The sequence below is a fragment of the Rattus norvegicus genome, chromosome 2 (assembly GCF_021556685.1).
Source record: "Rattus norvegicus strain SHRSP/BbbUtx chromosome 2, alternate assembly SHRSP_T2T, whole genome shotgun sequence".
Taxonomy (NCBI): Eukaryota; Metazoa; Chordata; class Mammalia; order Rodentia; family Muridae; genus Rattus; species Rattus norvegicus.
In genome coordinates, this window is record NC_141535.1 from 77,611,435 (window position 1) to 77,755,613 (window position 144,179).

At 43.1% G+C, this 144,179-nt stretch overlaps 1 protein-coding gene and 1 long non-coding RNA gene across 2 annotated transcripts; both read right to left on the reverse strand.

The window, feature by feature from the left end:
- Window positions 1-30,976: 30,976 nt before the first annotated feature.
- Window positions 30,977-79,102, reverse strand: Basp1 (brain abundant, membrane attached signal protein 1). The gene is given in 2 exon segments (NM_022300.2): window positions 30,977-31,797; window positions 78,899-79,102. A coding segment is annotated over 1 exon segment (666 nt). The 5' UTR covers window positions 31,789-31,797; window positions 78,899-79,102; the 3' UTR covers window positions 30,977-31,122.
- Window positions 79,103-79,516: 414 nt separating this feature from the next.
- LOC147996133 (uncharacterized) lies at window positions 79,517-112,328 on the reverse strand. Its single transcript, XR_015671199.1, has 2 exons — window positions 112,254-112,328; window positions 79,517-80,130 (listed from the first exon to the last, which is right to left on the reverse strand). It is a non-coding gene; the product is annotated as an uncharacterized LOC147996133 (long non-coding RNA).
- Window positions 112,329-144,179: the final 31,851 nt, after the last annotated feature.

Genomic DNA, 144,179 nt, shown 5'->3' on the forward strand with positions numbered 1-144,179 from the left:
AGATACAAGCTTCACCAACAGAATACAAGAGATGGAAGAGAGAATCTCAGGAGCAGAAGATTCCATAGAAATCATTGACTCAACTGTCAAAGATAATGTAAAGCGGAAAAAGCTACTGGTACAAAACATACAGGAAATCCAGGACTCAATGAGAAGATCAAACCTAAGGATAATAGGTATAGAAGAGAGTGAAGACTCCCAGCTCAAAGGACCAGTAAATATCTTCAACAAAATCATAGAAGAAAACTTCCCTAACCTAAAAAAAGAGATACCCATAGGCATACAAGAAGCCTACAGAACTCCAAATAGATTGGACCAGAAAAGAAACACCTCCTGTCACATAATTGTCAAAACACCAAACGCACAAAATAAAGAAAGAATATTAAAAGCAGTAAGGGAAAAAGGTCAAGTAACATATAAAGGCAGACCTATCAGAATCACACCAGACTTTTCGCCAGAAACTATGAAGGCCAGAAGATCCTGGACAGATGTCATACAGACCCTAAGAGAACACAAATGCCAGCCCAGGTTACTGTATCCTGCAAAACTCTCAATTAACATAGATGGAGAAACCAAGATATTCCATGACAAAACCAAATTTACACAATATCTTTCTACAAATCCAGCACTACAAAGGATAATAAAGGGTAAAGCCCAACATAAGGAGGCAAGCTATACCCTAGAAGAAGCAAGAAACTAATCGTCTTGGCAACAAAACAAAGAGAATGAAAGCACACAAACATAACCTCACATCCAAATATGAATATAACAGGAAGCAATAATCACTATTCCTTAATATCTCTCAACATCAATGGCCTCAACTCCCCAATAAAAAGACATAGATTAACAAACTGGATACGCAATGAGGACCCTGCATTCTGCTGCCTACAGGAAACACACCTCAGAGACAAAGACAGACACTACCTCAGAGTGAAAGGCTGGAAAACAACTTTCCAAGCAAATGGTCAGAAGAAGCAAGCTGGAGTAGCCATTCTAATATCAAATAAAATCAATTTTCAATTAAAAGTCATCAAAAAAGATAAGGAAGGACACTTCATATTCATCAAAGGAAAAATCCACCAAGATGAACTCTCAATCCTCATCTTCGATTGGTTTATATACAAGTGTGCAATTTCTAGGCTTGAAAGTAAAATGATGCTATCTGGTGCTGGATAGAGGAGCCTTATTTTTTATTATGGCAGCTTGCTATTTTTGTAACATGGTGATTTGGTTGAACACAATAAAGTACAGTAGTAACTGATCTCCCCCTCTTCCTGGATGAGTGAGATGATGATTAAATGTTGATGTCAGCATCCTTGAGCATATTCAGATGAGCTTCTGCTTCTGTTGAAAAGGATGCTGTGTTTGATTGTGGTCCGAAGCTTTGAAGCACTACTTGGCATCTCCTTCCTTGGAGGTCTCACTGTTTAAACATAACAGATTTGATAGCTTGTTGGTAAGGTGAGGTCCAGCTTGTCTCCACTAGGTCATCTTCATGTGAATCCGGTGGTTATACGGTTTTGTTCTAGGGATATTTCATTTTTTTTAATAACGGTTTTAGCTGACATTCATGGAGAGAATGAATCCTTAAAACTGTGCCACTAGTGAAAGGGAATCCTGTCTAGAGTATGTTTCTTTACAAAGCTGTGTCACACCATCCTTTGGGCCCTCTGCTGGAAAAGTAGAATCAAGTCTCAAATAATGCCTTTTAAATTGTATCCTCTAGTATTATAGATGTAGGACAGTACTGTATCATACCTCTGTGGATGTAAAATAGCTTGTACCTGCTTTATGATACGTAGTAGTGACCGTGCTTTATCAGAGCTGTTTTTAATGATGTTGCTCAGAATGTTTTCTTTCCAGATGATGATTGAGAAGCTAATTTAAAAAAAAAATGGTGCCAGGTACCACAAGAGTAACAGAACTGTGCTGTTTTCTCGGGTTTTGTTTTTTTACTTTTTTTTTTTTTAATGGAGTGTGCTGGATGTCTCTACAGTTTTGTTCAGATGACTGCAGAACCTGGAAAAGCTGTTGCTGCTGTTGATGCATAACACACTGCTATTATTGGTCTTTTTATATAAATATAAATATATATATACAGATATATAATTTGAATTTTTTGAAACTTTACCTGTGCTGTCAACTTTCGAAAAAAGTATCCCCGTTTACTGTGTTGAGTTGGCACTGTACAGAAATTAACAGCCATATTGGTCTAGAAATGTTGAACTTAAGTTTTTTCCATTTGTACAGGGGTAACACACTGTATTAAATATGTAAGGTCTTATATACGTGGGTTTGATTACAAAAACTAATAAAGTATTCTCTAAATTAAAAAATAGCATATATGAAGTTGTTGGAGAAAATAATTTGTTCAGTTACATTTTTCACTGTACCTGGAAATTAACTTTGCTTGAACTAACCTGCATGGCCAGAGACCCTAACTACAGCATGAAACACAGTCCTCATACTGAATTTTGAGGAAGACACAAATGTGGAGGAATATGTACCAGGAAATAAAGCTGAAGCTCAGTTTCTAGAATCCATGTTTGTGATGTCATAGTGTGCCAGACTACATTTCCCATAATGCTGTGCTAGTTTCTAGAAGTCCTGGGGTGAGCAAAGTAAAGAAGGGGAGAAGGGGGAATGATAATTACCATAAAAATCTTTTGAAAAAGTCACATGGAAGCCTACTCCCATAAAAGCTTCCTAAAGTATGTCCACTCACTATGGAGTTTAAGTGAGGTGACGCTACCTCAATATTACAGGTAAAATGACAAAAGCTCAGGGCCAGGAATGTGCTTCTTTTGGAGTTCTCTTACTTATAGACACCCCCCCCTCATTGCAAATTACTGTCAATACTCCTGGTTACTCTTCAAAACCTGATGGTAAGATCCTGATGCTGAAGACACCATATACATGGCGCTATCAAGCAGGTACTAACCTGAATACACCTCTTCTGGCTAGCTTCGTTGGACGATGCCATGCATACTAGAAGGAGAAAAGTCATCATGAGTCTTATTCAGCTGTGAGCTTAGCCTGCTACAATGGCTGACTTGGGAATTGCCCACCGGTGCAATAGTAGCATGAACATCACAAGAATAACCAGATACCTTCTTCAGCTTTTTAAATTCCAGGTTGATAGTACGAGTTGACATGTTTAATATGAATGGAGCCTTTGACAGTACTAGCCATTAAATTCATGCAGCAGATTCGGTTGTTCTTTGTAAGTTAAAGCTTCATATCTGGAGCTAGAGAGATGGTTCTGCAGTTAAGAGCATGCACTGCTCTACCAGAAAACCCAACTTCATTTCTCAGTACCCAGGCCAGATGGATTACAAATACCCGTAACTCCAGAGCCAAGGGATTCCACTCCCTCTCCTGACCTCTGTGAGTACCTTCGCTCATACACACTTAAGACATCCCTCTCCAACACACACACACACACACACACACACACACACACACACACACACATACACACACACACACGCCTCAAAAAAAGTTTTTAAACTCTATTTACTATAGAATCTTATTGTAGCATGGAAAATTCACATTGACTCAATGTAACTTAAAAGTACTTACACAAAAAAGCAAATTTGTCACTATTTAAGATGAATTTTGAAGCTAAGTTTCATGATGCCTGGCTGGTTTTCCCAGCTACTTAGTAACCTTAGGCGGGAAGACCGCCTTTGCCCATGGGACTATGTAAGAAAGCTTCAGAATAATTTGAAGTCCAGGTAGATAATTTAGAACTTTTCTCAAAATAAGTAGCACAAAAAGAAGTAAAGAGGCAGGATAGTTGCTGAGAATGTCCAGTCTTTCTGTTCCTACACATTCAGTGTTTGGATTGTACGTGAGTGCAACCATACAGGCTTATGATTTTCTTGTACTACTTACATTTCCTGTTACTCTGATGTTACAAAATAACCCGACAAGCCTCTTGCAGGTGAACAGTTTACTTTCGCTTACACTTTGAACACATAGATCACTATGGCCAAGAAGGCATGGCAACCTAGGCTTGAGACAGTGGTCAGTCTGTGTCTACACTCAGAGAACAGAGACAGATGAGTGCTAATCCTCAGCTGACACTTTCATTTTATGAAGTTTCTGTCCTTCATGAATATGTGTGTGTGTGTGTGTGTGTGTGTGTGTGTGTGTGTGTACATGTGTTCATGTATGTGAGTGCAGGCTTATGTGTGCTCTGGTACACAAATGGAGGTCATGAGGGACTATGTAGGTCAAAGAAAGGAGATAATGAATAGAAAGCAAAGAAACCAGTATATTTTACTACTCAGTAATGACCAGTCAGTAAATACATCCTGCTGCTATCTTGTTAGCGACAGTTTGGATATATAAATAAATATCCGATATAAGTATATATATGATAAATACACACAAATATAGCTGAGACTATATATATATATATATATATATATATATATATATATATATATATATATAGTCTGATGTTGGGAGAGAGAGCTCCTCTAGAGAGATGGTGTTTTGTTTCATTACCAACTCTAATCCAAAACAATATGAAACACACAGAAAGTTGCTTTGTGACAAGAGTAGTAATATAAATAGTTTTATTTTACTTTGATATACTGCAAACCATGAGTATAGCAGAGTAAAGCTTCTCAATTATACTATTCTACAGTATGGCTAAAAATACCCTACAGTGAAAGGGAGCTTAAGATGTAACTTCCTTGAATTACAGGCAGATTTTAGATTTTACTTAATAAAAAAAAAAGATCATGGTTTAAATGTACCAAATGAAATTTCTGTATTATTACAATATATTCAATAAATATTTAACAAAAAAAAATTCTGAAAATTTCAAATAAAAAATGTAATTTAAAGGTTTCTTTTGATTTATGGAGGAGTTGTCGCCCCAATTCCCTGGACTTGGGGGGGAGGGGCTGAAAGTGGTTATTCTAAAGTTGTTTTTATGAGGAATTTAAAATTGGTTGTAATTTAACAGGGAGGAAATAGCTAGATTGAATTGTACAGTCATAATCTCATTTGGTGACTAAGCTTAAATCATATCTTTGTTTGGGTATAGGATTTATTTGTCAAAAAAGTTTAAAAGTACAAGGTTTAGAGCCAGTCCTTCTATTGTTGTCATTACAAACTTCTGAGTTGATTACACCTGTGAGTTAAGGTTCAAATAGCAAAGTCATGGCTCTGAGTTTGTGAGAGTACTTTCAAGATAAAATTTAGGATATGGAGACAACAGTTCAGATTACCTTATATAGATAGATAGTTTTCAAAAATGTCAAATATCCACAAAATTTGAGATTTAAAGTTATTTATCTTTGGTTGAGACATACCTGCTCCTAATAGTTCCCCTTTGGTGGATTTAATGAAGAATTTGAACATCTCTACTCCAGGTGAGGCAATACTTTGTGGCTAGACAGCCACTAGACAAAACTGCCTGTTCCATCTACAGACTAATACTGTCCAGAAAGGGACAAATTATGCAGAATAGTTGACTAATAAACCCTGCCAAGACAGGGTGATCAGCCCTTCAAAATCTGCATTTCAAGAGTCTGTCAGTTGATTTTGGGCCAGAAGGCTGAAGACTTGCACTCACATATTGCTAACAGGGGACTGTGCTAGTGGAGATTTGTCTCTACAACCTCTCAGTTCTAGAAGCCGTGTTAGGCTTCCTATGTGTATAAATATTTAGTCATTCTCAGATTTCTGACAGGGAATTATGATTATAGTCTCATAGCCGATCAGGCTGTTTAACTCTAAATATACATACATACTTTATTGGATAGTTGTCAGATAGTATACTGGCTAGCCAAAATATAATATAGATTTTAAGCCTTTCTTAAGCTGGAATGGATAACTAAATGTTCTGTTTAATTGATATAGTGTTGGACTGGGTGTTGAGTATATCATATGCTTTATAAATTGTAGAATGGTAATAATTGTACGCAATTTATATATGAGTGAAAAGGCTTTTTAACTGGACAAAAAAGGTGAAATGTGGTTTGCCCTGAAGTTATCTGTATTTTGATGCTAATTCCACTGCCCCAAGGACAGCTGCCTAGTCACATACTCAGACCTCAGGTGACTTCACCAGAACCACCTCCCTATTGAATTTGTAAAGTACAGGTGAGGGGCAGGTACAGGATAGCAGGAGGCCTGTCATTGGAGGAGAAGGAAGGATGGGTGGGAGAGAAGTTTGAAGGGAGAGGAGGAGACTAGGACAGAAAGGGGAGACAGGAGAGAGGAGGGGGTGAGAAACCATGGCAGGTGATGTTAAGATTCTGTTCTGTGTATTTACAGGTTGTTATTAATGTTCCTAAGGGATGGATGGTACCGGGCTTTGTATGTTTAAGTGGGCAATTATATCTTATCAATTGGATCTAAAAAAAATAAAATAAAGGTTTCTTTTGAAGAAAAAAACCATATGGTCACTTAGAACCTACACTCACTTGCAGCAACCATCTGTAGAACTGAGCTGCAGCCAGCCCAGAGTAGTTTTCTACAGTCCCTACACCCTTTCTGGCCTCTAGCCACTATGCATCCTGTGATTGTCTATAGGAAGCAGTGCTTAAAATGGGGGAAGAGGGTAAGACATGATAAGAGCACATGCTTGTATGTAACTGGGAATAAAGGCATAGATAGTCACAGATGAAAGTTCTTCATTTCTACACTGTATGGGAAGCACAATTTAATATGATACCACAATTGCCTACATAATGTCAAAGAGTGATGGGTCTTTCCTTGGTACCAGGAGATATAAAAATGACCAGAGGGAGGGGAAGGCATTTCATAATAGTATACCCACAGAGAATAATGAATATCTGTTCCACACAATAAAAAGGAGCTGACTTGTGAGTAACACAGAGCAGGACTGAAGCTTTTCTTTGGGACTCCACTGTCTTTATGCTGGGCAGACATTTTGTTGTGTAGCCCAAGGACACTGTCAAGGGTTTGTGAGTCATGTGACTCCACTTGAACTTGAGCTGGGATGCAGCTCTTTATAGCTGACGGTCTTTTCCTTCATTGCTTCCTCCCTCTTAAGTGTGGTTTTTCTTCATGGGTTCAGGTACTCACAGCCAAATATAGCTTGAGAATTTTTAATGGAAAAATCTAAAAGTAAGCAAGTTGTAAGCTTTAAGCTGCACGTGGTTCTGAGTAGCAGGATAAATTGTCCCTGCTTGGTCTACTTCATCTTGACTGGAATTACCTCTTTGTACAGTCTCTATATAATACTCAACCTCCATATAATACTCACTTCTACATAATACTCAACCTCCATATAATACCCACCCTATATATGATATACACTGCTATATAATACCAAACCTCTATGTAAATACCCAACCTCTATATAATACTCGCCTCTATATAATACACATATCTATATAATGCCCAACCTCTATATAATGGCAACCTCTATATGAACCTACCTCATCCAACCCACCACTGGGACATATATATAATACCCAACCACTATATAATACTCACCTCTGTATAATAAATACCCAACCTCTATATAACACCCAACCTCTATATAATACCCACCTCTATATAATACCCATCTCTATATAATAAATACCCAATCTCTATATAATACCCAACCACTATATAATACTCACCTCTATATAATAAGTACCCAACTTCTATATAATACTCAACCTCTATGTAATACCCACCTCTATGAAATGCCCAACTTCTATACAATAGCCTCTATATAATACCCAACCCCTATATAATATTCACCTCTATACAACACTCATCTCTACATAGTACCTCTTAGTCACCTTGGTTATTAGAGCAACTGTTTGAACACCTCAGTGTTTGTTTGCACTGGCCCTAGGATTAGTGCTTGTCTTGTTCTTACAGTATATTTTTATAATTGATATAAATTTTACTATTATTGTATTAATTTCATACTACACTTAATTTCTTAATTAAATTTGATCGTGTGTATTATGTATGGAGAGGTAGATGCTACGCAGATTATATAATGCTGTCTGTGGTCGGTCTTGTGGATGAACAGAGAGCATGGTACTGAATAATGGGGCCCTAAAGTGTTTCACTTACTCCATTATCTTAGAGAATTGCAAGGCCAATTGCTAAGACTAAGAACTCCTAGAGACCCATGTGTGGGCTTCATGACAAGAATGTTCTTGTATTTTCTTCATAGTTATACTCTATGCATTTATTGGCCCACCTTATGATACACCATAAGCCTGATCCCACTGTCCCCAGGTAAGAGTGATCTCAGGATACTAATGCATTCATTAAGGGTTCTACTTTGTGTCCATAAAATACACTTTCTACATTTCTCGTGTACCACTGTTGGAAATCTGAATGGGTATGGCCAACAGAAGGCTTCCCTGAGTAACTGAAACATAAACTACAAATACCTATAAAAAGGATGTAGTGTGAGTGATCCAACATAAATGTCTAATTTATACTTAAATTTATACTAAATTTATAAATGTCTAGATATACTTATAATAAAATTATTTAAAATGCTCCAATTCCATTTTTGGTCATTCCTATTTTCATTTAATGGGGAAATTTGAAACTGGTTGTCCTACACCGTGCCATTAATATAGCAATAATACGTCGTGGACTTTGGCAGCTCAAACAAGTAAAGAGAGCAGTGGCAACAGTAGTACCCACCCCTCACTGCACGGATTACCATGGCTGAGTTAATTCCCAACCTTTTGATGTGTGAATCATTCCCACCTACCTCTGTCTATATAAGTAATACAGGCAAACATACATGTTCTGGTCACTGGTTTATCCATACAAATTTAAATTATTCTAAAAGTCAAGGTATGCAATGTCTCTGTTTCATTTTTCCCCTTTCCTGAGTTTAATAAACATGAGCAGATTCTCTGTGTCTTCACGTGAACCTATTTTCTGCAGTGGCAGTCTCTCCCAAGCCCTATCTCGGTGTTTCTCTGGAACGTTGCCCTCTCAGAGGTCTGACTAACGAGACAAACAGGTGGTGAATCTCCAGGCACACTTGTAATTCGAATAATAGTCTTTTGTTTTTAACTTAATATAGTCGCCATTGAGAATAGAGAATAAACCGTATGAAGACCAAAAACTTAATCCCCCAGGGCTGCAGTATGGGGGCATGTCTCTAGAAGTCAAACTTTCAGAAAGTCCAGTCACCTTGAATACAACACACGAGTAAGCAGAAATGAGTTAGAACACTAGCGTAAGAAGCAGGCGAGATGACTAAATCAGAGAGCAAGCCTACCTCTCTGGTTGCTTTCAGGACATGCAGCCAGCATGGTCATGCCCAGTTTTTGTTCTTTCCCCTTGCAGTAATTCAGAAAATAATGGAGGAAGTAGTTCCAGATAAGGACCAACCCCATAACGTGGAGAACTTCAGCCTCCCAACTCCTGCCAAATCAGGGATAAAGCCAAGTCTGGAAGCAAAAGCTCGCTAAAACCACTTTGGAAAAATATGCAGAAAAGGCTCCTTCATAATTATCATTGCAGCCTTTAAATACACTGCTCATTAGTGGATATGGGTACACTGCCTCCACCCACCACCACCACCTGAAGCAGTAACATTTTCTCTTGTTTAGCTAACCAATACTGAGAAACTCAGCTGAAATAAGGTAAGGTTCATGGACTCAGGAAAAGCCCTCACCAACTAGGGAAAAGCCAAAAGGCAAAACGAGGGCTGGCAGACAGCTGGAAGCTGAGGTCACTAGAGCGAGGTGCACATATAACCACATCTTCTGCTTTAGAGGTCACAAAGGTCTCTCCTTTGACCTTGACTGCTGACTGGGTGCTTGTGTGGTTTACCAGCCCCTTCTGTTCTTGATTTTCTAGTTTTGGGGGGACCTGTTCTTTGTAAGCCTGGTGTTTGCAGGATCCTGCCTGCTATTATTACTCCAGAATCTTGATTCCCTTAAGTCCTTTAAGCTCAAACAAAATTGTCTTTTCTGTCATTCTTAAACTCACGCAAGGCATAATATAGAACCATGATCTAAAGTTTAAAAAGCCAGGGTACCTTTAGGTAAACTACAACAAAATTGTTAGAGAGAGAGAAAGAGAGAGAGAGAGAGAGAGAGAGAGAGAGAGAGAGAGAGAGAGAAGAAGAAGAAGGAGGAGGAGGAGGAGGAGGAGGAGGAGGAGGAGGAGGAGGAGGAGGAGGGGGAGGAGGAGGAAGGAAGGAAGGAAGGAAGGAAGGAAGGAAGGAAGGAAGGAAGGAAGGTTTGAATGGTACCTTGGAGCTGATAGAAAACTGCTTCTGCATATGAGTTTGGACCTCCTTATGGGAACTAGGAGATAGAAAAATGAATGAGAGGAATTCCCATTGGAATCAGAAAGACTGTAAATGATCTTGGCCAGAGAGGTTCAACAGGCATAAAAATCATCATTAGGGATGAGGTGGGATGAGGTGGTAGCATTCAAACCAAAACAAAATGAAAAAGCAGTGAAGACAGAATATAGTCAACTCTAAGATGAGCCAGAGCTAAGTCCAGATCTTTCCTTAGAGATAGAAGTGACAAGTTATAAGGAAGTATCAATCAAACTAGGCCAGCAAAGCTAGCTGAACTTCCCATTTAAATGGAGGAAATACATGTATTTTTAAAATAAAATCATCTTACATAGTTTATGATCTTGCACAGGTTATTTTCATTATGCTATAAGCAATACAGTTAAGCATGCTTGTGAATAATAATAAGGGGTTTTTTTTCCTTTCAGAATATAACACAGAGGCCAGAGACAGGGTTCAGTGGGTAAATTGCTTGCCCTGCAAGCCTGTGCATCTAATTTCCATCCCTGGAACCCAGGCAAAGGTAGGAGAGAACTGACTCCACAGAGTTGTTCTCTGATCTCCATAGATGGTCCATGACAATCACAGGCCCACGGCTTCACCCATTACACACATACACACACAATAATAATGATAATGATAATAATAAAGTTTTTTAAACTACCACATAATTGTAACAATTTTTGTGTTTTGTATAAATTACTAAAATACAATTAAAATTCAGAGGCAGACTCACTAGGGTGTTGCACTAGATAAAAAGATTTTACTTGTTTTTTATTTTATCCATGTTTAAATTAAATAACAGAGTCTTTTCAGTAGGATCATATAAGGACACATTCAATTCCTGCCCAGTCCTTTCTGAAGACTATTGGAGATCTGTTGGAGTCAACTCAGGTCCTAGAAGCACAATGGTGAAATTCACCCAGCACCTTGCCTCCAATCTGAAATTCCTTGCATTTCTTTTCATTTATAATGCTGGAATGAAGCACTTATGTCTCTTTTGTCAACTACATGAAATTCTAAATTCTTCAATAAGGTAAACATTGTATTACTGTACGATATAGGACTGTCTCACTGACAAAGTCCAAAGTGATAATTCAATGTCAAGATTCTGGGTTGTTCCCCACCAACAGTACTATATGAACTGGACACTCAGAGTAACCTTATTTTTCCTCCAAAATTTTCTCTAGTGCCTGAAATTTGAACACAGAGAGTTATTTTCGCTTAAAGTTTCTGTCTCCTTTTGAAGGTCAAATGTGCTTGGGAAAAGGTAAGTCTTAGTATGTAAGTTATTCGTGTCTCAGCTAATATGTTTAAAATGTATACTGTACAGTAACTCAGCACACAATGTTTCAAGGTACTAGGGATAAGAACATTACAAGTGTTCTCAGCTCCAGGGTACTCATAGCTCGTGATTAAGGAACATCAATGGTATAGATATAAGGGAATTTTGTGTGAGCGAATAGGAACAGTGGAATGGTTGTCCCTTAGTTCTGACTCAGGACATAATAAGCAGAGACCAAGGACAAAGAATGGATAGGCAGTTCTGGACATTCGGGGTGGGTGTGGAAGATGTCATTCAGAGATGAGTAACAGAAGGAAAAGAATTCCAGGGATTGGGGAAGGGGGACATGTCTGGGACATAGTGAGGAGAATGGGGTGGGATTCACACAGTCTCGTACAGCCAGAGGTGAGGAGCAGCACCAGAACTGTCTGTTTTCTTTAACGTCTTCCAATGTTCCCCATACTATGCTTTAGATCCATGATGTCCTGTGGTTCTGATGACAACCTTATGAACTAAATAGTTATTACTCTCCTTTTCCAGATAAGGATGATAAATTCAAAATAGGTTCAGTGGCTTTCTCGAGGTCTTTGAGCAATAAAGCATTAGAGACAAGCATCAAACCAGAACCTAACAGCATCTTCTAAGTGTGGGCAAATGGACAGTGGAGATGAGAAAACAAAAAGACCTAGGAGATATCAGATAGGCTCATCTGTGTGTGTGTGTGTGTGTGTGTGTGTGTGTGTGTGTGTGTGTGTGTGTTGTTTGAAAGGCACCTTGCTGTGTCTACCAAGACAAAGAAAATGAGACTCTTTGTCCTTTCTTCTCATTAAGGGAGGTCAATCTCTGCAGAAGACCGATTCACCACTCTTCTCAGAAATACGGTAAGACCATTCTACTATCCATTTATTCGACCTCTACTAATGTCTTACAAATCAACTATCTGGTCATTACGTCCAGGGCTCACAGTCTGCTGTGAGACTGCCATAGTCTCATCTCCATATCCTTCATCAAGACTCAGCACCCATGTCAAAAATATCATGGACAGTCCCGTGGGGGAGGGCCCAGGAGCAGCAGGACACCTGCCAGAGACACCACCGGACCCTGAAGGAAACAGACCGGATAAACAGTTCTCTGCACCCAAATCCCGTCGGAGGGAGAGCTAAACCTTCAGAGAGGCAGACAAGCCTGGGAAACCAGAAGAGACTGCTCCCTGCACACACATCTCCGACGCCAGAGGAAAAAGCCAAAGACCATCTGGAACCCTGGTGCACTGAAGCTCCCGGAAGGGGCGGCACAGGTCTTCCTGGTTGCTGCCACTGCAGAGAGCCCCTGGGCAGCACCCCACGAGCGAACCTGAGCCTCGGGACCACAGGTAAGACCAAATTTTCTGCTGCAAGAAAGCTGCCTGGTGAACTCAAGACACAGGCCCACAGGAACAGCTGAAGACCTGTAGAGAGGAAAAACTACACGCCCGAAAGCAGAACACTCTGTCCCCATAACTGACTGAAAGAGAGGAAAACAGGTCTACAGCACTCCTGACACACAGGCTTATAGGACAGTCTAGCCACTGTCAGAAATAGCAGAACAAAGTAACACTAGAGATAATCTGATGGCGAGAGGCAAGCGCAGGAACCCAAGCAACAGAAACCAAGACTACATGCCATCATCAGAGCCCAATTCTCCCACCAAAACAAACATGGAATATCCAAACACACCAGAAAAGCAAGATCTAGTTTCAAAATCATATTTGATCATGATGCTGGAGGACTTCAAGAAAGACATGAACACACTTAGGGAAGCACAGGATAACATTAATAAACAAGTAAAAGCCTACAGAGAGGAATCGCAAGAATCCCTGAAAGAATTCCAGGAAAACACAATCAAACAGTTGAAGGAATTAAAAATGGAAATAGAAGCAATCAAGAAAGAACACATGGAAACAACCCTGGATATAGAAAACCAAAAGAAGAGACAAGGAGCTGTAGATACAAGCTTCACCAACAGAATACAAGAGATGGAAGAGAGAATCTCAGGAGCAGAAGATTCCATAGAAATCATTGACTCAACTGTCAAAGATAATGTAAAGCGGAAAAAGCTACTGGTCCAAAACATACAGGAAATCCAGGACTCAATGAGAAGATCAAACCTAAGGATAATAGGTATAGAAGAGAGTGAAGACTACCAGCTCAAAGGACCAGTAAATATCTTCAACAAAATCATAGAAGAAAACTTCCCTAACCTAAAAAAAGAGATACCCATAGACATACAAGAAGCCTACAGAACTCCAAACAGATTGGACCAGAAAAGAAACACCTCCCGTCACATAATTGTCAAAACACCAAACGCACAAAATAAAGAAAGAATATTAAAAGCAATAAGGGAAAAAGGTCAAGTAACATATAAAGGGAGACCTATCAGAATCACACCAGACTTCTCGCCAGAAACTATGAAGGCCAGAAGATCCTGGACTGATGTTACACAGACCCTAAGAGAACACAAATGCCAGCCCAGGTTACTGTATCCAGCAAAACTCTCAATTAACATAGATGGAGAAACCAAGATATTCCATGACAAAACCAAATTTACACAATATCTTTCTACAAATCCAGCACTACAAAGGATAATAAATGGTAAAGCCCAACATAAGGAGGCAAGCTATACCCTAGAAGAAGCAAGAAACTAATCGTCTTGGCAACAAAACAAAGAGAATGAAAGCACACAAACATAACCTCACATCCAAATATGAATATAACGGGAAGCAATAATCACTATTCCTTAATATCTCTCAATATCAATGGCCTCAACTCCCCAATAAAAAGACATAGATTAACAAACTGGATACGCAACGAGGACCCTGCATTCTGCTGCCTACAGGAAACACACCTCAGAGACAAAGACAGACACTACCTCAGAGTGAAAGGCTGGAAAACAACTTTCCAAGCAAATGGTCAGAAGAAGCAAGCTGGAGTAGCCATTCTAATATCAAATAAAATCAATTTCCAACTAAAAGTCATCAAAAAAGATAAGGAAGGACACTTCATATTCATCAAAGGAAAAATCCACCAAGGTGAACTCTCAATCCTAAATATCTATGCCCCAAATACAAGGGCACCTACATACGTAAAAGAAACCTTACTAAAGCTCAAAACACACATTGCACCTCACACAATAATAGTGGGAGATTTCAACACCCCACTCTCATCAATGGACAGATCATGGAAACAGAAATTAAACAGTGATGTAGACAGACTAAGAGAAGTCATGAGCCAAATGGACTTAACGGATATTTATAGAACATTCTATCCTAAAGCAAAAGGATATACCTTCTTCTCAGCTCCTCATGGTACTTTCTCCAAAATTGACCATATAATTGGTCAAAAAACGGGCCTCAACAGGTACAGAAAGATAGAAATAATCCCATGCGTGCTATCGGACCACCACGGCCTAAAACTGGTCTTCAATAACAATAAGGGAAGAATGCCCACATATACGTGGAAATTGAACAATGCTCTACTCAATGATAACCTGGTCAAGGAAGAAATAAAGAAAGAAATTAAAAACTTCTTAGAATTTAATGAAAATGAAGATACAACATACTCAAACTTATGGGACACAATGAAAGCTGTGCTAAGAGGAAAACTCATAGCACTGAGTGCCTGCAGAAAGAAACAGGAAAGAGCATATGTCAGCAGCTTGACAGCACACCTAAAAGCTCTAGAACAAAAAGAAGCAAATACACCCAGGAGGAGTAGAAGGCAGGAAATAATCAAACTCAGAGCTGAAATCAACCAAGTAGAAACAAAAAGGACCATAGAAAGAATCAACAGAACCAAAAGTTGGTTCTTTGAGAAAATCAACAAGATAGATAAACCCTTAGCCAGACTAACGAGAGGACACAGAGAGTGTGTCCAAATTAACAAAATCAGAAATGAAAAGGGAGACATAACTACAGATTCGGAGGAAATTCAAAAAATCATCAGATCTTACTATAAAAACCTATATTCAACAAAACTTGAAAATCTTCAGGAAATGGACAATTTCCTAGACAGATACCAGGTATCGAGGTTAAATCAGGAACAGATAAACCAGTTAAACAACCCCATAACTCCTAAGGAAATAGAAGCAGTCATTAAAGGTCTCCCAACCAAAAAGAGCCCAGGTCCAGACGGGTTTAGTGCAGAATTCTATCAAACCTTCATAGAAGACCTCATACCAATATTATCCAAACTATTCCACAAAATTGAAACAGATGGAGCCCTACCGAATTCCTTCTACGAAGCCACAATTACTCTTATACCTAAACCACACAAAGACACAACAAAGAAAGAGAACTTCAGACCAATTTCCCTTATGAATATCGACGCAAAAATACTCAATAAAATTCTGGCAAACCGAATTCAAGAGCACATCAAAACAATCATCCACCAAGATCAAGTAGGCTTCATCCCAGGCATGCAGGGATGGTTTAATATACGGAAAACCATCAACGTGATCCATCATATAAACAAACTGAAAGAACAGAACCACATGATCATTTCATTAGATGCTGAGAAAGCATTTGACAAAATTCCACACCCCTTCATGATAAAAGTCCTGGAAAGAATGGGAATTCAAGGCCCATACCTAAACATAGTAAAAGCCATATACAGCAAACCAGTTGCTAACATTAAACTAAATGGAGAGAAACTTGAAGCAATCCCACTAAAATCAGGGACTAGACAAGGCTGCCCACTCTCTCCCTACTTATTCAATATAGTTCTTGAAGTTCTAGCCAGAGCAATCAGACAACAAAAGGAGATCAAAGTGATACAGATCGGAAAAGAAGAGGTCAAAATATCACTATTTGCAGATGACATGATAGTATATTTAAGTGATCCCAAAAGTTCCACCAGAGATCTACTAAAGCTGATAAACAACTTCAGCAAAGTGGCTGGGTATAAAATTAACTCAAATAAATCAGTTGCCTTCCTCTATACAAAAGAGAAACAAGCCGAGAAAGAAATTAGGGAAACGACACCCTTCATAATAGACCCAAATAATATAAAGTACCTCGGTGTGACTTTAACCAAGCAAGTAAAAGATCTGTACAATAAGAACTTCAAGACACTGAGGAAAGAAATTGAAGAAGACCTCAGAAGATGGAAAGATCTCCCATGCTCATGGATTGGCAGGATTAATATAGTAAAAATGGCCATTTTACCAAAAGCAATCTACAGATTCAATACAATCCCCATCAAAATACCAATCCAATTCTTCAAAGAGTTAGACAGAACAATTTGCAAATTCATCTGGAATAACAAAAAACCCAGGATAGCTAAAGCTATCCTCAACAATAAAGAACTTCAGGGGGAATCACTATCCCTGAACTCAAGCAGTATTACAGAGCAATAGTGATAAAAACTGCATGGTATTGGTACAGAGACAGACAGATAGACCAATGGAATAGAATTGAAGACCCAGAAATGAACCGACACACCTATGGTCACTTGATTTTTGACAAAGGAGCCAAAACCATCCAATGGAAAAAAGATAGCATTTTCAGCAAATGGTGCTGGTTCAACTGGAGGGCAACATGTAGAAGAATGCAGATCGATCCATGCTTATCACCCTGTACAAAGCTTAAGTCCAAGTGGATCAAGGACCTCCACATCAAACCAGACACACTCAAACTAATAGAAGAAAAACTAGGGAAGCATCTGGAACACATGGGCACTGGAAAAAATTTCCTGAACAAAACACCAATGGCTCATGCTCTAAGATCAAGAATCGACAAATGGGATCTCATAAAACTGCAAAGCTTCTGTAAGGCAAAGGACACTGTGGTTAGGACAAAACGGCAACCAACAGATTGGGAAAAGATCTTTACCAATCCTACAACAGATAGAGGCCTTATATCCAAAATATACAAAGAACTCAAGAAGTTAGACCGCAGGGAAACAAATAACCCTATTAAAAAATGGGGTTCAGAGCTAAACAAAGAATTCACAGCTGAGGAATGCCAAATGGCTGAGAAACACCTAAAGAAATGTTCAACATCTTTAGTCATAAGGGAAATGCAAATCAAAACAACCCTGAGATTTCACCTCACACCAGTGCGATTGGCTAAGATCAAAAACTCAGGTGACAGCAGATGCTGGCGAGGATGTGGAGAAAGACGAACACTCCTCCATTGTTGGTGGGATTGCAGACTGGTAAAACCATTCTGGAAATCAGTCTGGAGGTTCCTCAGAAAATTGGACATTGAACTGCCTGAGGATCCAGCTATACCTCTCTTGGGCATATACCCAAAAGATGCCTCAACATATAAAAGAGACACGTGCTCCACTATGTTCATCGCAGCCTTATTTATAATAGCCAGAAACTGGAAAGAACCCAGATGCCCTTCAACAGAGGAATGGATACAGAAAATGTGGTACATCTACACAATGGAATATTACTCAGCTATCAAAAACAACGAGTTTATGAAATTCGTAGGCAAATGGTTGGAACTGGAAAATATCATCCTGAGTGAGCTAACCCAATCACAGAAAGACATACATGGTATGCACTCATTGATAAGTGGCTATTAGCCCAAATGCTTGAATTACCCTAGATCCCTAGAACAAACGAAACTCAAGACGGATGATCAAAATGTGAATGCTTCACTCCTTCTTTAAATGAGGAAAAAGAATACCCTTGGCAGGGAAGGGAGAGGCAAAGATTAAAACAGAGACTGAAGGAACACCCATTCAGAGCCTGCCCCACATGTGGCCCATACATATACAGCCACCCAATTAGACAAGATGGATGAAGCAAAGAAGTGCAGACCGACAGGAGCCGGATGTAGATTGCTCCTGAGAGACACAGCCAGAATACAGCAAATATAGAGGCGAATGCCAGCAGCAAACCACTGAACTGAGAATAGGTCCCCTATTGAAGGAATCAGAGAAAGAACTGGAAGAGCTTGAAGGGGCTCGAGACCCCAAAAGTACAACAATGCCAAGCAACCAGAGCTTCCAGGGACTAAGCCACTACCTAAAGACTATACATGGACTGACCCTGGACTCTGACCCCATAGGTAGCAATGAATATCCTAGTAAGAGCACCAGTGGAAGGGGAAGCCCTGGGTCCTGCTAAGACTGAACCCCCAGTGAACTAGTCTATGGGGGGAGGGCGGCAATGGGGGGAGGGTTGGGAGGGGAACACCCATAAGGAAGGGGAGGGGGGAGGGGGATGTTTGCCCGGAAACCGGGAAAGGGAATAACACTCGAAATGTATATAAGAAATACTCAAGTTAATAAAAAATAAATAAATAAATAAATAAAATAAAAAAAATATCATGGACAACATTTTACTTCATCACCACTCAGCACACAATGTTTGTATTGTCTCATCCCAGACCCGGCACTTCTCTTCTCTCACTGCCTACATACAGTCATTATGTCCAGCGAAATGCTGTCTCATCACAACCAACTCAGTTTTACCCTTGGCCTTCTTTGAACTACCCCTTTCTTTCCCTTGGTTTTGCCGAGGTGCCTCAGGACAAATCACTACCCAGCAGCCATCTTACCTAAGGTTATTTTCCTCCATGTCCCCTACCACTGCTTGGAAAAATTATTCCATCACCTCATGGAAAACAAGAGGGCATTTTGACATTTCTGCCCTTTGTCCAGACGATCCTCTTCCTAAAACGGTCATAGGTTTCTAGCCATGTCTTTCTTTCTCCAAGTCTCTGCTACTAGCTACTAGCCTCCAAGGTGGCAATCCCTTCCACAAAGCTCTCTGCTGCTTTTTCTCTTGTAATAGGAAGGATGTCATCTCTACCCCTATTGATGGATCTAGTGTCATGTCATCAAGTCTCATGATTCCCTAAATAACAGTGTCTCCAGTTTCTTCTTCCTGGCTGACACCTCCATTAGTTTGCCTGCAAAGAACTTCACGGTCAGGGTGCTGGGCCCTTACTACAACCTCCAAGTTCTCCACCTTAAATCCACAGTGATTATTCTGCTTCAAGCAGTCTATGGTTTCTCATAATCCTTGGGATAATGATTTGAGCCCTCAGTCTAGCCCATAAGGGTCCGAGGGGTCAGATCCCAGCCCACACCACACTCATTGCTGCCTACTTTACTTACTCACTTCAAACACCCACCACCATGGTCTTCTATCTCTTTCGGCCTGCCTTCTCCCTTGAATAGCAGCCCCTGTGGCACCTATTCCCTCTGCTTCAGTCTTCCTTTTCTTCCACCTGTATCTGGTCAGGGTTACAGTTTCAGGAGAAATTGTTTAGGTCTCCTCACAGTGACTAATTCAAGTTTAATTATAAATATTGTTGGGTGATGGCTTAAATTCTGTACCCAGTACCATTGATTTATTCATTCCCACAAATAAGACCTCCCTGTGCTATCCACAGAGATATAACATTAAATGAAAAGGGTCAAAGGTTCTGCTCTATAGAACTTATAGACACTAAGCATCTATAAGACACTATCACCATCAAAGCTCGGTGATTTCTCTAAGGAGAAAAAAAGAAGCAAATGTGGAGGAGATCAAGTTGTACATGTAAGGAAGCTCTTGGGTGGTAGGTGGCAGTGTAAAATAGGTGGTCAGGAATAATGATGGCCTTGTTTGGAAGGGAGTGAGTTCGTGGAGGAAGTGGGGTTGTTAAAAATTCCAGACAGATGACTAGCAAGAATGAAGGCCTAAAGGCAGCCCAGCACCTGCAGAGTGCACGTCAGAGCAGGGCTAGAAGCCACAGGCACTGGTAGGCAAAGCAAAGGAACAAAGATAGCATCAGGAATGACATCAGACAATGGACGAAGAGGTGAAAGGAAGGTCCCATTGAGAATGTGAGGGTAGGACCAGCCTACTGGCTATGAGACCTGGACAGCCACACAAGATCTCACTTATTAGGGTTCCTGGTCTAGTTAGTGCTTTTTTCTTATCATTTTGAAGGTTTTAAAATATATCCCTATAAGCATTTAAGTATCTGGGAGCCATTGGTTCCTCTGACAGGCCTAGTCTACTAAGTCTAAGATCTTCGCTCTTCCTCTGAGAAACACAGAGCTAGTTGAATGTTTGAAGCTGTGTGGGGGGTGGAGGGAAGAGAGAGATAGAGAATGTATGTGTACATAACTGTGTATGTGTGGAGTGTTGAACATCACATTCTACTTTACCAAGATCAAAATAGCTATTTTGTAGAAATTTTTAGCTAATGGGGAATACAGAAGCTAAGAAGTTATGAGGAAGTACTTGATAGGATCTGAGCAAGAGTAAAGCTCTAGACAGCTGCAAGAAGTCTAGTGGTCACGTAGGCTTAATGGTCATGTAGATGACAGCTCTCATTGTCACGTAGACGACAGTCCAAGACACGTAGGCTATGAAGCGTGAGAAAAGGCAAATCAAGGGTAGAGAGGATGATTTCGATTGCTTATCTGCAGGATGACATCATCAGTGGTAAGCCACAGGAGACTGAAAGGAAAAATGCAGGGCAATTAGGTGGGAGTGGGTGGGTGGGATGGGAATATCCTCATAGAAGCAGTGGGAGGAGAGAGGGGGGAACCGGGAAATGGGATAACACTTGAAATGTAAATACATAAAATATCCAATTTAAAAAATGCAAAAAGGGGCTGGGGATTTAGCTCAGTGGTAGAGCGCTTACCTAGGAAGCACAAGGCCCTGGGTTCGGTCCCCAGCTCCGAAAAAAGAACCAAAAAAATAAATAAATAAATAAATAAATAAATAAATAAATAAATAAATAAAATAAAATAAAATAAAAAATGCAAAAAATAAAAAGTAAAAAGAAGTTTGCCTTTGGACATCTTACCCTTAAGATACTTGTAAGCCATCGATATGGAGGATTTGAGGTGAGTTTCATCTTGAACTCTAGCAGAGAGGGTTCTGAACTCAATGTCCCTGCTATTAGGTCTTAGGACCGGAAGTGGTAGAATGACTGCCAGTTACTGGCAGACTGCAGCTATGCTTTGGTTTTGTTTGTTTGTTTTGTTTTTGGTGGGGAGTGAAACAACAGAGACCACGTTAGGAGAGCTGGAACATGAAAATGTCACATAGAGAACCGGTAAACAGCAAGAAACGAGATTTCTCTTTAAAGACAATCTGTTTCTTAAAATCAGCTTAATGGAAATAAAGAGAATTATCCCAACCTCCATTGTTCATATATTCCAGAAGCAAGTATGGATGATGGTGAGGCCGCCTTTAGGGGGTGTTTAGAGACTGCAGTAAGAAGCACAAACTTCTATCCTCAAGGCATGGGGCAGGCTCATCCCCCAGTTCTTAGGCAAGCACGAGGCTCAGAGAAGTTAAACCTGTTTCCTGGCCACAAAGGCAAGTAGTAAGCAAAGAATTACAGCGATGGCCCCACCCACCACCCACCCTGCAAAGGCAACTTGTTAGTCTCTGGGTTATGTCTTAAATATCTCAGTAATGTGTTAGAACATTCTCGAGGGGGAAACCATCTTGGATTTTCATGTCCCCTAAAACAATACTTTATATTGTGTTTATTTTAAAATTTCCCCACAAAGTTGTTTGTCCTCTTAGGTAGCATAGGTCTCAATTCCATGGTGGGTTTTTTTTTTTTCACTATATTTTCAAGAAAATATTAAGTACTGTCTTTCCATTAAATATTCCTTTACAAAGTAAGGGGCCAGGACGAGGCTTCCTGTGCATAATTAAATGCTTTATTACATACTTATATATTCACTTATTATTGTGCTTGTATGTGAGCGCACACGCCAGGGCTCATGTAGCAAGATGGAGGACCACTTACAAGAGGTGCTACTCTGCTTTCACTGCATGGGTCCCAGGGTTCAAACGGAAGCCCTCATTCAGGCTTGTCAGCAAGTGCCTTCCTTGACTCACTAAGCCAGGCCTGGTCTCAACTCTTTGAAGGAACCAATGCTCCCTGTAGAGTAGCTTCTGAGCTCTTAGGTTTCTTCCAGGATCACCACAGAAGCCAAAATGCAAGGATATCCAAGTCCCTTGTACAACCTGCCTAATCTTTACATACAACCAATGTGCATCTGCCTGCACATGTCCTGTCCTCTCTAAGACTACTTGTCAAAGTTAATGCATACAAATAGTTGTCACAGGGCGGGATGTAGGTACTAAAGACAAGAAAAAACGTCTGCGCGTATCCAGTACAGATAGAATTATTTAAAAAATATTTTCAGTCCCTGGATGATTGATTGTGCAGATAAAGAGCCCATAAATATGAGGGGGGGTGCTGACTGGGTGCCATCAACCAGGCCTTACTAAAAACATCCCTAGCAACTATGCTGCTATTCTTTCCGTGAGATGATGTGAATCAAGGGATATTAAATGATTTTCTTACAATCTTAGATCAATACACTGAACTCGGATTGATTCTGAATCTTGTGAATGTCATACTTGCACCCCAACATAACCCCCGAGATAAGGGGTTTTTCATCCAGCTTTGACCCCACTCCTTGCCTTCCGTAGGAACTGCAGAATCAGGGCTACCACTCGGGAACTAGATGGATTTCTTCATTTTAATATGTCAGAGATTTCCCCCCAAGGTCTCACACTGTAGTCCCGCTTGCCTGGCACTTAGAGATCCTGCCTCCTAAATTTGGGGATTAGAAATGTAAGCCTCTAAGCCCAGCCAGACAAAGATTCCTTTTATAACAAAATGGAATGGCATTTAAGAACCACTTCTCTTCCTTCTGGAAACAGCTTGTGGTAGAACCTTCTAGAATCTTTTATGAAAAGTATCCCTATGTGGGGACCATCTTGAATTACCTCACGTTCTGAATAATCCTCTATTAATCTCCCCCATTATTCTTGCAGATGACTTCGGCTAGGAGAAGGAGGATAGACAAATCAGTCTAGTGCTGAGGAAGGTCCAGAACTAATAAAGTTTAAGGCTCTGCAAAGCCAGAGGGATGGAACACTTGAATTGTATTTAAGATGACACATCTGGGGCTGGAGAACGGTCTCTATGGTAAAAAAGAGCTTGCTGCTTTTGCAGATAACCTAGGTTCAATTCCCCACACCCACATGGCTATTCACAACTCTAGTTCCAAAATATTTGACCCCTCTGCTGGCTACCATAGGTGCATATATAAATGCAGGTGTTACAATAGTGCACATAAAACAAAAATAAATAAACGTGCAAAGGCTGATAGATTTAGTAGAGAAAACAGTAAACAACGAATTAAAGACAAATTTGTTATAATGAAGTTCTGACAAGCCTCAGAAATGTAAGCAACTCTCTTTATGTGTATTCTAGTAGTTCATCTTCTTACTGGTATATTGTTGGGGATATCTTGGACTCTGTGTGTTTGTGTGTGTGTGTGTGTGTGTGTGTGTGTGTGTGTGTGTGTGTGTGTGTGTGTGGTGTGTTTATTTTGAAAAGCTAGAATTTTCTCTGAATGCCAAAGCAATTTCAGCTCCTGGAAGAGAAGGCAGCTGAATAGATAGCAAGCAAAATACAGTCTCTATTATTCTTAGCTTTAAAAAAAAATTTAAATACCCTCTGGGGAATTTACATACTAGTCAGACTTCAGTGCTGAAGTGGGTGGTTCCGGCTGAGAGCAAGCTCTATTCTCGGATGTCTGCGCCGAGGCTGAGTAGGACAGAGATTGCTCGGTGCTGCTATGGAACCTTAGAGTCATTTCTTTTAATGGGGTTCACCTGTCAATTCAAGTTTCCCAAACCCGTGCAAAAAGCCCTTGTAATGAGGCATGCCATCCTTTTCTTGACAAAACCGGGCTGTTTCTGTCGGTGAAATACTGAAGCCTAGTCTTTCTCTTCCATTAACAGGATTGCTTTCTCTTCAGATGGAGGGCTCGGGAATGTCTCTCTTCTCTTCTCACCCCTTTTGTTAGCAAAAGTGTGTCACAAGTCAATATGCTTTCCTCAAGGCAAAACAGGTGCCTTCTTCTCCATTGTTTTTTTTTTTTTTTTCCTTCTTTGAGTAACAGTGTCATTATGTAGCGGGATTTCAGGTCATGTGACCCTTAACTACACTAAGTCAAGGCTTTAGCGTTCCATCCCCAGCACCGAGTCTTTGGTGCCTATTCAAACATTTTCTATTTGAATAAACTCACAGCTTAAAAGGCAAAAAAGACGGTGAGGTTGCCAACGCAGAGCCTTTCTTTCTAGCGTTTGGACTTCATGATTTTAGACTTTTTGTTTATCAAAATACCTACATCATTTTAGAAGTCAAACAAATATATAAATTAAATCAGCTTAAAGCCTCAGTTGTTTCTGTATAGGGGGAAGCTTGTAAACTAAAAATTTCTCATGTAATTATTATCTGAAACTGGTTAGTGATTGATAGAGTGTACTTTTTTTTTTTAATGTGAAGGCCCCATTTTCTTGAGAAAGTTTTAGTCCTTTAAACCTTAGAAGATGTGGATGAAGCTTAATGAAAGAAAGCAAATGTGAATGTCCACCTAAATGATTCCAAATCTGGGCAGGTTAATCTGTCTCCCGTCTCCTGGCATTTTAACTGACCTGAGGGAAGTGAAAGAAAAAAAAAAGTGAGATAGTGTCAGTTGATTTATATGTAGCATTAAAAGTGAATTTCCTGAGTCCAGAGGAGACTCTGGGGAAATATAAAATTACTTTGAAACAAAACAAAATAAAAAACAAATGTGATGTGTCCCTGTCAGAACAATGTGAAAGTGGGGATGGGTGAGACAGGAAGGTGTACTCTGTGGGGCTGTGTGCTAACAATGCATGCAATGGCACTTGTCTTGTTTCCAAGCTCACGTTCTTTCTGAGTGAAATTCCCTCTAGGAATGACCATGAGTGTAGACGTGCTTGGAAACATAGGGCTCCACCATGGAAACTGCTCTTAATAGCACGGACACATTATAATGAGGAGGAATGTACTAACCTGGCCAGACCTCGGCCTCTGAGGTTTCATATACCACTGAAAAATGGTGTCATTTAAAAAGTCAGAAAGCATATAATCTCATGATGAAGAATGTCTTATTTCAAAAATAATGGCATATCAAGCTGTCACGGAAACCTTCTATATTTCCCTTCCTACTTCTCCATTAGCTGAGCAGGTTTGGGAAGACCGACACCGTTGTTAAAGAGCCATTCCCAAGCTAAATGCTTTAAATATCAACTGCTTGGCAGAAAAAAAGGAAAAAAAATACTGCCAGTTCAAATGAAACTAACCATAGCTCTTTTTGCAAAGCTCCTGCTGGCTGGGAATAGTGGCACATGCCTTTAGTCCCAGCATTTGGGCACCAAAGGCAGGCAGATCTCTGTGAGTTCCTAGATCAAACCCAGCCTGATCTATGTGATGAGTCCCAGGCCAGACTGTATAGGGCTGTGTCAAAAAACAAAACAAAACAAACCCTCCCGGTATGAATCCCAAAACTACTAATGATGCCACCATGTTGCATATTTAAGATTGTCCCCTGAGAATCCAGTTTTCAATATTGTGCAAATTAGTTATAGTGGATATCAAATAAAATACACCTCCAATGTTTCAACTACTGTTGAAAGGCTGGACTGAATCAAAATGATAGATCTCAGTGGTCCTAAAACAATCGACTGGGCAAATGTCAAAAGTTTGGTAAGTAAAGAACACACAGGGGCTGGAATGAGGCCCCAGGGACATATGTAACAGATGTCAGTCTCCATATAGCCCACCCCACCCCCCAACAATTGGGGAGGAGGCTATCCCTAAAGTTGTAACCTGACTGTGGTATCTGTTCCCCAACAGGGCTGCCTTATCTGGCTTCAGTGGGAGAGGATGTGCCTACTCTGGCAGAGACATGATGCAGCAGGGTAGGGGATTATTAAGGGGGACCTGCCCTCTCAGAGGAGAGAAGGGAAAGGGGCATGGGGGAGGGACTCTGGGAAGGGGGACAGTGTTTGTTTGGGATGTAAATAAAAACAAAAAGTAACTCCTCCATTGAGGTCCCTGTGTTCAGTCCAATGGTTAGCTGCAAGCATCCTCATCTGTATCAGTGGGGTCCTGGCAGAGCCTCTCAGGAGACATCCATATGAGGCTCCTGTCAGAAAGCACTTCTTGGCATCAGTAATAGTGGCTGGGTTTGGTGGCTACATATGGGATGAATCCCCAAGTGGGGATAGGGGGGCAGTCTCTCCATGCCTTTTCTTCAGTCTCTGCTCCATTCTTTGTCCATGTATTTCCTCCCATGAGTATTTTGTTACCCTTCTAAGAAGGACTGAAGCATCCACATCCCAATGTAAGGGAATGCCAGGGCGTTGAGGTGGGAGTGGGTGGGTGGGAGTGGGAGCATCCTCATAGAAGCAGGGGGAGGGGGAGGGGGTTTGGTAGGGGGAGGAAAGGGGATAACATTTGAAATGTAAATACACAAAGTATCCATGGAATTTTTTTAAAAAGTGAAAAAACATAGAAGAATACACTGAATTTTCACTATGTCAAAAAATAAATTGGTAGGTTTTCTAAATAGATATTTTCTCCAATAGATGAAATAATTGAAATTTGCTGTATGTCAAACTCTGACATGTAAAAAAGGCAGTATAAAACTGATGTTCCATTCAAGCCAGTTTGCTGGTGGGCTTTAGGTGTTATGTTTCTTGCCTTGGTAAGGAACTCGAGTTGCATGATGCTATCATGTTTCCCTCAATGAAGATTAAAGTTCCAGGGTGCTCAATGAAAGCAGATTTTGGGTACCAATCCATGACCTGGTCAGAGAATATTACATCAGGTAGTTGAGAACCATGTTCTTCCTGTCCTCCCAGCCTGGGTCTTGACTCCAGTAAGCAGAAGGGGCCCCACAAAAAGTGGAGGATGTTCTTGACACTCTTCCAAGTGCCCTCTTTCTTGATGGCTGGAAGTTGCCCAAGGGTGACCCCCTCCAGGCCTGAGGTCAGATTGGACTGTCCCAGGATACATAACACAGCCTAACTCTTGTAGACCTGCATCTTTCTCCAACATTCAGGGGTAGCATCTGCTACAAGGTAGGACCTCCGAAGAGGAAGGACAAACCTAGCAACCTTGGAAACATTTATTTCAATCCCTATTCATGTCCCCCTTTGCAAGATACAAAGTAGCACCCAACAAATGTTAGCCCTAAAGCCACTGAGTAGCCTTCAGAAAACTGTCAGATGTGTCCACCTTAGTTGAAGCAAAAATGTGTTCACAGACAGATGGGACTGACTTAGCCCAGTCTTCACTTCACTGCTGGGCCTTCGTGTCAGGTCAATTTTAAGGAGGGGATCACCTAGGTTAATCCCAATTGAATGGGAGTATCCAACACGGTTCCCTCCCTGGCTGAGACAGTCCTTTTGACATTCTAGGTCTTTCTGCTGAATGTAATAGTTTCAAACTCCATTGTTAGGGTCTTTAAAGGGTGACGGAATTAAGAGTCAGATACTTTGATCATGTTAAAATGGTATCTCCTGTGTGGTGGTGACCGAATCTCTTTATTTGCTCCAATACAAAACAGTTAGAAAATAAATGAATAGATGTAGTTCAGATTTTAATTACGCCGCATCCTTCAACACATAAGCTGAAGGGTGTCACCTTGTTTTACTTATCCCATCTAACGACTTAGGATGGTAAATGTTATCCTGAGAGCCCATGCTGGTTCTTCTCACCCAAAACCCTGTGAATATTTTAATTAAAATGGTAGGAGGAGAAAGTAAGTCTATTAAACATTACTTCCACCAAAGCGTGTTTTACTGCAATGAGTGGCATTTAATATTCATAACTACTTCGCAGTAGTTGATACATTTAATTCATTTTTCAAAGGTAAGTTTTTTCATTGTAAAGATCATTTGTAACTTCATACATGTCTTCCAGTTTGTTGACCCTGTCACCTCCATAATACACAAACCCTGACCCCACGAGATTTTATGTATTTGAAGACATCTGGGCACGCTCTGGATGGTCCCTGCTGCTTTTCTTACCAAGTGTAGTTGGCTGGTAGTTAATGCTTTTACATATTCATGTGTGCTGTGCTGTCAGGCATTAAGAGTTCGAATTCATTTCATTATAAAAACAAGAGCCCCAAGAGCTAGACCTGATCACGGGCATGGCCTGAACTTGCAAAGTACATTAACTAGTCCACCTTCACCATTTCTGCTTCTCCAGGCGGGGTACTGATTCTAGATAGTCAGAAACTGTCTAGAGGGGTTCTTTGTCCTATTTGTGTACCCCACAGGAATGGAGCCAGGCTGATCCAGACCCACAGGATCATGTGCATCACAGCCTTCACAAATCCGACCAGAAACTAAGTGACACTCAAGTAAAAGATGGACCTGTTAATCATTTTTCTGGGCATTTCTGATTCAGGTCTGAGAAATCTGTGCAGTGGCTAGGGTTTTGTTTTGGTTTTTTTTTCTTTCTTTCTTTTCTTTCTCTCTCTCTCTTTCTTTTTTTTTTTTTTAGTGGTTTCCAGTATCAGATTGGAAAACACCCAAGTTACTCCCTCAAAGATTCAAGAGAGTCACTTCTTTTCTTACACCCAAGAACTGATGTGCACGCCCAGTCTACACAAAAGCCACCTTTCTCCAGCCTCTTCCCCATGTGTGGCATAGTGGGACCCTGAGCACAGAGACAGTCACTATTCCAGTAATGGGGTCATCAAGGGGTGATGGCTTAGCACATCTGCCTGTGGCATACAATGCTACCTGGCATGTGCACAAACGTCTAAATAGTTCAGCTATCAAAGGGATCTTATCTTACAGATCACACGTTTATGTTCCCTTGAAGCCAAAGCGAGTGAGGTCTGGGTAAGGTGGGAGCCACTAGCAGCTTTCTTCTGGCTACGATCCCATTACCTACTAATGGCATTCTGGTCCTCTGCTTCCTGTTCACCTGCAGGCAGGTAGGCATAGATGCAGCCGCATGGCTTCACAATTTATACACATAGGATGTTTCTGAAAGATTATAAAACTCTTCCCAACCTTCAAGACACAGCTCTTCTGATATAGCTGTCTGCTGAGAGGCTCAGCCAGAGCCTGACAAATACAGAGGTGAATGCTAGCAGCAAAACACTGAACTGAGAATAGGGTCCCCATTGGAGGAGTTAGAGAATGGATTGAAGGAGCTGAAGGGGTTTGCAACCCCATAAGAACAGCAATACCAACCAACCAGAGCTCCCAGGGACTAAACCACTACCTAAAGACATGGACAGACCCATGGCTCCAGCTGCATATATAGCAGAGGATGGCCTTGTTGGGCACCAATGAAAGAAGCCCTTGGTCCTGTCAAGGCTGGACTCTCCCCCCCCCCACTCAGTGTACGGCAATGTCAGGGTGGGGAGGCAGGAAGGAGTGGGTGTTTGGGTTGGTGAACACTCTCATAGAAGGAGGGGAGGCGATAGGTGGTTTATGGACAGGAAACCTGGAAAAGGGGATAACATTTGAAATGTAAATAAAAATTACCCAATTATAAAAAAAGACACAGCTCTTGGTCGTCATTTCATTTCATTCGAAATATTCGCTCTTTTAAAGCATTAATAATCATTGTTCACACCATTGTTGGGTGTGAATCCTTAGACGTTTTTCCTGTTCATCTAGGGGATAAGTGACATGGATTCCACTGTTTGGGGGATTTTGTTTTTAAGGACAATAGGTAAGAGCACGTGAGGATCCTATGTCTTACCTGAATTCAATTGTACTCAGGAAAAACGCCTAAATTATCGAAAAGAAAGCCAAGAGTCCTTCCTACTTTTTAATTGTTTAACTTTATTACTGTCGCACCATTTATACAATTACATATAATTTCAATGCATCCATTGTACATTTTTTTTATTTTTTGTTTTTTTTTTTTATTTTCCATTTTCCAATGGGTGGTGTGTTGGTGTCTGAGACACAGGTGGAAGAAACTGGAGCTGCAATGAAGGCAGACTTTTTTATTTTTCATTTCCACTGACCAATAAACAGAACTACAGGTGCACCCAACCACGGACATGCATTAACTCGTCATGAGAAATCTAGGTAGGCTAAGTATGATGAGAGAATGTTTGTCACTCCCAAAAATATCTGGAGAGGAAGAATGTAGGGTTGGCATTGAGATACAATGTGGACAAGCTAAGTGGGCTCCGTCTGAAAGTTGGCATTCATCCACAAACGTTAAAAAAATACCAAAATAAGAAAAGGCTGTAAATTAATAAGGAAACACAGAAAATACTGCTTTCATAAAGATCTGATTGCCTTGGCACTGGCCCTGTGGGCAGAATCAAACGCCTCCCTCCCCAGCTGCATCGCAGGAGAGACGCTGGGGTTTTTAAGGATGGAGCCTAGGGGACAGCGGTTCAGGTACAGATGATGTACTTTCAGACAATGATCTCTAAAATCCAGGACTGACTGGTCAAGTTGACTGAAGGTATATTAGATATTTCCCCACAAAAATACTATTTGGATTCTCCCCGCCCCCTCCCTCCCCTGATGGGACACATCCTCTTATTTTTTCTTTTCTTTTCTTTTTTATTTTTTTTAATCCCTTGGGCAATACATATCCTCACTTCCAATTTGAAACAAGTTAGTATAGGATAGAGAGACAGAGAGAGGACAGAGTGAGAGACAGAGAGAGCGTGAGACAGGTCGTTTGCGAGTGGCGTCGGTTCTGGCTAGGCTGTCCCGGTTACTCTTTGACGGCCACGCTTTGCTCGGAGCTGGCGACGGGTGCCTCGGCCTGGGGCTCGGCGGCAGGCGCGGCGGGCGCGGGGGCCTTGGCCGCGGAACTGGGCGCCTCGGAGGCCGCGGGCGTCTCCTTGGACGAGGGCGCGGGCTCCGCGCTGCTAGGTTTAGAGTCTGAAGCCGCCGGGGCCGCGTCGCTTTTCGCTTCGGGGCCGGCGGCGGGAGCCTCAGTCTTTTTGGCCTCGCCCTCCTCCTGGGGCGCGCCGTCGGCCGCGCCCGTGCTCTCTGCGCTCGCCTCGCCGGCCTTGGGGGCCTCGCCGCCCGCAGCGGGCCCGGGCGCGGCCGCCTCCTGCTCGGGCGCCGGCGCGGGCTCGGGCTGCTCCTCCGCGGCGCCCTCGCTCTTCTCGGGCTCGGCCTTGGGCGCCTCCTCCTTGGCCGCCGCCTTGTCGGCCTCCTTTTCCTCCGCCTTGGCCTCGCCGTCCGCCGCGTCCTTGGGCTTCTCCTCCGCGCTCTCCTTGACCTCGGTGGCGTCGGCGGCCGCCTGGGGTTCGCTCTCCTTCTGGGTCCCCTCCTCCTCGGTGCCCGCGCCTTCAGCCTTCTTGTCTTTGTCCTTGGCCTTCTCGTCGTTCACATTGTAGCCCTTCTTCTTCTTGCTCAGCTTGCCTCCCATCTTGGAGTTCTGCAAGGAAGCACAAGCGGAGACAAAGGAGAGTTAGGGTCAAAGATGGCAAACTGGAGGGAGGATTCCTGCAGAGCGAGGAGGACATCAAGGACCCCGGGCGACTGCACAGCGGGGTGCAGCCTGGACGGCGCAGGCAGTCTACATAATTAGAAGTAACACTTCGAAACAAAGAACAAATAAAGCTCCAGCTGCGAAGCCTGCAGGCCAAGCAAGAGGAAGAACAAGTAATGGTGATCAATGACCTGTCTGCAGCTGCCAATATTGAGGGCAGGTGGTTTGGTATTGGTTTCTTATTTGTCTACCTTCATGTATCTCAAGCATTCAGGCTTGAACACCGCAGCACAAAATGGCAGGGACAGCCATTTTAGGACCACAGTATAGCTGATTTTTAAAACAAACAAACAAACAAACAAAATCCCTGATGATTTATAAATTACTTTCTGGAGGAACTGTACAGCATACATCACAAATCTCTCATTCATTCTTTCTGGAAGCACGTTTTTATAGCGTCGGGTGCCAGTGAGAAATCACTGACATGTTGCTTCCTTCAGAAAATTTAATTGTTTTCTATTAATGTGAGATGGCAAAACTTTCAAAAGCTAACACATTCCACCGCCTCTCAGAGGAACAGGTGAGAAGAGAAACACTGGGCGGGTCTACAGGACAGAGTGGAAACTCCCGGTGAGCTCTCCTGGTTCTGCTCACTCTTGCACGGCCCTGAGCAGGCCTCTCCAAGCAGCTATTCCTCCTCCCCTCACTCTCACCTATTCAGATAAGAGGGGTAAAAAAAGCTTTTTCCTCACTACACCTCTTGTAATCATGATTCATGATAGTGAAATAACCCACACTGTTTGAAAGTCAGGTGTGGGAAAGAGTACTACTATTCTTCAGTCAAAATTCCTCTCACCATTCTATGCTAATTTCCCGTCTGGGTTACCTTTAAGAGTTGGAGGAGAAAAAAAAAAAAGAAACAAACACAAAGATGACTAAAATACTCTTCCTACTCTCAAGAAAGGTCTTTATTATGTCATGTAAGGATTGCTGTTCCACTCTTAAACGGGAAGAAGAAATGGCTTGGAATCCTAACCCACTTCAGACAACTCGTCCTATTTTTGGTAGGACGAAATACATGTGATGAAACCGCAATCAAAAACATTTTTACCACGAAGCAATAAATGAAAACATAAACTGACTAATAAGGCAAACTGTAATTTATAACACCTTCATCAAATTCTTAAGACACTTCATCAGTGGCTGATAATCACACACAACTTACAGCTCCGATTCTCCAGTTAAGTTCTGATGCATTGGGTGGAACTGGGAAATAGAAAACCTGACAGGTTACCTTTGGATCCTTCTCCCAGCTATATAACAGAAACCCATACACCAACCTAGAAATTACCGCCTGTGAAGGGAAGGGTAAATGTAGTCTCGCTGTGAACAAAAGAGTGGAGTGCTGGGTTCTGACACCCACGGTATGAAATCCTATATAGCAAACCCCAGAGATTTAAAGTCCTGTTGGTTTACAAACCTAAAATCTAAGTTACTAAAATTGGTTTCCTGAAGCACAATTAAAGCCACATTCTACTCTTTGTTTTAAGCCCCGCTGTGATTCTTTTCTTGGTAGAAATCGAACAGAAGAAATCAAGTTGTAAGAGAATGTGTCTCAATAATGACAATTTAAAAAAATAAAACACAGACACCCCCTGCTTCAGCTGATTTACCTGTGTGATATACAGCAGAGTTCTGGGAGGGGGTTTATGAAATGCACTAGACTACCAGGAAAGCAGTTATCTGGTTATTTCCCACGATAATAAGAGTGAACCCAGCACCCAGAGGGGTAAATTAAAATTACAAATTAAAATCTAAGGTGTCAGGAACAGCCCTAATCCTACACAGTTTACAGAAATTATTGAACCTTCTCCAGAGCATCATACAATGGCGTGCCAGTAGCCACCTCCTTTTACTCAGAGGAAAACTAACTAGCTGAGCTCATGAGCTGTCCAATAAAACAAAGGCCGACGCCCAAAAGAATGTGTTAGTACAAGAAACTCCACCTAGCAGAGGAAGGGAGAACTCTACACAGTAAGACGTTGGTCTGGCAATGGAGCTTCAAGCCCAGGAATGTTACCTTCCTGGATTTTGACGCAGGACTTCCTGGAATGGCCTGGAGCTGAGGACTGGAGAGGATACAGACTACAGAAAAAAACTTTGTAGCTACTCTTCTCTTTCTATTGGCTAGTGAAGTGCTTTTATCAGATCCTCAAGAAATGAGAGCCCCCAAGGAACATGGGAATGGAGTTGAATGAGTCCTCTCTTCCATAACATCTGTTTTGGAAGGAAATTATTTAATATAGAAAGTTGGAACAAGTGAGGTTTGTTGCTGTTGTTGTTTTAAGATACAGGGCTAGAGAGATGGCTTGACACCTTAGAGGTGCTTACTGCTTGTAGGGACTGCAATTGGACCTACAACCCAGTTCCCGAAATTCTAGCACTGGGAAGATAAGGATTGGGAGTGCCTTGAGCAAGATAGCTAGGCTAGCCTTATCAATCAGCTCTGGGGGGCATTGAGAGAACCTTCCTAGAAGAATACAGTGGAGAGTAACCCAGGAAGACTCAGGACATTTACCTTGTGCCGCCATACAAATGAGCAAACATCCGTGCACACATTTGCGAACGTGCCATACATCTACACACATGGGGAAGGTGGGGTGAGGGAAAAAACAGGTATCTCTAGTCAAAAGGTAATCTGTCTTGGAAGTCACTTAAGCCTAATCAGAAGTAGCACTCACAGGGCTAAGCTTGCCTGTGCGTTTCCTCACACATAGGATGTCTGCTAGCAATGAGTGGGACCAGGAAAAGCATGGGCAGATACTGAACTCATGGACTGGAGCTCTGTGTGCTCATAAGGTCAAACAGTAGAGTTCACCTCTATTATTACCTCTGTTACCTCTGTTCAGGAGGCTTTTGAGACCTGTCATTCCCAGTTAGTACTCTTTCTCTGCCTCCTGTTTTGGTTGAAAATGTCTGCCTACAGCCATGTTCCCTGCCATGATGGCCATTTACTCTAACCCTCTGGGAGCACAAGCCCCAAATGAAATGTTTTCTTTTATAAGCTGTCTTGGTCATATTGTATTATCACAGCACTAGAAAGGAACTAGACTACAGCCTTGGCAATTAATCCTCAGCCCTGTCTCTTGGGTCACTGGGCCTGGAAGTTGTCAATTTGGCTAGACTGGTGACGGAGTCCCAGGAGCCTCCTCTCTCCCCAGTACTGGAATTACAAACATACCACCATGCCTGGCCTTTACCTGGCTTCTGAGATGGAGTTCAGGTCTAAGTAACTGACCTAGTCATCTTCCCAGCCCCCTGTGTGACACGTCTAACACCATGTTTCTTGAACACCATCATGCCCAAAAGAAGGTACATAAACATCCTCCCAGCCAGATAGCTCAGGGACAGTGAGTTCATTTTCCCTAAAAGCTACTGGAAAATGTAATAAATATTCTAAAAATTATGCTTCAGTTCCTTCTCTAAATCAGGTACGAGGACTCTTGGAGTGGCAGGTATATCTTATAGGAAAAAAATATTTACAGCTAGTTTTAATTTCATAAGGAGAAATGTGGTCATTTGTCTTGTCACTACAGCAAACCTTAATGATAAGTTGGTTCTTGATCCTGAGAATTTCAATAGGGAAATTTTATAGCTACAAAAGAAAATGAATATTTGCATAAATATTTATCTTTTATGTTTACTCAAAGCGTTGGGAGATCAAAGGTGACAAATAGTTCAGAGCTTGTAATGAAGGCACTCTCATAGAGACAGTCTGAAATGTTTTTGTAAGCCTCTTTTGCTTTCTCTCCAGGAAGCTTGTCAGAAACCAGGAATATATATATTCCTTAGCTGTCCGAATTACATAAGTTGTGCTTATTTTGTGTACAGTCCTCAGGACGCAGCAGGTCCCAATCAGCTCTGCACCATTATCACAGAAGCCCAGAAAGCCACCCTGGGTCTCACAAACTACAGTATGATTTTGGTGCTGACATAATCCCCCTCATCCAGAACAAAGCTCAGCTCATATTTTCAATCTCAGAGTAAGCCAGTCTATCAGTATAGCCAATTAAATTAAATTTTACTTTTCCCACCTAGGAAAATAAAGGTAGAAAGGCCGATCTCAAAGAACATTTAAGGGAAAACATTAATTAGCTATAAACTTTTTCTTTAAGACTTGTGGCATTCAGTATGAAGTTGGCTAAAAGTTGACTGAATTGTTGAGAAATAATTACGAATCTAAGCAGAGCATCTCTCTTCTGGGTCTCAAACTCCCTGACCAGTAAAGGGATGATACTAAAAGTTTGCTCAGTCTTAGCATGGGAGGGGGCACATGAATGCTTATTGCACTATAGAAAATGCTATTGGGAATGAAAGTATAACATTAGTGCCCGTGATCACTAATCTAAGACCATCTTTCCCCCTTAAAAACTAGATTGACATCCACCTGGGTTATTATTGTGACGAAATGTCTCTGGCATGGGATCAATATTTCTGATGTTTGTTAAAAACTAGAAATAAGGAAATAGTCATTATAGACTATCAAAAAAAGTTAAAAACTTTATGAAACCCTGTCTAAATCTTTGCCAAGGAATAGAATGGTTTAGGGATCTCAACTACATTTCAAGGATATTTTAGCACAGTGCGTCAGCTTATGAGTCAGAATGGGACTTTGCTGAACACATCATAGATGAAGTCATAACTGTCAGAAAACGCAGGTTTCAACAGCTTCCCTGGCACAGAACTATCAACAGTGAGCACTCCAGTTATTTATAAGAGACAGCTGTGTCTGCTTGCACTGCTTGTGACTGTCCTCTACCACCATCCATGGTCCTGCCCAGCAGGATTCACCTCCTGCCAAGGGAAGGGACCTGCCACGGCATGTGTCCCTTCCGTTACATGCTGGCCATAGCCTTTGAAAACCAGCTTAAGTAGAAGGGTGGCTAATAAAATCCCACAAATTAACATGTTATTTCACTTAATTATGTGGAAATGTTAAGAAAAGGTGAGTAGGAAGAGGTTTGGGGTCCTAATTTCTGTAATATATGCACTTAATGAGCTCTCTCTCTCTCTGTCTCTCTGTCTCTGTCTCTCTCTCAAAAGAGGCAGTGACTGCTAACCTAATAGAAACAAAGAAATTTAAAACAAATTACAGAACCCACAGAGCTAAATTAAGAACAATTTTCTTTACCCACTCTACTTCCTATGAGAACCATATATATATATATATATATATATATATATATATATATATATATATATAGTATATAGTATATATGGTCAGTTTTCAATAATCTAAGAGGAACAAAGAAATCCATTTCCTGAATATAAAATACACTTGTAAAGAAAAAATAATAAGTCGACTCTCGTGAATGTAGGAAATATCATTCTACAGCCACATCCTCCACCATCTCTTCCAGAACTGTCCATAGAGCAGACATTGTGTGCAGAGCCTCAGGAACACATGATCCATGCAAATAGAGCCCTTCTGTTCTCTCAAGCTGCTTCACAGAACGCTAACTCTGCAAGCTTCCCCACATATAGAAGCATATTGTATCGTCCAGCAACTTCCTCCCGGGAAACCGCCAGTGGTGAATAGAATCACCTGGGTAGCACAGCAGATACCCTTCCTTGGTGCATCTCACAGCTCTTCCGGTCCTAACCACAGACTCCAGGAACAAGCAACCTGGAGAACCAGGGGACAATTTCATATATAACCAGGGTGACCTTCCCCAGGGGCAGCAGCGTGCGGATGGTGCTTGATGGCATCCTAAATTCTATGCAGAAAATAGGAAAAAAATCCCTCCAAAGAAACGAATGATAAGATAGTACAGCACAAATGTTTGCTGAGATCATTCTCTTTCCTTCCTTCCTTCCTTCCTTCCTTCCTTCCTTCCTTCCGTCCTTCCTTCCACAGGCCTAAGGCTTAACACACAAACATTATTCTCTCCAGTTGATACCTCTGACCTTGGAAGAAACTATCTTCTGTTTTGATTTTAACTGAGCTCAGAAGCCTGGGGAATTATTTTCTAAGGGAAAAATATTCAGTTCATTTCTAAATACCCATGGCCTCTCTAATAGACTCAAGAATTATGGAATTATCTAAGAAATGCTTATCCACTGATTTTCTTTTTAATGAAAAGATACTATTTTTATATTTACTAAAGTAGAAAAGTCACATCAAAGGACACATTACAATTTGACCAAGTCAGAAAAGAGCAACACTTTAGGACTGAGAAGGCAACTCAAGTGGTAGAGACTAAGTTTATTGTAGGACCCACAGTGTTGGGTGGTACATGCTGACAATCCCAGCACTCAGAGTTTAGAATCAGGCATGTTCACAGCCTGGGATGGAGAAGACCTTACTTAAGACAAAAATGCTTATTAAAAAGGTTTTAAAAGACAACATTTTGTGAGATTTTGTTGGGAATGTAAAGGCTAACGATCTTGAAGAGCAGTTGTGACTTTTAAAGCAACTGGCCTTGCTTTGAGAATAGCAAAGTCATGGTGACCTGAAGCATGGTTAGGCCACAGATCCTTTACTCTCATAAGAAAGTCAACAGCGGAGAAAGCCATCGGGAGAGCAGAGTGGGAAAGAGCTGCTCGTTTTGGGAGAAGCCAAGTCTCTAACCCTCCTGATACTATCTTTGGAGGATGCTCTGCTCCACACCCAGTCCACTCTCATATTTTTATCTTACAGACACTAACGTCACAGTCTTATCCTAAAGACATTTTCAGAAGAACCAGAGGAAAAGCATGCAGCAGCTCTCTCTCTCTCTCTCTCTCTCACACACACACACACACACACACACACACACACACACACGCACACACCACAAATATAAGAGTTTCACAGCTTTACAAACAAAAGACATACATACATACATACATACATACATACATACATACATACATACATACAATCATATAACAAGCGAGTCGTCATAGTCCCACATCCTATGATGGTGTCTGATCCACGTGTAGGCCACCATGGAACTTGTTCATGTGGTTTCCTGATAAAATGTGAGTTTCGTGGAGCTGTTGTGTCCATGTTGTTTCTCTGTTCTTTGAAGGAAAACACGTTTAGTGGTGTGCCTGAGGGTCAATGGAGAATGGGAGAACTCTGGATTAAATCAAGCAGTGAGGAGGAGAAATGGGAGCTGTGTTGATTTTGACAAGCCTTCAGCCCTTTGAGAAAGATCTAAACAATGCTACTGGATGAAGCTTCCTCGAAGGCCCTTAGACTGACTTGAGACATCCCAATGGACCTCAGCTTGGCAGTGTGCAAACCGACGGCACTTACATGTAGATGTCTTCAGAAGTTTGGATGCTTGACATGTGGGTGAGCACGATTTGCAATCACCCCATGTTCACTTTAGCAGAGTTTCCTCGGTCCTATTTCCACAGCGCCAGGCTACCCAGTTATTTGAGTAACTGAAGAACAGAATTCCCAGTAGGAGCACAGCTCCTCTTCAGAAAATGCCCGAGTGCACGAGGAGGCAAATTCAGGGCATTAACTAACATTTGCCACAATGTACCCAACTCTTTCTCACCAGCATGCTTTATATTAATACTACTCCATTGGTGAATACAGCTTTGTGACTTAATAAAGCTTGTTGACATCCATTAGTCACCATACATTAACAGCACGAAGACAAGAAAATGGCTTCAAACTCCTGTGTGTGATCCACAGACTAGTATGTATGCCTATTACTTCACGGGCTATCTCTATTTGTGTCTTTGCACTAATAACATCTAAGCACTTCTTACATAACAAGCTGCCAAATACTGCAAAGCTCCTATTTTGAAAATGCAAATTTGGATTAGTTAGCCACTTTATCTCGAATCAGCAGAATAGAGTTCTTAAGTTTGGTAGCAAACATTTTTAGGCAGACGACTCCATATCTGCAGTAAAACCCAATGAGAATATCCAACAGCCTGTTCAGAGAGACTAGAGTGTTATTTCTGGATTGATTTCAACTTTATCTTGTGGTACATACAAGAAGTAATCTTCTGATTGTGTTTCTATTTTATAATCAGAAGAAAATATGTCTGCCATGGGAGGATGCTAGGCACCAACCCTTTCTTGATGAAGTTCCGTACATGGCTATGATATGATAACTACATCCTTGGACAAGAAACTGTCAGCCCTGTTAACTCAGAGCTGCAAAGCTAAGCAGTTTTAGATACCAGAAAACCAACTACTGGCATTTTTGAAAGCAATATAAAGTTACAATTAGCCCATGAATTACATCCGCTGACACATTTATCACTGGACAAGTTGGACTTATAACCACTCAGAATAGAAGAATCTAAGCTATTTGTCAAAGCTGGTTGGGACTGGGTGTGGTAGTATATGCACATCTATAATTCCTACACTGGAGCAGCTGAGGCAGGAGGATTGAAAGTTCAAGAACAATCTAGGCTACACAATAAGGATTTCTCTTACAAACCACACACACACCCACACCCACACCCACACCCACACCCACACCCACACCCACACCCACACCCACACCCACACACACACCCACACCCACACACACACCCACACACACACACACACACGCTGAAACATGCTGAGAGGGAGTTTCCCCTTACCTTAAAGAAAATAGTTAACAGAGAAGAAAGAAGCAAAGGGAGTTTTTAATTAGTATAAATAGAAGAAAGTGTCTAAAATAGTTTGTCAGGCCTACTAATTTCTATTTGGAATAAATGATTGGTTCCTTTACTCTAAATGGTCAAAATTTTTATTCTAGAAGAAGGGAACGAGGTAAAGACAATGCAGCCTCTGTATCTGGGGGACTCTTAGTATAGTACCTGTTCCAGCACAGTGATTTCAGGTTTCTTCAATGCCTGGTGATAATCTCCATTATTAAACTTACTGCTTGTCACTGTCTGGTTCAGTCAAAGCTTTTATTCAGCGATTCTAACATCACTACTCTTGAAGGATGGCAATGTTCTCCATGGAGAGAGAACGGCATTAAGAGTTGTCAACCCAGCTTAAATTCCCAAGGCAAACCTTTAAAATATCATGAGTAAAAATTGAGAGAAAGCATTTTTAAGACAATATTTTCCCTTGTCACAATAACATGGGCCTAGTATTATGAAAACATATTTGAAGGCATTATTGGGAAGGAAAGAAGGGAGGGAGGGAGGGAGGGAGGGAGGGAGGGAGGGAGGGAGGGAGGGAGGGGGAAGGAGGAAAGAAAAGGATAAACGATGTACCTCCACATGCAAATGAACACACTCATGCTTCTATAACATATCTCTGGGGGGAGGGGCACACAGCATGCAGAGGGCAGAAGAACCTAATGAAATTTATGATCAAAATTCATTCTAGAAATATATATATTGATCAGAGTGAGGAAGGGACTTTGTTTGAAGTCTATGAGTGCAAAACCTGATAGACAGTAAACAGAAGGGAGTGAATACAATATGGGGTGGGGGGCGACATATATAAAAAAAACCCTAAGTGTGAAAAATGAGATGACAGTTGAGGTCAGAGGAGTGAGGAAAGTTTATTGATTAAGTAGAAACATCAAAATTAATTACATGTGTGACTTATTCTCCCTAAGATAATTCCAATGGTTGATCTCTGTGTACTTCGACAAATTAACTGTCCTACAAGGAAGAACTTATTACAAATCCCACTTCCAATGAGAAAATTGAGGATGATAGGAGGTAAATAACTCACCCTCAGCCAACAAACAACTAAAGTTTGTGAAGCTGAGACTTGGCTCACCAACCAAAGGAAAAGCACCCTGGAAGGACAGTGTGGTTCCTTCAGCATAGAGCGAATGAAGTAGCCTTGAAGGATAAAAAAGCTTTCAACTGGGAAACCGCGGAAAAAATGCAAAGTGTTAGCATCCCTGGCAACAAACAGGAAGTGCTCCTTAAAAGCTATCAGAATGTCCTTTAACACTCATGAAATAGCTAAAGACAGTCTTTTCCAAGGAATGAGAAACTATGGACCAGAAAAATACAAGTTGCCTCATGAAAAAAAAGTATCTAGGTTGCCACAGAATAGTCAACTGTGTCAACAGTTAGAAAAATAAAAGGCATAGATAGATAACTCAAGTATCAAGAAGAGAGTTTTAGGAAGTATCTCTGTGAAGTCATAAGGTACTTTAAGAAAGACAAGGACAGATTATACAAGTTGACCAAGTCAGGGATCTGTGGACTGCTGCCCCCTCCATGACCTTGCTATGGGGGCGGCAGGGGTGTGTGTGTGTTTGAGAGGATGGGGTGGGATGGATGCCTCTTGGGAAGGCCCAAATAATATCTGAGGGGCTTGTAAGGACCTCACCTCAGTCACACCAAGAGTCTGGACAGAGTGATTCCAGGAATCCAGAGCATTGGCAAGGCCAATTTCTTTATTGCAACAGATATTTGGAAGGAATGAAATGAATGTGCATGGGATGTGGGATGAGGCAAAGAACAAAGAAACTAGAACAGAAAGACGAAGAGGTCTTCACGGAGGAAGGTTCTAGAAGATTCAAGATGTACGTCAAAACTATGCTTGTTAAAGACAGACTTGCTACTCAGAAGAGGAAGAGAAGTGTATCCAGATGAATGTGGTGAAATATGAACTATTCCAAGCAAAATGATTCTTCATAAGGTCTCTGAATAGTATTGTTGACTGACAAGTCAACGCACACATACACACACGGGGGGCAGGGGGAGGGAGAGGCATGCATGCAGAGGGACCTGGGGGAATTAGCATGATTAAAATTCATTCTAGATGTGTTTACTATCATTAGCTTACAAGGTATTAATTGAGCTATAACTTTATTATAAGTTGAGGAGTTTGTATAATGTCAGCTATCTATGTTATCTACTTATGTCTGTATGTTTGTATGTATGTATGTATGTATCTATTTATCTATTTATCCATCTATCATCTATCTATCTATCTATCTATCTATCTATCTATCTATCTATCTATCCCTATTTTCTGAAGGGAAATGAAGAAGTAGATGGAAAGGGAGGGGAAATGGGGGAGGAAAACTGGAAGGTGTGTGGGAAGGGGGAACTGTGGTTGAAATGTATTGTATGAGAATTAAATAAATGAAAACAAAAAAAAAAAAATTCATTCTAGAAACATACAATCCTCAGAGTGGGGGAGGAGGTTTATTTGAAGCAGGTGAGTCTAAAGCATGATGGACAGTAAGCAGTAAGCCTTCAGAGTTTTAGGTTTTCATTTAGCCAGTTGTCTATCCTCTTTGGCTCCTTCATATTCCACACAGAATTGATTAAGTACTGGGAGCAAAGGGGCAGGCATTTATTTCACTAGCTGAAAGTTTGCACGACTGATCTAGTGACCATTACACTTGAAGAGGTCTTATTGTGACACAGTGGGCCACATAGCAGTAAACAGACTCTTGGCATTCCCCCTGGTTTCATGGGCTTCTGAGACAGAGGCACTATGTAAGAATTCAAGTGTATATTCCCAACCAGTACCAAAAGGGCCTTGAGTCATTCGAACCCCCTTATTGTCCTAAGAATCTAGACAAACTTCATCAGTAGTCATTTGATTGCTCCGTTCTTTTATACTGTGGGGAAAGTTCTAGCCATCAAAAGGACCTGTGTGATGACCTAAAGCTTCCCTTCAATATTTATTCAAATATATCTGATGTCTGTAGAACAAAGGTTTTTGCTTTGTGTTTGCTTTACGGGCGTTACTGTTCAATGGGAGCTTGATAAAGGCTATAAAGTCACTGTACACAGGAACATGAAACTCTGGCCAGAAAATTCTAAGGTGGAAAAGAATCAATACAGCGACGTTTACAGACTAAACTCTGTAAATCCTCCTGTCACACAGCGGTAGAGAATTAAGTGTGCTAAGCTGGCTCCACTTGAGATTTCCATTCCAGTAAATGAAACATGACGAAGTCCCCTGGCAGCAAACTGTCACTGTGATCCACAGTACCATTAACAGTAAGAATACAGACAATCTACAAACCATAATGCCATGATTTTTCCACTTTCAGTAACTGCGTGCACAATAGACAGGTCAGTTTTCAAGCTCTACCTCCTCTAACTGATCCTACAAGGCTTTACCCATAAGAGACTGAGCTGATAATTGTGTTGTTGCTATGAACCTGACAGGTGAGGGTTCCCATCGAAGGTTGCCTGGCTGCTGACATTATGCAGAAACACCCCCACCCCATATATCCTGCCACAAGTGGCAAGCATTCTCAGAACTCGTGAATTATGCATTTTCATGCACCATGGATTTGCTTTTAGAGTCCATCATGGCCTCTCATTGTTATTTATTTGCACTTACCGGGTGGTCCTTTCAAAGGCACTGGCTGCAGAATCCTCACACAGGATTCTCCGTGAATCACCTGCGCCTTCCAGTCAATAGAGTAAGTGAACCGCAACCAACTACCTCAGGAAATGGAAGCTGCTGAGATCATTTCTAAGCCACATTTCCCTTCCAATGACTCAGGAAGGCAATACACGTCTTATTACCACAACTAATTTAGGACTCTCAAAGAGAACCCAAAATAAAGTATGGGGGAAAATAACTGATAGCAGCTGAGGTATTTTTGCTGTTTATTTGTGGACCAGACAGGGCGCGATGGGCTTCGAGCCATGACAGTTTCTCTTACTTGTAGCTGCCTGACAAAGAAAGGAGGTCCACTGAAACTAGGAATAGCTACAACTTATTTTCAGTCATTCCTAACCCCAAATATAAACAGATGAGTCACACATTTTATGACTGCCTAAACTTGCAATATGTTTTTATTTTAATGTATCCTTTTTTTTCCTCCAATCAACAAGTATAGTATGTCCAGCCTTAAAACCACTTTTAATTTTAATCGCTGCCACGAAGAACAAAACAACACAGAAAAACATTCTAGAATCCTTTACACCTATCCTTAGTTAACTAAACATAGGATGTGCTTTTCCTTGATGTCTTGCTTAACACAAAGAAATGCTCAATGAGCGTTTCCTAAGTTAATAAAGGAATGAAAAGGCCACTAGGCAAATAGTACATAGATCTACAGCTAGGAAACTGATGCAAAGCCGAGTTCAGATGGCACAGTGTGACATCAGTGACATCATGGGGTTCCTCCTGACCTGGATATGCCACCCCAGGATTTCTCCCTCAGTGAGCTATTCTTCACATTTTCGCCTTCTTCAAGCCTGAGCCTCCACGCTACCCAATGAGACACCACTCAAGGAAGAAATGCCCCTGCATGCTGTGAGATTTCAACAGAAGTGACGATATTGCTTCTCACCCAGGAAACCCAGAGAGAGATCCTTTGGTTCCAAGCACAACACATATTTGACACCCAGTACCACTTTCTGAGTGGATGAATGGGGCTTGTTTCTAACCTGAATTCAATACAACTTAGAGCACCCCCTTCAACCTCTCTTGCTTTGCCAACCACTTCAACACAGTGTCCAACAGTGCTAAGACTGGCGTATACCACAATCATCGAAGAGCCTGGAAGAGCAAAGGGTGGTGGTGGCATCACAGAAACTTCTCAGGAGATTAACTGGATGGCCTAGACTGGCTCCTAAGAACCTATTCCTTCATCAGTATACCATATAGAAACCTAGGACATGGGCAAGGGTACACACTGAACAGTCCATTTGTGAGGTGTAAGAGGCCTAAGACTTTTGTGTCAACTCTACTTCGGAACCATGAAAAGAGAACTAGTAAGATTGCTGGGGGGCCATAAAGGAAATTAAAAGTAAATTCTGAAAAATAGAAAGCCAGGAAACCTAGCCTTGTCTAAGCTGGAAATGATGAGGTGACATGGAACATAGTGAGTGGTCTTGGTCCCAGTGAGACATCATCAGTTCACAGGACATATTTACTGCCTTCGAGTTCTTTCCGGCAAGCAGAGCCACACATTACTAATCCAAACCTTCTCCAGCAGCCAGCCCTCCCATCCCCCACTCACCTCTGCTGCTCTCTTGCCAACTCCTCAGTGAGTGCCAAAGAGGGAACAAGCAGCCTTTGCTGAGAAATGCTCCAACAAGGGGGCAGAGAAACCCCTGCTTCAGAACTCAGGCAGGCTCCTGTCCACCCCCACCTCCGGCAACTTTGTCCTTAATTGAGGTGGAGAACGTGGAACAGGTGCTCTTTGGTTTTGAATGCCCTCTCATTGCATAAGGGAAGGCTTTGGTTGTTCAAGATTTGCAGCCTAGGCTATGAGACAACACCGCTCTCAGAGGCAACCACTTTATGTAATTAGAGTTCTTGTTTCAGAAAGCGGGTTTTTCTCTTTGGGTTCAAATAGAACCTTAATGGCTTGAACTCTGACCCAGTATACTTGGTAGAGAGAAAAAAAAGGCATGTGGGGTTTGACATCAGCAGGTCTCGATGAGGACCTGGGGCAGAGAAGTCAGCCTCTGCAAAGCCAAGCTTGCCGGAGGAAGAGAAGGGTCAGCAGGTCGTTTTTACAGTATCTGCAGGAAAGGGAATGAAATCAGCTCCTGAGGCACACAGTAGGTCTTACTGCATTTTTGTTTACATTCTCCTACCGGAAACAAAGTCTCTGCTGTACTTATATGTAACAGAGTCTACCTGAAATGCAGGTTACCCTGAAAACCTGGAAGAAAATAGCAATCAGACAATCACCGCATTCACTGTAGAGAAACTAGAGAACGTTGACTCAATTATAATAAAATAATCAGCTTCCTCAATGCTCCGATCCTAGGTCAGACACTGCAAAATGCACAGTCTACTGTATACACTAGGATTCTAGGAGCAGGTAATGTAAATAAATCTTACAATGATAAAAACAGACAGTGCACACCAGTAAAGGATGGATAAAACCCAGAACTCCAAATGGCTGAGTCCAGCACACTTAGGAAAATGCCCCCAGGGAACTAGCAAGAGCAGAGATTCCATTTAATGCACCCTCAGAAGACAGTGTGCTTTCCAAACGATCTCCATCTTTCTTACTTCAGGCTAGATTAGGAGGCCGTGGCAAAGAGCACGAAATAAACACTGTGTTCTCCCCTCCTCAGTCCACCTGCTGGAGGTTCAGTAGCAGTTTTCAAATTGAACTGCTTTTCCACAGAATGTTTTATCTTCCATCCAAGGGTATAAAGCACAATGTTTGAAAAGAACTACCAGAAATCTATCATCAACCTCACACAGAATCCAGGACAAATCTTAGGTATGGCCGTTTTGTTCTTACAGCTCTAGTGAAAGCAAGTGAAGAAACTGAGCTTAGAGGCCACATGTATGCCATGATGGTGTTCATTCAACCTCGGATCCTAAATGTCAACGTAACATGGACTTGCCACAGTCATGACACTAACTGTTCAGGTTGAATCAACTTCCCAGGGTTGGTTATTGTGATTACAGTATAAATGTCTTGAACTGCACCTCTTGGCTCTATACCTTGGTCTTCATAAAAATATGTAATAATAATACATGTGTCCAATGAGAATGCCTAGCATGCTCAAGTCCACCTACTGACTTGTTTCAGAAATGATACAAACTTCTTGGCTCTGTGCTACACACCTGTTACCCACAGGAAAACAAGATCAACTCTTGACTTCCCCCTAGACACTTACTGCCCATGTCACAGAAAAACTGCCTTTGGAAAGGGCCGAAGGGAACACAGCAAATGTCAGCCTGAGGGTTAAAGTGAGGTAAAAGCTGCTGAAGCAGTTTTAACAAATCAACTACAGTAGAAAATCGAAGTACTTACTAGAGTAGAAAGATGCATAGTGAAGGTTTCTTCATGCTCTCTTTAAAAATGTGAGACACGGACCAAGGTGTGAGCTGCTAAGAAATGGGGTCCAGCAGGGTAAGGTGGAAAGTATGCAGACACCAAGGTAGAAATAATCAATGTCTGATGCCAGCAACAGTGCATGTGCAGATTCATTTGATCAGGCATACATTTTTTTTCTTAGAGTTGGAAAAACGAGGCTCCTAGCCTAGGCACTCAACCATGTGCCCTACATGTGGCTAAGGCACACAACCAGGCTCGCACAGTTACAACTTCCTCTTCTTATTGTACTGCCATGGGCGGTGGGATACAAATTAAACTTCCTCATTGACAAACAGTCAACACAGAGAGCAGCCACAGATGACACCAGGACCAGCGATCTCATACACCTCTCAGATATTGAGGTAAGCGTAGATTCGAGCATGAAAGGAAGTACTAATCTATGACTCATACGCCTGTTTTAAGGGGGAAAACCCTAGCAAACCTCATGTAGAATTAAGTGGGTAGAATGTTTTACTGTGTCATTAACATGAGGCAAGAGGACCTGAAATAGATCTGGTTGAACTACATCCCTTAGAACAGAAGCCCCAATTCTTTGTGATCCAGAACCTGTACCTCACATCTCTATACACACAGGATCTTCTCTACAAAACGACTTAGCTTCTTCCCCTCAAAAACCCATGGATCAAAGACTCAAATATAGTTAAGTGTGGAATTTCTGTTTGACTTTGTTACATATGAATACAACAGAGACTCTTTGGGTTAAAAGGATCTAAACAAAAATTGATTGAAGATCTACTGTGTGTGCTCAAGAGCTCATGTCCTTCCCATTCCTGCAGACGATCTATCTTGAAGGTTCTCTTTAGATGTTTTGGAAATGGATGCAACAACATCGCTGCTTAGAATATATTATTACAAAAAGCAGGAGCGGGAAGACAAAATCTACATCTTCAATGAGCTGAAACAACCAAGAAGAAGCAAATGGTAAACTGAAACTACCCAAGATCATGCCTAAGCCGAGGCACATCCACAGAGATAGTGATCAGAACCAGAATGTTACTTCCCTTGGCGCCAACTGAATCGGGCCGTCCCATGTGGGAGATAGGTACTGAAATAACGATACCCAGTATTGATGGCACTAAAGATCTGCTCTCTTCATTTCGCAATCTCTAGTTCCATCAATTTTCCCACAATAACATAATTTGTTCTTTATGGCTGAATAACTCTCTCTCTCTCTCTCTCTCTCTCTCTCTCTCTGTGTGTGGATATGTGTGTGTGTGCATGTGTGTGTGTGTGTGTGTGTGCCCGTGCCCACTAATTTATGTCTGATTGCATAACTTGGAACAGTACTGTCAAAAACATGGAAGTGAAGTATCTTTGTGGTATGTTGTGTAGGAAGCATAAATCACATGATAATTAGTGATTATTATTATTGTCGTGTGTGTTATGTGTTGTGAATGCAGGTAGTGTGTGTGCACTCTGTCTTCAGAGGGTGCATTAAATAAAATCCTCCTCTTGCTTGTACCCTGGAGGTGTTTTCCTGAACCAAATCCAGCCATTTGGTGTTCTGGGTTCTATTTGTTCTTTACTGGTATGGGCTGTCTGTTTTCATTGTCCTAAGATGTATTGTGAGAGAACACCGTTCAGGAGTCAGTTTTCTCCTTCTCCCACTAGTCCAACAGGCCTGTGTGGTGAGCACTTTTAGCTCCTGGGCCGTATTTCCAATCCCGCTTTTCTCTGGAGCATCCATATCGATTTCCATAGTGGCCAGACTTCTTTACATTTTCGAGGTCTCTAGATGGTGAACAGGTGCTGCGACCACACACCCTCACCAGGGGTTATTGTTTGCTTTCTTGATCACACACCTTTTGACTGAAGGGAGAAGTTAAAGGTGGCCAACCCAGAAAGACAAATGCCACATTCTCTCTCCTATGTGGAACATATATGATACATGTGAACTATTAGGATCAGGAATGGAAGAAGGTATTTTGGCTGAACAGGGCACAAGGTAACGCTGACTGACAATGACATTGGGACACTCTCACTTTCTCAGTTAATATCTGATCATTTCCAAAAGCTGTATAAAAAGAGAAAGCATTACTCTCTCCTTTTACCCATCAGATCGCATGATTGTTTTTTCACACAATCCTTATGTGTGCCTTAGGACTGGAACCCAGTGTGTCTTATATGAAGTTTCTAGTGGTCTGGGTCACAGAGCTCACACTTTGTGGTGGTATATACTTGGGACTTGCACTTTTATTTAAAAACAGCATGCAGAACTCACTATATACAAACAACTTGCTAATCAGCCTATAGCATTGTAGTTTTGCACACAGACTGACTCTAACGATGGCTTGGAAACTGCACCCCCCTCCCCGCCAAAAAAAAGAAAGAGAAAAAAAAAAACTCACACACAAAAACAACCACCACAAAACCAGAATGATAGTCTTTGACAAAAACCATATCCCTTTCCTTAGAATTAGTGAGTAGGATGCCCCCCCACAACATCCCCAGCCTCATCAGCTCTTCCCACCCACCCCCATCATTCTCCTCTCCAGGGGTCATCTCCAGCAGAACTCTGTTATGCTCTGTAGACAGAAGGAACACCAACGTCAGACAGAGGAACCCCAATCACCAGGCACTCACTTGTACACCAGTGCCCCACACTCTTGCAGTATACGCAGCCTTTAATGGTAAAGGTAACTTTAAAAAGAGAGAGAGCATAAACTACAGTTGTTTTAACAGAAATTCGCTTTCTCAATTACATTAACTGCTAAAAGAGAATAGAGAAGCTGCTTACGGTTCTTTTAAAAACAAAACGTGCTCCTTTTTCACAACCAGCCCTCATTTCCATATAGGATATTAAACCACTAGCTTGTTCGTTTCTTTGAGAGAGGAAGAAAAAAAAAATCCCCCTCAAGATTTGTTTAGCTCGAAATGCTAAATACTCTCAAGTACGGTGAAAGTAAAGATCCCCAATTAGAATCCATTGTTCAAGTGCCCGAATGCAAAATGTTTATAATGTTTTTCTCAGGGAGCCAGATACATCTTTACATGGTACAAACACAAAGCACCATTATGTGATAATTAACTCTGAAGGATTCTTATGTCCCATAAATCCGCCCACTCGAGTTAGCCATCTTCTCCCTATTGGTGGATAAAGTCCACGTCACTTGCATAATACTGTGAGAAGTCAAACCTGCCCTTGACCATGTAAGCACACAGGCACTGGGGACATAGATATGCGATCAAAGCAAGTTGCCCTCCCTGTTTGGTAATCAACTGAATTTGAAGGGAAGTTTTGAAAGATATGGTTTATTTAGAAATGTCGGGAGGAATTTGGTTACTCAAATCTATCAGAAGCACGCAGGAGAAATCAAAATTGCAGAACCACAGGAGCGTCTAACTTCACAGTATAGCTGTTCTCACGCAGGATTCCCTTGTGAACGGTACCATTGTAAAGACCAAGAATTTTCAAAACCGTAGCTAAGTCCTCTGAATCCGGTAAACGAAGAACAATGGCTGATTTTCAGTTTTGTCAGGTGATTTTGCTTGTAAGATTAAAGCTGAAAATCCCAGAACTTAACCCCTTCTTCAAGAGCTGTAACCAGCAAATTGGGCTGTTTCTGCTCACCCGAAAACTCTGGAGTGACCTTTCACTAACACTGCCTGTTCGTTGCTCCTTTGCATCCCAAGAGCAGAGCTGAACAACTCTAATAGACACTGTGTAGCCAGAAGTCTAAAATAGTTCCCACCTGGCCCTTTACGTTGGCTAAGCCGGGAGTGGTGACAGCAGTGACGCATTAGTCATCCCAGCTCTCAGGAGGCTGAGACAGGAAGATCACAAGTTTGAGGCCAGCCTGGGCTACATATGCAGACCCTGGGTGGCAGGAAAGTAACAGAAGTGGAGAAGAAGTGTTTGCTGAATTGCATCTCAATCTTAGGTGAATGTACTCTACCCAGTGACCAGATGGGGATCTTTGATTCATGTGTAATGGAGGCTGTAAAAATAAATCAGATATTTGCTCGCTTTCAACAGGATTATCACTGAGAAAGAATGGCACATGGGAATGCATGCAGACTGGGAAAAGAGAGAGTTGTGGGTGCTGTTTGTGGGGGAGGGTTGGTGGCTTTGTTGTTTGTTTAATTGATTGTAACCCAGACTTTGTGACAACAAAGAGACAGAGACTGTAATAGAAGCAAGCACAACTCTTAGAAGTCAAACACTCAGTGCTGGCCATAGGGGACGGTAATGCCTTTATCTGAGGGGTTATTTATAATATTTGAGGTGAGAGATTTAAATGTTCCCCCCTGAACAGAGGACATGGTCATGCGTGGTCATATCGTGCCTGGCCCTCTCCAGTGAGTTATGATGCTTATCTCTGTGATGGTTCCATGATGTCAAAGAATCACTCAATGAAAAAAGGAAGAGGAAAGATATGTCCTCCTCTTCTTTCCATGAGTTTCTCCCAGATGCTTCTTCTCCATTATTAGGCCTAGCCTGGGCTCTTCTCCATCATTATGCCTAGCCTGGGCTCTTCTCCATCATTAGGCCTAGCCTGGGCTCTCCTCCATCATTAGGCCTAGCCTGGGCTCTTCTCCATTATTAAGCCTAACCTGGGCTCTTCTCCATCATTATGCCTAGCCTGGGCTCTTCTCCATCATTATGCCTAGCCTGGGCTCTTCTCCATCATTATGCCTAGGTTGGGCTCTCCTCCTTCATTAGGCCTAGCCTGGGCTCTCCTCTATCATGAGGCCTAGCCTGGGCTCTCCTCCATCATTAGGCCTAGCCTGGGCTCTTCTCCATTATTAAGCCTAACCTGGGCTCTTCTCCATCATTAAGCCTAACCTGGGCTCTTCTCCATCATTAGGCCTAGTCTAGGCTCTTCTCTCTTATCCATGGCTGCTTCCAAATGTTCCTGGGAGCATCACCTTGGGCCCAGCTAACATCTTGATCTTATTAAGACATCAGACCACTTCGTTTCCAGATCCTCTGGGATGCTATGACTTCCAGACCACCAACAGCACAGGATTCACATTCAAGCTCAACTGTAAACCGATTGGATAGCTCTCAAAACCGGCTAACACGGAGTTTCCCCAGGTTAGCCAAAGGCTACCTTTCTCATTTGTTTGAACCTATTCTTTCTCTCGTATTCAAATCGAAGAGATGAGAGCAATCAAGTGCTCAGCCACCAGGCAGAGGTGTTGGGGTTTTAGCATCAGCACCACTAGCCTTGGACGCAATCGCGTGTGCACTCCTTTCATTTAGACTCTTGGTGCAACTCCACCACAAGATGACAAGGAAACATGCTGGGCATGGTGGGACACACCTGCCATCCCAGCAGTCGGGAGGTGGAGGCAGGAAGAGCAGGACTTCATGTTTAACACAGAGAATTCAGGAGAGCTAGTCTTCTGAGACCAAAAGGAAAGAGAAACAGAAGAAAGACAAAGGGAAGCATGCATCCATATGTTGCCAGTCTCTCTGCACATTGTGTATTAACTCCAATGAATCACTTCCACAACCCCTTCCTTTCTCAGTGTTTTCATTTTGACTCTACATTGACTGAGTAAACCAGAAAATCTGAAAGCAGTAACTCCATCTGTCCTTGCCCCACAGCTCGGGATGTAACTGTCAGCCCCAAGGCCTGAGAGAGGAATGGGAGACGATATCTACACTCCGGTCACTAGATTGATGAAAGAAGAAAAGAGGCCAAAGGGCTACAACAAGGCTGACACTCACTGCACCCCACACAGGTTTGCCCCAAGAGAACAGAGGATGCCCGACAAGCAGCAGAGATGGAATCTTCATGGACAGGTAAGAATGTCTGAGCTCACAAACGTGCTAGAAGGTGAGATCTCAGGTCAGTAGATTACGCCCCCAAATGACAGTGATGAAGACCTCCAGATTTTAATTAGTGCTCGCCTGCAGTACTAGGTAGGCCAATTAGTTTTACAACTCCACAGATTTCTAATTTTACAAATTACATTTAATTTAGGATGTGAGCATATGTTAATGCTTAATAAAATTTTGAGCTGGGCCTCCCTGAGGAGATGATAGAGCCCATAGAACGAGGAACATGAAAGGGAGGAAATGAATTCAGAATTCATGAAGTAGGCGCACTGGTGTATATTAGCATTTGATATGTATTTCTCCCCAAGAGCCAGTCATGTCTGTGCCGTCTTGTTTAATGTAGGCACACAGAGACATACTTGTTTTAGGACCTGGTGCTCCTGTGCAGACAGGAAGTCATTCACATTGTACAGTGGAGCATGTTGGCTTCCTGCCTCCTGAGTGTGAAAGAACACTGGTCATATTTGGCCCTCATATAAATATTATTAACCATCATCACTCCCTGGACTCAAGTTGCACTCAAACTGGAGCTGCTATGTTGCAATAGTTTTCTATCACACTAGCCTTGGATAATAGCAAACGGACTGACAGTCCAATATAGAATCAACGCCATGATACACCGACACTCAGAAAAACTTCCAGTTACAAAAACGTATGCAGCTCACAGAACAACAGGTAATGGGGGCGTGGTACCACTCTTTGCACACCAAATGGCTAAGACTAAGGCAGGATAAAGGCTGCCTCAAAGGATAGGCTCTGTATTAAACTGGGTCCTTTAACTGTAACAGGGGCCAGGGACAAGTAAGGCAAAGATGTTGCCATGGTTACATCTGACAACAAGTCTGCATGCACCCACGTAAGACACAGTCACTGGCTACACACTAGCCTGGAAGCTCCTGTCCAAAAGATCTGAATGCTCAAGAGCTGAACTACAACAATGAAAGCAACAGAGAACAAGAGTCTGCTGAATGCGAGTCTAGGACTCAGTCTGGGATACAAGGATTCAGTGTCCCTGACACCCTTCCTTGGAAAGGAGGGGGTACCACAGGGCAGAATACAGAACCACTGCTCAAGTCCCCTGGATTCACATCACACCAAATCTTCAAATGGGAAGTCAACTGTGAACTCAGACATGAGGAACCAAAATATTGGCCTAGCCTTGCCAATACAGTATACCCACCACTGTGTCACAGTGAAAGAGACCAGGTTCCACAGATCTGACAGAGACAGTATGCTGTGCAAGGCTGGCTCGAATGCTGGCCCAGAAACCTAACAGACCGTGTCAAAGCTGTTTCCCAACTTCAGATACCTTTTGAAGAGGCAGCATTCCCATGGTGAAGACTTCAGCTCTGAGTCAGTCTCCAAACCCCATGGGACACAGAAAATGTATTCATTGGGCTGTCTGGTATTGAACCTACTTCTTCATAATTAAATGAAGACAAAGAAACACAATTTCAAACCTCTAAACTAAATAAAGGTTTAACATTTTTTTTTAAAAAAATGGCTGACATATCTGAAAGTCATGATCTATAGCCCCAAAGCTACAGGACACATCCTCTAAAACCTGACACCCAGGGGTCACCACTCCAGATACTAACCAACACTCAGAAATTCAAACCATCCATACAAGGCAATCCAAGATTAGATTTAAAATTGGGTGATTCTTAAAAGTTCACATAAAGTTCACACCAGAGGCTGGGGTAGGGGGTTTGATGGAGTGCAATTCCTTCAAAGACCTTTAACAGAAAGGTTTGAAAAACAGATTTGGAAAAACTGATGAAAAATTTGGCCAATTCATATGTTTCCAAGTAGCTACGCCTTTACAAACCTGTGCCTGGTCAGAAAGATGGTTCACTTAAGCAGTGGTTCTCATCCTGTGGATAGAGACCCCTTTGGAGGAACCCATATCAGGTATCCTGCCTATCAGCTATTTACATTGAGATTCATAACAGTAACAATATTACAGTTATGAAGTAGTAACAAAATAATCTTATGGTTGAGGTGACCACAGGAGGAACCACTGAAACTACGCCACAAACTCTCTGGTACTGACTGATTCTAAACAGTTACTTAAGTAGCCCTAATTCCAACAAACCAACACTCAGAAATCCAAACCATCCACACAAGGCAAATCCCAAATTAGATGAAAAACGGGGTGATTCTCAAGTTCACAAAAAGTTCACATCATAGGTGTAATGAAGGTAATAACCCAGACCACAACTTAAATCTAGATTTCACTTCTCAGGCTAACTAGAATGGTTGTCATTCCATGGTTGTGCCTTTCCCATAGAGGACTGGAGGAGTCATTTGTAGATTGGGAACCTTGGCTCTTTTCCATTAGTTGACACCTATGCTTTGATGAAAATCCAGTCTCAATGGCTTCCCACCACCATTATATTTCAGCTCTTCTCATGGTTGTCTCAGATTCTGCTATCTGGAACCTGTCCCTTTCTAGGGAGGTTATATGCTTATCAGGTAAGTCTCTGACATACTCCAAGGAAGCCAAATTCACCCCTTCTGGTGGCTGCCAAGCTTCTAGCAGAGAAGCATCTTGAAAGTTCTAGAGGAAGAAGGCGCCCTTGAACCATGGAGGAAGATGATAGGATCCAATCCATGAGACAACCTCCTACTCTAGAAAATATCTACTCAAGAAATATTACCTTTCTCAAGTCTCTGGATATTTCTTTCTCTGTCAACATATTGCATGATATTTTGTGGTTTGTTTGTACTTCTCGACAACTCCCATTCTTACCTGGACTCTGGAGTTCCACACGTGAGCTTTGTGAATCCTGGCACTTCATTGGACACCTGAGTTCTCAAAGAATTGTAGCTTCTTTCTACCTCGAGCCCATCTCCATCTCTCCATTTCCCCCCTTTCCACACTAGAGAAACTTTCACCTTTGTTTATTTCTTGAGAAAATTAGACACCATAAGATCAAGAAAGTTCTAGACCTAGAAGGAAAGAAAAAAATCTATAATTTTTCTATGGGGAAACTAATAATTTTTAAAGCCTAAATGACTTTAAATTTTATTGATCAAGAATCTTAGACTTCCATATATTAAATTGCTGATGTAAGAATGCTCATGAAAACAGAACTGGCTATGAAAACATGGATCGGTGGATGGCCTGAATATAGATGTACAGGTGTTTGGCATCTTAAGGTTATCATTTATAGTGTATTTTAACAACTAGATAATATTAGCAGACTAGTTCTAGTGAGAATGCAGGGTCTCCAATGATAACAGACATGCTGTCATTGCAGTGGAGGAGACGAAGAATTGTCATTATTTATTTAATAGCCACTATAGGATAAATTTTATAAACTATAGTCTGTGTGTGTGTGTGTGTGTGTGTGTGTGTGTGTGTGTGTGTGTTGTCTGCTTCTAGTAGGTCCCATTTATGTTCAAATATGTTTAAAATCTGACAGCATCTGTAATGGCAGCATACTTTGGGACAACTCTTAGACCCTTATAAGCTTTATCATCTGTGGGATGAGAAATAGGAAGAGATGACTCCCGGAAGTCCTCAGAGCATGTCCAATGTTAGTAACCAACCCTTAAAGTAATTAACTAGAACACACCTCCTAGATACTCACCAAAATAGGTGTGTGTGTGCATGTATGTGTGTATGTGTATGTGTATGTGTATATTCCTCAAGCATAATGTGGCTTCCTGTCTTTTTCTTTATTCATGTTTAAAGGTCAGTAAAATTTTAAGCCCACACATATAAAACAGACACCATTCCAAATCCTGTGTGTAAAATAGATCATGCAGAGACACAAATCTAATTTACCGGAGTAAGCTAAACTCATTGATTCAAAAACTGAGTCAGACACATAAAAGCTGTTGACTGACCACTCACCTACCTCATCCTTCTGTCTCCAGAGTTGGGAAATGGATAACATATATTCCTATCAGAAACTAATAGAAAGGATTTTGCTTACATAATCTTACCAAATTGAAATCTATCTCCCAATATTTGAGAACAAAATATATTAGCTAAGAATCTTTAACTCTACTTCAGAGCTTATACCATAAATATACACAAAGAATTAATGTCACTACGCTCCTCATAGTACCCAGAACTTCCTGTGTCTCATGAACACCTTGGCAAGAGCTATGGTGGTCTGCATTGACTGTGGACAAATACCCACTGAAAACCAAGATGTAGACTCTCAAAGGCACTCCCAGGGAGACAAGGCCTGATAGCACAGCGCTTACAGAACACTGAAAGGAGTTAGTAAGTCCCATAACAAGGCTGACTCACCAATTACATCATCCTCTACAAGCAAGAAATGCAAATTTACCAACAGGATACTTAAAACAGGCTACAAGGGCTTTGAAGGAAGCAAAGGCCTAAGGAAAGAACAAGAAAGGGGCTGGCAGGGACAGTACACCATAGGCAGGGGACCGTGTGCCCAGCTTATCTTTACAACAGTGTGAGACTGACATCACGGTGTCTACCTAGAATAGCTCACACAAGCAAAGGAGGGGGGGATGGGCTCGTAGCAAGGCAAATAATAGATCAAACACCAGGCTACAGCCATGAGGGTTTATCATGATGCCCACGCATCATCCACCCCAAAGGCCTGAAGGACAGTGTATACTATAAATGTTCCAGAACATTCTCTTTTACCTTAGACAGTGTAAGCTACTCCACAACCTGGATTTTATGAAGGGCACACGCATAAGCACATGTCTGCTTACTTACCTCCACCCTCAAAAAATCATTTTAAAAGGCAAATAGTCTGTGTGTGTTTGTGTGTATATGTGCATGTGTATACCTGTGCATGTATGTGCTCCTGGGCTTAGAACCATGCTCTATGGCTTAGTATGCTCCTAGCCCTTGTATAACTTTTATTCAGGGTGTGACTAAGGTTCCCGGTCTGGGGTGACCTTGCTCTGTGACACAGGCAGGCCTTAGACTTGCAGTCCTCCAGCCTCTACTAGGAGGCATGTGCATTCTGCATATATGTCTGTCTGTGCCATCAGCCCTGAGTACCTTCTGTTAACTAGTCTGACTTAACTCCATTCTTGAAACACATGAGCGAGTGGAGCTGGTCTTCACTATTTACAAATCACATTAACATTTGTGGTTTAAAGTTGTAATTGGAAACAGCAGGCATCTTTTATTAAACAGGCATAATGTCCTAACAAATGTACTTATCATCATTTAATCCCTCTTAAATTAAATGAGCAGTCCTAACTTGAGCATTTATTAATAGACAAATGGCCAGGGGACATGACTGGGCAGTACCCTTGCCTGGCATGTGCATGGCCCAGGACTCTATTCCCCCAGAACCATAAGAAAAAGAAAGAGGGGGAAAAGATTGTCATGCTATGATGGTGGACATGTAATAAATTTGTTTTAACCCTCATTGTGTACAAGAGTAGGGATAAGCTCTTCTGTAAAGTATGGACTTAGGGTGACAGGCACTCGTCTATGTAGGTGGCTCAGCTGTGGGAAAAGTACCACCCTCGTAGGGAATGTGGGGAATGGGGGAGGGGACGGCTGTGCGTGTGGGAGGGGAGGGCACATGGCAAGTCTCTGCACCTTCTGCTCAATTTAGCTGTGAAAATGAAACTGCTCTGAAAAATGTGCTATTAAAGAGGAAGAGAGAAAAAACCACCAGGTCCTTCTTACCTCTGCCCGTAACACATTAAAATACCCTCAATAACTTGTGCCGTTTCCTGCCTCTCTTCTTCCTTGCCCTTTCCATTCACTCACTGACAAAACGTAAAAGCCAAAAGAAACTACGGATTTTCCACAACTCGTTGTAATTGCAAGCACTATTACTGTAAGTACAAGGGTGACTTCCTATTCCAGGGAGCAGCATCATAAAACTGTGTTCCTTTCCCTGTCAATCAAGAGAGTGTGTGCAGGAGAGTGAATTGGGGGGGGGGTGTATTCTTTTAAGATACCCACATACCCTTGAAATGTACCACTGTATCTCAGAGGAACAACGGCTCAAAACCTCAGTTCAGATTTTATTTGATTATTTTAAAAATCCTGGTTCTGAGAAACTTCCGTCTTTATGTTGCCTCTAGATGCTAGTTTTCTGACCCATTTTTGAATAGTCTAACCTCCAACCTGTTTCTGTGATGTGCCTAATCAGCCAGAATCCTACCCAGAACGGTGCAAGGGTCAGGAGAAAAAGGGCCTCACTGGAGTGGGTCACTCTAGTTCCAGCAAAGGCCTAAAATGTTTCTGGGTCTTCTCTTCACCCCCAATAATGAAGCTAATGTACAGCACCTCTAAAGAAACCAAAAAGAACTTACTTGAGCTGGAAGCAATGACCTAAACTTTACGGGAACATTGAACCAATGAAAACCGTGAAGATACAGTAAGATATGCTGGTCACACTGCCTATGACCCGCCTTCTTTGTACAAGGGAGAAGATACCGAGAGAACCTGCTTTCTCCATTTGTGTATTCTCATATACCATGCAAGATGATTTGAAACACAATAAGCAAAAGGCCAGAGCAGGTTCCACAGACTACAGGACTTTATTTGATAGCATTACAATTAAAGGAGATCACCATGTGTTTTTTAATTCTACTGTAAAAATAAGTCTTTAACTAGCTGTAATCTCCCTGCACTAATAGTTTTCTATTATCGACTTAGGATCAATACTACAATCTAGTCTTTTTCTCAATTCTGTTTGTTTAACCCCACTCCTATAACCTGTAGAAAAATCCTTGAGCCTGAAAGAATTATGAGTTATTTCTCACTATTCTCAAAGCTGTGACATCTGCAGAGGAGAACAAAGGTAGAGATGAGGTCCCATTGATGTCTTCTTTTTTTTTTCCGGAGCTGGGGACCAAACCCAGGGCCTTGCGCTTCCTAGGCAAGCGCTCTACCACTGAGCTAAATCCCCAACCCCCATTGATGTCTTCTGTAGAAACCTAGTCTCCTAACTTGGGATGGAAACACACATCCTAAAAGGTTCCTCCTCTTAGCGTATCCTATGATTGAGTTCTGGTGTATAAATTATGGGGGGAGATGATATATTGAAAGTTCAGCATAGGTCCAGCTGTGTACCTGGTCTCTATAAACAGTACTTACTACTACCAAAACTATTCAAGAAAGAAAGCAAACATCGCCCTTCCACTGTGTTAACACTTCCTTATGGCAGTTTCCAGGGAAAAGGGCTTGGGTCAGCATAAATGAACAGATGTGAAATCCACACCAAGAGTCTTTTAATAATTTTATTAGTATACATTAATCGTAGAGGATGGATTTCCTGTGACATATTCATATACATGTCACATGTTCTGATCGTTCTAACAGCGCCCCATCATTTCCTTTTCACCCCTCTTCTCACAGCACATCCAGAGTTTTACCTCACTAACTCAAATGTGTCTTGTCCACTGTGAGAGGATATTATCAAATGAAGATATGCCACACATACCAGAATTCCCCAGTGAGCAATGGGCTCAGTCTCACTACAACTCTTGGGCAAAGAAAAACAGATGTGAACTGTAAGACTAGAATGTTCTGTACATGTCCCAAAGTCATTTTTGTTGCACATAGTAAGCATGGGATTTGTGACTAACATGAATCCTATGGCTGTCTGCTGCCTGGGCTAACAGGGACCTGTTTTGCAGAGCATGGTGGGGTATACCTTTAATCTCACCACTCTGGAGGCAGAGGCAGGAGGATCTCTCTGTGAGCTCCAAGGTAGCCTAGACTACATAATGATCTCCAGGCTAGCTAGGGCTACATAGTGAGACACTGTCTATAAATAAATAAATAAATAAATAAATAAATAAATAAATAAATACTTTAAATATACCCTAAATTTGTTGACCTTAAAAACTATTTCCTACATGCTGGAGGCTGTGTGTAATATTTAGGCATGTGCTGATTGATTACTCAGATAAGGAAGAGTTGTGTGGCTTTAGTCTCCAGTTATACATCCTGCCAGGAGAACCAGGCTGAGTAGCTTTCTTATATGGCTTAGAGTGAGGGCTCAACCAATCTTCTTCTGTCTTACACATTTATTATTGACTGGGGAAGTCCCTATTGGGGAATACAAGGCAGCTTTGCAAGAGATAAGCAAGGTTAAACAGAAAATAGGCATGGAAAGAAATCTGCACAGTCTACGAAAACTCATGAAGTCCTACCGGTAATTAAATATAATTCCCAATGAGTCATACTACAGCAGTTAGACACCTTGCATATTTATCAGAAATTACATCCAGCTCCCAGTGCCAGAGAGGGGAAGGACATCATAGAAGAGATGGCAGAAAACAGAAAAAACTTGTAACCAACTATACCAAAACTTTTGACAATCCACTGAAGTGACCCGGGGGCCAGACAAGATTTTGATAAACGACCAGCTCTCATGGGTCCCATGCGGCTTCTGAGTATAAGTTTCAAAACAGACTATTAAAAGTCTTGTCCTAAAGCTGAGTCTCTATTAACACACCTAAATACAGGTTTCATCAAATAGGCTTCCAGTTCTTGCCAAAATAAACACCAGTAGGTGTTAGTTGAAAGGGAGAGGAGAGAAGCCCGAGGTTCTTCCGATTCTTTGAAGTTTTACTTTAGTAAAATAAAAACTCAGAGAGTCAGCCATGAAGATGAGCTGGATAGAAACAGTGAGCACCTTTACCTTCAGGAGAACTTGGAGAGAGTGAGGAGAACCAAGGGATTGTGAGATTTAACAAAAATTCAGTGCCGCTCTAAAAAAGGAAAACAACTAAAATACACACACACACACACACACACACACACACACACACACACACACAAAATAAAAAGGCATCTAGACAATGGGCCAGGTATTGTTCACCAAAACACCTTCAGTCAAAACGCACAAGACGTGTCATGGGGACTGCCAACGGACAGGCAATTAGTTCACTCACAGAAGGAATGCTACTCACAGGGCGATAACGCCAGACTCAAGGAATGCCAGTGTCTTCTCTGTCTCAATATGGCTTAGTGACACGAAGCTATAAACATTCCACGTCAGGAGACAATCACACAGAAGAACCAGGTCACATTTTTAGAGTCTCCAGCTATAGACTTGGGCAGTCTTCCTTCTAAGTGTGGAAATCTCTAAATCGTCCTTGTTAAGAACAGACCCTCAGTCTGGGCCTTAGTTCAGAAAAGCATCCCAATGACCTCAGAGGGAGCTCTTAGGCCCAAACTAGACACGTTCATCAGTTTTCCTAATTCCATCTCCATGAAGAATTCTTGGTTGATGACCACAGTGTGGGCTGGAAGATTCCATTGGTGAGCTTGCAAGGTATATTGAGACATTCCAGCTTTTTTAAATTCCAGAAGAATTACACAGTGGCATAAGCAGATTCTTTAAGACCAAGAACTGTGGTTTTTTTTTTAAACCAAGATGGCCCTATTAAGAAAAAGGATGAGGACCTACTCACTACATTTGAACTATTGGAGATTCAAGATGAGTGTCATTAGATCTTTCATTCCTATTGCTAACCTATCTCTGGTTAATTTTTTTTAAACCAATAATGATGTAAAATCCAAGCTTTTAAGACATGCTCTCAGGACATAGTAGCCATGCAACTATTTAGCACTAACTTCCATTTATCGGCCTGGAAACAAACACCAGATGATCTGCCCATGCTTCTCACCAGTATAAATAAAAAGAGTAATAATAAACTGGTTTTGCTTTTCTTCAAGGAAGAAGAAAAATTGTTTCAAAGATGAATGTGTCAATTCGCTTCGAACAACTACACTGGACCACGTACTGTGTGAAGTTCTAGAGAAGCAAAAGTCAGGAAGGCAGGGTTTAACCTCCAGGAACTTCCCAGTGAAGTCCATCAGTCATCCACCCGAAATGACAGGGAATCAAAAAAGTAGCAGAGGAGAAGGTGAAGGCTGGACCACAGCAGTAAGAGCTGGCTTGCTAACATCTTATGAGTTTGATGAGAAATTTTAAAAAAAATCCTGTGGCCAAGAGTCCAATCTCAAGCTATTCAGAAGTCAAACAAAACCAGCACTTTAGGGCAGAAATGTTATCCACATCTGACTAGACACAGAAGTACACTTCTTATGAAAACATTTATGGAGAATAATCTGATGTCAATGCTAGTCTTGCAAAGAAACTTACAATGACATGTTCAGATCACAATTTATCAAAAGAAAATGCTTCCCTTGTATAGATGCCCCCCATCCTAAAAGGTCAGAGTCCTTTCCACAGGCCCTGACTTACCCCATCCAGTACACCTTTGTCTAGAACAAAGAACAAAAGCCATTCGTTCCTTAGATTAAGTAACAACTCTTTGAGAGGAAAGACTTGAAAGATCTTCAAAACTATTGGGAGCTTTCCTTAAGATTTTGAAGGTTGGCACATCAGCTCTCTGCAGGATCCTCTCCCACTGAGGCCAAAGGGATATCCAGGGGGCCCCACCCTCTCAAAGGAGAAGGGACATTTAGGGACACTCCTTCAAGATATCTTATAGCCCCAAGCATCCACTGCCCATGCACCAAACACATTCTCAACTGTGGGTTGACATCAGCTCCTCTTGGAAGGCTTTTTTCTTCTTTATCTAATTCCCCAAAGGCCCGGGGTTTGATGAAAACTTAGGATATTTAAGTGCCTTTTGTTTCTCATGATTAAGACCTTGGAAGTAAACCAATCCAGAATTCCCCTGCATTGTCAAAAGTGGTCTTTACACTAAACTCTTTTAATAATAGGTAATTAAACTCAAACTACCTCACATGCTTAAGATCTAGAAATAAGCAGTAGCAAAAGAGGAAGGGCTAGACTAATGACTGACCAAAGTTGATTTCATGCCTTTTCCCAGGATGGTGTCCAGTGAATCTATTGCCTGATATTTATTTCTCTGTAATTACATGTCTACTCACTTACCTGTAAGTTTCTTTAAAAAATTAAAAAATAAAAATAAAAAAGATAAGTCCTCCAAGCTCCATCAACAAATAAAAATGACTTCCATGATATTTTACTGTTGTTTGTATTTTCCCAGTTTGAAATTAAAAGAGTAGAGGCCATGTACTCATCATGGATTTCCAGAAAGGAATCCGAAAACACATAAACCTCTCCCTGTTACAGATGCTATTCATCTTTTAATAATGAAAGGGAATTCATTACAAAAAAACTTGCAAATTTTATCTACCTAAAAAAAATTATTTTATTTGATGTCTCAAATGCTTAAGTGTATACCATGTTCTTCTAACCCAATGACAGCAAAGGGTAGGAACAGAAAAATCTTCCCATATTCAAAGTGAGGTGAAGAATCAGCTATACTACCAACAGACTGAACCCATTCCATGGGCTTTCTAAGAGGTCAGATCTACCCCAATTGTGCCTTGGGACCCATTAGTGATCCACAGTGGCTTTTCTTGCTGAATTCTCTGAATCTAAATGTTAACCTCAGACATTCAAGGAAACGGTGGGAAGAAAAAAAGAAAAAAACAAAACAAACCTAGCAACCACCTGGAAATACAGGTCAAAGGTAGACTGGCCACCTGGACACCAGCTGTGTCGTAATCAGCTGCTCAACCACCAAAGCACGTTCTTCCAGCCACCTGGAGAAGTGGTAAGTCACAGACTCCAAACTGAACATGGAATAGAATAAAACTAACTTCAAGAAGCTATCTGCCCTGTTGCCTCTATTCTCCCTATATTTTTACTCTATCATTTAGTTTAATCAACAAGACTTGACCCTTTCTAGGCACTAGGTGATCTATGAAGACGCAACTGGAATATCTGCGTTTGTGAACTGAACTCATTTCCAAGGACACAGTTTTAAGAAAAGGTTTGATTTAATAATAACCAAATATTTGTTGTATAAGTTATGTAGAAAGCATGAGCATCCTCATAGCCCAGCCCCGGAAGCTACTTCAACCATAACTACAGTCTTACTATGGAAAAGAGAGGCCAATCCAATTGTTTAAAGAAAGGATCAAAATGTGAGGAGTGACTATCCCTAGGAATGGTGCAGCCACTGAAGCAAATGATCTTTGTCTCAGTCACAAATCACTTTAGAAATCAATGTCCTGTCACAGTTTTAAAAATATAAAAATACTAATATAATAAGCACTCCATGGATAAGAATGAGATCCAGCCATGATGGAGCTGAAGAGGTGGCTCTGTAATAAAGAGCACTTGCTACACCTGTGAAGGACCCCAGATCAGTTCACGGTATCCATGTTGAATGGCTCACAGCCACCGGTAACTGCACCTCTGGGAATCCAATGCCCCTCTGGCCTCTGAAAACTCCTGTGCTCATGCCACAGACACACACATAAATAAAGAAATCTTAAAAGAAAACTAGACCCATTCTGTTACAGTTTGCAGGATAGACATAAAAAAAATCCTTTAATAATTAAAAGTAAAGCCAATGATATTTATGAATAAGACAATGGAGGGAAAAACTCCTCAGGGCCGTCTGTCATGGAGTACATCAAAACCAGGGATGATGGGGATAAATCGCAAATGTCATTGTGTTTGTTGAAGGTGCATTACCAGCTGGTTCCTCTGTATGTGATGTAAAAACAAGGACAACATCCTGAAACAAGCCTTACTTGTCCACCCTGATGTGTGTGGCTATGAAGCGCGAGGCCTTTCCAGTCCACAGATTCCATTAGAAATGGACCTATGGAGATGAGGAGATGCCCTGACCTTGGTGAACTCCCAACTTAGAATAAATGGTCCAAGCGTAGAGTCGGGGAACAATTCACTGTTCCCCTAGCAGGTTTCATAGTCTCAGATCACGTGTTCATCTGAAAGCCTAAGACTCCCAACTTCACAAAGCCTCAGTGTCGACTGACCCAGTGCAAGCGAATCACACTCTGTGACTCGGAAGACCAGGCAGGCAATGCTCGCTGCACTCTGCCCAGCTCTCACTCACTGAGTTGTGCTGTGCAATGTTCCCACAATGGGATATTATTTGTTTCCCACAAATAGCAGTTTTACTCTTCACTTGAGACTCTGTCTGAGGAGGATGCTCAGACTTGTGAGCCATCAACACTGATTACTTGTAATGTCTCAGGGCTCTAGGACAATCACTATTAAGTTTACTGCCTGGAAACGGAATAATTGCACTAACTGGAGTGCACCATCTATTCATCTTCATAGTAAGCATAGCTGATGAGGTGAATTTAGTGTCCATATAAGGATGTCGTCTCAGCTACCATGGGCAACTGGCAGAAGACATGTGCCTGCCATGAATATACCGTATGTTGGACAAATACAAGGGGCGTGGCATGTATCAGACCAGGATACCTTAAGGGTTAATCAGAGTGGCACATCCCTGTCTTCTGAGCATTTTATTTCAGGAGGAGAAAGGCATCCAATCATCGCAAAAAACGTCCATGGTGCTATGAGACACAGATATCATCTTTGTGAAGAGATTAAATGTAGTCTGTGCCCTTTACTTGACATGATTTTGAGAGTCAGGCAGAAGAAACAGTGGGAATGAAGTGGGAGAATGATAAAAACGCAAGCAGGCATCGTAGCCCAGCCACTGAGGGAGGATGACTGTGTATAGGAAAGGCATCAGAAGATGCACAGGCAGGACCCGATACATTGGCCAAAGGCATCTGTGTTTTATTCGAGATGCAACAGAGAATTACAATTGCTCGTATGCGGTGAAGAGATGCCAGGCTGGAAATCGAAAGTCTGAGTAATGGCCCTGAAGAGGGATGACACTCCACACCAGCCGTGGCTCAGTATATAACAGTGGGCAGGCGTAAGGGTCTACACTGCTCCGATACCCAGGATGGGCCTTAGAGGGAATGGCATAGAGAGCAACTTTCAGGCCTCGGTGGAAGAAGTTCTACTTAAGAAAGTGTGGACTTAAAGAAGACCACTGATGATGGTTTAAAAATACACATTGCATAGAGCCAAAAGGTTGAGATTCTAAAATAAATACAGCACATGTTTTCCACAGGAGATCTCTCCCAGCGAAACTTTTTAAAAAAGATACTAAGTAGAATCGCCTTTCTATTTGGTTAGAGCTCTGGGCTTGTTTATTTCATGTAGTGAAATTAAATTATCATCTTCAGTTTCACAGTAGGCTAATGAGGTCATATTTGCATGGCTATAGTTAACCCTACCTGACATGACCTGAGACTGAAAACCAGAAACCAGTGGCTGACTCACTTGAGAAATCACCCTCTACAATGGCAAACAGCTCTTTAAAAAAAAAAAGAGCAAGAGCAAGTGTTAATAGCAGACATACCTGCATCTGCACGTGTCAAGAATGTACCTCAAAAACTCCCTTTGTGAACCACTGCTTATTTTGTTACAGGGAAAGGCCCCAAAATTTATTAGTCTCAGTTTTTTTTTAGTCACCAGGGAAGGCACATGATGTCTGACATGGTCAACAATATCCCTACCTCAATGTTCTACTGATCTGAAGCCATCCATGAAAACTCTCAGGCCCTTTGGCCAGAGCCCCAGAGCGGGGCTGGGAGAGGGAGAGAGGGAGGGGGGAGGGCACGAGAGGGGAGGGAGGAAAGAGAGAGAGGAAAACATCTAATGAATTCCTACCAGTAATCCTGATGCTCAGGTAAGATCCAGAAGACCTGCTTGATGCTTCTGTACCCATCATCACCACCGTTGATAGGACTTCACAAGAAGCTCCCCCCCCCCCAGAATACTCTCCTTTCTACTCTAGAAAACGAAAGATTGGCCCCCATCTCCCTGCACTGAGAAAGCCTTTCTCTGATCCTTTCTTCAGTCTCTTGCAGTGTTCGGGAATCATCTTGTAGAAGAAAAGCTTTATAAAACAATTCCAAAAGGAAAGCTAGGTTTTACCATGTGTTTTATATAACTACTAGGGGATGCTTGCTTCCAAAAGCACAGGGGGGGTTGGTGTGTGTAAAGATTTGGGGGCCCCTTCTATGTGCCCAAGTCCTTCAGAATTGTACAGATAATGGGACCTGCACACCCCTTTATCATCCTTAACACAGTAAGTCTAGGAACCTGTCTGATTCCTGTATCCATCTCTGCTTTCTCTAGTGACGAGAATCTGAAATAAACCTTTAATTTTCCTTCATCCCATGCACCAAATGGGAACCTTTATGCTTGGCTTCAATGGCTTCGTGAAGATTCAACCAGGACTCTAGTTGTATAGACCTCCCTTGCTCCCTCTTGAGATACTGAGTATCCAACGATTTCCCTAGCAAACTATCCTTTTTTCAGATCAATCAGGAACTGTCATTGACTGGTTGAATTGAAAACCCCTGAAATTCCTGAGTTGAAGCTCCACTTCCTGGCATTGTGACTGAGTATGGAGAACAGGCCTATCAAGAGGTAGTTCAATCAATACTGAAGTGGATAAGACGGAGCCTAATCCAATCTAGCCTGTGTCCTTACAAGAAAGGGAAATTAGGACATCCAAAAGGACAGTAGTAATACGTACACTCTATGATGGTTAATCCTCATCATCAACTTGACTGTGTGTAGAATCACCATGGAAACCTGTCTAGGTGCTTCCTGAAATATGTAATCGAGGTAAGACCCACCGTGGAAGGTGAGTGATCGCAGGATTAGGGTCCCATGGAAAAGAAGGACGCCAGGCTGTCTCAGTTTTCCTTTCTCACAGATTCCAAACTGCATGCAATGTGACCGGCTGCTTCACCTTCCTGCCGTAGCGATTCCCCATCCCTGACAGACTGAACCCTCAGAAATAAACCTTTAAATTATAACAAGCCCAGAAAAGGCAGCCAGAGGACGAAAGAGGAGGGACCTCAGAGGAAACCGACTCTGCCCTGCGGCTCCTTGGTCTTGGACTCCAGTCTCCTAGAAGCACAGGGAAAGAACTGCTGCTGGTTCTGTTTCCCTGTCTGGGAAGCTTTGTGCTGGCTGCCGGAGGGCACTGAGCTGAGAGCAAATACCTGTGCCTCCACTTCCGTAATGTGAGTCTTCCCACCCTCCCTTCCCTCTTACCGTTTCTCCTCTCCTTCCTTCACACTCTTCCCGTCTCCTTCCCCCAGACAATGAAGAGACAAGGGTCGTGCTTGGATTCCAAAGGCCACCAGCTGCTGACCCTGCAGCTTTTCTTCCTGCATCGTACTTATCAGAAATCCCACCCACACTAGGGGAATCCAGACACTTCTAGAACCAGAACAGATTGTCTTTCCCCTTTTCCCCTCCAGAAATATGGCTGTGAAAGTACCCTGGCTAAAACTTCCCTCGTGTTTGGTCATTTCCTCCTTTGCAGAAGGGTTTTTACCAACGTCTGGATTTACCAAGGAACCTTCTGCTCACAATTCCTCTTTGCCCCTCAAGACTGGAGCTATGGACTTAGTGGCAGAGGCAGATAAAGGTGTTATCAGAAATTCTCGTGTAAATGTATCAGAAATTCTCATGTAAATGTATCCCACCCAACTGAATGTCCCACTAACCCGAGTATGCTGTATTCTAGATCCTTTCTCTGATTGGTGGCTATTTCCCCTACCAGGCAAACTAAGCAAATAGTGGCCAACATGCCAGGGCACGCTGCTTTGCCACGAATGTGTACTAATATTAACAATCATCTAATACCCTAAGGGCATTTTTGAAAGGCAAACCTTTCCCCAGTTCCCAGTTCTCACTTTTCTCCAATAGAAATCGCAACAATCCCAAAACAGCTGTGGGCTCACTGCCCTAAGAAAGAGCAGCTCAATTTTTATGTTTTTTACTCTAAAGTGCCTCAGTCTGGACTCCTTTGCCATTTCTCTGGGAGTCTCGGCTTGATGAGCTCACTGTAGAGACGACAAACAGCCCTTTGATGGTGTGCCTAGAAAGGGAAATCAAACTAGGAGAGAGAGCCATCAAATCGCACATCTCCACATAGAGACTTCAATAGCACAAGCCCATTGTCCCAATCTGTGAAATGCCCAGTCTGTTCCTTCCTTTTCGCCTTAACATGTATTTGTTGCTAGAAATAAGGATACACTCAAAGAATGGGCTGCTATTGGCAGACTTTCAAGAGCAACAAAGTAATGTTCGTTAGCTAACACTGTTTGGGGGTCACCATTAGCTAACCATTTTGGGGGTCGCTGTTAGTTAACACCATTTGGAAGCCACTGTAGTAACACTGTTGGGGGGTCAGTGTAATAGCACCATTTTGGTCACTGTAGTAACACTGTTTGGGGGTCATTATAGTAACAACAATTGAGGGTCACTATAGTAACACCATCTGGGGATCCCTAGAGATGAGAACCATGGCGACTTTTGCATTTGTTTCATAGTCACATTGTCTTTTTATTAAAATTTCCTCTTTCAGACCGGTTGTCAGTTAAATATACTCTCAGAGATATCAATAAAATTCCTTCTCCATTGAGAGATCATCTTGCCTTACCTTAGTGAAATCAACTGCTAGGATCCTATGACATCACTGCCTTTCTCTGCACTGTAGTGGGTTGAGTTTACCCAGCGATCCTGCCCATCTGGGTCAAAGTACAAAGAAATACAAAGCCAAGCTCTCAAGATGGCGGAAACAGAAGTAGTCAAAGAACAAAACCAGTTTGACAATTCTGAAACCAAGTTTCTAGAGTCCCGTTGAGTGAGCCCTGGGAAGTTAGAGCTTAAAGTGTCAACAGAAGATCACCAAGGCTACTGAGGAAGCCCTGATACCACCACAACCTTGTTCAATAGGGTGCTACTTGTAATGTTACCTGAGGTTGCTTGATCAAAAACCCCATGAACTACTGTCACCATCAATTGTTAACCAAGATTCATCCCATTGTCCTAGAGAACATGAATCATGCAACGATTCCAAGGTACCTTAGTTGATCATATTAATATCTTTAGCAAGCATCCAAGTGGTCCCCTAGTTTCACCCTATCCTAACCATGAACTACGGGACAAAGGCAGGGTAGTGGGAGGGGCCTCACATCTATAAGTCACAGATTTCTCCTTATTTTCCTTCTTTCCAATCATATTTGATGACCTTAAAAGCAAATATAGACTGCTGATACCGTTTCCCCTGCTCAAATAGCTGAGGACTTCTGTAAAGGTCAAAGACAGCAAATACTCTTACACGACTCTGAGTCTCAGAACCAACCTCAGATGGCCTGAGTGATGGAATGGAAGTCTCTGCAGACTTCACCATCCAACCAGAACGTTGTTCCCTGCGTCTTTAAGGACTAGCCACTGGGTGCTGCTGGCTTCCTTTCTGATACACTAACTCTACTTAACAGTCTGTTAGCATTTAGCTTTCCTCTTGTCCTAGGTCTGTGGTAACTGTTTTGAATAGACCACCAATGGGAACTAGTTGTGTGCCTTTTCAAAGCCTCTCCACTAGGCAATCCAGGAAGTTCATAATACACAAACTTCTATCAGACAAGCTTTTCTTGTGTGCCTATTTCTTCATCGGCATAGAATAAAACTCTTAATATCAGTTTACCCTAGGAATAGATCCCCTTCTGAGACTACTCATGAGTAATGACTAAAAAACATTCTGAAAGCTGTGAAGTCACTCACACACTGCAGTTTTCTCTGGAAAAACGCAATTCCTCAAAGCTACCGGCCACGCAAAGGTCTAGACTGTTTTGAATGTGAACACAGAAGTTTCCCACCTAAAACTAAACATGATAGCTTGTCCCAATCTGAATACATGTAAACAAAACCTGCTCAAACCAGTTCCAAACATTCCAAAATTAAGCTCCATATCTAACAGACGACTCAGGATGCCACAGCCCTTTCAAATGCCCAAATCAGCTCAAACAGTGTAACTGCTAACTTTAAAGAAAAATTAAATCTTCCGTTTCCTCAAACTTCCAAACCAGACAACACTGGCAATGGGCACAAACACTCTGGGCGTCTGTCACCTCTCTACAAAAGTTCACACAGCGGATGTCTTCAGAGACTTCCAAACATGTTTAGGTCATTTAGACTCAAAATTAGTCTAAAACTGTTTTTTTTTTCCCTCAAATGTGTACCGTCTATCCACAAACATTTAATTCTGCCACCATTGTTCACTTTAGAAGGAAAGGCAAGGTCCAATATCAAAACCTGTCTCTTGGGTCATTTTAATTCATGTCATATATTATTTGGAATAAGAAGGAAATCACGTGCATAGAGTGTAAGAAATAGAGCCAAGATGGATGACATGGGGATAAAGGAATAGGGAGTTCCCCGAGTGGGGAAGTGTGATGTAATAAAGGTGAAAGAAGCCCCGTAGAGAAACAGGGAGAGGTTCAGAGGCCCAGCTGAACTGTCCAGCAAGGGTGACTTGGAGAAATGGTATTATTGTCGTCATTGTTGTTACTCTTATATGTTTCAGGCCATGAATATAAATAACCCAGTTGGACATTTTTTTTCTTCTGCCTCACTCAGTTGGATGGTACAGCGGAAATGACATCCATGCTGGGAAATAACCTAGCTTCCCCTTAGTCACGAACCAGCTCATAGCACTTTGTGCAAACCACTGACTTCCCTAAGAGTTCCAAGGTAACTATTTAGGTTTTAGGTACTGAAACTTTCACCCTTCAGCTCCAGTGAGGCCTGAATTCACGAAGAGCTGAGGTTCAGAGAGAAGCTAGAAACACTTTCTGTGTGTGTGGCTTGCATAGAGGAAGACAGGCTAATTCTTACAAAGTAACCCTAACTGCACAGTTGGAAACAGGTGTGCTACTGCCCAGTTTCGAACTTCAGAGCCGAGTTATCGATAAGACATTTGGAATACTGCTTGTACCTGTGAGTACGGAAGGCAAGAGAAGTATCAAGTGAAGCCACACTTATTGAAAGTCTGAATAACAGGCACCATCATTGTCACCATGCCAGGAAAGAGTGACTTGAGGACATTAGCCTTTAGACACTAGAAGGAAGCCATCTCTAATTGATAGCCTTAACTGTGTCTACTGCTTGGATAGTTAAACTGTACAGTAGATGTCTTTCATTAGAAACTTAGTATCACTCACTCTAGGTGAAATACTGACGGTGTTAGTATGTTAAAAATCACTTACTTAGCTTTGAGACTCTGCGTTACATAAGATAAAATGGATCAATAATTAACTATGGTGAATGGAGTAGGGCTGAAAACCATCAGATCTTAGGCACACTAGTTGAATCTCTACTTTCCTTTTATTTACAGGTGAGATACATATTATATTAGTGTGAGGGGATTAAAATTCAGTTATGGCATGTGCTATCACAATATAATGGCATACAGGAACTAGGAAGTATCTTGCAGACATCCTCAAGGGGCGATAGCTTAGTTTGACTTTTACCCACTGATATCTAACTTCTTCCAAATGCTTCCCTAGGCCCTCACATGGGCCTGGCTTGTAACACTGACCTCATTTGAAGAAGCATGTGACTAGCTATAGACGTAGAGGATGAAGTAAAGGATATGGGTTTGTCCATCACTTTAGGGTGAATGTCAACTCAAAGGATGGGACAGGATTCTATGGTACTGATCACAATCCCAGCCATACCAGCCTATAAAAATCTTACCTCTGAATACCATACTCCATACACAATACACAAACTATTGCTAAAATATGTATTTCCAAAAAAGAAGGGTTTAAAAGCTATTGAAGCCCAGCTATGCAAAAGTGAGCTCTTATTAAAGTTTAATGAATTAAAAGTTCACAGAATGCTCCAAGTGACACATACAAAGGTTTTTGCCTTCTTCACTATACCATGTTTCTCCTCCATTATCCTGAAGTATTTCCTCATGTTCGAGTCCCCTCCAGTGCTCACAAATAGTTTCTGTTTCCAAATCTCCTAAGCTTTCAGGAATGTCTTCCTGAACTCCCACTTAGCCACACCCTCTGTGCACCAAGTGCCTCAGCTACCCAGAATCTTCTCTACGTGCTTCCTTGGATTTGTACTCAAATCCTCTGGGTACAGAAGGAAAACCACTCCTGGGCTCCCTCTACCTCAGTTCATCCCATGCCAAACTCCCAGAGGAAAAGGAAGAATGCTGTTTGAAGCCTACCATTTCCTACACTGGCATCTCCTCAGAATGAAAACTGATCTGCACCCTGGTGAGAACATGACTGTGATTCTCTGCTTTCAAAAGGTTTGCCACGCAACATTTGTCTGCATGTTTGTCTTCCTAGCTACAGAGGGATTGCCTTGTAACAGTTCTTTGACAGTCTGGTTATGAGTCCCTCTTGACTTTCATAAGCAGCCTGGGATCAAAGGGGCCAGACTGAGACCATGTGGCCCACTTTGGAGCAAATCCACCCAGTGCCCACAGAATATCAAATTATGTACATGCATCATATATGAGTGTGTGTGTGTGTGTGTGTGTGTGTGTGTGTGTGTGTGTGTGTGTAAACATATGAGCTATCTGAGTCCTTTTATATTGAGATCAGCTGTTTCTGACTGACTGTTGCTAAGTACTCAGGTCTTCTTCTGTCAGCCAGGATGAGAAATGCAGCTCAACCTGGTAGATACTGGTCAGTAATGTGTTCCATTTACTACATCAAACAACACACAGGGAGAGGTTAAGGAGCCCTTAAGGGCCAGTCACCATTCTTAGTCATCCACAGACTTGCATGATCCTTGTTATAGCCTGAAAATGGGCATTACTACCTCTGTTTTACAACCGAAAGGTGCTCCACACCCAGTTTCTTTCCATTAAAACCTGGGAAATCTCCCTGCAAATTTCCCCTGAAAACACATATTTTATCTTGAAAGCAATTCTGCCTGTTTGCATCTCTGTAGTTATTTCAAAGAGTAAATCTCATGGTCACTGGATTAGCTGAAGTCTGGGGAGAGAATGAGTCGGAAAGGATTGAGCTGAGCAGACACACACTGCACCCATTCTGGAGAAGAGCAACTTGTCCTTGTATGCTGTCTTCAGCAACTGCCTAGGTGACAGCTATGGCGATCATCAGGGAGAACAGGAGGTGAAAACTGCTTAGAGCAGTAAAGGCCTATGCAAATCCAACAAACCAGATACCAGCGTACCAGCTTTGACGTAATTCTCAGAACTTTTTTGGACAGCTTTTGAAGGTGAAATTTTACAAGAGATCACAAAAATCAGACCAAAAAATAATAATAATAATCTGTGTAAGTCCTTTATTTAGTAGTAATTGTTCCAGCACGTAGAGAATAATGGTGGTTAGTGTGAGTTTGAGGCCCGAGCTAAACTCAATGTAGATCATTTATTTTAGAAGTATTGATAAGATGTTGATGGGCTGGTACCAGTAAGACGTCCCTTTTCGAGCATGTATTTACAAGGACAGAAATGAACTGTTTCAAAATATAAAACCATGCCAAGCAACATTCTAAACCCATTTCTTTAGTACTGTCATTAACAGGATTTTATAGTGTATTCATATAGACATACGTGTGTACATCCATGATGTACATATGCACGTGTGTAAACGTGCTACTCGAGATATTTGAAGAAGGACTCTGATGTGCCATGTTTTACACAGCTGCCATGAATGGCACAGACATCTACTTTACAGTGAACAATATTCCCAAAAGGTAGCTTTTTTTCTCTGATTTCATACACCATTTATCTTGACCATGAAATACAAATGGCTTGAAGTTAAAGGGAAATAAAAATAAAGAAAACATAATTAGTACACTTAAAACCATAATGTGATTTGTTCTGGAAACTCCAGGAGGATTACAAAGAGGCCTCGGAGCACAGGGAGCCTGATGCTGACGGCCCGGCCACTGAAGATGTAAGTTAGGGGAATGGAGGGAGATCCATTTCATAAGCCACAGACAGCGTAAACGCCAGCTAAGGACCACAAATGTCCAGATAATCAATGTAGTCAAATGCTGGTGCAATATATCAGGATTTTAAAGAGCTCCCTCTCTCCTTCTGCTAATGTGTAGCAAGAAAGCTGACTAAATGGGGGGGAAAGTAACAATATCTTTAATTGATTTTAAAATTATGTTGTTCAAAAATCTTAAAGCTCACTGACTTGAAAGCTATTGGTTTTAGACTATATCCAGCACTCTCTTCCAAAAATACTACCTAGGGGGAAAAAAGACTTCATTAACATACTATAACCCTCTAAATTATACTACTCAATGCATAATTCAGACAGAATATAATACATGACTCTCAATACATGAAATTAATTGCTAAGTATCAGAAGAATAGAACCTTTGCCACCTAAGAAGCAGCCAGACACTCACCCTACCAATTATAAGCTGTGGCATAGTGACTGTGGTCAATATTGAGGGTATTTTCTGTTTTTTAAGGAACAAAAGGGAAGATTGACGTTTTCTGCCACGTGTTATTCCACCAGGACCTACTAGAAATCCTGTGGCATGAAAGCCTTTCAAACACAATCCACCATTGCAGAAATAGGGCATTAGCTCCCGACACATATAGTAAGCCCTGTTTAGAATAGCAGAAGTAAACCAGCACCAAAAAAATTCTGAGGAGCCATACGCTGAGAAATACATCATTTGAAAGAAAATCTGCCATCAAAGGACTATCATGGCTCCTGTTAAATGGGGGAAGGGGGTATTATGAACTTGGTGCTTCGCCATCTTCTTCCCAGCAATGCTAGCGCCTTCTTCCTCCCCCCCCCTACCCCCACCTCAGCGAGGTTTGCCTTTTGGAGTCTTTAATGAAACAATAAAGTAGGAATAAGAGAATTCAGAAAGGCTTAGGCTGCTGGAAAGGTAACCATTTTCTCACGCTGGCTTCTGTAGGCCATCTTGTTCATTTAAATGCCAAGATGTCTTAATCTGTCCCAGGTGGTATCACCAGGGGCAACACCATCGCTGGTCTGAGACTAATGTTCCTTGGTCAAATGACCCGCAATAAAGATCTGTCAGGCAAACAGCTAATTGGTGCAGACTAAGAAAACCACCATCCCTGCAGTGCGTTACAAACAGAAAGAACAATGGACAGTTCTAGAAAGGAAAACAGCAGTGTGCATCATATTCATATATATATATATATATATATATATACATATACATGTATATGTATATATATATATATATTTCACAATTCCCCCTCCCTTTTTTTTTTTTTTTGACTAATTGCAATCCGTAAAAATGGGTGAGATGTGAAAGCTTGAGGGGGGAAAAAGAAGCATACACAAGACCGAGACCGAGCCTCGCGGGGAAGGGAGTAGGGAGGGGGTGATGGGAGGGGTGGTCATTTGTGTCCAAGGGTTTCATGAAACATTTAGGGCAAACGCCTTTGTTCCTAGGCTCGGGAGGGGAGTGGGTGGATGGATGATGGGGCTGCCTGGCCCTCCACACCCTACTCTCCGGCGCATGCGCGAGGCCAAGACAAAGGAATAGGTAATTACAGTCCCGATTCATTCATTTTGCCTGCAATACTGGAGGTCTGCGGGCCCTTGCTATATTCCCAGGGGCGGAGGTTAATCCACACCCCAATAGCAGTCCCCTTGATAGCCGTGTTTTATTTTAGCCCGCCACGTAAGTGGCCAGTGGTCTCGGCCAAGACAGAGGTGTGTCAACTCCCATGCCAAACACTGAAAAATCGCACCCATGTGCGCTGTGCTCCTTTCAACAGAGTGAAAATCTCTGGGGCAGAGGCTGTCCACCGAGCTCGCTTAAAGGCGGAAACGTCTCGGCGTGGGGGGTGGGGGTAGCAGATTAGGAACAGGGCCAAGCGTTCGATGAATATTCATGAAAAGAATGCGGTTCCCAGCCACGCATTGTGTGCCATCGGATCCAGGGATTCTGAAATTTTTCTTTTAATGGTGTAGGGAAGCGGGAACCAGACGTTGGGTTGTAGCGTTTGAGATACAGGGGGGAAAATCTACAGAAATCTTGTCTTGCAGAAGGGTTGTGCCGGTTCGGACCGCGGGCTGTCAGGTTCAAGCCCACCCCACCCCCAGCCCCCCCAGGCTGGGGCGGCGGTGGAGGCGCGCGGCCCGTTTTCTGAGCGCAAGGCTCAATAAATAAATAAATAAAATGTTGGCGATGTCCACAGGTTAGTGGGAAGGCAGTTCAGCCGCAGACCGAGCTAGGGCTTTGATCTGCCCCGGGCGTGCACACGGTCTTCCGAACCTCGTGTTCCTCGGTTACCCCAAACCAAGATCCAGGAGTCCTGAGGGCCAATCCACCCCCGCCCCTTCCGATCAGACCAGATTCCGTGTCTTCTTTCTCCCTCCCCACCCCACCCCCATCCTCCATCTTCTGCTACTGCGCCCCTCACACGGAGCGCTTTCTCCGTGGCTGTGCCCGTTCCGCTGACAGAAGACTGGGTTTAGCCCACAGAACCCAGGCCAGGGGATTCGATGCCTTGAAAAAGATTTCGCATTCGGTATTTCCCGGTCACCAGCCGCTTCCCACCCTCCCGCCCCACTCCCTCCCGAACTCTGTTCATCTGCCTCGCCGCCACCCTCCGCAAGCTCCCCACCCTACGAAAGGCTTCCGAAGCTGTCCACCTTGGGGGAAAGCATCACCATGGATCCCCAAATGCGACAGAGCCCACTTAGAGGAATCCCACGCCCACTGTGTCTAAACCCGGCCGCACCCAGTCTGCACCGTTGGAGAACCCTAGGCTTCAGGGTGGGGCGGGGCCCTGGGGAACCGGTGGCCCTGAGTCCGCGGTGGCGTGAGGGACCCACGGCGCGCCTCCTTACCGGCTTTGGGTGCCTGTGCCGGCCCTGGGTGAGCGCGGTGCCTCCAAGGGGCCCGGGTGTCTGGTGTCGTCCGGCCGAGTGCCTGGCCGCTCAGCAAAGGCTCTCTCTCTCCCGGCTCGACGGCGGAGCCCGGAGCGTGGAGCGAGTTGGAGCGCTGCCGCCGCCGCCGCCGCCGCTGCCGCTACTGCCGCCGCCGCTGCAGCCTCTGCATTTCTCGATCGCTCCCCCTCCCCTTCCTGCCCAGCGCCCTCCCCCCCCCGCGCGTCCGCCCGCCCAGCTCCTCCGCTCGCCGACCCCGCCCGCCTCGCGCCCGCCCCTCCTCTCCCAGCCCGCGGCCTGCACCCCTCCCGCTCCGTTCGCACCCCGCCACCCGGGGGGTCCCCAACTTCTCTCCTCCAGCAGCCACTGCGCCCCGAGACGCCCCGTGATCCAGCGCCCCCGTCACCACACCCGCACAGTCACCCCCACCCTCTGCTATCCTCATTCAGATCCCTCCCCTACAGCCCTGTGCCTTACCCGCCTCCCCAACAGTTTCTGTCAGTCCCCCCTCCTATTGCCTCCTTGCACGCCCCTCCATTCCCCCACTCGCGGCGGGACTGTCTGTGGATTTCTCTCCTCTCTCTGTCTCGCACACATTTTATTTGAAAGCACTGAATAATTAGCTCGTGCTCTCGCTCAGACTTAAGGGGCTGGTGAACTATTCCCTCGCCGCAGCCAGCTTTCTCTGCCCCTCAATCCAGCCCGCTCCAGACGACAGGCTGAGATTCTGCTATCACGTAGGCAGTGAGACTGGAATAGACGCGACGCCTCTCTTGAAACCATCAAGATAGATATCCGCTGGCTTTAGGGTGTCCCCCAAGGCAAGCATCTGGGATGCCTTCGGCAGATGCTCGCCCTCGGGGCCCACCAGGAGGCTGCAGTTTGCAAGGCGCCACCGCCCAGAGCCCAGGTCCGGGTCTGGAGGCGGCACCGCCTCTCAGGGGACGTTCTCCCGACTTCGGAGAGAAAGAAAGGAAGAAATGCACCCTAGGAAAATGGGCTTCGACTTTTTTGTGCCTGTGCTTTCATGGAAGTCACCAGCTCTCGGGCTGCTTAAGATACCACTCAGAATCGCGCCCTGCCAGGCTGTGGCCATCCGCGCTAAGTCCTCGTGTTCTGGTCGGTGAGCACTTTGGGTAGCACCGCGACACACAATAGCCATCAGGGTTAGGAGATATGCTCGCCATGCTTACCTGTTGGCAAAAATAAAATGCAAAATAAAAATTTAAATTGTGAAGCTAACACATGGTGACGTCTTTTAGAACCACATCTCTTTTCTTCAGACAAAAGCCAATTTTACCATCCCGCAAACCCATTGAGCCCTGGAAGTTCCGTTCGCGGCACTTTGGCGCCCTCTGGCTGTATCAGGATTGCTTGGTTGTTCTGCTTCATACTGAAAGAAATGGGGGGGTGGGGGGGTGGAAATGTATGTTCCCTTCTTGGTTGGATTTACCCTCATGAGTGAAGCACAGATTTGAGACAAGCTTGCCCTCCAGGATGACAAAACCCAACAACATTTGGGGAAACGAATTCCAGGTAAGTGCTGGGGGGGGGGGGGGTCACTTTCCTTTAACAGAAAAATAAATAATAGAACTTTAATAAGAGTGGAAAAGGAACTGCCACATCTTAAATCAAAAAGTGATGAAGAAAAGGTGAAAATGTTTTGTGGTGGCTGCTGCTTCCTCCTCATCTTCCTCCTCTTCTTTCTTCTCCTCCTTTCTTCTTTCTTCGTCCTCTCCTTCTCTTCCTCTCCTTCTCCATCTCCCTCTTCCTCTTCTTTCTTTCTCCCTCTCTTCCCCATCCCCAACCCCTTCTTCCATCCCTCCTCCCCCTTTCTCTCTAGATAGATAGGTAAACTAATTGATTGATATTCCTTTCAACCTTCTCTCAGCCTCCCATCTTCCCACTGCTTAAAGTGATTAAGAAATCAAACAATACAAGAACAAGAAATCGAATCACGAATTAGCTGTGGTTCGACTGGTCATTGGAGGGTTTCATTCTCTTATGTCAGTATACCACCTATCCATGAAGCTATTTGGGGTGCTATGGTTTCCACGCCAGCACCAATTATGACAACCAAAAATGTTTCCAGGTATGGCCAAATATCCTCCAGAGGCAAAAAAAAAAAAAAAAAAGGTTAGCTAGGTGAATATGTATAATTTATGGTATTTATGGTATTTACTGCTTACTAAAGGAGCTAAGTAGTAGTGTGTGGGGTGAGTAGGGTGGGTGGGTGGGTATTACACAGTGTGGCATCATTCATTTAGGATTCAGTTGTTTTTTATCCCAGTGATCATCTTAAAATTAATGGAAATTTCTACTGTATTTTCAAAATAAGCCCATAGATATTATCTTCTTCTGTGTATCCTCATGCTTATTTATTTTTTAAATAACAGATAACAGTTATCGTTCAGTTGCTTTGGTGCTGCTGGCTAAGTTTTTAGGATGGAGAGAGAAAAACAAGCCTTTCAAAGGTGTGACTGGGATACAGATCACTGGTTACCATGGAAACTGGAGGCCAAAGCTTATATGGAGGAACAGAAATTGCAAGTCTCTCTCTCTCTCTCTCTCTCTCTCTCTCTCTCTCTCTCTCTCTCTCTCTTTGTCATGGTCTCTGATTAGATTTAGTTGTCTTCCCCCTTCTTAATAAACGATTATAAACGAAAGAAAAGGGGCACGAGACAAGGGTGGAGCTCCGCTGTGGAGCTCTTACCTTGGATGCTGGAGGCCCTAGCTTCAATCCACAGGGTCACACAGGTGTGTGCACGTACTCCTACACAGAGGAGATTCAATAGAGACACCGAGAGCAGTGGGAGGGGAGGGGTTCTTCTCCAATCAGTCCTCTCATATTCTCTCCAAAACATCTCTAAAACACGCACTCGGGGAATCAGGGATGAAGCAGTTTGAAGCTTTGAGTTTTAGAAAATTCGCTGCACTGTCCGGTGCACAAACTCGTGAATTTAGGAGCTTAAAGGGTTAAGTATATGAATCCCAGTAAATTTGCTTAACTTTCATCATTACCACCATGAAAAATGTTTTCCTTTCCAAAAGACTGAACATTTAAAAAGAAGAAGAAGAAAAAAGCAAGGCAGACTATACAGGTTCTGTACTGCCTCAGACTGCCATTTTTACTGCCTCTAGAACTTGTCCGAATAAAACCCTAACTTACATTATAAAGGTTTTCATCAAAGACACAAATCACTCCATGTGTGCTTCTTTTTGCTAAGTGATTTGCCACAAAACTGTCTGCAACATAAGGGCCTCTGTCCCTAAAAAGATGGCATTCCGATTTATCCCTGTGCCTCTGCTGGTTGAACCACCTTTGCTGGCACTGAGTTGTATAGAAAAAGCTAGTCTCACCTTCCTGCCTTACCTCTGAGCCCTTGCTGTACCTCTCCCACCAAGGCGGAGCATCCGTTCCCCTCAGTTCACCCAGTAAAACAATATGAACAGAGAGGAACCACAGTGACTGCAGTGTGGGTCCAGCCAGCTTCCATTGAAGTATTCTTTGGATTATCCCCGTTCACATCACTGGGGTGACCCAAACCCCCAGAGACTCATTTTAAAAGTATATCCCACTCTACTAGTATAAAAAAAAAATAGCCACAGAACAAACGGATCTCATCTATAGATTACAAGCAAAAGGTTAGTCAATATTATACATGATAGTGCCCTACACTTTTCCCCTAAATATTTAAGATTTTAATCAAAGGAAATATCAAAATCTATGTGTCCCTCTTTTGTTTTGTTTTCTTTTTTTTTTTTCTTTCCCCTCTCCAACGCCAACTTTGAAGGTCATATAGCCAAAGGAAAGGCTTTCTTTGGTTTGATCAGTGCTGTGAATTGTCTTGCTTCCCAGACATCATTTGACCATGTCATCTGGTTGTCATGTGAGAGTTGGAGAGATGGAACTGGTCTCTGGTTGGTAGAGGCCAGGGAAGAGCCTCAGCGGAGAGGGCTCTCCAGCCCAAATTATCAGCCATGTTAAGAGACTGAGAAACTCTGGTTGAAAACTGAGTATGCCATTCTACCTAGTTGGAGAAGGCAAAATGGCTTTGTTGTCACTGTTGTTGGTTTGATTTGGTTTTTTGTTTTGTTTTGTTTTTGTTTTATTTGTTTGTTTTTTCATTTATTGTTTTCAGTAGTGCTGGGTGGAGGAAAGCTGCCTTTTGTTCCTTTATCTTCCGCAGGGTATGACAGACACACTTGGGTCAGACTCCTAGTAGACAGCTCCCTTTATGAGCCCTCCAGGGCCCCCTCCAACCTCTGCAACAGAATCCAGGCGGGTTGCTTCAAGAACAAGGCCAAAGACTACCAATTGAGGAATTGGAATTCCATTCCCTGTTGCTACAGGCTAAGCAAACGGCTTAACTCTGATTCCCTCATTTCACCTGCTCCTTATGTATGTAAAAGGATAGCTGAAAACCCTGAGTGGATGCTTATGTATGAGGAAACACCAGGCTTCAGGTGGGAGGGACTGGCTGGCGTTGGCATTGTACTAGGAGAATTTTCTCAAGATGAAAGCAATCTGAGTCCCCCAGAGTAGTTCTCACTCCCTGCCATCACCCATAATTCCCCCACAAATCCCTCTGTTCCAAAGGATATTTCTATTCACCAGCACTTTGTTTGAACAAACTACCTGAAACCAAAGGAGAAACAGGGTTTCCCTGCCAAGCAGCAAGGGTTCTTCTAGGCAAAGCAAGCCTGTTGCTACAAGATACCAAACAAGGGATTAAAGTGCAAGGGCTTTCCCTAATTTGAGGGCTTCCTTACCTACTAAACCCTTTAGGGTATAAGCTACTTCGGCATAAAAAATGCTGTAAAGCATCCACTAACTTCCCGGAGACTGTTGAAGGGACCTGTAGAGCAGGGAGGGCTGTACATCTACTTCTAGAGCATCTGTAGCACCTGCTTCTACTCCAGAACAATCTTGCAGGGTTATGGTAATGAAAACATTTCTGCTTTAAGTACATTGCAAGGAATGGTGCCCAAAGGTAAATGCAAAATCAAGTTGCCAGCGGAATGTCAAGAACTCACCGTTCTGTTATAAGCAAATCGGAAGGCACTGCGATGCCCACTCCAAGTGTAAACACTGTCCAAGTTCCCTGCCTGCCTGCCTCTGCTTTTTCAATGGATCCTTAAGATCCCAAACAGTTACTATAATCCTCTTTACTTCTCAAGGCCAGGCAGCTCCTATGCTGAAGGAACATCAGAGTGAAGTATTTTTCTCCAAACTAATGAAGTGATATGAAATAAAAGAGTCAGAATGAAAACATATAAAAGGGGAGATCTGGACCAGACAGTTGAAAATGAAAGAAAGACAGAGACAGAGACAGAGACAGACAGAGAGAGAGAGAGAGAGAGAGAGAGAGAGAGAGAGAGAGAGAGAGAGCAGGGAGAAAAGTGGAGAGGAGAAGAGAAGAAAGGAGAGGACAGGAGAGAGGGAGGAAGGAAGGGAGAGGGAAAAACTATGTGTCAATAGTTATAAGGAGAAGCCAATGATATATTCTGTGAAATGGAGACTTAGTTTTCTTTGTGTGACCACTGGTAGGTCACCCATGACCCAGTAGAAAGCCACACATCCAAGAATATATGTGCAGGACAAATTACACTTGAGTTTAAAAAAAAACAACCAAACAAAAAAAGCACACAAAGTTGATTGGGTAGGAAGGGGGTAGATTTGTGAGGAGTTGGAGAAGAGGGCTGAATATGATCGAAAGACATTATATGAAATGATGTATATGTTATATACATATATTTATAGATAAATAAATATGGGAGTAAAGGGTTTGTCCACAGATTATTGACAGTTCTCCCTGGGTATTGGTGTTATTTCTGAAGTGGAGTGAGCGGTACCTTAGCATTCTCTACTAGCTAATTTTATGTCAACTTGACCCAGGCTAGAGTCATTCCAATTGAGAAGACGCCTCCATAAGATGGGTTTGTAGGCAAACCTGTAGGTAATTTTCTTAACCAATGACTGATATGGGACAGTCCAACCCATTGTGTGTGGTGGCACTCCAGGCTGGTGGTCCTAGGTCCTATAAGAAAGCAGACGGAGCAAGCCATGGGGAGCAAGCCAGTAGGCAGCATCCTCTCTAGTTTGTGTTTCCAGGTTTCTGCTGTTTGATTTCCTGCCCCGACTTCCTTCAGTGATGAACAGTGGTGTGAAATCATAAGCAAAATAAACCCTTTCCTCCCCAACTTGCTTTTGGTCATTGTGCTTCACCACAGCAATGGTAACACTAACGAAGACTCTTTGTAATGTCATATTATAAAATTCTGTGTTTAATGCAGAATTTTTGCAATGACCATTTATTGCTTTAATGGCCAGAATATATACATATATATAATTTGGGAGATAGTCAGGGCTAAGAAATAGCTACTCAGAGACTTTTTTCTCCTCAGCTCTGCCTGGGCTGACACTTGTAAACATCATTTTTAACACTTTTTAATGGAGGTATCCCAAGCCTTTCTGTTTCACTTTTACCTACTGTCTCCACTTGGATGAAGAATGTACCTCATTCTGACCCCAGAACAGAAAGATCTGGCACGGTAGCAGAACTTCTAATGACCTCTTTGTTTGGCTTTCTTGGTTTTAAGGTGACACATTGATGAATAGCAATCACAGGAATAAGGTGTTTTTAACCTGTAGTTAGCCTTTCCCATTGATCTATTTATAAACTTTCTATGCTGACGAACCACAAACACGGGCACAATGACCTGCTTCCTGTGTAATACTTTTGTTTTTACCTAGGTTTATCTGAATGGCCTACTACCCAGAATCCCTGCCAAATCCAAATGTTTCAACAATATATATTGGCAAGCCATCACTTTCCTCTTTCTTGCTCCTAACAACACAGCTATGACTGCTTTAAACTTCAAAAGAATTTTCACCCTTTGAAATATTCTGTATACTGTTCGATATATTGAGTGTATCAACCACATCTGTGTTGTTTTTCTTTCTTTTTTTTTCATGGCTTTTGCCCTCCAATAAGATTAAATAAGTTCAGTACCAACAAAAGAATTTATGAAAACCGGTTCATCCAGGAACCTTCTACGCATACACCCTGTAATTCTTCATAGGTACAGAGTGGTTTTAAGTTTCATTTAGTTTTTTTTTTTTTTACTAACTCTAAGAATTTCATACAATGTATTTCGATCATCTTCAGCCCTCTTCTCCTCCCCGATCCACCCACTTCCTACCCAATCAACCTTGTGTCCTCTTTCTGTTTTTTAAACCCATCAAGTGCAATTTGTGTTGAACATACATTCTTAGACTCATGGCCTTCTCCTAGAGCATGGGTGACCTACCAGAGGCCACACAAAGAAAATTGACTCTCCATTTCACAGCACATATCATTGCCTTGGTTAGGGGTAGAACATCACACCCACCAAACCTCTCCATACTAGGATTTTGCCTTGCCTGAACTTGCACAGGTCTTGCGCACACAGCCACAACCACTATAAGCTCATACATGGACCTCCACTGCTGAGTCTGTAAAGCACTACTTTGTTAGAGTCACCCACAGCCTCTGCCTCTTAAAATCCTTCTGCCCCCTCTCCCAGCCTTCCACGATGACCCCTGCGCCTTGGGAGGAGTGGGAATGACACAGTTGTCCTATATAGGACTGAGCACTCTACATACTCTTGTTCTTTGCACCTTGGAAGTTATGGGTCTCTCTTAGTTACATCTACAGAAAATAGAACCTTCTCTGATAAGAAATGAGAGATTCACTAATCTGCGTATGGATATAACAATAAGTCAGTAAATAGTTGGTTTAATGCTATGTTGTTTTAGCAGACTAATAATAAGTTCTTTTATACATCCTATAATCTTGAGAGCCACAGGTAACGGTAACAGAAATGAGTTTCATTTTGGGTCATGTGCCTTAGATCCAAGCAAAGAGTGGTTGGTTACTGCCATGACGTTCATACCAGTATTTCACTGGAGGGCGTTGAAGGAAAACCAGCCCACTAGAGCTCCTGGCTCAGGCAGGCCTTGCCTTTCTCCCCCACTCCCTCTGCCTTGTTAAGAACCTTTAGATCACATCCCTAAAGCTGGCCTCCAAGGTCTATTCCCTTCTTTGGCCACTTCCTCCCACTGAGGCATGTTAATTAACATGCCCAATTAAAATTAAGCACTTCATCCTAACACAAGTTTTCCCACTTTACCTTTATAAATGGCCATTTGCCTATAGCCCATATCTGTCTCCTCTTTAACAAGAGGTAGTCCTTTGTCCCTGTGGAATAAATAACCATGCCCTCCTTTCCCTTGTTTCCTTCCCCCTCTCCCTCACCCTTTATCTCATGTATCTGTCTCTTGTTCACTGACCCTCTGGGGCAAATAAATCTCCTTTGTGCTGAGAACGTGGTCTTGGGGATCCTGGGCAGATTCCATTTCTTACAGGCATGTCTTAGCAGGCTGCTTATCTCTGTATCTCCTAGAGGTCACAGCTGGGTAAGACTGGTGATATATTTCATTACCATTAGATCAGAACTTATGTTTCTAATGCTTATTTACTCTTTGGGTTTTTTCCAGCATAATTAAGTGTCTTTCTCGACTCTGGAAGGGTTCTTAACAGGTCTATGGATCAAAGTTTTTTAAATCTCCATCCTTCCAGTCACTGTTTTTCAGTGTCAGAGTTTAATTGAATACCCACTGTTCTCCATGAAGATATAGCCAAAGAGATGCAGCACCTTGAGGCTTGAGCAGACAGGTCTGGCTGTTAAAGGACAGTGAGTTAAAACCCTTGCTTAGTCTCTGCTTTCTAGATTTGCAGCTTTGTGCAAATTCCTTCTTCTGTGTGATAAAACTTTTCCTAGGTAGACATGTATATGCACCCTAAATAGGTGTCCTGTACTGGCTGGTTTTGTGTGTCCACTTGACACAAGCTGGAGTTATCACAAAGAGCCTCCCTTAAGGGAATGCCTCCATGAGATCCTGCTGTAAGGCATTTTCTCAATTAGTGTTCAAGGGTGGGAGGGCCCATTGTGGGTGGTGCCATTCCTGGGCTGGTAGTCCTGGACTCTATAAGAAAGCAAGCTGAGCAAGCCAGGAGAGGCAAGCCAGTAAGCAGCATTCCTCCATGGCCTCTGCATCAGCTCCTGCCTCCAAGTTCCTGCCATGTCTGAGTTCCTGTCCTGACTTCATTTGGTGATGAACAGTGATGTGGAAGTGGAAGTTTCCTCCCCAACTTGCTTTTCATGATGTTTTGTGCAGGATTACTAGCCCTGACTAAGACAGGTACCATGACAGACCACCAAAGTTCACATTGGTGATCCAATGAGTTTTATTGGGGCTGCTTACAAGTGTACAGGTGAGAGTTTACTTACAGGAATAGAAATGAATCACACTGCACAGCCTGTAAGCAGCTCCAAGAGGTTGCAGAGTATCCTTTCCAAGTTACTATGGTCTAAACTGCTTCCAGGAAGCTCAACTGGTGTCTTCTTCTCCCAAGCAACTGGTCTGGTCTCAGGAATCTTTACAAGCTTGACTTTTCTGCGTCTTCTGTGCAGCTTACTTTAGTCAGCCTGAGAGGGAATCTCAATTTTCATTGCTTACCCTGACAGAGAGGGGCCTGGTGGATCTGGTCAGTTTCAGGTACTTCCTGAAGCTAGTTTGAGTTGTTTACCTTTCTACCAAGCTTTCCTACAGGATACAATATTCCGATCTCAGAGGAAACTGTTCACAGCACCTTCATCTTTCTTAGCCTTCAGCTTTTAATTTGGAGAAAAGTGCTTCCTCCCTTTTGAGATTATTCTGTTCCTTTATTTTAAGTATGGAAAATACTTAACCAACTCAAAATATACTCAATACATGTGTTTAAAAGAAGTTAAGTTTATAGCATAAGTAGGAGAGCATTAAGGAAAGGATTTACCAGAAGTTAAGCCCCAGGCCAAGAAGACCTGAAGCCATCAACAGTCACCACGGAAAACTAGCAGTACATAACAGTGTGTTTGCAGGAGGATTTATTTCTCAGCTTCCTGGCAGCTGAAAAAGAAAATATAGGCTAACTTCCATTATTTAATTAAGTAACACACTACAGTTTGGCAGGTGAAGGGACCAGTATTCTGCACAAAACACCCCATGACCAAGTTTCAGCACTTATGAGATTTATATCCCGAGAGGGACGAAAGAAGGGAATAAAAGACAAAGACAGAAGACAGAGGAAGAGGAAGAGGAGGAGAAGAAGGGGGAGGGGGAAGGTGTGTTTGTCCCAGAGGAGCACAAAGGACTGCCTCAAGATAGAAAGGAGACACATGGAGGCCCATAGGCAAATGGCAGTTTATAAAGGTAAAAGGGGAAACCCTGTGTTAGGATGAGATGCTTGATTTTAATTGGGCATATTAATTAAGGTGGTTAAAAGGAGGCTTTTGATTACTAGGCTTGAATACTTTGATAGCTGGACCTTGGTAATCAGCCTCAGGGGGAGGAAAGTGGCCAAATAAGGGAATAGACCTTGGTGGCCAGTGTTAAGAATGTAACCTAAATGTTTTTACCAAGGCAGAGAAAGAGGGAGAGAAGGGCAAGGCCTGACAGAGCCATGTTTGCTGAGCTTGGGCTGGCTAGAGTCCCTTCAACAGGAAGGACAGATCTTCCTAGCAACCAGCTTCTAATGGGCCCTCTTAATGCACCCTTTAATGTAAGGGAAGTATAAAAGAAAAACTTTGTGCAATGTCACAAAGAAAAACTTTTATAAGATTTTTTAAATTGGAAAATAGTCTAATAAGTAACACTGTGTGTGCATCAAACACTAAACCGCAGAAGCTGCCCTAGTATGAGTCCACTAACCTATCTTCTTTTTATTTATTTATTTATTTATTTATTTATTTATTTATATGAGTACATTGTAGCTGTCTTCAGACACATCAGACCTCATTACAGATGGTTGTGAGCCACCATGTGGTTGCTGGGAATTGAACTCAGGACCTCTAGAAGAGCAGTCGGAACTCTTAACCGCTGAGCCATTTCTCCAGCCCCACTAACCCATCTTCTCAGGTGAAACAATATCACCCAAACAGGAACTTCCCACAAGGATCCTCTGCCATAGTTCCTATCCAGAGAGCAAAGCTCTTGAACATACTCATCTCCAAGAGCTCCCTCTTCTGTTGAGTCTCAAGATGAGCTCGGCAACCAGAGAACCCTACTGGGATAATTAGGAATGACAGCCAGGCATTTCCCAACTCCCCCTTAAATTCTCTTTTTCCCTCTTCTCTTTCTCCTCCTCCTCCTCCTCCTCTTCCTCTTTCCTCAGCCTCCTCTTCACTTCTGGAAATTCCATCTAAGGCCTTGAGTACACTACGTGAACAATTCCTTAGATTCTTATTAAATGCCAGTTATTTTAGAGTGAACTTTAAATGAAGATGAAAATTTGACTTAAGTGTTGTATCAGCTAAAAGAATAAGCAAATAAATTTTTAAAAAAACTTATATTTCAAGAGCTTCTGCCTGCCTCCTTCCCTGTTCTTTCCTCTGCAAGTATGTGTTCATTTGATTCACATGGCGTCTACATTTAGCCCTCTGGTAGAACGCTGCCCCACTTCTCACTGGAAATCCACTATGAGAGTCTACAGCACTTGGCATCTTAGGAGTTGAGTGCAAATGCTTTCATTAACTCAGCAGACATCCCAGAGTTCAAACTCCAGGAGACAGAAGAGGCTCTGGAAGGATTTTTAAGGATCTACTAGCTGGATGAACTCAAATATGTTGTACATGGCTCCTGGGGATTTTGAGAGTCAATCCAGCATAGAAGATAATGAGTCTATATATCCCTGTGGGGATCCCTTAGGATGAGGGATGCTAAAGTTCTTGTCCAGAATAGAGAATCAGATCACACACACACACACACACACACACACACACACACACACACACACATTTTCTCCAACGAGAAGAAGAGGTTGGGTCAAGGAAACACTGAAAAACTGCTATCAAAGTTTTACAGGCACTGCCTCCTACATAAGCCTGAGGTGCTTATATATTTTTAAGGGTACCTGAAAGCTGTGATTAAGCATAAATGACTGACTTCACTAAGACACAGACAAAGCATGTAAGCTGCAGCCAAAGTCAGCAGAACAACTCATGAAGTGTGGAACAGTGGAGGCAGAAGGCAATGACAGTGCTGTGGTTGCCACCTAACGCTGGTGCTACAGCAGGAGAGCCACCGTAGGCAAGATGTAAACAAATGGGTGTGGCTGTAAACTAAGAATTTATTCATCAAGAAAAAAGGACACAGGGTCATTCCCTTGTTCCCCGAGGTTGAGAGCGATCGTCATCTCTTGGTAAAATTATGTGTGAAGCTAAAAGAGTGAGTGTGAGATTTCCCTTTAGAAAGCTGAAATGTATTCCATGTGCATTGTCTTATTATTCAGAGGCAGCCAATAAATGAGAGAAACAATAAATGAAAACCTTTTAACACATATACAGAGTTGGGTGTGTTTCTACGTCATAAAATCATTTCCTACTTACATGGCAGGCGCCACAGATTCTTTAATAGAGTCAAATCCATGCAGTTATTTTCTTTCCCATCTACTCAAACCATTATGTTTGCCTGAAGCGATGACAATCAGAACTCAGTTCTAATTTCCAGAGGGGGGACTTTCAATCCCTTCTGGGATTTACTTTATTTTAATCCCATGACTTCTCACATTATCTCAGTAATGGGAACATTGCATGGCCTATCTGCTGGTCTACTTTCAATTATCTGCTTGTGTCCATGCCAAATGGGAGAAATGAAAGCCCCAACTCTCTGATGAGAAGAGGCAAAAAAAATTACACAGCCTCGGGGAAGTCAGAGATGCAGCATAGTGGACACCATACTTAGGGTAGACACTCTTAAACAGCTGCAATGTAGTGCCTCCCTGTGATGTAGGCCTTCAGATGCATCCTGCCCAGAAAATCACACGCAGATCTATCTCAGCTGTCTTCACTGAATCCCCAGTGGAAGTTTGTAAATTAGAGTTGAGGTTGAGTGCTTACTCTTTCATACAATGTTGAGGAACATTCAAAGGCTTGCGTCCAGTTCAATTCTAAAACTCAATTCAAGCCACCATGTTTTGAAAGCTTTTAAAAAAAAATCACCGTTCAGTATTCAGAACCAAAAAGATCCACATTGTCCAGGAATAATAATACACTGCTTCCTGTCCAGGATAGAGATTGATAATCAGGAATAGCTAATCAGTCACATCCATTCCTGCTGTATTCTAGTCCTGACACCACTGTCGATCTGCCACTTAAAACTGCTTGTGACTGTCATCTCCATTGCAGCACAGTTTCCTCATTTTGAAGAAGGGGACTCAGTACATTAAGCCTTGTGATCTTCCCATGTGTTACTAACAAGCTAGAGTGGCTGTCAGTTCAGTGACCTTCTTACTCATGTTTGCCAAGCACTCCTGTGATGGTTACTGTTGACTGTCAGAGATGGGTATTACCTTGATGGTGAACGTCAATGGAGGTGGGAAGTCTACCCATTGAGGCTGGCATCATTCTGTAGACCCATAGAAATGAGGTCATTCAAAAGAGACACTCTCATTTCTCAATGTGGCTACCAGACAATTGAAACAATGAACCCCAAAGAAATAAGGAATTTTCCCAGGAATTACATTCTAGAAGCAAGAGACCCCCTGACTGATGCGGGGGAAACTTGTCTTTCTGGAAAGAGAGTTCACATAGTCTAAGAACTTGTCAAAATAACCTACATACCCTTAGCACAGACCTTTAACTCTTCTGGCTGGAATACAAATAAACCCTTAGTTAACACTGTTAATCCCAAATAAGGAAGATAAAGTTAGTTTGTAGAAGGAAGCAGCCATGTTTGAAAATGATGTCTAATTGAGTGGCAGACAAATGCACCAGATGATGAATCAAACAAAGATTTGACAGAATAGGAGCCTACTTAGGAGAGCATAACACAGAGAGAGATGAGAGAGGAGTCAGTTTTACCAGGACAGTTGTACAGACAGACACAGGTAGCAGAGAGTGAACAAACTAGACACGGGTGAAGACTGAATGAGCCAAAGAGTGGGGAGGAGCCAGAAGATTAGAACAAATTACCACAGTTAGTGTGAGGCCAAACAGAACAATTCAGTAAGAAACTGAGAGAAGTTAAATGCAATCAGTCAGCTTGGAGAGGAGTTTGAGCTAGAACAGCTGAATTGAAAGAGATATTGTCTCACTTATAGAGACCTACCTGCCTCTCCCTCCCAAGAGCTGGAATTAAAAAGTTTGTGCCTCTACACCTGTTTCTGGCTTTCTTTTCAATCCTGGTGGCTTCTTTCCTTTCTCACCTTAGTTTTCGGGTATCACCATCGTAACTTGAACACAGGCAGTAGGAGTAGGAAGCCTTTTTGCCCATCACATTTCAACATGTGTAATACATGCCATTGGCTTCTGTGGTGAGAAGACCTTTATCAGTTTGACCACCCCTCCTTTCCGTTATTTCAGACTGACTTCCTAGTCTCATGTCCTTCTCCCATTTACCCGGCTGATTTTCCACACAGCCACAAGGTGGCAGATTCAGCCAAGAAATTCCAGAGACACCTACTTGGCTGATTTCTGCCCTGTAATGAATATAGTTAAAATTGTTCTTATGAGCGCTCCAACACCCTGGAAGGCAAGTGTTATCATTAAGATATGTCTCGTGACCAACAAGACCTTGGCACCACCACAAGGAAGAAAATGTGCTTCCAAATTTGGCAGGGAAGATAAGAGTCAAAGGTGTTTCTATCAGTGGGAAATTATTTCCCCTTAAGAAATGTTGATCCTCAGCAGTCCCATCCTCCCACAGTCAATGGAACAAATATAGAGTGTCATAACTGGACAACGTGCAGAGAATGAGAGACCTTGGAACACTCAGCCCTAAATGGGATGTCTCCATCAGATTCTCACCTTGTGGCTCGGAGAGCGCTGTGGAAGAGGAGACAGAAAGATTGGAAGTCAGAGGCTCACAGAGACTGTGGGAGCGCCCACAGACACAGCACTGGTCCTGGCCAGATGGACTCCCAGCTCTGAGGAGTAGACACAAACCCCACTCCTAACTCAGATGTTCTCTCCAATTGATAATCACTAACAAAAGAAAACTTAGTTTCTCCAGTGGAGCATCACTGGGTACACAAATCACACGTAAGGCCAGGCCCATGACTAGCAGTAGATGACCAATACAAAACAAACTCAACGGACAGGTTTTGTCTCACAGTGCTTTGTCTGATATGCTGTTTTTGTCTTGTTTCGTCTCCTTGTTTTAACCTTACACATTTTCTGGTTATATATTATGCTTTCTGATTTTGTTTTTACAGGTTTTCTGTGTATATGAATGTGTGTGTCTCAGTGTTGGTATGTGTTTCTTCTTCTTTCTTCTCCTTCTCCTTCTCCTTCTCCTTCTCCTTCTTCCTCTTCCTCTTCCTCTTCCTCCTTCTCCTCCTTCTCCTTCTCCTTCTCCTCCTCTTCTTCTTCTTTCTCTCTCTCTCTCTCTCCTGTCTTGTTGTTGTATGTTTTTTGTTTTGTTTTGTCCTGTTCTTGTTTGTTTTTATTATATCATATTATTATTAATTTAGATGTCTGTTTGTATTCTAGTAAGATAGAGAAAGAGAAGGTATGGATCTGGGTGGGTGGGGAGTGGGAAGGAGGTACGATGTTGGGGAAAAGGAAAACAAAATCAAAGTTTGCTATATGAGGGAAAAAACATTTTGAAGGAAAAAAAAACAAAGAAATTTCTCTGCCTAAAATAATAATGTCCTTTCCTTCTTGGCTGAATCCCATTTGTTTGGTACATTTCACCATTGGATGATAAATGTAAGACACAAGAGACTCTCCAGTGTGAACAGAACTGAGGCCTCTTTGGAGATGAGAAATCTAGATTTTATTTTTTTAATCTGAATTTCATTTGTATAAAAAGATTAGGGCCGGAGTGTCCGGTGGTAGAACATGTGCACAGCATGCGAAAGGCCCTGGGTTCACTCCCCCGATGAAAACCAAATAGGACTCCACATAGAAAATTATAATATTAATGCTTTATTGTCCTTGCCCAGTAGAATAATAACCCTGATATAGAATTTTTTTTCTCTCTATGAAATGGGGACATGCAAAGTTTAACTCTAATATCATCTGAGGTCACATGCACTCTACTGCAGGTCTGCTTTCTTTGACTTTGCTGTTTTATTTTTACTGTTTTATTATTTAAGACGGAGCTGAATATGTAGCCCAGGTGCCTATCCCGCACAGCCTCCCATGCAGTGGGGTTATAAGGTACGTGTCAACACACCCGGTTCTTCCCTGCATTTTAATTATATACTATTTTGAGTCTTCAAATGCTATTTCTTTATAAAAATTAAGAACTGAATGGCATTTAAGCTCATTTGCTTTTCCCACTGATACTCAAGAGGCGTAATGCTAACGGGTATCTGAGGGAAATATTCAAAATATTTGCTGCCTGTATTAATAGTCATCTTCCCGTCATTTTAACAAACATCTGACATATTCAACTTACAGGAAGAAAGGTTGCCCTCTCATGGGTTTGATGGTGTCAGTCTGGGATCAGCTGCCTGGATTGTGTCGGGTTGTGGGGCAGAGGACCATTTGCACATCCAACCTCAGAAGTAAAAAGAACAAAGAAAGACACTGGGGTCCCACAGTCCCCCCCTTGAAAGGTGCAAATTCAATGACTTCCCCTAGACACAACCTCTTGAAGGTGCCACCACCTCTCATTGGTATTTTAGGCCTTAACCCACAGGCCTTTGGGGCGACACTAACTCAGATCACAACATTACCCATCTCTGGGGGACATCTGAACTCCCCACCCCTTGTAAACAGATGAGGCTGTGTGGTTTGAGATAGGTTAAGATCTGTCTGCACCATTGCCGTTCGGAGTGACCATGTGTCTTATTCTGACCATTGAATCTTAGAGCAATGTCATACATTTGGGTACAAGTTCAAGAACAAGCCAATGGCTCCCCCTCCCCCTTTTCCTTCTACCTCTTATCTTAAGAACCACCAGCAGCAACTCCAATGGGCTCCACCCTCGAATACCCAGCGTACAGTTCCACAATGGATACATGTGGGTGAAAAATAAATGTAAATTGTTTAAGAGCTCTGAATCTTGGGTCTGCTGTCTACCACAGCATAATTTACTGTAAGTTGACAGAACCATGCTTTTAAGGTGACTGTGAGGATACCCGAGCCAACTTCTGTAAAATAGTTAGCCCTGTATATGGTTTATGTTCTTTTATTTAAAGTAGTTAGCCTTGTATATGGGATATATATGTTCTTTTATTTAAAAAGTTTTTGACCATGTTTCCTCTCCCCCAACTCCTCCTGGATCCCTAACCATCCAACTCTATGCTTATTCTCTCTCTCTCTCTCTCTCTCTCTCTCTCTCTCTCTCTCTCTCTCTCTCTCTCTAAGCTCTCTCTCCCTCTCCCTCCCTCCTTACTTATTTTCCTCCCTCTCTCTCTCCTCCTCTTCCTTCTCCCTTCCTTTCCTTATCTTTCTAACACACACACACACACACACACGCACACACGCGCACACACACACACACACACACACACACACACACACACACACACCAAGAAACAAAAACCAAAAAAGAGTATCAAACAAACAACACAAAGTGAAATCTAAACAGACGAAAAGACCAATAAGATATAAATTGCCCAAACATAGAAAAAAGAACCAAGAAGTCTACAAAAGGATCACAAAGTCCATCCTGGGAATCCAGCTGCTCCTGGGCATGAGGCTGGCCCTGATGTGTCGTTGATATCACTGACGTTCAAATGGAGAAAACAGATTTTTTCCCTTTGCCAGCCTATACCAACTGCAAATAGCTTCTTTTATATATCTTTTATTTTAATTGGACTTTTTATTTACATTTCAAATGTTATTTCCTTTCCCAGTTTCCCATCCATAGGCCCCTTATCCCATCCCCCTCCCCTTCTTCTATAAGGGTGCTCCCCCTCCCCAACCACCCTCCTTCCTGCCTCCCCACCCTGACATTCCCCTATACTGGGGTGGGGAGGTCCAGCCTTGGCAGGACCAAGGGTTTCTCCTCTTATGCAGTGGGAGCCATGGGTCAGTCCATGTGTAGTCTTTGGGAAGTGGTTTAATCCCTGGGAGCTCTGGGTGGTTGGTATGGTTGGTTCTTATCGGGTTGCAAGCCCCTTCAGCTCCTTCTATCCTTTCTCTAATTCCTCTAATAGGGACGCTGTTCTCAGTTCAATGGATGGATGCTAGCATTCACCTCTGTATTTGTCATGCTCTGGCTGAGTCTTTCAGGGGACAGCTATATTAGGCTCCTGACAGGATGCACTTCTTGGCTACATCAATATTGTCTAGTTTGGAGATATAGATAGATAGATAGATAGATAGATAGATAGATAGATAGATAGATAGATAGACAGACAGACAGACAGACAGAGAGATAGATAGATCATGGATCCCCAGGTGGGGCAGGTTCTGAATGGCCATTCCTTCAGTCTCTGCTCCAAACGTTGTCTCCATAACCCCTCCTATGAATATTTTTTGTCCCCCCTTCTAAAAAAGACTGAAGCATCTGCACTTTGGTCATCCTTCTTCTTGAGCGTCATGTAGTCTATGGTTTGTATCTTGGGTAATTTGAGCTTTTGGGCTAATATCCACTTATCAGTGAGTGCATACCATGTGTGTTTTTCTGTGGTTGGGTTGCCTCACTCAGGATGAATTTGTCTATGAATTTCATGAAGTCATTGTTTTTGATAGGTGAGTAGTACTCCATTGTGTAGATGTACTACATTTTCTGTATCCATTCCTCTGTTGAAGGGCATCTGGGTTCTTTCCAGCTTCTAGCTATTATAAATAAGGCTGCGATGAACATAGTGGAGGATGTGTCCTTGTTATATGTTGGAGCATCTTTTGGGTATATTCCCAGGAGAGGTATAGCTGGGTCCTCAGGTTGTACTACGTCCAGTTTTCTGAGGAACTGCCAGACTGATTTCCAGAGTGGTTGTACCAGCTTGCAATCCCAACAACAATGGAGGACTGTTTCTATTTCTCCACATCCTCGACAGCATCTGTTGTCACCTGAGTTTTTGGTCTTAGCTATTCTGACTGGTGTGAGATGGAATCTCAGGATTGTTCTGATTTGCATTTCCCTGATGACTAAGGTGTCGAACATGTCTTTAGGTATTCTCAGCCATTCAATATTCCTCAGCTGAGAACTCTTTGTTTAGCTCTGTACCCCATTTTTAATAGGGTTATTTGGCTCACTGGAGTCTAACTTCTTGAGTTCTTTGTATATTTTGGATATAAGGCCTCTATCTGTTGTAGGATTGGTAAAGATCTTTTCCCATCTGTTGGTTACTGTTTTGTCCTAACAACAGTGTCCTTTGCCTTACAGAAGCTTTGCAGTTTAATGAGGTCCCATTTGTTGATTCTTGATCTTAGAGCATAAGCCATTGGTGTTTTGTTCAGGAAATTTTCCCCAGTGTCCATGTGTTTGAGACTCTTCCCTTCTTTTTCCTTGATTAGTTTGAATGTTTGATGTGGAGGTCCTTGATCCACTTGGACTTAAGATTTGTACAGGGTGATAAGAATAGGTCTGCATTCTTTTACATGCTGACGTCCAGTTGAGGAGTGTCAACCAGCACCATTTGTTGAAAATGCTATTTTTTCCCCCACTGGATGATTTTAGCTCCTTTGTCAAAGATCAAGTGACCATAGGTGTGGGGATTCATTTCTGGGTCTTCAATTCTATTCCATTGATCTACCTGCCTGTCTCTGTACCAATGCCATACAGTTTTTATCACTATTGCTCTATAATGCTGCTTGAGGTCAGGGATGGTGAGTCCCCTAGAAGTTCTTTTAGTGTTGAGGATAGTTTTCATTGTCCTGGATTTTTTGTTACTCCAAATGAATGCAAATAGCTTCTTGATTAGGGATGGGATCCCTAAACTGCTTTCTCCTTTTAGTGCTGGGGCACTGTCTGTCTTTAATGTGTAAGTCTTGTGCATGCTGCCACGGTCTCTTTAAGTTCATATGTGTAACAGCCCTGTTGTGTCTGGAAGTCACTCTTTTCTTGAAATCATACATGACCTCTGGCTACAATCTTTCTACAACCTCTTCTGCAGTCTCTGAGCCTATAGGGGAGGGGTGTGGTAAAGACCTCTCATTTTGGACGGAGTGTTTTGTAGATGGTATATCTCAACCATCGGAAACATGTTAAATCATCAATACCCTCAATGGCTGTTCATCTGTTCTTTCCTCTTGTCTGCCATAGTTAAAATACACTCAAGTATCATCTAACATTCTTTGCAAGGTGTTAAGACTTTTCTAAGACTTAAAATGGGATTTAGGATCCAACAAAGAGGCTAAGGCATCCTCTGTGTAGAAAACAATTGAAGGGGGCAGGTGATTAAATAGTGTCCGTTGACCTATTTTTCTCAAGAATATTTAGAGAGCAATTAGTGCTCCCTGTCCTGGAGATACCACGCTATCTTAGTGGCCTCTGTGACTCAGGAGACTTACATTTCTTTGCTAAATACAGTGAATAAAAAGAAAATCCTTAATCAAAGGCATTCTAATCTCTTTAACTGATTGAATGAGTTTCCTCTTCTGAGTTCTCAGCACCTGACTCGGGAAACTGTACACTCCTGACCCATGCCAGGGCAGTGACAAAGTAAGGCCTGTTCAGTGTCAAATTAGAATATTTGTAAGTCCCTTTGAATCTTTGCAAGACCTCAAAGAATGCAAACTCATGTCCACTTGTTCTTAATACAGTCTTGAATGTCCGCATGTTAGCAAGTGGACCCAGCCACTGGCTTGCATTCCCCCTTGTTCCTTTAACCCAGATCAAGCAACTTCCTTGCAAAAGTTTTCATGGGTTGGGGATTTAGCCCAGTGACAGAGCGCTTGCCTACTAAGCACAAGGCCCTGGGTTTGGTCCCCAGCTCCGAAAAAAAGAAAAGAAAAAAAAAAGTTGAAAAAAAAGATCATGATAGCACTTTCACAGAGACTTTGAAAATATCTCTCTCTCTCTCTCTCTCTCTCTCTCTCTCTCTCTCTCTCTCTCTCTCTCTCTCAGATCCCTTTCACAGTCCAGGCTTTAAAAACAAGAAATGCCCAAGGTTATGCAGAAATTCACTCTGACCCTTTCAGCTGAGACAAACACCTACAGCTCCCCAGTTCCTACCTTGATAGGAACTGTACTGCACTCAGGTGTAACTGTCACTGATGAACCCAGAGGAGAGAGCATGAGGCATAGGCCTGAAACTGAAGGCTTACCTGAGACAGCCTAGGGACTGAAGGACATTTATAACATGTCCTACAATATGATTGCATCCAGCAAGATATCCCTGTGATGGTTAATCCTATCAACTTGAAAAAAATCTAGAATCGCCTAAGACACATAGTATTGAATATTTCCATAAGGAAGTTTGCAGATAGAGTTAACTGAAAATTGATGCCACCCATTCCAGATGTGGGTGACATCATCACGTGAGCTACAATCAGGAAGGGAATAAAAAAGGGAAGGAAAAAGTGAAATGAACTCCCAACCTTCTGACTAGATGCAACGTGACCAGCAGCCTCGCACTGGCCACCATGATGGGCTGTGCACATGGATTATTTATGCCAAGATAAATCTTCCTTCTCACACTGCTTTGTTTGAGTATTTTCATCCAGCAATAAGAAACCAATGCTCCCCACAGCAGGTGACTGGAGGCTTCTTTGGCGACCTCATTCCCTAATGAAAGGGTTAATTTGCTTCTTAGATAAAATTGGTTCGGCCAGCTTCCCCACACACTTAGAGCTTGCAAATTGCTCTTAAGCACCTTAGTCTTAATGAATTGCCAAGGATCACGGGTATTAAAGAAAGCATGTAATATGAACTAAAGTAAACTGGAGTGAGGGTGGGGGTGGCGGGTATGGCCTCCAGAGGAGTTAGAGACACGGGGGTTGGGTAGATAGCAATGCCCTCTGAGATAGCAGAGGAAAAAGAGATACAATCATTAAGACAAGAACAGTAAAGCCTAAAACAGTTGTTAGAGAGTAATGAGATGTGGGAGCTAGAGTGCGATAACTAACGTACAGACTTTAATAGATGATCAGGTCATTAACATGGGGAAATCCTAGGAAATAAAACAAATACAATGATATACAGAATACAAGAGTTAAGCTTCAGTGGGAGAGGACAGGCCTAGTCCCTCAGCGACTGAATGAGTGTGTGGTGGGGGAGTCTAGTGGAGGTAACTGGGAGGTGACACCCAAAGGGGGTCTTCCCCTTCTCAAAAGAGAAGGGGAGGGTGTAATGGGAGAGAACATGCGTGAGGGGGAACTGGGAGGAGAGGAGGGGTTGATATTGGGAAATAAATCAAATAAATAAATAAAAATTAATTAATTAGTTAGTTAATTAAAGCAAATAAAAACAAGAGTAAAACTGAAATCGATCTAAAACTCGAAGTCCAACAGTTCTGATACTCTAGAAAGAGTGAAAGTTATAGAAAAGCTTTTTCCAGAACTGCTGCTCCCTCTGAGTGTCAAGCACCAAGAGGAAATATCCCGAGAAAGCACTCCATCCTGAAATTTCAGAAGCCCAGCAATGCTGGGAAGAGGCTGAGGACCTCCAGAGATGTGGGATCAGGAATCAGAAGGGTAAATGCAAAAGGGTACTGATTCCCACTCCAGCACTCACTCCATCCCACACCTACTCATAAGAAAGGGAAAACCAGGCCTCTTTAGCTCTTTTTCTTTTTAAGGACACTGTCAATGCAGTCAAGACCAAGAGAAAGGAGATACTCCCTCTGAAAGGGGCACTGCCCCACACAGAGCAACAGGAGAAAACTCAGCAGGGCCTCGGCAAGGTTGGAGTGGCCTTGTAGTCAGCTTCTCATTTCTTTGGTAAAATATCTGAGATAGTCCATTTAAAAGAAGGATACAGGCTTACAACCCCATAAGAACAATACCAACTAACCAGAGATCCCAGGGACTAAACCACTACCCAAAGACTATACATGAACAGAACCACGGCTCCAGCTGCATGTGTAGCAGAGGATGGCTTTGTTGGGCACCAATGGAAGGAGAAGCCCTTGGTCCTGCCAAGGCTGGACCCCCCCAGTGTAGGGGAATTTCAGAGGGGGGGCTGGGAAGGGGAGGTAGATGGGGAGAACACCCTTAGAGAAGAAGGGGAGGAGAATGGGATAGGGGGCTTAAGGCCAGGAAACTGGGAAAGGGAATAACATTTGAAATGTAAAAAAAATTTCAATTAAAAAAAAAAAAGGATACGTTGTTGTTGTTGTTGTTGCTGTTGCTGTTGCTGCTGCTGCTGCTATTTTAAGGATAGATTTGTTTTCACTGTACAATTTGATTACGTCCAGCATCTGGTCATTTAATCTTTGATGGCTCAGGGCATCACAGAGGAACTATGTCATAGCGGCTAGAACCAAAAGAGTTGATAACCCCATTCTTTCTGTGACCTGATATCCACTAGACCTCACTCCTAAAGATCCTGCCACCTCCCAGTAAACCACAGGCAGATGACCCAGACTTCGACACTGGCCTCTGGGGATGTTTTAGATCAAGGCTACAGCACCTAGCAACACTAGATAAACAGACCTAAGGGTGATGTGATGCATTCGGACAATAAGTGTGATATACATGTGGAAATGAGACTGATAGGTCTCAGAGACAACAGAGCAGAGGAGAACAGTGGCTGGAGAGATCACTCAACAGTGAAAGGCTCACACTCTCAACCAGAACAAGAGAAGATGTAGCAACGTCCTGTATAAGAAATGAGTTTATATATTCCACCTGGCTCAGGGAACTAAGTCATAAGCAACGTAAAGATTGACATGATATAACCAGGATAAAAGAGGGGGAGGCTAGGAAGCTATCAGAACACTCTGTTTGTTTGCTGACTTGTTTATTTTTATTTGTCGAGGCAAGATGCCAGGCCAGTCAAAACGCACCATGTAACCTAGGGTAACCAAGTGCTAGCATTACAGTTATGTGTCGCCATGCTCCACTGAGAACACCTGACTCCAATACCAGAAATTACATAAAAGACCTGTCCAGGTAACAAGCCGATAGCTAATAAAAGAAAACAGGAAACAGGGGAACTGTCCAGGAACATCAGCTGTGAATGTGGGGAAATGACCTAGGAAGGAGGAAGAATGCTGAGACGAATGTGGAGAGCACTTTACTTTGCACTCAAGCTTTCCTGTAGAGATTTACTGACCAATGTGCAGATAGCACGTTGAGTCTTTAAGGCTTGTCATATAAGAAGGGAGGATGTGGTGCTCTGAATAAGAATAGCCCCCATAGGTTCATATATTTGAATGCTGAGGAAGTGGCACTGTTTGAGAAGGATTAGGAAGTGTGGCCTTGTTGGAATAAGTGTGTCCATGTTAAAGGAAATGCACTACTAGGGGTGGGCTTTGAAGTTCTAAAGGCCTAGGCCAGGTTCAGTGGCTCGCTTTTCCTGCTGCCTGAGGATCCAGGTGTAGAACTCTTGGCTACTCCTCCTGCACTGTGTCTCCTTGTCTGCCACTATACTTGCTGCTGAAACTGTAAGCAAGCACCAATTAAGTGCATTCTTTGATAAGAGTTGCTGTGGTCATGGTGCCTCAACACAGCAATAGAACAGTGACGAAGACAAGTGATAAGACATGAGCTCTTCAGTGGGGAGTTTCCAATCCAATGGCAGAGATAATAGAATTGATGGAAGTTTAAACAACAAATACTTGTATGTGAAAGGAACTCGGAATCATTGCCAAAACAATACTACTTCTATCAGAGAAATGAGTTCTCACTGGGGGATTGATATTAAAAACGTTGATTCTGGGGGTGATATGGTTTGCCTGGCTTTCCTCCAAAAGGCAAGGTGGGCATGCCAAAGGCAGGTGAAAAAATCCAACAAAGACAAAAATATAACATTCTAGGGATGGGGGTGGTGAGTAATCCATTTGGATAAAAATCTAGATGCTATTGTACACTTCGAGTCCTGGGGGAGATATCTAATCACCTGGCCTCCAAGTTGGGTCGATCTTTCGTCGTCAGGGTTTATATTGAGAGGCCATCTCACCCACTCAGAATGCTTATTATAATTTTTTTTTATAATCAAGAGGGCCGACAACATGGCTCAGTGGGTAAAGAGGCTTGCCATCAGTCTGAAGACCTGAGTTCAATCCCAGGGACCCATATGGTAGAAGGAACGACCTGACTCTGGGTTGTTCTCTCACTGCCGTGTGCACACAATGACACATGTGCCCACCCCACCCCCACAAACAAAATAAACGTGTGGTTTGTAGACACAGTGGAGGGGATTTCAGCCATGAAGAAAAATAAAATTAGGTCATGTGTAAGAAAATGGATGGAATTGAAAACTATCTTATTAAGTAAAACAAAACAGACTCAGAAAGAAACATTTCACATACTTTCTCTCATATGTAGATCCTAGATCTTTCCCTCTCCCTCTCCCTCTCTCTCTCTCTGCTTGGTCTCCTGACACTGGAGTCATAAACAGTTGTGAACCTCCACATGGGTGCTGGGAATCAGTCCTGGAGCCTGAGAGAACAACCAGAGCTCCTAACCACTGAGCCATCTACCTAATCCCTCAAACACATTTTAATTAAAGAAACAAGATTCGCCATTATGGGATTTGCACCCACTGTGACAAAGGGACCCTGCCCAGAGCACACACTGTGTCTTTAGGTGGTAATTGATGATTAAGGCAAGCACTGATTAATTATCAATACATCTGAAAAGAAATCCTACTTTCCCTTTAACAAACTAAAAAACTTCCAATGCAGCATCAAAGCATAATAGCATTTAAACGTTTGCATGTATGTTGGTAAGCCTTATGGTTTCATTTTGTTTCACTGACATCATTCTGAACTAAAGGGGCCTCGGGACAGAGTTTCACAAAGTTCAGGAGCTACAGACGGCTAGGCCCAAAATTCTCTAAGAAAAAAAGACACTGAGTCATAGGGACAAGCCCCATGAATATGTTTAATGGTGCCATCGTGTAATGAGCTAAATGGAGTTAATCAATTTAACTCTTAATTGAACTCATTGGATAAACCTAATAAATTCTTGAATGAATCAAAGAATTAAACGGGAGGTTGCTCTAATAGGGAGGAGCAATTGGTTGTTGCAGTCCCTGTGAGTATAGCCACCAAGAGCACACAGCACGGTGACCTGCGAGTGTGTCCACCCAGGACACAGCACGGTGACCTGTGAGTGTATCCACCCTGGACACAGCACAGTGACCTGTGAGTGTGTCTACCCTGGACACAGCACGGTGACCTGCGAGTGTATCCACCCTGGACACAGCACGGTGACCTGCGAGTGTATCCACCCTGGACACAGCATGGTGACCTGTGAGTGTATCCACCCTGGACACAGCACGGTGACCTGCGAGTGTATCCACCCAGGACACAGCATGGTGACCTGTGAGTGTATCCACCCTGGACACAGCACGGTGACCTGCGAGTGTATCCACCCAGGACACAGCACAGTGACCTGCGAGTGTGTCCACCCTGGACACAGCACAGTGACCTGTGAGTGTGTCTACCCTGGACACAGCATGGTGACCTGTGAGTGTATCCACCCTGGACACAGCACAGTGACCTGTGAGTGTATCCACCCAGGACACAGCACAGTGACCTGCGAGTGTATCCACCCTGGACACAGCACAGTGACCTGCGAGTGTGTCTACCCTGGACACAGCACGGTGACCTGCGAGTGTGTCCACCCAGGACACAGCACGGTGACCTGTGAGTGTATCCACCCTGGACACAGCACAGTGACCTGTGAGTGTGTCTACCCTGGACACAGCACGGTGACCTGCGAGTGTATCCACCCTGGACACAGCATGGTGACCTGCGAGTGTGTCCACCCAGGACACAGCACGGTGACCTGCGAGTGTATCCACCCTGGACACAGCATGGTGACCTGTGAGTGTGTCCACCCAGGACACAGCACGGTGACCTGTGAGTGTATCCACCCTGGACACAGCACAGTGACCTGTGAGTGTATCCACCCAGGACACAGCACAGTGACCTGCGAGTGTATCCACCCTGGACACAGCACAGTGACCTGCGAGTGTGTCTACCCTGGACACAGCACGGTGACCTGCGAGTGTGTCCACCCAGGACACAGCACGGTGACCTGTGAGTGTGTCCACCCAGGACACAGCACGGTGACCTGTGAGTGTGTCTACCCTGGACACAGCACGGTGACCTGCGAGTGTATCCACCCTGGACACAGCACGGTGACCTGTGAGTGTGTCCACCCAGGACACAGCACGGTGACCTGTGAGTGTATCCACCCAGGACACAGCACGGTGACCTGCGAGTGTATCCACCCAGGACACAGCACAGTGACCTGCGAGTGTGTCCACCCAGGACACAGCACAGTGACCTGCGAGTGTGTCCACCCAGGACACAGCACGGTGACCTGCGAGTGTATCCACCCAGGGCACAGCACAGTGACCTGCGAGTGTATCCACCCTGGACACAGCACGGTGACCTGCGAGTGTATCCACCCAGGACACAGCACAGTGACCTGCGAGTGTATCCACCCTGGACACAGCACGGTGACCTGTGAGCGTATGTACCAAGAGCACATAGCACCCTGACCTGACCTGTGACAGTGACCTGTGAGTGTAGTTACCCACAGCATGTACACAGGAATTGGTAGAGCTTCGTGCAGTCTTTGCTCTCTCCCACAGGACTCAGGTCTGTTTGGAACCCTACGTTCAGGGTTACACAGATATACGTGGCCTCTTGATCTGTTCTCTACCTTTCCTAGCATTTGCTTCCAAATTGTGTGATGCTAAAATAAATCCATTTCTTTTCAGCTAGCTGGTAAAATCCCACAGATCTCCAGTGCTAGACACAGACTGGCAGATAATTGGCGAGCCAGTTTTCTAATGTTAGCAGTTGGAAGTAGCATTAACTAAGAAAACCGTGACTGGCTGTTGTATATCAGGAAGTGTGAGGAATGCAGTCTCAGAATGAGATATAACTTCCTCCAGGCCTGTAGGCCAGAAGTCAAGGTGTCAGCGTGGCTGTGCTGGGGGAAATGTCCCCTGCCTCTTATTAGCTCCTGCCTGCTGTCAGCATGTCCGGGCTGTTAGCATTTCCGGGCTCATGATCCATCAAACCAGTCTTCTTCTCCTCCTCATCTTCTTCTCCTCCTCCTTTTCCTCCTCTTCCTCTTCCTCTTCCTCCTCCTCCTCCTCCTCATCTTCCTCCTCACATACACATGTCTTTAAGAGGGTACCTGTCATGCATTAGGTCCCACACAAGTGATCAGTAACTTCCCCATCCCCAGAGCTTTAACTCATATGTCTGCAAACATGGAAATGCCCATATATTCTGGAGATCGGGCTGGGGATAACTGGTGAGGAGGGGTCATCATTCAACTCTTTACACTGCAAAATACCAGTAGACACATTAGTTTTTTAAATAAAAAAAAAACCTAATGCAGAAGGTCAGGAGGTAAAGCAGCGGCTGAAAGACAGCGGCTGTGTGCACTGGAGATAGAGCAGCACGAACCCCAAGAGCTGTCCTGTATCTACCATGGCAAACTGTAGCCTCCCTGAAACAAGCGTCCGAAGGCCGTCGAGTGTAGGAAAAGCTGAACATATATATTTAGGATAAAACTTCATTTTAACGTGGTTTCGTAGTATTTTCATTTTATTTTATTTATTCACTTTACATACCGATATCTGCCTCCCTCTCCTCCCAGTCCTCCCCCACCCCCATCACACAGCTCCCTCCCACAGGGACTCCACAGGAAGAACCACAGAATCTAATTCTTTTTTTTTTATCTTGAGTGTACGCATATGCCTGAGTGATGGTCGAGGACATGTGTGTGCATGTTTGTGTGCAAGAGGGAAACATGTGTAGATGTGTAAGTCAGAGAAGACCATTCCTGGTAGTGGTCCTTGACTCCTCCCTTCTTTGAGACAGTCTCCTCTTATTGTCCCCTGTTGCATCCAGCAAGAAGCCAAATGGCCTGTGAGCTCTTGGGCATCCTCCAGCCTCAGCTTTTCATCATTCCCTAGAAGCAGGGGGATCACAGATACTTGCCATGGGCTCCGGGGTTCTGACCTCAGCCCCTCACACTTACACATGGAGCACTTAGTGCCCCGAGCTTAATCAAACCTTTAAACAAGGGATGCCTGGTATGAGCCTAAGCTGGAGAGATGGCTCAGTGGTCAAGAGCACTGCCTGCTCTCCCAGAGGTCCTGAGTTCAATTCCTAGCAACCACATGGTGGCTCACAACCATCTGTAGTGTGCATTCGATGCCTTCTTCTGGTGTGTCTGAAGACAGTGATAGTGTACCCACATACATAAAATAAATAAATATTTTTTAAAAAATGTATGAGCCCAAGGAAAAGAAGGCTTGAACAAAAAAGTAAACGGACTCCAGTCCAGCAAAGACTCTCAAAAAGAAAATTGCTGGCTTTTATTCCGCTCACGACAGGTAAACACACTAATGTCATTATCCTATGAGGCACAGGGCGACATGGTGCATTACTGGATCTCCAGGTCACCCTGTCTACCCTCTGACACTTAGCCTGGGGTTGTAGGCTCAGTGAGCCTCCGATTACCCTTTGCCTCTCTGGGGCTAATTATCAACCTCAGAGTCACCTGGGAAACTCCAACCAAGTGGTTTTAGTCAGTGAATCTGGGGATCTGTAAATGTCCTTCCTTGGAGGCCATGGGATCTTTCCTATAAGGTCTTGAAGGTGGGACACATTCCAGCTGTCCGTAGGGATTCATAAAAGGCTCTGTGCTGGTGTGGGGACATTAACCAAGCAGTCAGTCCCCCAGGTTCCAAGGGTCTCAGAAGTCCACCCCATAAGAGCCCTTGACAAGCCGAGGCCAGTAGGGAACAAGTTCTATAACTCAGGAGGATGCTTCTCTTAGACAATCCCCTTACACACGATGAACCCCTGAGTTCTGGTTTCAAGGACATTACCTTTAAAGGGGCATCTGCATACCATACCAGAGACTCAAGGGTCTCTTCCCAAATACTTGTCCATATTAGTGGTCAGTTCAGAGAAACTGTTTTCAATTACATGGTAAAATGAAAGAAAACAGATAAAATATTTTTAAAATCCCATAAAACTTTCTTTTCTTTTTGGCTGATTTATGAAACATCCACCCCATGTGGTTCTCTGTAGTAGCTTAACAGAAACTTTTTGGAAACCTGGAGAAAAACTGTTCAACCAGAACAAGCATAAATATCACAAAGTGCCCGCTAGGGGGCGCTTCAGTTTAAAAAAGCTGCAGAACAAACTCAAAACCCCTAATTTGGGTAACACGGGTCATTTTATTAACAGTTTATAAAAGGAACTGTTTTTGGAAAACGAAATGCCACTGTTTCTCTGACGTAACACAGAAAAACGATTTCAGAAGGCACTCCTGAAAAAAAAAACTGCATTTTTCTGGCCGCAGTTGCTAAAAAGTAGCTGACTCAAGCGAGCAGGATTGGCCCAAAACTAAGTAAGGTCACTGTGCATGTGCCCCGGAAACCGAACCATCCCAAGAATGTGCACAAGGCTTCAGGCCCAAAATATCACGAAAAAACATCCTACACTGTGCCATGCTACTCCCACCCTCATCCCATCCCCATCCCCGACTCCACTACCGCTGGGAAAACAAGAAAACATTGGCAACTCGGAGACACTTGAAAGTGAGATTTAGGAGTAGCAGAAGTTTAATTTCATAATGCGTCGCATGTGCGTCCCCGAAGAGGGCAGAACCTACTTGTGGAAGGGGTCGTGTGACAGGGAAAAAAAAAAAAAAAGGTCAAGTAGACACTTTCCTTCCAGACGAAGCAGCAAATGGGAAGAAAAGTGAAGAGAGGGCCAGAGACCAGACACTCATGCTCTGTCCAGTCCAAAGTGGTTGATTTCTTTTTCATTAGTCATTTTTAAAACATAAATTATTCATTATGCTAAAAATAAATTCTCAGACTAGGAATTGAATACCAAGGGCTAGGAGAAGGCAAACGGAAACCTGGACAGAAATCTTCTACAAAGTTCAGCCAATGTGTGCTTGCATGCTGGGCTTCCCCGCCATTAGAAACCCCACCCTGCGGTGCCTGGGGCCGACTGAACATTTCTGTTCACTTGGTCAGAGCTAAGTGTAAGACAGCATTCCAAACTGCGTCAAAATCTTCTGTGATGCTCTTTGGAAAGATGTAATCAAGTTTAGAGGAAGTCAGCTGGGAGAGTCCTTGTCCGGAGTGACTGACGTCTTTCTGAGCAGAGGACGTTTAGAGATACAGAGGGACAGGCCATGGAGCAACAAAGTCAGAGACTGGGGTGGCATGTCTATAAAACAAGATGCACCAAGGACAGGTGACAGCCCAGCAGTCAGGAGCAAAGTGGTGACCGGCTAGTGCCTGAAAGCCCCTGGAACCATCCCCGGAAGCCCCTGGAACTGTCCCTTCCCAGGCCTTGATTCTAGACCCTAGCCGCTGCAACTTTGAGAACATAGAGTTCTGTTGTTTAAGTCACCCGGCTTGTGGTATTTGTTCTGGCAGCCTAAGGACCGACCCCAAAGTCAGAAAAAGCCGATGGAACAGAGGAACCCTGTGAAGAGACCTTTCATTAACACAAGGTCCTGGGACATTCTCCCTGTGCTTGTCCCTCCCTTTCTCTCTTCAACCCCAATCGTTTTTTAGTACAGAGCATTGGCTTTCTCCCTCTCCAAGTCAACAACTCTTGGTGACTTCTGTAGCCATGTGTGTGACTTTGCAGTTCTCCTCAAATACCTAAAAACTACACAGTCTGCTGGGTGCTTAAACCACCGTGCTCCCTTGAATCACCCCGAGTATTTGCTGTGATCTTACCTATTCTTAAGTGGGCAAGAAGGGAAAGATACAGCATCTAGACTGTGCATACAGGTTATCGGCAGAGTAGTGCCTTAGCAAGGGCGTAATTCTAGCTTCAATCTGTTAGACAGGGGAAAAACCGCCAGGGAGGGAGGGAGGGAGGAAGGAGGGAGGAGAGGGCAGAGAGAGGGAGAAGGGAGGGAGGGAGAGAAAACAGAACATAAAGATAACAGATCTCTGAGATGCAAAGGAAGAGCCCCCCATGTTACAGAACTCAGAAGAAAGGATCCCTAGCTCCCTCTGACATACAGATACTTTGTGGTAGTGGTGCATGCCTTTAATCCCAGGACTCAAGAAACTGAGGCAAGCAGGACTCTGAGTTCGAGGCCAGCCTGATCCACTGAGTAAGTTCCAGAACAGCCATGGCTACCAAGAGAAACCCTGTCTTGAGATAGATAGATAGATAGATAGATAGATAGATAGATAGATAGATAGATAGATAGATAGATAGATAGATAATGGATAAATAAGCAGCTGACTTTAGGAGCTCTTCTGTGTTGTGTGAGGCCTTGGTGGGGGACGGGTGTCAGGCAGATGTAACAGTGGTCCTGTGAGAGGCAGCAGAACTGAAAAATTCCTTTGGTGTTGCTAGTCTATCCTCTTAGAGTCACATCCCCATTGAGTTACCATTACCCATAGCATGGTGTACTTAAATGCTTCACGGCTGCAACCCAGAAGCAGAAAGTTGTATCGTATAGCCTATGTGTGAAGTAGAGTGTACCGTCCGGATTTGTAGCTGCAAATCTACAGTGTTCACACAGGGACAAAATCACCATTTTAACGAGGTATTTCCTAGAATGTGTTTAGGCACACAGCTTAGGCAGAAATGGCTCTGGTTTCTGAGAAGTCATAAATCTCAAATAGAATCATCCAAGGACCTTGTCATGCTCTCCTGTTCTGACACATACAAGAATTCCTCCTTCTGCCTAATTCCATTCTGAGAAAAAGCTACCCTGCCCCTGAGAGCCATTGGAATAAGCGGAACAAGCAGGGCTAAGTATTCTCCCTTAGTGTCCTGCCTCTGCCTGTTCCTGAGATGGGAAGGTCAGTAGCCAATTTTCTAGATGTATCACTGTGCTGATGGTACTCAGTGTCCCCACTGCCTGTCTCCAACATGAGTCCTGCCTTAGGGTTTGGACCTAAAGGATAATGTCCCTAGGATCAACCTCCCCAGCAGAATCCCTTATCCCTGTGAACTTCTGAAGAGTTGAAACATACAAGCATTTCTGAAAGTACTGAATAAAATTAAACAGTAATTGAAGAAACACATAGAAATACAAACCCATGCTGATTTTTTTCCCCACAATTCACAGGGTCTCTGCCACTTCTTATCCAAACCTGACACACAATTCAGACAGTAAAAATCTTGATGAAAAGTGCCATCTCACCCCCCCACCCCAACCCACCACCAATCACATCTCCTACGAAACTCACACTGGTTGATCGAAGGCATTGGTGACCTAGGGCTTAGTCTCCTGGTGAGTGGTAGATTAACCAGATTCTCCACATGTCATCATTGAGCTTGGGAGTTAGAAAAGTAGCTTTAGGGAGTGGCTTAGCACCATACAATCTCATATAATGGAGTAATTGATGGAAATAACCACAGAATAGGCATGACACCCGGGCAAGATGAATCACAGACACATCACAGTTGATCTCAGTGACAGCAAAGTCCCTGACAAGACAGATGATGCAGGATGAGGTCACAGGAAGATAAGGATGCAATGGATGGGACAGAAGCTCCCCCTCCCCACAGCAGGGAAACAAGATGAGATGAGAAGCTGCTGTGTCTGGAGTTAGGCGATTGCTAGGCAGTAGAAGAGACCTGTGTGGGAGCTGTGTGTCCTGGGAGTAGGGAAGGCAGGAACTCCCATGAGAAATAGCTTGGGAGTCAGATGCTGTCAGCACAGGTAAAGACTCTGACACCTTGAGTTTGATCCCTAGAACCTGCATGAAGGAAGGGCATGACTCCTGAACGTTGTCCTCATGGCCACCATAGCACACTTTGCACACACACACACACACACACACACACACACCCCTTAATTGAATTGGAGGTCACAAGAGCTAGTCACCTGAATCCCACACATAGCAAGGGTGAAGGGATTCAAGAAAAATCACAAAGCATCAAAGATTCAACAGAGTATATTCATTGATCCAAACAAGGAGCATAGCAGACAGGAAGAGACTGTGGATAAAATGCACATACCCAACACAGTGGAGGAAAGTTGGTCAAAGAGAGTCCACAGAAGGGACTTCCAGGAGAATAGGGACAGTGAAGGGATTACTCCCTGTGGAATAAAGACCCCAGACAGATGGCTCAGGAACAAGAGTACCAGGCATCCCCTAGGAAAGACCCAGGAAAAGCTCCTGGGAAGGGAGGGGCTTCGCGCGGGAGGTTAGGGGGGTGGGGGCAGCTGAGGAATGGCAGGACTCCCATGCTTCTCAGGGAGGACAAGAATGTGCAGGCCCAGTACAACTCACCAGCCCTCAGGGTGCCTCAAGACTCCTGTTGATTCCCTCTCCCTGGAGATGTCAGGACACTGTAGCACTCCAGGGCCAGTGAGTGGGAACCAAGGTAGAGGAGGAATGAAGGGGCCAAAGACTGGAGAAGAAAAAAGGACCTGTGGTCCCCACTGCTGGTGGCCTAGAGCTGCCAGGCCTCACAGGAGAATTAGCTGCTCTAGGAGGCTTACCCTGGTGCGGCAGGAGAGGTAAATAATCTGTCTAGGGTACATTCCTCTTTTCCCTGGAAAATCCAAACCAGAACAGTTTGCTTGGAGTTAGTAGGTTAATTAAACACATCACTTATTTGGGGTACAAGGCATGCCAGCAAAGAGCAAGAGCTAGGAATTATAGACGTCCAAACGCCTCCAACCGTATCACAGCCCCTGGGAAAGGAAGTAAGTACGGGGCAGCCACATGCGTCATCTCGGGATCGCTGCTTTCAGCCTGCTCTCCTGTCTCCTGTCCGTCTCTTTGGTCAGATTTCTATTTGAGAACTGCCTCCCTCACGCAGCCGCTAAGTGTGTATCAGACTCTCTCCACTACGATCACCTTATACTTCCGCCATGCCTGGCCCCTGCAGCCATGCCTGGCCCCTGCTAGGCTGGAGCATAGTAAAACTGTGAAGTGGTTCGAAGTTTCTAGGTGAAGGCTTTGGAAAAGAGTCTCCAAGGAAAATGCTTTTTAATTAAAGGCCATTCCCTAATTCTGTTCAGTTCTCCGGGGCAGCTCCTTAAAGTTGAGAAGAGCCATGCAATGCTAGCGCCACTAACGCTGTAATAAATCCTTCCTCTTGCCCATCATTTGCTTTTTCTTTTTCAGGATTTTTTTGGGGGGGAGGGCGGATCTTTCTGTCCAGAACATCCTTGCCACGAGATTTAAAAAGAAGAAGGCATTTTTGAGGGAAATGCAGCAACGTTTTTTTTTAATCTGGAGGGGGTCTGTCCCAGCAGGTTTTTCTGTGTAACTGAGGGGGTTACCAGAGTTGCCAGATGGCTTTGACCTCAGGAAATGGCAGTAGGTTATTTTCTATCTCTGTGCAAGATATAGGCCCATGCTAGCATTCCTAAGGAGTGCAGGTCACCTTGAGCCACTACAATAAACTTATGACTCTAACCACTATTGTGGTTCACTATTATTGTCTTTCACTATTATTGAAAGTGTCAGGCACATACAACAGAATGACAGAACATTGCTAGTCTCTGTGTCCGTTGTCCAGTTTCAACAGCCAGCAACATCCACTCAGTGTGATAACTGTATTTAGTAGTTATGGAAAGGAAGAAAGAGATGGAAAGAGGGTAGAGGAAGAAAGAGAGGAAGGAAAGAGGGGAGAAAGGGAAGGAATGAGGAAGGGAAGGAGAAAAGAAGGGAAAGAGGGAGGGAGGGAAGAATCAAGTTTGTTGCAAGCACATCTCCTTCACCCACCATGTTGTTCTGATGTCCTAATCCACCCTGGAATCGTTTTTATTACAAATTGCATGGTATTTGTTTGGCAAAATTCCTCTGAGTAATCATTTCAATTAAGATTTCAGAGAAACGACTAGGCCTCATTGCCAGGCAATCTATTTCATTGTAACTTGTTCTGAATGTGACTCTAAAACAAAACTAATTATGCCAATATCCCATTTTACTTAGTAAGGTTTTAACCTCATGCAGCAAATTCTAGTAAGAAGCTTAGAAATTTCTCAGCTAAAGAAACGGTGGCAGTGGAGGGGATGAGAGGGGCTGAGGGAGGGAGACACTTGGAGTCCATGGATTTCAAAAAACTCAGACCAACTCGGGGGATTGTACACTGCGGACTACTTAAAGAAAAAGGCCCTGTGAGGTTTTTATTTTGATTGTTTGTTTATGTTTATGTATCAAGGAAGGCAATTCTGAGGGAGCCTAAGATATTAGAACTGACCTCTCTTTAGGGGCATGGAGCAGATATTGGCCTGTATATTAGAAGTTTTGCTAATGTAGAACATGGTCGTCTTCTTCTTCTTCTTCTTCTTCTTCTTCTTCTTCTTCTTCTTCTTCTTCTTCTTCTTCTTCTTCTTCTTCTTCCTCTTCCTCTTCCTCCTCCTCCTCCTCCTCCTCTTCCCCCCTCTTTTCCTCCTCTTCTTTCTCTTCCTCCTTCCCCCTCCTCCCCTTCTTCCTCTTCCTCCCCTTCTTCCTCTTCCTCCTCCTCTCCCTCTTCCTTCTCCTCCTCCCCTTCCTTCTCTTCTTCCTCCTTCTCCTGTTCCTCCTCCCCCTGTCTTTCCTCCCTTTCCTCCTCCCCTTCCTCTTCCTCCTCATTCCTTCCCTCACTATTTTTCTCCATTTGTTGTCTTTTTCTAAGAGCATGCCCTGACTGAAAAAGAACACATTACCATTCATGCTAGCAGTATCTTACAAAATCTCAGGAGGTTTTTAGAAAGTGAAAAGGAAAGTAGAAAAGGCAAGCAGTGGGCTCCAATTTTAGCTCCTGGTCTTACCATGTCATTTGTTACCAGAGGCATGAAACCATCCATTGTGGGATCCGGTGAACTCAAATGACCAACCCAATAGACTGTCCACGTCTACAACTGTACAGGTTCTAAAAGACATTGGCCAGGGTCAATGAAATCTGGGCCAGCAATGGCTCCATCTCCACATGGGATCCACCCTAAAGCAAATGCTTATGGTGGACGGTCTCTGCAATGAATGCAGACTCTGGGAAGATAGATGGATACAAAATACCCTCCTTTCTTTCTCTGCCTCACGGTTGTTGTCTCGACTATAAACTCTCAGCTACTGCTCAGTATCATGCTTGCCTGCCTGGTGGCATACCCCTCACCATGATGGCTATGGACTCACCCTCCGAAACTGTAAACAACAATAAACTCTTTCTAGAAGTTGACTTGGTCATGGTGTCTTAGCATAGCAATAAAAAAGTAACTGAGACACAGGTATACCCACGCACACTGAGAAGTACATATAATAAACATATAACAAGCTATAAATAATAAACACACACACACACTTTCTTGTAAGAGTAAGGTCAAAGGCCCCCCTCCCCAGAGACCACAGCTTGAGTGTGTGTAGCTTTGCAGAAATGTTAAGTTCCAGGATGACTTTTTCTTCAGTTCTCAAGAGAAATAGCCTGGAAGTTTCCCCAATGTCAGAAGGCACCAGAACCCACTGAACCACACAGGGCTTGGCCTATGCGCTCACAGATTAAAATCTAGATCATGTGAGCATGAGAAATCCATTTGATTTCTTAGATGACCTAGAGAAGGAACACCTGTGTCACAGACCCCAGTAATGATTGAACAAGTTAGTACTTATAAAATGCCTGATTTAAGGACCACGTCACAATGTTAGCACACTCCTTCCAAAAATACTACCTTTTCAAGCATCAAGGAATCTGGGAAGCTTGCCTTTCTGGAACACAAGTCAATAGTTGAATCCAAAATATTTCCCACCACTGCTCGTTACTCGTAGAAGTGTGACAGGCTTACAAATTTGGGTGAGTACCACTAAAAATAGTCATAAGGCAGAAATATTACATAGTCTATAGTGTTCGTTCATATCTCTCCCATATTTGGTCCAAACTACTTAGAACTAAAAGAAATGGCACCATTTAAACCAAGTTATGAAAACAATGTCTTTGCAAAGTTTATGCTGCTAATTAAATTAAGGTTTGTAGCAGATTAAGAACAAATGCTGAGTCCAAGAAAGTATTTCCTTTGATCCCAGGCTCCTGTACTTCTAAGGCTAACTGGGGGGCTCTTGCAGGATTTGGCTAGTCGTCCTTTTCCTACCGTGTGGGGGCACAAGAAAGGCAATGACCCCAGAGATTCCGTGGCTAGCCTTCAGTGACTAGCCTGCCCAGGCCACACTCTGTCATCAGATGAGTCACTGACTTAAGTCACACTGAGAAAGACTTGCAAATGAAACTCCAGAGGGATCTCAAACTGTTTGCTGTGTCTCCCAGGAAGAACAGCCTTATGGTTGCATCCCTGCATTTTATATACAGCATGCACTCAAGACCTCTGAACCAGTGACAGAAAGAATGCCATTGTGCTGACTGTCACACAGGGATCATCCCAGGGACTCTCTGATGCTCGAATCCATCCTCCCTTCCTCTGCAGTCCAGCCCTCATTGTACCATTGCAGCACTGACCCCACGTGATCCCGTGCTGAATGTGAGTGACATCCTGGCAGGAGCAGAGATATTTTTAAAGGCACTTCCATTGGCTATCAGACCACTGAGTGATTGGCCCCAAGAGACTGAACTTTCCCCCTTTCTGGCAGGAGGAAAAGGCTGAAGCCTGGTGCCAAGGAAGAGCTTGTCTGCCTGGAAGAGACAAGCCATCAGACCACCTTTCAGGATAAGAAGCTGAAACAGTGATGGTTGTGGGCATATCCTGACCAGAACTGTTCAGCTGGGCACAGCTCTCACTCTCTACCTAAACCTAAGCCTCCTGTCTGGACACTGAATGAGTGCGAGGGGTCACTAGGCTTCTTCCTTCCTCTTCTCAGAGTGTCTGTACTGATTAAACCTCCCTTCTCTGCCATTCACTATAGTGGTTGTTTTCAGTTTGCTGTTGAGGATAAGTGGGTAAGCCCACCTACCGTATTGATAATGGGCTGGGGGGCCAGCAGAGACTCTGACAGTAACAATGTTTACAACTCAGGTAGCAAGAAATCAGGGAAGAAGGAGGCTGGAAACGGATGAAGGAAGCCACCCTACACACACACACACACACACACACACACACACACACACACACACATACACACACACATGCACGCACACACACACGCACGCACACGCATACACAGACACACACCAACCCAGGAAAGAATCATAGCAGCTTGAGGGAAAATGATTTTCTGCAACTGCTTTGTGTGAGAGGTAGTCCCATGGCAGCTCATTGCATCCCATCCTATTGAACAAGGGCTCTCAAAACCATCCTGCTTGGTCCATGTTTACCTGCCACTGGACTGAATATTCCTCTATTTCCAAACTTTTGTGAGTCTAGACGTCAAACTCAACTTATCAGTGAAACACGTCAGGTCATCGCAAATGCTGACAAAAGACAGTGGAGAATACAGGGGAAGTCCAGACCCTGACTGTAGGATAAGAACGAATGAGTAAGAATGACTGGACAAAGCATCTGCTTAGAGATGTTCTCAAAGCCAAGCTGCATCACTGAGCAGATCATTCTCACAGCACGTTTGGAAGAAGTTTGTTTTCCCAACTTGAGATAAATGAGCTGATGTTAACTAAGGAGTGGGCTGACCTTGTTGGAGTCCAACACCCGCAGAATCCTCTTGTGGGTTCCACCGTGTGGAACTGCAACATCGGTTGCTGCCCTAGTCTTAGATGGCTTTTCCTCCCTTTGATGTTGAGACGGGTCCTGACCCACAAGCTACAGCGAATCAGCTGAGTCACTCGGGTACTAAGCTAAAGCTACTTTCAAAATGCCATGTCACCGAAGATGTTTGAGGCTACAAGCACAGGAGGCAGATGTGACCTAACGTGGCTTCAAACGTTAGATCAAGTGCTTCTCTCACTTAACAAGGAATCTAGAGACAGGTGGACCCAGGGCTATGCAGCTCTCTACATTTGTTTTTGCTTTAGAAGGACCATGACGCTATGACAAAATCAATCAGAGCCTTGGCCACATCTCCCTAAGCTTAAGTCCTATCCTCCTGGGTTCAGAAGATCCCACAAGTTATCTATAACCCCCGGCCTCAGCTTCTCCTCTGTCCATTAGACAGAATAGGTAGTGCCTCCCTTGTGGCCTTGCTGTCAGCATTAAGTTGGCTAAGCATCTGAGTGCTGGTCCAGAGCCTGGCATGGAGTAAATACCATACGGATGTTAGTTCTTACCACCTTTACCTATGTATAACTTCAGCTCAGTATTACAAGACAGTCCCAAGGCAGCAGCCTTTCATGTGACCCATGGCAGAGGGCACACACAGGAACATAGGAAAGGACAGAATAGAGCTCACATGAAGAATGATGCCTGAGTTTCTGTCTTTCTGGGCATCTCTCTCTCTCTCTCTCTCTCTCTCTCTCTCTCTCTCTCTCTCTCTCTCTCTTTCTCTCTCAACAGGGGAATCTCTCTCTCTCTCTCAACAGGGGAATATTCTTTCCTAGCTCTCCACCCCTCACTGTTGGATCCTCTAGACTGTTTCAAGCTGGTGCAGTCATCGTGGTTTAGATCAGTAGTTCTCCACCGTGCTACCACTGTGACCCTTTAAAATGACTCCTTATGTTGTGGTGACCATAAATTTATTTTCATTCCTTTTTCATAACTGTCATTGTGCGACCATTGGCACTCATAATATAAATATCCATGTTTTCTGATGGTCTTAGGTGCCCCCTGTAAAAGGGTTGTTCGAACCCCCTCAAAGGGGGTCATGACTCACAGGTTAGACTCTCTGTGCAACCTAACATAATGACCATGAACCACACGAAAAATTTTTCTATTTTACAAAATTGTGTGTGTGTGTGTGTGTGTATGTATGTATGTATGTATGTATGTATGTATGTATATTTCTATGTATGTATGTACAGGGAAGTTTATTTTTATTTCATGTGTTTGGATGTTTTGCCCACATATACCTACCATGTGTGTACAGTGTCCCTGGAGAGCAGGAGAGAGGGGGTGTCAGAAAGCCTTGAACTGATGTTTACAGATGCTTGAGCTGCTATACAGGTGCTGGGAACTGAACCTAGGTTCTCTGCGTAAGCCAGTCCTCTTCCTGCCACGTCATCGCTCTGTAACCTGACATTTCTGTTTCAAGGTGAGTAAAACTGCATTTTCAGTTGCTCAGTCACAAAGGCCATATGCTAAGGGCCCAGTGATCTCATAAAGCTGTCACAGATGTTAGACATATAGACTGACTGTCACCATGACAAAACGCCAAGGTGAGCAGAGCTGCAATCAGAGTTCCCTCATGGAGCTGGATGAGGAGTCACCTTTCCAATGCCACACTTTCCTGTGGTATCTGGGCAAAGTGAGGAACGGACGTGTGCACAAACCAGAAGAGAGGGTAGACTGGGAATTAGAGATCATCAATGAAGAAACAGCAAAGGACAAGACAAGGGTTGTAGTTCGTGTCTGAGATGCCACTCAGATACACCTGGGATGTCTCTAGTCCATGATACCATTGTGAGGCGATGAGTCAGTCATTCTGTCTGTCTGTCTGCCTCTGTGTGTGTGTGTGTGTGTGTGTGTGTGTGTGTGTGTGTGTGTGTGTGTGTGTTATCATTCACAGTCTGACCTTTAGGGACAATAGGGACAACATGAGTTCCCAGCCTTTTGTCTGTTTTGCTTCCTGGCTACAGGTGAGCAGCTTTGTTCTATGACGTGATTCGTACATGAGGTGATCCCTTGACGCAACCCCCAAAAGAACCAGGCTAGTCAACTACAAACCAAGACCTCCAGAAAGATGCAAGGGAAACTCAACTTTTCTCTTACTCAGTTAATTACATCAAGTATTAAAGCCAATGCTTGTGAAAGTAACAGCTTCGAACACTGTCTGCAAAAGAGAAAGCCAGAAAACTAGACTTAAACTTTACCAAAATGGCCTCTCTACCACAGCAGCATCTCTATACACAAAGCCAGCGGACTCATGGGGTTGGGAAGGACATCAATAAGAAATCAACATCCCCCTCCACCCAAATATGTTTAAGTAACTAAAGTGGGAAAGTGATCCTTTTTCCTGACTACACGCAGGACCTCAACCTAAAGGGGTAATAAGATGCTTTATGTTACCAAGCTGATGCTGGCCATTTTAAGACCATCCCATAAAATTTAGCAATAAAAACCGTTTTCTGCCTCACATAATCACTCTGAGGCACAGTCTGTCACGTGCCAAAGCCCCAGGGAAGAATTACAGATCTGCCTGCAAAATACAGCAACGGGAACACCACTGTCTTACCCAAAGACCCTGGGCAGCAGTAAATGTCCCCAGAGCTCCTCAAATGTGTGATGTGTTGGTCCCCTGAAGCAGCTGTGCAGTTAGATCAGTGATGGTAATAGCCGATACGTTGTTGTGCACAATTCATGTTGGGCATTTCCCTAAGGTCTGCCTAAGGCCAAGATGGTACTCAGCCATCCTAAGGCAAGTGTGGCTCCCTGCCACATTTCCTCATCATGACTCTAGATAAGCAAATACATGGGGGTCAATCAGGATAACGGTTCTTGAAATCATCCGGAAAGCTTCGATGCACACTTGTTATTCTAGTGCTTGGTACTCGAGAGGCAGGATCAGGAGGATGGTGAGTTCAAGGCCAGCCTGGGCTGCATAGTGAGTTCTAGGCTAACCTGGATTACACAGAGAAACTGTTGTCTCCAAAATAAAATGAAAAGACTACTGAGTAGTAGGGACTCTTGAGCAGGTGTCAAGACATGATGTTGGTGTCTTGAAATCTCTTGCAGTTCCTGCAAGAGAACTGTGGGGCATTTGTTCCCAGAAAAGCAAGTGGCTGACTTTGAGCAACACACCACTAGCTGCCCCTCATCTTCACAGTCCCTGATTCAATAAATGTTATATGAAGATTTACGTTTCTACCAAGTTCCTGAGTACTACTGACTCTGTTCCTTGGAGAACCAAGCACACCTTGAAAGTCACTTGGAAGAACATTTATCAGAACCTTGAGTCAGGACATTGATTCTTCTTTCCTGAATAAATTGTAAACCATGGAGCATGCTTGGGTTTGTCAAAGAATGTTATAGATCATTCAACATCAAACTGATGCTACTAACAGCGAAGGCTTACGGGAGACTGGCTAATAAGTCAGCCATTGTCTGAGTCACTCTGGGCATTGACTCCTGGATCCTTACAGTGACCCTAGACTGCAGGTCTTACGGTATAGTTAAGGCTCAAGCAAGAGCCGTCACATGACTGACTTGCCCAAGTTTATTAGGAGAGTTGTCAAGATACAAACGTAAGCCCTGTAGTTCTAGAACCCACAAATGTAACCATTGCCTCACAAATCACAGATGAGATGTGACTGTAGTTCTGTCAAATGTTAATACAGAACCAGTTCTTTCAAAGGAGGCCTATGGACTAGAGTGATGGGTCAGCATTGAAGACGGCCTCACTGTGCAAACATGGGAATGGGAATTCAGGTTCCAGCACTCACATAGCAAACAGGGCATCCTGCACACACCGATAACTCAAGCTCCAAGTGAGGACCTTGTTAGCTCCCAGCCTCGATGTGAAAACAGGACCCTTGGGTTCAGGGAAAGATCCTGCCTTAAAAGAAGAGGTGGTAGGTAAAAGAGAAGAACACCCAACTACTTACTCTGGTTCTGTACTCTCTCTCTCTGTCTTTCTCTCTCTCTGTCTCTCTCTCTCTCTCTGTCTCTCTCCGTCTCTCCCTCCCTCTCTCTCTCTCTCTCTCTCTCTCTGTCTCTCTCTCTCTCTCTCTCTCATACACACACAGCTCTAAACATACGTATGTGCAATACACAAATAAGTCTTTTTAAAAAATTTAATTTAAAAATTTTAAAAATACAGTTCCTAAAAGAAATTTTGAATTGTTTCTCCACCATTAATGATAGATAGATAGATAGGTAGATAGATAGATAGATGATAGATAGATAGATAGATAGATAGATAGATAGATAGATAGATAGATGATAGATGGTCAGACTATTAGAAAATATTGAAAATGCTTTGCAAATATGGCATGTGATCCCTGAGTACTTCAGCACAGGACTATCCAAAAATAAGTGTATTGTTATTGAGAGCCTCAGTTTCATTTTCATATGGAAGAAAACATCACCAACCACTGTTCTACAATTGCCTAGCTCACAGTTTAAATTCCTTTAAGTTTTTTAAACATAATTTTCTATCGTCCTCTCATTTTTAATATTTTTATTTATCTAGCTTAAAAAAAGGTTTATAAGAATACTGAAGAGATGGTTCAGCAATTATAAGTGTATACTCCTCTTGCAGAGGCCCCAAGTTCTGGTTCCAGAACCCACATCAGGCAGTTCACATGTAAACACATGTGCTTATGAGCATGCACATGCACATATACAAACATATGCACACACACACACTCACACACACACACATACACACACACACACTATTTATTAGCTATGAATACAATCATAGAAATGTTATCACCCCTGCCTTCATGTGAATGTAAGTCCTCATTTCTCCTAGGTAAAGTCTTAGTAACAGATTTGCTGGTCATCTTGTTCTCCAGTCCCTCTACATGTATGAACTGTGTAGGTGATTTTAACATCGTTCAACCTTTCTGCGTTTCAGTTGGCGTTTTCTCATGAAGTACAGCACGTCCTCAGCCCAGCTCTGTGTACAAAGGCACACTGACTGCTCACCCAAGGTCCCATTTTCTTCCTAATTCACAGAGATTTATAGCAGTTATGTTCAGGAACAGTAAGCAGATTGTTTTGTGTTTCTCATTTTCTTTCTTTCTTTCTTTCTTTCTTTTTTCTTTCTTTCTTCCTTCCTTCTTTCCTTCCTTTTTTCATCTTTCTTTCTTTCTACTGGCAGATTTTGAAATTTCTACCGTATATTTTTCAACTGATAACAACTCTTCACTTTACTGGTCAGATTCTCCAAAATTTACCTCCTGAAAACCTGCATTCTAATCCTGTCGCCCTGACCTGGCCTTCTTGGCTTTTGACACTTACCTTTGCTGGCCCAGTGAGATTTACATTCTCACCTTGAATTTGCCAGAGCACAGCCTAAAAGAAGCCCTTCCCCCAGAGACCTGTTAGAATACAGTTTAGAAGCAAATGTTGGCTTCAGGTGCCCTATGGCTGCTGAGACATCATGACTTTTAGAATCTTTCATTACACACACACACACACACACACACACACACACACACACACACACCAATAAAAATTAGGATGTGCACATATTTTTACATCACGAAACCACATTACAATTTCAGCTAATGTTTACTTCCACCTGTTAATCCCAAAGGCAGGAGGAGAAAAATCACAGACCTAAATCATCATGGCCAAATTAACTAAAGCAAGCAATTAATTAAAAATTAATTAAAACAAGTTGTTGGTTTTTCGTTTTGTTTTTTAATTTGTGTACATGGGCTGCCTCTCCCTAAGGTAGAGTTCAAGAGCTCAGCATTGGAGATGAGGAAGAGAAGGCTTTTATAGCTCAGGGTAGAGGGCTTCCAAATGGAGGATTTGGTAGTGGGCAGAACAGGCAGAGTTATGGAAACAGAACATAATCATAACAAGTTAGACCCTCCTGAAACAAAGACAAGGTTGCAAGGTGGGCAACACAAAGTCGTCAAGGTAGCCATAACTCTTATAAACAAAGGTAGACTTGAAAGATAGTTATTAACTTTTGGAACAAAGACATGGTAGTCATTGCTGGAACATGCAGTGCAGAACCATTTATAGTTAAGGTTACAGGTGGGGCACAGCCCAATCCTTGAGAAACAGGTTTAATTATCAACAGGAATGGACTTAGTTCGTCTTTTAAGCCTAAAATGGCGGCTGAATGGTTCTTCACTTCCACTTTTGATTTTTGTTTGTATTGCTCTTTCTTTACACCAGAAATTTGGTTTTTAATAAAATCAACAAGTTTAGTCATTAGCTTTGTGTCCAAACACAGATAAATCAATTTCACAGTCACAGGGCTAACTTCCTGCTGTTAAATAGTAGGTGTGTGTGTGTGTGTGTGTGTGTGTGTGTGTGTGTGTGTGTGTGTGTGTGTGTTGGGGGGCTCCCCTTCACAGTTCTTTTTATCCTTACACAAGTAGGAAATTACAGTTGGAGTGCTGAGTTCGGAACACACTTAATTCTTTCTCCATATGAGTATGTTTCCAGTTTGGTATGCAATTGTGTGTGGGGGTTTTGTTGTTTTTCATTTATTTTCACATTTAGGAAGTGACATGAATATATTTTCAAAGCTTCCCAGGGTGTAGAGAGTTAAGAAATAAAAAGTAATCTCCCTCTCCCTCTCCCTCCTACTGCCTCTCCCTCCCCTCCCCCTCCCCCTCCTCATCTCCTCCCCTCCCTCTCCTCCTCCCTATCTCCTCCTCTCCCTCCCTCCCTCCCTCCTTCCCTCTTTCCCTCTCTCCATCTCTTCCTCCCTCCCTCCCTCCCTCTTTCCCTCTCTTCCTCCCTCCCTCCCTCCTTCTCTCCCTCTCTCCCTCCCTCCCTTCAGCTCTCCCTCTCTTCCTCCAGCTCTCCCTCCCTCTTTCTTTCCCTTCAGCTCTCCCTTCCCCTTCACTCCTGTTCTCCCTCTCTCTCTTTTCCTTGTTCTGTTTCCATGTATTGAAATAAGGCCTTCTCCAGCCCTCTTCCCACACCCACAGACCTTGCTTTGATCCCACCTGTGGAGGGTGGCATTTCCCTCCTGTGAACTCCAATGGCTATTCATAACAGGCATCCTGAAATATTCCTGATTGCAGTCCTGTGTCCAGGATCAGCAGATGGTTTTCCCAAAGGGCCAGATGAAAACTATTTCAGGGTTAGCAATCACATGCGTGTATGCTGCTCACTTCTCTTTCTTTGATAATCTTTTATCTTCTTAACTAGTAGGGTATATAAATATAAATGGTGTCTTAGAATACACAACCTCTAGCCACAATTTGCCAACACCTTCCTTACACTGTCTTCCTAATTCAGGTACATTGTGGACAGAGAAAACAAACACTGTACCCCATGTGCCCCATACAGCCCTCAGTGGGGAAATTGTCCACTAGATAGATTTCCTCTATACTCCATTCTCTTATGACATCCTTAAAGATGTTGTTGATACTCTAGACAAATGCGCTGTACAAATCTGGAAAAATGATGTGTGTAAATGTACCATGTCAATTACAGATAGTAGCCTGTTCATATACCAGGCTTCATGCTGGGTCAGTCATCTGTCTAAGGTTACACAGAGGTTAGCTATGGAGCAGATCGTTAACAACTTGGGTTCTTGGGATCAAACACGAATACCCAAGGGAGACTTCCTGGCTAAACAATGTACAAAAACAGATTTACAAAAAAGCAAGGCAAAAAACAATGGAAACACAAGTACTAAAATCCGCCCCCCTCCCCACGTGGGACCCCAACAGTGTCTAGCAGAGCTATGAAAGCACGGGTAGGAAGGACTGAATGTCTACGAGATAATCGCTTCAAATTTGGGCATATTCACATATACATAACAGTGATACCGTTGGGAAGAGTCTAAACCCAACATTGTGTTCCGTGCTGTTTTACACACAGTCTGAAGAGGGTTCTACATGATAATTTTAAGGAATCGGCTTTTTAGATGTGATTGATCCCATGGGGTCAGGTGAGGAATTTTTTACTTGTGGTATCCAAAGGGCAGGCAGGCTTGGGGGGGGGGGGGGGGGACGGGACAAGCTTTAATATTCTCTGGGGGAAGAGGCCAATGAGGAACTGGTGGCTCTGGTTACCAGGACCTACCATCCGTCTCCATCTATGTCTGAAAGTGGAGAAGCTAGAGGAAGCAAAGGCCTGGAGCCGGTTCCCAGGGCTTTGGCACCTTCCTCTGCTGGAGCTCAGAAAAGCAAGTAGGGCGTGATTAGAGCTACAGCCTGCTGAGCTAAAATTTCTCCCCGGAGGAACTTTCTAAATCAGCTCTCAGGATTTTCACCTTAGCGCAAAATGTTCATCTTCCTGGGGGGCGGAACGCGGGGGGCGGGGAACAAATGAAAACGCCTCCTCAAAATCTGTTGTCTATGCTCCAGGAAGTCTCCACTGATGCTCATTTCCACCTCAGATGCAAACCTTGATGTCCGGGAGATGTTATTACTTCCTAGCTCAGATCTTCACCCACCCAGAGCGACTCGCGTCTGACAAGAGCTTTCTTTGTGGTCCTTGCCAAAGAATCTAAGGGTCCGTTTGAAGCATTTTTTATCCTAAGAAAATTTATTTCCACATGCACACGGGATGAAAAGTATGTGAAACCCATCCAAAACAAAGGTGCTCGACACCGTTTGAAGTTACAGTGTTGTTCTTTCCTTTCTTAAGCCACATGTTGTAAAAGAAAAGGAGAGGGCTTCCAAGCCAAATCGTCCCCCTGAGTTAATTAATCCCTCTAGGAGTCCTTGTGACAAAAGCCAAAGACCCTGCTGCTGATTTTTGAAGTCACAAAACAAGTTAACCATCCAAACAATTTCTGCTGTCTCTAAAATACTAGAAGGAGAGCCAGTCATGATGTTTGTTGACGTTTGCTATACTTCTGATGAACAGTTAGCCTACAAGAGTATTAACAGGAAATTCCATTCATGAGATAAGCAGCTGCTTCTGCAAGCCTTCAGCCAGATCATGGGACCCAGAAGCTTCTTTATACAGCTCCTGTTTGTTGAATAGTCAGCATTCCAATGTGTCCCAAAGGAAGTGCATTTAGAATAACTTTTTATGGCTAATTTTGACTCAACGGTTTCGGAAGGAGAAAACAGCCTTAAAGGTTAATTTTTTTCCTCTGATTGTAGTTTGTCAGTTATGAAAATGTATCAGTGACTTTAATGACCATATGAACTATAAATACCAGTCTTCAACCAATGACTGACCCTAGTAATTACCAAACTGATTTGCAATCCCAAGGTTGGCCTTAAGAGCCCATATTCCACAGTATTGCATAATGCATTGCTTTATTCTTCTGAGAAAGTTCAAGAATTTACCCTCCTATAAAAATAAGTCTTCTATTTTTGAGCTACTAAAGCATGTAACGTAACACTTAGATTATAACTCATAACTTACCGGGGCCACCGCTTCAAATGATGACAAAGGAAAAGAATACAGTAAGACAGACAGACAGAAAGAGGAACAATAAAGGATTCGGATAACATTGTATCAGTCCATAGGTTTCAAAGACCATAAGCTACTTAGCTATGAAAGCAAACATCTATCTTCAAGAATAATTTCCAACAAGCCGTATAGGAAGCGCTGTCTCTTTACATGTTTTCTCACGAGTTCTGGAAATCTTGTCGTCAGAGGTGACATTTCTCACTTGCAACCTGGGATTCCACTGGGCAGCAATTGGTGTTCCTCAATCATGCATACTCGTGGTTTTACAAAAGTTCCTCTTAACAAGTGACTCTTTTGTGCTGACAATGTGAATTCTATTCAATATTTGAGTAAAGAATTAGTGGATATTGAGTATGTTGTGGCCAACATAATGTTTGTATGTTGCCATCCCTACAGATGGCAATAAGAAAAAAACCTCATCCATATAAAATGCTGAATCCTAAACACACACACACACACACACACACACACACACACACACACACAAAGAGAGAGAGAGAGAGAGCGCACCTAGCCAGCTTAAGTACATTGCAGTAACAGGGGAAAATGGCAGCTTTTGTGTAGGACATGAAGGAGTACGGGCTCCGTCGAAGACTCACTCACAATCCATCATTCATGAATGCTTTTACAGCCTCCATCCTAAGTGCCATCCCCATCCGCCTTCCTAATCCTATTACATACTGCCCTCTACCCCCAAGCCCCTGTTACTGGGAACCTCACTGCCTCCATCTAGTCTGCCAGCTTCTGCCTCTGAGACACCAGCACACTCAACCCTTCCTGGATTATGTGCCCTTATCATTCAAATACTTCTGAGCAGTCATTTCCTGAACGGTGTTTATAAATTATCCATGTGTACCCTTTAATTTCAAGGCATGTATGAAAAAATCAGCAAAGTTAACATCCTTCCTATTTTTTTTTAAATCAAAGAGCACACATGCATTCAATTTTTCCTTTTATTTCCTCCAATCCTTTTGGGGGTACAAGCCTACTTTGCAACTTGGGAGATCCCCATTCAAAACAGCCACCACATTAACATTTCTGAAATAATAAGAGATCATAATTAAGATCCTGTCTTAACTCCAGCAATTGTGGTCTTCAGTTTTTACTCTGAAATAAGAACACTGCCACCCCAGATTTCTGTCTTTGCCCACACAGCCTCAGACCTGGCTATAAACATCTATACACAGAGATAAACAGGCCCATGGCTGCAGAGAGAGCTTCCTCACTCAAATGCTTGCAGCTCAAACATGAGGACCCACATTCAATATCCAGAACACAGAGCAGAAGCTGGACATGGTGGTGCACACAGAAAGTTGTGTTCCTGGCTCCTGAGTCAGTCGTCATCATCTTCTTGATGTATGTCCTTGCCTCAAAACACAAGGTGCACACTCAGTTATTATGGATGTCTGAACAAGAAGGAGCCAGATTCTCCTGTAACCAGGCAAAAAAAAAAAAAACAACACCAGTGTGTGTGTGTGTGTGTGTGTGTGTGTGTGTGTGTGTGTGTAAGGAAGGGCAGATCTCTGAAGCTCATTAGCCAGCCTAGCAGGATTGATAAACTCTGGGTCCAGTGAGATACTGTGTCAAAAGTATAAGGTAGAGAAGCTCAATCAAGGAAGGCACGAAGCCAATTTCTGGCCTTCATGTGCATGTGCACACATGTGCATTCACACCCATCTCCACACAAACATATATACCGTACACACATGCACAAACACAAGCACACACATACTCGATAAAATGGATGACCACTTAGGAATCACACCTGAGGTTGACTAACCTCTGTCCTTTATATGCAAGTGGTACACACACATGTGCTTGTATACACACACCAACATGCACACACAGGAAAAGACAAGCTCTTGAGCTATGGAGATAGACCAGTTAATAAAGTGCTCGTTTGCCTTGAATTCCAGCTGGATCACCAGAACCCAGGTTTTTGTTTTATTAAAAAAAAAAAAAGGGGCAAGAGAGCCTCTGGGTAATTGGCAATTATTTTTTGGGTCATGGGTAAGTTGCACATGTTCCCAGTGGATGGCCCCACACCCACAAGCCTTTGGGAAGTACTAATTGGAGTCAGTGATTTATGAAGGAGGAGGAAAAGAAGAAGAAGAGAGAAAGGGAGTAGGGAGGAAGACATGAATTTGGGAAGGGGAAGTCCTGTCATCTGACAGATAGGACATGGATAGCTTCTAACAGGCCCCAGATGGAGAAGTCTATCACTCTTAAATCCAAACAGATTCCACGTGCACCCCAACTTACGCCATAGCACTTCATTTCCATGGTTCAGTCCATCGCCCCGCTGCTCATCGGCAGCCACCTCCCCGCCAGTGGCACCGGCAGCGTTTGCTCTGCTTCACATCACACATGTATGCTCGAGTCTCCTCTCTGTCATGCCCACGTGCACTGACCACCACCTTCTCACCCTACTGCAGAGAAGTCCTTTCAGTCTACCTCTTCCCTCTGCTGCCATTTACCCAGGCTCTCAGCATTCCTTGCTTCAGTAATTACATCTGTTTCCCCTGCCAACCTCCATGTTCTCCAAATAAGAGTTAGAGCCCGGTTATAGCCCTCCATGAGTTATAGCCCTCCATGAGAACGTTCAGCTTACACGATTACTCCCAGTCAACAATGTTTATTTTACACCATCAAACCAGCTCATGCCACCCCCATTTCTGTTCTAACACCTATATTTGTAAACATCAAAAAGGCACATAACTCTGTACTGGCTGGTTTCCTGTGTTGATTTGACACAGCAGGCGTTATCACTGAGAAAGGAGCCTCCCTTGAGGAAATGCCTCCACGAGATCCAGCTGCAAGGCATTTTCTCAATTATTTACAAAAGAAGGAGGGCCTATCCTATTATAGGTGATGCCATCCCTGGACTGGTAGCCCTGGGTTCTATATGAAAGCAAGCTGAGCAAACCAGGGGAAGCAAAGACTCTTCCATGGCCTCTATATCACCTCCTGCCTCCAAGTTCCTGCCCTGTGTGAGTTCCTGTCCTGATTTCCTTTGGTGAAGAACAGCAATGTGGAAGTGTAAGCTGAATAAACCCTTTCCTCTGCAACTTGCTTCTTGGTCATGATGTTTTGTGCAGGAATAGAAACCCTGACTAAAACAAACTCCAAAATATGATTATCTGTCCTGAAATTATAAACATGGATTAATCTCTCCTTTATTCTTTGAAACCCAGGTTAAAAGTCACTTCCTTCTGTGACCCACATCCTTACAAAGTCACACCTTCCCTAAATTTTCACAGGATTCATGCAAATCTCTCTTCTGCAGATTCTAGTTTTCTGTTTGCCAACCCAGTTAAGGAAACTCACTATCGTCCTCACCAGTTCTAGCAGTTCCCAAACTCACTATCGTCCTCACCAGTTCTAGCAGTTCCCAAACTCACTATTGTCCTCACCAGTTCTAGCAGTTCCCAAACTCACTATTGTCCTCACCAGTTCTAGCAGTTCCCAAACTCACTATTGTCCTCACCAGTTCTAGCAGTTCCCAAACTCACTATCGTCCTCACCAGTTCTAGCAGTTCCCAAACTCACTATCGTCCTCACCAGTTCTAGCAGTTCCCAGACTCACTATTGTCCTCACCAGTTCTAGCAGTTCCCAAACTCACTATCGTCCTCACCAGTTCTAGCAGTTCCCAAACTCACTATCGTCCTCACCAGTTCTAGCAGTTCCCAAACTCACTATCGTCCTCACCAGTTCTAGCAGTTCCCAAACTCACTATCGTCCTCACCAGTTCTAGCAGTTCCCAAACTCACTATCGTCCTCACCAGTTCTAGCAGTTCCCAGACTCACTATTGTCCTCACCAGTTCTAGCAGTTCCCAAACTCACTATTGTCCTCACCAGTTCTAGCAGTTCCCAAACTCACTATCGTCCTCACCAGTTCTAGCAGTTCCCAGAAATAGATTTATGCTTGGGAAAAGGGTGGAGCAAGGAAGCAGCGAAGTTAGAATTCTTTCAGTTCATGAAAGGCTTCTGGGTAATTGGCCAATTTTTGGTCACTGAGAGGTGGTTAGATGGTAGAGAGTGCGTGAGGAAGAGGAGAGCAGAGAAGTCAGGAGGAGGGGAGGGGGCAGAAGTAGTTCTCAAAATAGTGAGGAAATGAAATAGAATGGGTGAAAATATCCACGTAATGTCTTGAAGAATGGGTGGGGGGGTCCATTACTTTATTATTGACTTATTTTGTAAGACTCCATCTGAGTCTTAATTTCCAGGAGACTCCCATAATGAGACATGAGACCAGAGATGCAATAGCATGAGGATTATTATTCCAACAAGCTGGGGTCTGCCTACTTTGAGAGGAGAGGTGACCCTGAACAATCTGTTAGTACAGTTTCCTAAAGGGCAGGTTACAGCGATGGAGATTGGGCATGTGGGGACATTGGTGAGCTCAATTGAAACTTAGGCTGCTACAAACCAGGCCAGTGTCGGGGGTCCTTGAAATGCATTCCTTTAGATAAGGTTGAGATACTCCCGCTGTGAGGACGGGGCTCCCTGGTGACCTCTGGGAACTGCCCCAGATGAGATTGGTGCACTCCCTCCTGGATGGGAGGGGCTGTCTGAGTCTGGTGGAAAAATATGAGCTCTCTCAATTTATTCTATATGTTGTAGGTGTGTTTGTGAGTGCCATGGAGGGCAGAGGGCCTCCTGAGAGGAGGTCAAGTCACCAGACCTGTGTATAAGAAGTTCGATCCCTGAGACACGTCTCTGTTTCCATCGCTCAACTTTAGATTAAGTTCTCTACCTCTGTGACATAACCTTCCTGGTCATCAGACTACTAGCAAAATCATGCCCCATTCAGTTGACTCATGTGTGTATGTATGGGCTCTCCATGAGTTCACCCAGGAAGCCAAAAGAGGGCATTGGATCCCAATGAACTAGAATTATAGATGGTTGTGAGGGACCACATGGGTGCTAGACACAGAACCCAGGTCACCTGCAAGTGCAGGAGGCGTTCTTAATTCGAGTCATTGCTTAAGCCTCCCGTGTGCAGTGTACTTTATTAAAGGAACAAGTAATCAGGGTTATCATGTAACTTTGGGTTGAATCCAAGGAAAGAACAAAGAAACAGCTGCAAGACAGAGTGGAGAACAAAAGTTCAGCAGACACTGGAGGATGAAAGCCAAAGTTACTAATCATGACAGGTATATAAAGAAAATTTGGCAATAGCTTTGACCTTCTGTGGTCTGCTGGCTGGGAAATTTGAGCAAATCTAATCTAGATCTCAGACAAGGGTGGGAAAACCCTGTCGGCATTGGGCTTACTCTGTATGTGACTCTACTGTATCTAGATCTCCTCATACTAAGTGGCAAATGCTTCAAAGACAGAATCCATATCATCTGTACCCTTAGTTAAGCAGAGTGCTTGTTTTAAAAGGAGTAACAAATATTAAAATATTACTTGGTAAGTTTTAACTATTTAATGAACACTAAGAAGTTAGGTAATCCTGATTGGAATTTGGTAGTTTGAATGAAAATGGTCCTCATAAGCTCATACATTTGAGTGCTTGGTCCCCAGTTAATGGAACTGTTTGGGAAGGACTAGGAGGTGTAGCCTTCTTGGGTCACTGGAGGTGGGCTTTGAGGTTTCTAAAGCCCATGCCAGGCCCAATCTCTGTCTCCTTCTCTCTCCCTCTCTCCCTCTCCCCCTCCCCTCGCCTCTCTCTCGCTCTCTTGCTCTCTCTCTTTCTCTCTGCTAGCAACTTTTGGATCAAATGTAAGTTCACAGCTACTTTTCATACACTATGCCTGCCTGCCTGCCTGCCTGCCTGCCTGCTGCAACATTTCCCACCATGATGATAACAGACTAACCCTCTATAAGCAAGCCCCCCCCAGTTAAATGCTTTCTTTTAAAAGTTACTCTGGCCCTAGTGTCTCCTTACAACAAGACAGGGAAGCTAATACTCAGCAACTATTGATCAAAACTATTATTATCCAACAACACTCCTGAATCTTGTATTTGTTATATAATAAAATAAATTTACTTATTTTTATGTTTTCATGTGGCTAGAACATTCCTTGTGCTTCTGTGGTATTAGGATGAGTATCAATCTCTCTGTCTTTACTCGTTTTGTTGTTTTCTGTTTGTTTGGTTTTTTTTATTACTTAAAGCAATATTTTAAATTTAAATATATTTCATCATATTCTTCTCAGCTCCCAAGTCCTTCCAGATCCTCTCCCCCTCAGTATCCACCCAGCTTTAAGTTCTTTTTTAAAGCAAACGGAAACAAAACACCAATACAATAGATCCCTCAATTCCAAGAAAACAAAATAAAATAATACCCAAAACAAAGACAAAACACCAAACTGTAACCAAACAAAAACATGCAAAAACAAACAAACAAACAAACAAACAAACAAACCTGTGGATTTCCAGATATCTTGATCTCTACTCCTGAACATGAGGCCTGTCCTAGAGTAGTCAGTACACCCAGTGTCACTCCATTGGCAAAAACTGATTTTCCCTCTTCCAGAGGGTGTAAATGAGAGTTCAGTTGTTAACCTAATAGCTAGGTTTTCATTCAGTCATTTAAAAATAAATATTGGAGCATCTTTTGGGTGTACATCCAGGAGTGGTACAGCTGGGTCCTCAGGTAGCACTATGTCCAATTTTCTGAAGGACCGCCAGACTAATTTCTGGTTGTACCAGCTTACAATCCCACCAACAATGGAGGAGTGTTCCTCTTTTTCCACATCCTCGCCAGTATTTGCTGTCACCTGAGTTTTTTATCTTAGCCATTCTGACTGGTGTGAGGTGAAATCTCAGGGTTGTTTTGATTTGCATTTCCCTGTGACTAAGGATGTTGAACACTTCTTTAGGTGTTTCTCAGTTGAGAATTCTTTGTTTAGCTCTGTACCCCATTTTTAATAGGATTATTTGATTCTCTGGAGTCTAACTTCTGAGTTCTTTGTATATATTAGATATTAGCCATCTATTGGATGTAGGATTGGTAAAGGCCTTTTCCCAATCTGTTGGTTGCTGTTCGGGATCCAGCCCATATGCAGCCACCAAACCCAGTCACTATTGCTGATGCCAAGAAGTGCTTGCTGACAGAAGCCTGATATGGATGGCTCCTGAGAGGCTCTGCCAGAGTCCTACTGACACAGATGAGGATGGTTGCAGCCAACCATTGGACTGAACAAGGGCACCCCAATGGAGGAGTTAGAGAAAAGACTGAGGTAGCTGAAGGGATTTGCAACTCCATAGGAAGAACAAGAATATCAACCAACCAGACCCCAGCAGAGCTCCCAGAGACTAAATCACTAACCAAAGATTATACATGGAGGTCCCCATGGCTCCAGCTGCATATGGAGCAGAGGATTGCATTGTCTGGCATCAATAGGAGGAAAACCCGTGGTCCTGTGAAGGTTTGCTTCCCCAGTGTAGGGCAATGCCAGGGTGTTGAGATGGGAGTGGGTGGGTGGGAGTGGGAGCATCCTCATAGAAGCAGCGAGAGGAGAGAAGGGGTAAGGGAGAGAGGGGAAAGGGGATAACATTTAAAATGTAAATACATAAAATATCCAAGAAAACTAAAATTTAAGAAAGTCATCACTGGAAAAATAAATAAATAAATACACAATAAGATAAAACAAACACTATTAAATCAAAGTCAGTTAAGACAAACAACAGCGGGAAAGGATGCAAGAGAAGGCACAAGAATCAGAAGCCCACTGGCCACACACTCAGAATTACTATTAAAATCCTAAACCGGTATAAATGCAGAGGAAGGTGCAGGCCCAGGCAGACCCTGTGTGTGCTGCTCCAGTCTCTGGAAGTTCATACAAGCTTCCAGCATATTGGTTTAGAGGCCTTGTTTTCTGGTGTCCTCCATCCCCTATGGCTCTTACACTTCTCTTCAGAGGATTCCTGAACTGTTTTCCCTGACTGGAAAGATTTGATGGTGACATCCCATTCAGTCCCATCCAAGTTCTAGCATCTTTGTGTAAGTCTGACTGTGGGTTTCTATATTGTTCCCATCTGCTGCAGGGGATCGTTATTAACAGTCCACGTTGAACAGAGCCACTGCTGTAGTTTGAATATTGAATGCCCCGGAAGGCTCATGTGTTTAAAATTCCTGCTCCTTCCACAGGTGAAAGGCAGAGCCCTCTGAGGGTTTCTTAAGTCACTGGGAGAACAACCATAAGGGGGACTGTGAGCTTTGGTTCCATTCTGTATCTCTGCTTCCTGGCTCATGATGTGCTAACGTGCACTCCCATAATTATGTGGTACTTTAACAATCAACCAAACAACCAGTCACTGAGGGGAGCCTCCAAAACGCTAAGAGAAAACAAATCTTCTCTCTTCATAGAACAATTATCTCAAATATTTTATTATAGTGCTAAAAAGCTAACACATCCAGATGACCTGAAGTTTAGGCCCAAGTACCAACTAGGGATTAATACACACACACACACACACACACACACACACACACACACACACACACACACAGAGGCACTGAAAGAAAGATTCATAACCACATGTGATTGTATACTGTTATGAACTGAATTGAAAATCCTCTACAATTGAGATGTTAAAAAATATTAAAACCTCCAGAATCCCTGATCACCTATATTCGGAGATCAGGCTTTGAAAGAAGAAATTCCATCCAGTACAGCCTCAGACGGAACGTTAATCTGCTGTAACTGGTGTGCTCACCACAAGAGAATGCTAAGAAAGAGGTGAGAGTCCATGTAAGGACACAGAAAAGGATGGGAATTTTTAAGGTAAAAAGGGCAGGCTCAGAGACCAGTCTTACAGACACATGTTGATTTGCAGCATTCACAACTATAAGAAGACAGATTTTCATTTTTAACACCCCACCACCATCACCAATATGTCATGTTTGACTATAGCAAATCTAGAAAACTAATTCAGGAGCAGCACTCCCCAAACTAAGAATTAAGGCAGGGGACCTCACACAATGCAAATGATACACGGACACGGGACTAAAACACATTGGATCACAACCCAGGCTCACTGAGGCTCACTCCATTGCTACTGCAAAGTCTTACTTTCAGACAGAACTTTGCCTGGTCTTAGGGAAACATTTCTACTTTGTAACCTCTAAGCAAAAAACTGTCTAAAACCGTGGCTGGAAGTCTCCCCCCCCCCCCAGCTTGGAAACTAAAACTACACCACCCACCGCATCCTCTTTGGGTCACTCATAAAAACAAATGGAATGAAATGTTAAGAAAGAGAGAAACTGGACTTTCTCAGCCTTAACAGTTAAGTGTGGTCTAAATTATTGCAATGTCGCACGGAGCTATTTTTAGGAAAAGAGGCAAGTTGAGAATCCTGCACACCTCTGTGAAAACAAGGCCTTTGAGAGAAAAGACACAGAATTAGAAGAGACCTGGGGTGAAGAGAAAAAGGTACTTTTTAAAACTAAATAATATTCAAGATGTAAATCGAAGAAGGAATTGCAAGTTGGCCCTGGATGTTGATACAGCGCAAATTGGACACAATGCCTGTTTTTATCTCCCTCCATGTTAGAATTAAAACAAAAAGTCAAAGCTCTCATGTATTAATCACACTCCAGAGAGAGAGAGAGAGAGAGAGAGAGAGAGAGAGAGAGAGAGAGTGTGTGTGTTTAGAAGTCTGCTGGGGATCTAGAGAAAATGTTGACCCCTGTGAGATCCTCCGGAAATGCAAGCCAGGTGTGAATTCCTTTGTTTCTCACCAGCAGACTTCAGACTCAGCCCTTCTGTTATTACTCTGTCATTCAGCTAAGGATGAAGGAGACTCAAACTCGGTTTCTGGACCAAATACAAATATTCAACTCTGGGGCTAAGACGGCCAAGAAGAATCAAATATAAAATTGCCCAACTCACAAAAGGCAAGGAAGAAATAAGCATAGCAGGAGAAAATTAAATTACACCCTGTCCTTAAAACACATGAAGGGGGGAGAGGTCTCTTACGCTAAATCTTTGAAAACTGTTACTCCCAAATCAGGTGTTTCTAACTCACTCTTCCAAAGTAATACCTAAATAAAAGGATGAAATGTTAGGCAGAAAACTGCCCCGTTCAGAGGGAAGGTTCTAACAAGAATGAGTGCTGGCCAGGCAAAGTGAAGAGGAATGTCTCCCTGGAGAAGCACGCACCCCCCACCAGGGCCAAGGGAATTCTTGGAGATTATCTTTACAAACAAACAGGGCTTCCTGACACACAAAACCAGAATCTCTTTTAAAAAAAAAGAAAGCAGTTAAAAAGAAACTCACTGAAAATGGCTGGTCCCTAAATGCAAACTGCACATGAACCAAATTTTAAATCCTCAGCCTTCTGCAGATTAAAACTGCAGGCCCAGGAGATGGAAAAGAGCCCTGGGAGAGACAGCTTCTTCAGTGCAGGACCACAGGTTTCAGAAGTCTCTCCTGATGCTAAATGGCCTCTGGCGGGTTACTTCACACTGCATCTGTGCTCTCCTCTGTGAAGGGGAACTAGCATCATACCGAAGCTTGAGGATAAAATTAGATGATTTAAGACCAGTCTATAGAAAATGCCAGGCCCTTGGCAAGAACCCCTGCCGGTACCGGCATGGCTGCGTAACCCATAGGTAAACTTCCCTTCCTTTTCTCCTGCTGGCCAGGGAGGACCCATCATGGGCCAGATGCCGGATAAAATACTGGTGATTTAAGCTCCAAAGATACAGCCCAAGAACTACTGAAGCTCTGACAGAGTGATATAGAGGAAGAAACCAAACACCAAACACCAAACACCGGCACTGACTCCCTAGGTTGGGCACCACTGCAAAGACCTCTGGGAGATCCGCTCTAGAAATCCCCACTGCCAGTGGCCTTCAGCAGTTACATGAAGGCATGGAGGAGCCTCTTCTTACAAAGTCTGATTTGTGCTTCGGATATTCTTGTGGAACTAGTGAGCTGTTTCCTATTTCTTCCTGCTTTAATGTTGTCTGCCAACTCCCAATCCCAGCCAACCCCCTTCATCCCATATATGCTACTTAATCCCAGGACATTAATCAAACTTGTTTCTTAAGCCCCTGTATCACACTCATGAGCATCTGAGTCTGTTTGTCCCCTTGTCCTTCTTGTCCTTGTCCTCACTTCATCCCATCCGAGTGAGCACAGCTTTTCAGCTGCACACATTCTGATTATAGACCTTACAGATCTTTCCCAAATCCCCATGATCCTTAAGAGGGAAGAGAAGAAAACCAGTTTAAAAGCAGGGTCAGGGGATTTAATTATACTAATCATGTGTGCCATTTGACAAACAAAGTCCCTGAATTTGCGCTGTCTATAACTCAAATACTCTGGTTCAGGATTTCTGCAACATGAGCTTTTACAGCATGTGTTTCCTAGTACACTAAGGACAATCAGCTCTCTTTAACAAGACCAGGATCAACAGTACACAGTAAGGAGTCATTGACCTGGGAACCCTGAAAGTCCCAGAACCAGTGGCTAGCACACAACCAGTGAGTTAAGTTGTAGATAAAGATAAAGCCAGAAGCATAGTCGTGCTAAGCCAGGCAGGACCTTACAAGCCAAGCCACAGGGTCCCATCTGAACCCTTAAAGCAATGGGAAGTTTTTAAGAATATTAAAGGAAGACAGAGGACCGAAACGCCCACCCATGACCACAGTCATAGTTCAAATTTTTTCATCAAGCAACTGCTTGGAGATGGATTAAAAGAGCCCAGAGACATCACGATAAGCCAATGGGGAGACTAATTCTACAACCCTGGGGAAAGATGAGGATGACTTAGAAAATGGGGCAGTATCTTAATGATTATTCTATTGCTGAAAAGAGACACCATGGCCAAGGTGATCTTTCTCATAAAAGAAAGCACTTAACTGTGGCTTAACACACAGCTTCAGAGGGTGAGTCCATGACCAGCGTGGTAGCGGGCAGGCAGGCATGGCATTTAAGCAATAGTTAAGAGCTTACATCTTATTCACAAGATGGAAGGCAAGGGGTGGGGGGTGTTGCCTTTTAAAACTTCAAAGCTCACACTCACTGACACCTCTCCACCAAGGCTACATCTTCTAATCTTTCCCAAACAATCTACCAACTGGGAAGTGAACATTCAAATGCACAAGTCTCCAGGGGGCTATGTTCATTGAAACCACTATAGGCAGTGGTTAATTGGAATCACCTTATATAGACTATAATATTCTTCACAGAAACTATAGATTATAAAATAAAAGGCTCACTGATAGGTGTGGAATACCATACATCCAGCTGTTAATCACTGGTATCCTAGGGTATCCTATGAGCCAGTGGACTTGATCTTGCTTTCCCACAAGAACTTTATTGTAAGACCCTATTGTTAAAGATACGACATTCTCTGGTCATAGAACACTGAGAAATAAGTTGGTACTAACCAGGAAGCTTCCCCCACTGCCCTTCCCCATGAGAACTAGCTCTATAGTACTGGAAGGTCCTACTCCGGTTACTTTGGGGAAGAAAAGTCAAGAACAGTTTTAGCCAGGTCTGACTCCTGTGAATTCCAGGAAAGATCACTGTGGCAAGTATGTCTGGGAGCAATGGTGGCACAAACGTTTTGAGAACAACCCACTTTCTAATCAGATTTAAGGTCCACTCCACAGGTAGAAATGCATGCCTGTATAAGTCTGCGAATCTGGTTGAGAAGCTCACAAGCCACACACAGAGATGACCCCACTCCTGCTATGTTACTAGATACATCAAGTCACCCTCTAAATTAGTATCTCTCTGCCTGCAGATGAGCGCAGCTCTCAGATCTAATCAGAGAAGTTTCTCTATGCAATGGATAGTGACTAACACAGGAACTCACAACTCATGAAAGTATAATAAATTAGTGTCTGTATACATTCACCCACACATAGTACATCTACATCACACTCTTCTCCGCAAAGCTCACTCAGGGATCACGGTGGCACAGGGAACAGAAAGATTGTAAGAGTAGGAGGTGAAAGACAGCCAGAACAAAGTGTCCTCTGTGATATGAGGACCAAGACCCTGGTGAAGTCACAGCAGCTGTGGTCACCTGTACAAGCCCTGCACCAGCTCAAGCCAGTTAACATCCTAGGTGTTCATCCTAGGTGATCAGGTGGGGTTCATGAGCCCCACCCCTAGATGAGAAGCTGTTGACAGTTGGTGACCCTGGAGAAGGGAGGGTTAGTTTCCTTTAAGGGTTTGGTCTCCTGTGGGTGAAGCGGATTCCACTAGAAAGCCCTATACCCTGGAGTATATGCACAGCATGATTTGGACTTGGTGGACTTAAAATAGATAACATGAAATTTGGAGAGAGAAGGTAGATTTTGGAGGCGTTGTGGGGAGGATTCAAGAGTGAATATGATCAAATTATATTGGACTCATCTTTGAAATTTTCAAAGAATTGATTAAAATATTATGGTTCTTTAAAAGACACTCAAGAGATGGCATCCAGTCAACAGCTAAGAAATACGGAGGCTGGCTCTGAGATTTTGAATCTGCACCAAGTTGGTTAGATTATCAAGAGGAAGAATCCCAGAAATGGACCGAAGCTGGAATGAAGAACATCTACTTACATCTGAATGTATTAATTCAGTGTGTCCACAGGACATTCAAGAGTAAATGTCAGCTAGAGCTTTCTGCTCTTGAGTTTAGAGCTCAAAGGACAAGTCGGAGCTGTGCGTGTAAGGATAGACAGGGAGGAGGCGGGGAATATTGTATAAGGATAAAATATGGAGGAAAGAAGCCCACGACAGAAACACACATGACATTACAGGTCTCCCTTGGTGCATAGATGAGGAAAACGGGCCTTTAAAAAGCCAGAAAAGGAAGAAGGAGGAGGACGTGAAGGAGGAGAAGGAGGAGGAGGAGGAGAAGGAGGAGGAGGAGGAGGAGGAGAAGAAGAAGAGGAAGAAGAAGAGGAAGAGGAAGAGGAAGAGGAAGAAGGAGAAGGAGAAGGAGAAGGAGAAGGAGAAGGAGAAGGAGAAGAAGAAGAAGAAGAAGAAGAAGAAGAAGAAGAAGAAGAAGAAGAAGAAGAAGAAGAAGAAGAAGAAGAAGAAGAAGAAGAAAACCTGAGGTTTTTTGTGGAATGAAACATGAGGGGTGGCATTTTCTAGGAAGAAGAATGTGCAAGGAGAATGCAGAGAAGAGGGATATCAGTAAGAATGGGGTGCATGGAGGTCCAGCATGGGGAGGGCTAAGGAAAAAAAGAGAGACAGAGCAAACACAGGAAATTCCCTCCAGTACTGTGGCTGGGTCGTCAGCTGAGGAAGAAAGGAGGAATTCTAGAGAGAAGAGGAAAGGTTAAATGAGAAGCTGAGAGTTATTAAAGAGACAGATGTTGATCAAGGAGGAAAACACGTAAGTAAAGAGTAAAGCCATGCTCCCAGAAGTTAGCCGTGGCACAGGTTTGCCTGGATAGGCAATCACTTCTCACCATGACAGTACGGAATTAGCTGGGAAATCCTCAATTGTGAGTTTTGTGTCTTTTGTTTTTCAGAAGAAACACACACACACACACACACACACACACACACACACACACAAGAAAACAATGAAGTTAAGCAACTCAAGGGAAAAATGTTCTGTCTTTGGGGTGCAGACTCTATATGGTATGGATTTGGTCTCCAAGAGTCCCATGGTTTACTGAGAGTGGATGATTTGTGTGATCGGGGCCCTCAGTAAAGATGTGCTGCCTGGTTAGAGAAGGTGAATGGTTGAGAAAGCTGAAATGAAAGGGGAAGCAAATGAGGTGAGGGGGCCTACACCCCTGTAGCAGTGCTTCTGTGCTCTGCTCTGGGCAGGCATACACCCCTGCAGTAGCTCCTGCTCTCTGCTCTGGCTCTACTCTGGCCAAGCCCCCACCCCTACAGCAGTTCCTGCTCTGTGCTCTGCTCTGGCCAAGCTGTCACCTGCTCTTAAGGCAACTCTCTTGAAGATCAGGACTGGGCAGTTATGCTCCAAGAAGCAAGCCTGATGGGCACAGATGAATAGCTACCCCAGTCCCCTTACCTCCCCATGGTGAATAAGTCTGAGATGTTATCTCCTGTATCCCAGAATTCCCAAGCTCCCTGCTCCTAGAATGAATTCCAGTTGCCCACAGTCAGAACTTGCTTGCCATTCTACCCTTCAGTTTATTACCCCTCGTTGTCTTGGTACTCTACTCGCTACTAGCAAGATTAATGTCCATGTGGATTCCCTGTATTTAGGTCTGCTTCTTAGTGAATGCATCCAAAGTATAGGTGTGGCTGTGTTGTTTTCAGAGGTAATTCTGTTGGGAGCTAGGGGTTTGGATCTTAGATGTCCCCCAGAAGTTCATGCTTCACAGGTTTGTTTGGTATCTGCCTTAGAGTTTGTATGGCTGCAACAAAACACTATGACCAAAAAGTAAGTTGGGGAGGAAAGGGTTTATTTGGCCTACACTTCCACATTGCTGTTCATCACTGAAGAAATTCAGAACAGGAACTCTAATGGGGCAGGAACCTGGAGGTAGGAGCTGATGCAGAGGCCGTGGAGGAGTGCTGCTTACTGGGTTCCTCCTCTTCCTTGCTCACCCTGCTTCCTTATAGAACCCAGGACCACCTGCCCACAGAGGCTGGGTCCTTCCCTACTAATCCCTAATTGAGAAAATATCTTATAGCTGGATCTCATGGAGGCATTTCCTCAACGGAGGCTTTCTTCCTCTCTGATGACTCTAGATTGTGTCAAGTTGACACACAAAACCAGCCAATACAGTCTCCAAACAGCATGATTCTGCAGTGGGGGCTTTAGGAGATCAATGGGTCATGGTGGCTCTGACCTCAGAACAGATTAGCCTATTTGAGGATTCATTCCTTAATAAGTTATTGAGCAATCCTAAAAACTTTAGGAGATGGAGCCTAGTTGGAGGAAGTATACATCCGGGGTGTAACCGAGGGCTCTACTTTGCACACCACCACCAGCTCTGATTTCTGGCCTTCAGGGGATGATTAGCCTTTTTCTGAAACCCACCACACTGCCTCACCAGGAGCCTAAGCAACAAGACAGAACTGTGGACCAACGCCATGAGCCAAAGTAGCCCTCCTTTCCAAATTGCTTGAGTAATATACATGCATGCATGCATGCATGCATACAAACACACACGTGACTGTATGTATATATTTAAATCAAGTGATTGTCACTTGATGA